Raw genomic sequence first — 143,353 nt, forward strand, 5'->3', positions numbered from 1 at the left:
TGAAGTTTTATAGTTTATACTCACTACATGTTCAGCTCAGAATGTTAAATCTTCACTTGCATCCAAACTCACCTCTTCTCAACAGTAATCAAAATTCTGGAACTTCCTTCTCTTAATGGTATCAGGAGCTTCGGTCATCTTTTACTTTTGAAAAGTTTTTGTTTATTCTATATGTATAAGAGTTTTGTCAGCCAGGCTGTGGTGGTGCAGGCCTTTAATCCTAGCACTTGTGAGACAGAGGCCATTGAATCTCTTTAAATTCAAGACCAGCCTGGTCTACAAAGTGAGTTCTAGAACAGGTTCCAAAGCTACAGAGAAACCCTGTCTCCAAAAACAAAACAAAACAACAACAAAAACCAAGAGTTTTGTCTGCATGTATGTTTGTGTACCACATGTGTGTCTGTTGCCCGTGGAGGCCAAAGAGGGTATCGGTTCCCTGGGAGAGCAGCAAGTGTCTTAACTGCTGAGTTATCTTTCCAGCTCCTTGGTGCTTGAAGCAGCTGGGCACATGGCACCCAGTCAGGCAGCAGAGGGAGATGGGCGCTGGTGGTCAGCGAGGTACCTTTCCTTTATCCAGCCCAGTACACAAGCCCAGGAGATGATGCTCTTTTTTTAGGGTCCATCTTCCCATTTCAATTACCCTAACCAAGACAGGTCTCACAGACATGGCCAGAAGCTAGCTGATTCTTGATCATACCCTATAGGTGTGCCCATGGGCTTATAGCCCAGGTGATTCCAGACACTGTCAAGTTGGTAGTCAACATTAACCATCACAACTAAAATGTTTGCCTTTTTCAGGAACATTTGGTTTGCCTGTGTCCTTAGCATCACACCAAAACTTAATGGAAAGAGAAGGGGGAGAATGAATACTTACTAACACAGTTACTTGTTTTTGCCATGGAGAGAAAGCCTTGAGTTGAAACATGTACTTTTGGTTTATCTCCCAGTGGGTTCAAAATAACCACTTCCGGTGTCAGAGATTCTATTGGTTGCAGGCCTGCATTTTATGCAGCATACCCAAAGCGAAGGGAATACAAGTGGTGAACAAGCGGGAAGCCAGCAGAGGAATTAGGAACCATTAAGTAGACTACCGTTAGGTCTTGGCAGAGCGGAGCCATGCCTCCCTCTGTGCCCCTGCTGATATCGCACATAGAAGCTTAGAACAAAAAAATGATAAAAATTTTCATAAAAGCAATGTTAATAGACTGCTTTAAAATTGTCACTGGGGAACATACTGTCCCCTTTGCATGGTAATAGTCTTGTGGATAAGAGGATTTGAGAATGGGCCTGGAGGTGGCTCAGTATAGATAAAGTACTTGCTGAACAAACCCAAAGATGTGAGTTCAAATTTCGCCTGATCTACAGTGAGGTGGGATTCAGAGAGGGGGGTGTAATGGATTAATTTAAAAAGCTGCATGTTCCCGAGTGGCTGCATCAGGCAGCTGGCCATGAGACCATGCTGCAGGTTTCTGAAGGCGGCTGGTCCCAGGCAGAGGGCGAGAGACACAGACATGGATAGGCACAGCATGAGAGTGAGGCTGGATATTTATTCAGTGGGTTATGGACGGGGAGGGGAAAAAGGAGAAGCAGAGAGAGGGGCAGAGAGAGAGAGAGAGAGAGAGAGAGAGAGAGAGAGAGAGAGAGAGAGAGAGAGAGAGAGAGGAGAGAAGTGGGGAGAGGCTTCCAGAGGGAGATGAAAAAAGGAAGAGACTCAGGCTGCAAGGAAGGAAGATCTGCCTGCCTCAGCAGACGGGGAGGGAGTGGGCACAGCTTGTTTCTTAAAAGGACAGAACAGATCATTACAGGGGGATCCCTGGAAGCTTGTAGGCTAGCCTGGCCTGTGCAATGTCAATCAACAAGAGGGAAACCCTGTCTCAAACAAGGGCCAATACCCAAGGTTATTCTTCAACCTCCATATGTGCACTGCCGCATGCACACACACACACACACACACACACACACACATTGTACACAATACATTACACACACATACACATAAAAAATTATGACAACACACTACTATAAAAAATTAGAAGGAAACTCAAAGGCAATTTTAATGGAGCTTAAGAGAAAGAAGCAACAGTGTATCCAAGCTGGAGTTCTAGCCAGTTTTGGGGAGGAGGGGGATGTAGAGGTGCCAAGAGAGAAAGTTCAGTTTAGAAGGCAAAGAAAGCAAGCATGCCCTGCTGGGAAGGGAGGTGGAGGGGAGGAAAAGTGTGGGATATGAGGGAGGGTAATTTTCAGAGAGAGTAAAAAAAGAATACTTGGAGAGTCAGGGCAAGCACGTTGGGAGTTTGGGCTGTTTGTTTGAGGAAGGGAGATAGAAGAAAAAGGTTAATTTCCGAGTGAGTGGGCAAATTTAGCTGTGAAGGGCTATAAGCAACTACACAGAAGATGGGGATTTGATGCATTGAAGTACTCATTAGTTCTCCCATCCATTTTCTTTAGATTTTCTTTGTTATTATTATTATTAGTAGTAGCAGTAGTATGTGTATGTATATGCAGAGTGCATGGAGCTGGAGTTACTGGTGGCAATAGTTCCACAGGCAGCAGGAAGAGAAAGATCCTTTGTTCCTGGGTTGGGCTTCTGAAACCTCAAAGCCCACCCCTAGTGACACACTTCCTCCAACAGGTTCATATTTACTCCAACAAATAGTTCCAGCCCCTAAGCATTCAAATCTATGAGCCTGTGGGGACAATTCTTATTCAAACCACTACATTCCATTCCCTGACTCACAGAGGCTTGTAGATAAAAACTCATCCAGTCTGACATCGAAAGCCCCCATAGTCTGTAACAGTTTCAACATTGTTGAAAAGTTTAGAGCTCACAGTCTCTTCTGTGACTCAAGGCAATCACTTAACTATAATCCCCTGTCAAATCAAAATGAAAAACAGATCACATACTTCCAACATACAATGGCACAGGGCATACATTACCATGACAAACGTGAGAAAAGGGAGCATAGTGAGGAAATACTGGACCAAAGCAAGTCCAGAATCAGCTGGGCAAGCTCCAGACTCTGCATCTCGGTGTTTGATGTCAGGGCTCTCTTCAGATCTCCAACTCCTTTCATCTTTATTGGCTGCCACACACTTCCCTCTCTTGGGCTGTTTCCCTACCGGTGTTAGCAGGTCCTTGGCAGGTATCCTATGACTCTGGCATCTCCAGCATCTTGGGTTCTCCAACGATATCCAGGCTTCAGCGTCATAGCTTCATGCAATGGCCTCCCTGAGCCTTCATGCAGGAACACCCCTGGCGCACATCTGGCCTCAGCAGCTCTGCTTAGTTGTGTAGGGATATTTGATAGCTGCTTTCGTGTATCCTTAACAGTAAAGTCAGAACCACGTGACTGAAGCTGCGAGGTTCTTTTGCTTACTGGAGCTGGAATTTGGTCCCTGATTCAAATATATTTGCACCAGATGTTGGTTTCCTTTACTGCTTAAGTTTTTATATAATTCTTTTTAACAAATTGAAAGTTTGCCTGGGTGGGGTCTTGCCCCGAAGTCACCACTCCCTTTATTCCATTTAGCATCAGGCTTTTCTTTAAATTTTTATCTCTTTGAGCACTGCACTTAGCTCCATTACACTTCTGGTGCCCCCTTTCTCCTCAAACTGTATATTTTGTAATTTTTCTTGCTCAACTTACTCCTTTTCATTATAGATTTGGATAAGATTGGCCACTAATAGCTACATGACAGAGTCAATACTAGGTTGTCTTGAAACCTCCTCCGCTAGTGTCATTAATCCAAAACACTTCAATTTAGTCTCAGGCAGATTTTTTTTTTTTATTTTGGAACAAGGGCATGAAACAGTCACATTTTCTATTTCACCAAAACATCAGAAGAATGATCTCTAGATTACTTACTAATATTTTTCTCCTCCAAACTCTCTTGAGCCAGTCCATCATAATCCACACCGCTCACAGTACCACTATCTTCTACATTCCTACTGGAATGACCCAGTCAGCCTTGCTTAAAACATTCAACTGCTTTTTTTTGTCCAAAGTCCTAAAGTGCATATTTTGCCAGCAAGCAGCACGGTCAGGCTTACCACAGCAATACCCCGCTCCTAGTATTAACTTCTGTCTTGGTCAGTGCTCTATTGCTGTGAAGAGACACCATGACCACAGCAGCTCTTAAAAAAGAAGGCATTTAACTAGGATTTATTTATAGCTTTAGAGGTTCAGTCCATTATCATCAGGTACGAAGCATAGCACGCAGGCAGACAGTGCTGGAGAGGAAGCTGAGAGTTCTACATCTGGATCCACGGGCAGCAGGAAGTGAGAGACTGGAATTGGTTTCGGCTTTTTTTTTTTTTAAATTCTTCTCTTATACATTACATCTTGACATCAGTTTACCTCCCCTCCATTCCTCCATGCCCCTCCCCTCCTCTCTCCTCCAGGTCCACTCCTCCTCTGTTTCCTCTCAGAAAAAGAGCAGGCTTCCCAGAGATACAAATCAAGTTACAATAAGACAAGGCACAAACCCTCATATAAAGGCTGGACAAGGCAACCCAGTAAGAGGAAAAGGGTCCCAAGAGCGGGCAAAGGAGTCAGAAATGCCCCCACTCCCTCTGTTAGGAGTCCTATGTAAACACCAAACTAAACATCAGAATGTATATACAGAGGGCCTAGCTCAGACCCACTCAGGTTCTGTGATTGCCCTTCAATCGCAGTGAGCCCCTAGACCCTATGTGGCTTGGGCTTTTGAAATCTCAAAGCCCACTCCCAGTGGCAAACTTCTTCCAATGAGGTCTCACATACTTTAACAAATAGTGCTGCTCCCTAAGCATTCAAATATATGAACCTATGAGGGGCATCCTCATCCAAGCCACCACAAAGAGGGGAGCTAGAGAGAAGGAAGACAGTCTGGCCTTTTGAGTTAGGTCAGCAAGCAGCCACATGGCAAAAGGAGGGTAGCTTCTTAGAAAGAAATCCCCAAGTGCAAGAGAAATTGTGAGTAGGCTTTGGCCAGTGTCTGAAAGAGATAGAAAATAAGAAACAGGAAAAATTATGCTGCTGTGGGAACTCCTTCAGCCAATAGCCTTTAAGATAGCGGCCCACTTTGGGCGTGGTCTCATGTACTATTAAGGCAGAGAAAAAGTGTGCACAGCTCTCTTTGCTGCTGGGTTGGGTTCCAGTTCCCTGCGCATGCAGAAGACAGCGGATCACTACTCTTACTATGAGTTTATCCCCAAATACATAAACCTTTGTTATACCCCAGTCAGGGCTATTGTGGAACTCTTTGGTATGACTACATTATGCTTTTCAGAGCTGCAAGGTGGCAGCCCCATAAGGGACTCCTTCAAGTAGGGGTTCTGGGAATAAAAAGTGCATTATTTCATTTAGGGAGTAATTACTCTTTCTATCTCATTAGCATGGTTTTAAGTTAACCAGCTTTCTTGAGGGATGGTTTCTTGGCCAGGTTTGGCAGGCCCGAATTGATTCACTAAGTAAAGAGATAACAGTATGAAATGTTCTAATCTTCAGAGCAGATCAGAATGTCATGTCTCCACTCAAGGCTCAAGACGTTCTGTTCTTTTGGTCTGGCCTCAAGAAGGGACAAATCCGATGTTTATCTTTCTTGTGTTACCAGAGAAATGGCAGAGGGATCCAAAGATTCAAATACCTCCATGGCTATAGCCACCCCCATAATAGGGGCAACCCTAATACTATTTAAGGACTAGACTGGGGATTTGGAGCCCAGAAGTACTTCTGGTATTTCTGACCTCCAGCTAGGACAGGGCCAAGGATATTCTGAAATTTAACGGAGGGAAAAAATTGTTAATTTTGGGGTCCTCTTACCCTAAACTACATTTCCTATTTCTACCTCCTGTCCTTGTAACTAACACATTTTCCAGGTGAATCATGTTTTTTAAAGTTGCTGAAGCAGGCAGCTTCCCAAGGGGCATTTTTTTTTTTTGTGCCCAAGTAGCTCACTACCTATCTGATTAACTCTTACAGAAGGGAACAATAGCATGTCTTTGTTCAATATAAGCAAACCTTTGTTCGTTATAAGGTAGATAGTAATCCCATGGCTGTTCGGCCTCTCATGCCTCCACCCAGGGCCAGAGGTCAACTCAGGTCCCATTCTTTCTACATCACAGTAATAATAAAAACATTTTAAAAAAATCACGTAACAGAGTGGATTAAAATAACTAAAAAAACCATAAATCTATAAAATACCCATACTATAACAGGAAGAAATAACCTTCCCGTAAGGAATCTCAAAAAAACCCTACCTCCATTTTTTCTCCCTTTCAGATTCAAATATTGAGGAAGGACAATTGTGATACTTTTTCTCCTTCAAGTTAGTGTCACCGGAGCCACGGGAGATGAGGTCCAAGCTGATTATGACAGAGAGGTACTTCCTCAAGTGCTGCCAAACCTGCTACTGTCGGAATGCTAAGTGTCATGAGTGTCCTATGCCAGAAACATAGACAAAAACATTTGTCTTTTCACAAGATCTTCATTTATTGAATAGCAAAAATTCAGAGTTTTGTAGTTTCAATGACAGCTATTTGCTAAATGTTCATGTTTTCCCTGGTAATCCTGACTGAGGCTTATCTTCTAATCTAATCTACTCTCAGATCATACAATAAATATATCTATATCTATATCTATTACAGTATGTCTGCAAAGAGAAGTGGGCAACAACAGAGTTCAGAAGGTTTTATTGGTATGACAGAAATGTAGTTTGTTTTGATGCTAAAATAAACGCCTGAGCTTTAGGAAAGATGTTGGAGCCAGCTGTTGGGAGTGCCATTGTTTAAATAAGAAGCTCTAGGAGTGAGTTCAGATGTAGAGGACAAAGAGTGGGATCTTGGCTGGGATGAAGGAATGGATGGATGGTCCAGATGGGAGACTAGAAGGTGGGCAGCTGGGGTTGAGTAAACCGGATCAACAGTGGTGCCTCAGCTGAGTGGAAACCTCAGGGACAGTCAGAGTCCTTTGCCTGTCAGTTCCAGCCCCCAGAATGATCAGATGACAGATTCGTGGCATATCTGTCTCTTTAGAGTCCAGGTGAGGAAGTTACACTCTTTTCTTGGTTTGATATGTCCAATAAGTTCTACCTGGTTTCCTGATATGATTGTAACAATCTCATGTACTGTTACAGTTTCAATTTGCCCTTATAAATTCATAAGATGGCAATCTTTCTACTCCATGCTGTGTTCATGTGTGCACCCTGGTGCAGGCATTTCCCATCCTCAAAATGGAGTTGAAAGCTGCTCGTACAATGTAGAGCAAAGTTTAAAAAGCAAAACAAAACTAACCAACTATTTTTACAGAAGATGAAGGAGTTAAGAGTACAACCACTGGGATTAAAGGTGTGCGTCACCACTGCCTGGCTCTTACCTTAGGTTTTTAGTTTTCTTTTTTCTGTCACCCCCACCCCGCTCGCCCCGCCACTCACTCTGTAGACCAGGCTGGCCTCGAACTCACAGAGAGCTGCCTGGGTCTGCCTCTGGAGTGCTGGGATTAAAGGCGTGCGTCACTGCAGCGCGGCTGACCTTAGGTTTCTAACCATCCAAAAAGTGGCTATCACAAATAATTGCAGCATAAACATGTTAGCTATCCTTATCACACCTCTCCTACCAACTTTTTGTTTTTAAACTTCTATCTGTGGATTTCATTACCTTCTGTGGTCTTTTTGCTTTGTTTCCTGAGACAGGGTTTCTCTGTGTAACCTTGGCTGTCCTGGAACTCGCTTTGTAGACCAGGTTGTCCTCGAACTCACAAAAATCCTCCTACCTGTGTCTCCCAAGTGCTGAGATTAAAGGCGTGTGCCACCATCACCCGGCACCTACAGCAGTCTTACTTCTTACAGTAAGGTAACTGCCACCATTACAGAGATACCCTCACTACTATATGGATTTAAGTGGGCAATCTCGTAAAGGCTTCTGCACCAGCTGGAGGGTCGCCTGCGGGTGGAGTGGGAAGCAACCCCTCTACTCGTCCGCAGCTCCCCAAAGCTCAAGCTGCAGCTAGCTTTGCTTATCCTACTTTCTCCTCGGCGCGCCTGACTCTACAGTGCGGTCTTGCCCGTGCCTCGCCATAGTGCCATAGTAGCCAAAAGAGAGGCGCAATTCCGTACCAGGTCCAGCTAACCGTTCCATTTCCTCCTCCCAGGAGCCTTCCTACCGCCCGCCCTCCGCCAGTCGCATCACAGGAAGCGCGCCTCTGCCGACGTCAAGACGTCTGCCTCCGCCCCGGCGCACCGTACGCAGCAGGCGCTGGGGTGGGGTGGGGGGTAGCGCGCCGCTCTGGGCGCACTCCGGTTGGAGAGCGTGGGCACGGCCGGGAGCGGGTTCCCGGATGTCGGCCTCCCGCAAGCTCCGCCCCGCCCCGCCCCGCGCTCGCTCCGCCCTCTGCGCGCCCTGTTCCGTGCCTTGAGGTTGCGGTCAGCAGCGAGCCGCTGCAGCGAGTCGGGGCCGTCCGTGTGCGAGCGTGAGGCTGCAACCCTCTCCACCCTCCGACGCTTCTCCAGCCCGGACTCCGCCCGCCTCGCTCCGGGTCCAGGCCCCGTTGCACCCCAGCCGGCGCCGGACAGCCAGCCGCCGTCGCCGCGTCCCGCGGAACCCACAGCCGCCGCCCGCCGCCAGCGCCGCCCGCCGAGCAAGATGGTGAGACCTGGGCTCCCGGGTCGGGCGAGGGAGGGCCCGGCGCGTTCTTCTCGGGAGAAAAGAACTGCGGATGCCGGATTCGAGGTCCACGGCCGCCTGTGCGCCCCCGGGCCCTGCGCGCTCCCGGGCCTCTGCAAACGGCAAGGCCTTTGCAAGCCCCCCAGCTCCGGCTCGTCTCCGGGCCTCCGCGCGCCCCCGCCCCCTGCAAGCGCTGGACGTCTCCGCGCCCCGAGCCTTGCCACCCCCACCCTCCGGCGACCCGGACGGAGGCCTCCGAGCGCCCCGATCCTCGCCGCCCCCGGGCCTCCGATCGCCAACAGCGCCTCCGCCCCCGGGCTCTTAAGCCTGTGGGCCTCCGCTCAACCCCGACCCACCGTCTCGCTCGGCCTTTGCTGAACCCCTGCGCCGTGGGTCTGCCCCCTCCTTCTCCTCCTCCACGTGGAGCCCACTTTCCACCCCCAGATTTCGGTTTCCAGGTTGGGAGTTCTGAAATCCTGTGCAAATGATAGTGTGCGGCAAATGGCGCTTTATGTAAGACCCACTTCTCCAGAGTTGTGCTTCCTCCCACTCACTCTGCATTTTCCAGCAATGAGCCTTGGCAGGAATCCTTCCACTTTCTTGCCTTCGTTCGTTTTCGTATTTATCTCGCTGCTCTATGCAACTTAGGGGGCTTTCTTTCGCGGCTGCTTTTCTCTGCGTTGGTGGACCTGAAAGGGCCAGCGTGTATATTCGTTGAGACACGGAGCATCTCGGCCCTAGAGAAATACTTATACTGTTAATGCCTTCTTAGTGTTTTTTTTTTTTAATTTTGTTACCTTTGTTCGTCCGGTGCTTGGGGCAGTCGTTTTCGAACCACAGCGATTTCAATTTTCCTTTGCTTACTTTCACCTTAATCCCTAGGTGGAATTCACCATGTACTGTTTCTGGCTGACGCTAGGGGTGTGCCTCCTGCCTGTCACCCACAGCCAAGAAATCTATGACGCCTTTAGCTTGTTACCTTACTGGTTCTGTAGCTCCGCTTGGCCCTTGTTTCCTCTTTGCAATCAAGAATTGTGTTCGCTGAAGAACGTAGCCGCACTGCACGAACGTGTCAGTTATCCAAACACGGCATTGGATTGTAACACTTTGTGTAAAAGTCTTTGAATACTTAAAAGCATTTCAGACTGACTTGGGGGCTCTTGCCCCTTTTAATTGTGCAATATGGTCCCTTTTATGTAAGATTTAAATGATTCAAATGCGGGTCAAAGAAGAGATTGTTTATTGCCCTTGAAAATCAGTTAGGGGGTCGAGATGAGAAAAACTGAAGTTAAGATAGTCAAGTAAGGGCCAGCTTTTATTTAACGTGTAGGGCTTATTGGCATCGTTAAGACCCATGTTAAGAGCAGCTTCAATGACTGGTATTTGGGTATGTAGAGTAATTTTTTTTTTAATTTGGGAAGCTGTTTAGATGACTTGGGTCTTTGAAGGTTACAAAACTTAGGCTTTTCTGGACTCTTATAGGACACTTAGATCATATCTGTTCATAATACAGTTGTCGTAGTTTGAAGTTAGGAATTTCTCTTTATATATATATATATATATATATATATATATATATATATATATATATATATATATATATATATATATATTGGTTTGAGTCTGTATTTCTTTCTGTAGCCTAGGCTGACCTGCAGTTCATGGTTTGCCTGCTTCAGAATTCTTGTCTCTTGAGTTGTATACCATCACCGTATGGCAGAGTAGCAGATCGGAAGGCCCAGTTGTTTCTCTTCCCTTCTGACGCCCATACTTCAAATGGACACCTTAAGGCGGTTGTGTGGTTTATACTTTGTAGCATCGATTAGCCTGCCAGATTGGGATATTTTATAGCAACAGAGTAACTGAAGCTAAGAAATACAACATGACTTGGGGGCCGGCCAGATACCTTAAGCAGGTAAAGGAGTGAACCACCTCACCCTAGGACTTTGGGGGCATAATAGAACTTTGTGCACATTTATTTGCAGATCATTGGGCGCTGCGGTGATTTTTTTTTTAAAAAATATTTTTAATTTTAACTGTGCATATGTGGGAAGAAGGGTATGTGTGCTAGAGGACAGGTGTCATAGGAGGCCAGAAGAGGCTGCCAGATCCACCCCCCCTGGATTCTGAGATACGCCCAGTAGTGGTTTCCCACATGGTGCTGGGAACCAAACCCAGTTTCTCTGCAAGCGCATGTGTCTCCAGCTCTTTCATTTTTTAAAAAATTTTTTATTTTAACTTGTATTGCTGGTACTGCAGATTAAATTTAGGCCTCTGTGTGTTACTTGTTCTTTACCCCAGCTGTCCCGTCAACCCACTGACTCCTAAGTTCCTTATTTTTTTGTGCCTCTCTCTGTTTCCGAGCTGTTTGCATAATTTTCAGATGCGCTTTGTAATAGTTTCAGGTCATTATTTCCCTGGTCTTTTCAGCTCCCTTTGAAACTTTTCCCGATTCCCATTTGCCTTGTTCTCCATCCAGTTCTGCCCTCACTAGGCCTGTCTTCCTGGGATCCTCATAGTATTGGTTTGGAAAAAACAAGACCACGTAGGTAACTTGATTTGGCCATATGGAACACTGACTAACTGAAAATATGTTGGGCTTCACAGTAATCTGGTTAGTATCCCAGGTGGAACCTCCTTCAGAAAATCTCTATAAGTCTTAGTGGGTGCCATGGAATTGTTACGTTTTCAGAATAGTTTTTATAGCTTTAATTTGTTATCACTGATCAAATTAGCAAGTCAAAGTTCTGAATTTGCTGTGGAATTTTGTGTGTGTGCTTGCTTGTGCACACGTGCCCATTCACATGGTTGTGGAGCCAGAGGTGGATTTTGGGTACCTTCCTCAGGTGCCCCTTATCCCCCCCCCCACCCCCTCCAGACAGGCTCTCTCACTGAGCCTGGAGCTTCCTGATTGGTCTGTGTGGCCAGTGAGTTCCAGGGACTCCTGTCTCTGTGTCCCCAACACCAGCATTAGATGTGTGTTCTGTTAAGAGTTCTAGGAGATCAGAATTCAGGCCCCTAGCTTGTGTGCCTACTGACTGTCCCCAGCCCTCTTAAGGCTCATTTCCAACAAGTGCTTTGTTTGCTGCTTTAAAAGCAGTCCATTTCAGCCTGGCTTGGTGGCACACACCTTTTAGCCCAGCTCTTGGAAGCCAGAGTCAGGCTGATGTTAATTTGAGGTCAGACTGGTCTACCTAGCAAGTTGCAGGCAGTTGGGCTATAGCTAACCCCACGTCCTCCACTAGTCAGTCTATCCCTGCCTTCATTCTATTTGAATTTAAAACTGTTAAGCATCGAGAACAATGTAGGTTAGATGTATTATAAGATCTGTGAGGACAGAGCCCCTCAGAAGTTTTCCTACGTTCAGGTTGTTTGGGTGTTATCTGCATCCCAGTGGGTACAGGTGCTGTCCTCCCAAGCTTAATGATGTGAGTTAGATCTCACACTGACATGGTGCGAGAGAACTGATACCTGAAATTTGTCTTTGGACCGGCAGTGCAGCTCCCACCCCACCATACACATAAACAAAATCAGTATTGTGGATTTTGTTGTGGATATGCATATGAGCATTGTCATAAGTTTTAAGGCAATTTTAAGTTTCAAGGAGATTTATTTCTCAGTCATTTTTAGCTTTTTACTTAACGTTTCCCTTTTCACAAACTGTGTATTTGTGAATCTGTTTTATTGTCAATAGAGTTAAAATTGAGTCAAGTTTGGAGGAGACAGTGTCTCCTCTCAGTACGTCCCATCGAGGATGAGAAACTTAAAAAATGCATTAAGTGGGGGTTGGGGAGTTGGCTCAGAGGTCAAGAGCCCTGGCTGCCCTTCCAGAGGTCATGAGTTCAATTCCCAGCAAGCACGTTGTGGCTCACGACCACCTGTAGTGAGTGTAATGAGATCTAGTACCTTCTTCTGGTGCTCAAGCATACATGCAGGCGGAACATTGTATACATAATTAAAAAACGATCTTTAAAAATTGTGTCAGGCTGTGATATACAGAAGCCAGCTAAAAATCAGTCAGCAATGAGAGGGGTGAGCAATATGGAAGAAGGAAGTACAGACAGGGAAGCAGGATGAGTATGTCAGGCTAGGCTAGGAGAAGCGAGGCTGCTTGGAGATGAGTCTGGGTAAAAGAACAGGGATTCATTCATACCAACGGATATTTGGAGGTGTGGTCTGTGGTCACTGCGTACTGTTGTCTGTGTTGTAGAAGGTATTAATTAAGCTTTCTTGCCTGTGTAAGTAGGAAACTTAAGACATGTCAGTGGTTGTGAAATAGCGTGTGATGTATTGCAAATAATATAAAAAACAAAGCCTGACAGTAATTGAGCAAAGAACACAATGCATTGGAAATTAGAGAAAGCTCTGTGATGTAGAGGATTGTGCTAGGTCTAAAGATGATTGGGCCTGCAGGAGGAGGATGTGAGGGCACCTAGGAGAAGGAGCTGTTTCATAGCCTGGAGGTGGGAAGAGAGGATCTATGTAGAATAGTGATTCTCAACTGTGGTTCTGAGACCAGCAGGGCTGGTCATAGGGAAGCTTGGGGTGTGCGACCCTAGGCCAGCCTGGCGAGGAGCCATGAACTTTAGTTATTATAGGTCTTCAGGTAATCGTGATGCTAACATTTGAGAGCCGCTGCTTAGAGACTGTTACTTATCTAAATTGTAGTTGGGTCTGATAATCTACTTAGCACTAACAACTTAACGTTGAAGAAATGATTCTTATCTCTAAGCAGAGTCAAAGTGGGTAAACCGATGGTGGTTATGGAGTATGGTGTGTGCTTTCAACAAACTTAGGGTGCTGTAAGAGTGATGGGGGGCAAGTAACTCAGGTTAGAGTGGGGGCCATTAGCTTCTTGCAGAACTGTCTTAAAAGAACTGATGGTCCGTTGTGGGGAGGGGGCACTCCATAGGAAGCTTATGTTCACAGTCATGGAGACATGAAAAAACGAGACCGGTCAGATATAGGAAGTGCAGATGGACCCTAACATTGGTTTCTCTCGGGATTTCTTAATTTTATAGGAGCATGGTGTGTTCAGTAGATACCATACTTTTATTAAGCATACATTAAACTGTTAACAGTTATTCGTTCCACTCCATAGATAATATTCAACAAATTATACTAGACATCCACTTTATTATAAAATAGGCTTTGTGGTTTTGCTTGGCTGTAGGCAGGCTAGGTTGGGTCACCGTGTTCAATAGATTAGATTGTTGAGTGTGTGTTTGAGATTTATGATACTTTCACTTTATGTACAGTAGGTTTATAAGTCAGTTAACTCCATGGAAAGTTGAGAAGCAGCTGTGATGAACATGGCTGGAGAGTAAGGGAGGGGAGAGATGTGAGAAAAATTATACCAGATTTTAGAGGTACGTCCTCTTAAATGCATTTTAAACCATTGCTTTTAAGAACGTACGTTGTAACTCTTTAAGGGCATTGCTAGTTTGCTTGCACTTAAGTCTGTTTGAGGGTGTCAGGTCCCCTGAAGCTGAAGTTGTGAGCTGCTATGTAGGTGCTGGGAATTGAACCCGGGACCTCTGGAAGAGCAGCCTGTGTTTTTAACCTCTGAACCATCTCTCCAGCCCCAGAATGGCATTTTTTTTAAATTGATTTTATTGACTAGAATGACATTTTTAAAAGAGGGATTACTTCCTAGTTATTTGGTTATTTTAATAAGTTATTCTAGGTTTGAGAATTAAGAAATACATAAAACTGAAGCAGCCACAGTGGTGGTCAAAATGGAGGTTGTTGAGAAAAGCTCACAGTAGAAGCTGCTTTTCCCAGGTAAGAAACGCCCGGTGAGCAAAGGTGTGTGCTGCCTGAAAATGCAAGCCTGCCCGTGGAGTTCATCCTGGTGGAAGGAGCACCAACGCCGGAGCTGTCCTCTGGCTTCTCATCTGCATGGTGGTGTGCACACACGCGCACACATGTGAATAAAAATAAACATCGAAAAGCTAGGACTACCAGGATTCAGCCACACGGCTCTTGAGCAAGTACATGGCAGAATCTGAGGCAGCGTGTTAGAGATGCTTACTTACGTTTACTCAGCATTTTTCACAGTAGTCAATATGCTGCCGGCCCGTGCACACCAGCCGTGCAGTGAGCAACAGAAGTGTGGCATGTACACACGGTGACGTTTCACTCGGCCATAAAGGAGAATAGAGACGTGTTATTTGCAGGGGCGTGTGGGTAGAATTGGAGCTTGTCATGTTAAGCTGACAGCTCGTTTTAGATAGGTACATTTCATACATGGAATAAAGATGTCAATCAGTGACTCCCAGCCTTCCTGTTGCTGCGATCCTTTAATACGGTTCCTCGTGTTGTGGTGACCCCGACCATAAAATTATTTCATTGCTACTTCATTACTGTAGTCTTGCTGCTGTTAGCAGTCGTAATGTTAATACCTGATGTGTGACCCCAATGAAAGGGTCATTTGACCTAAAAGGGGTCATGACCCACAGGTTGAGATCCATTGGCTTACATGACTGTGCATACATATAGATGGCATGCGAGTTAGAAAGGAGGCAGCTTGGGAGGAAGAGGGTTGGTTAAGATAAATGAAATATGTGAGCAAGTATTGCAAAGATATTTCATGCAGCCTAAATAAGTACCAAGTATAAAATGACATAAAAGTAATTGCAGTAATTTATTTGAGAAGTGTCTTGCGGTTATGACAGCTGTGACGAAACACCGTGACAAAAATCAGTTTGAGGGGACTTATACTTCCACACCACCATTCCATCGGAGAAGAAAGTCGGGGCAGGAGCTGGTGTAGGGCCATGGAGGAGGAGTGCCGCTTACTGGCTTGCTCCTCGTGACTTGTCAGTCTGCTTTCATACAGCACCCAGGACCAGCCCAGGAGTGACAATATCAGAACGGACTGGGCCCTCCCACATCTCCCAGTCATTGAGAAGATGTCTAGGCTTGCTGATAGAGCCCCATCTATGGAAGCATATTCTCAGTGGAGACTCCTTCCTCTCAGGTGACTCCAGCTTTAGCAGATTGCCATAAAACAGCACAGGTAAGGACCTGAAAGAATACAGTAATAGTGAGGCTGGAAAGGCAGGACTGGATGTATATGCATCTAGGCAGAAGATGGGCTGGGTACTAGAGAATCCTGCCTTTGTGACTGGGTAGGTGGAATGTCTCAAATTCAAGAACATGTTTGAGTACCTTTTAGGGTTTAGCTCTGTGCTTGGGTTTTATTTATTTATTTATTTATTTGGAATTTCGAGACAGGCTTTCTCCGTAGCTTTTTTTTTGTTCCTGTCCTGGAACTAGCTCTTGTAGACCAGGCTGGCCTAGAACTCACAGAGATCCGCCTGCCTCTGCCTCCCGAGTGCTGGGATTAAAGGTGTGTGCCACCACTGCCCGGCTGTGCTTGGGTTTTATGAGGGATGCTAGAAACTTGGGTTCTTGGGAACCTGCCCAGATACTTGTTTTACCTGTAGTGTTATCATTTGGTAATGTTTGTAATACTGTGTTGCAGAACTCTAAGTTCTGTAGGACAAAGTGTGAAATACTAAATGCCTGCTGCTTCTATTCTTTCAGTTTCATAATACATAATTTATACCTCCATTACCCTCCATTATTCTCTTCTCCCTCCCACCAAGCCCCTCTTTATAACAAGCCTCCATCCCTCCCTCCTGCTCCCTTCTTGCCTTGCCTTCCAGTACATTTAATTAGGGTTGCCTGCATAAGCGTATGGGGGATATTTACTTGGGCACAGCCACTTAGCAGTGGCTGCAGTACTGAGGAATACATCTTCCTTTTGCCCATCTACCCTGAACTGCTTATAACTGCTCGGGGAGGGCTAGGGCTTTATATGTTTTTCTTTTGTTAGCACAATCACTAATAAAGATTAGAAGCTGGGCTTGGTGACACACACCTTTAATCCCAGCCCTCAGAAGACAGAGGTAGACAGATCTCTGAGTTCAAGACCAGCCTGCTCTATATAGCAAGTTTTAGGCCATGGGGTTATGTAGAGAGAGCTTGTCTCAAAAAGGGGAGAAGGTTTGATGAAAAAAAATAACTTAAAGTGGGTGATGGGGATATGTAAATTTTATGTGTGATTATAAATTTTTCTTCTCTAGTAACAGTAGAATTTCATCTCTCGGTCATGGCGAGTTTATCAGGGACACTGGTTATGTTAGCTGAGCCTCTGACTGGCTGCTGCTCTGCCTTTACCACTTTTCTGCTTCTTATTTCACATACCTCACTTTGTAAGGTTTCAGTACCCTGATTTCAGTTCCTGAGTTGCAACAGTGCTCAGTAGCCCAGGGTGGCTACTGTGTGTGTCTTCCTGAGGCTGAGTGACTTGTGGAGAAAAGCCTGCTACGGTTCCTGCTTTGTCTGTGTGGCGGACGGCATCCCAGGAGGGAGTGAGAGTGTGCAGGCTTGGACCCCTCCTCCTGTAAAGCCTCCAGCCCTGGTACAGGGATCCTGCTCTCGTGCTTTCTCACAGACTGTACTTTGAAATGTTAACACACGCTTTGATGGCTAAGTTTCAGCACAAGAGCCTTCTCGAGGGGACATCTGTGCCCTGGCATTCTGCTCCCTTTCCCTAGGCTCACCCTTCTCGTCCTAGAAGCCTTATCTGGTTAGCTTCCTGCAGAGGTCCAAATCTGGAGTCGTATTTGAATCTGGTGTAAATGAGCACATCAGTCATCCCCAAGCAAGTTAAATTCCTCTCTGAACTGTGAAATTGAGTCACACCCTTCTAGACCCAGTGCTAGGTCCTACAGAATAGGCATGCCCATTCAAGCTTTGCGGCTTCGACATTTCTTCCGAATGGCCTAGTTTATTGCATCAGTTCTGTCCAAATTCCATGAAATCCTAGAACATTTATGTGTTCCTTGTAACAAAGGTGACTGCTGGCTCTGGTTTCGAGTGCCTTTTCATTTGTACTTCAGACCTCATCAGGATGGCTTTACCTGGATGCATTTCCTTTTCTTAAGCCTTATTTTGGTTCGTAAGGCCCTAGGAGGGCCTCAGTTCCCCTGGCACTGGGATGTGAGCCATCTGTTGTTGCTGGGAACTGAACTTGGCTCTGTCAGCGTGCATGGTTGGGCCATCTCGCCAGCCTATCTTTGCATATTTCCACAGCATTGTAGTTAGGACCTCTTAATCACTGAGGAGTTCTGAGCTTTCCTCACAGCCCTCTCCTGAGCCGTCACCTACAGAAGTGAGGTTAATCCATTTATGAAGGCAGGCTTCTCAGCTAATATCTCTTTAAAGTCCTTTATAATACAATGACAGTTTCAGCCAAAGTTTAGGAGGGATATTCAATCCATAGGATTGTGTTCTACATTGCCGAAGTTTTTCTTAGGTAGTGCTGGTCTAGAATTGTTATGTGTCTCATTTGAATTCTGGCTCTGTTTTTTTTCTCCCTCCCTCCCTCCCTCCCTCCCTCCCTCCCTCCCTCCCTCCCTCCCTCCCTCCCTCCCTCCCTTCCTTCCTTCGCATTGTGATCCTGAATAAATGTCATAAGTGCATAAGACTTCTACCTAAAATAGGAAAACACCGCTTCCAGTTGAGTCAGTCCACACTGTCTGGAAATCTAGCAGGGAGTCATTTGGTATATTTGGCTATTCGTTCCTCTTTATACTGTGTGCCTCTCTGGGAAGTTAAGAGCTCTGTCTTCTTGTGGCTTCTGTGACTAGTTCTTCTACTTGTTGTCCTGCCACTCTGACCATCGTTGGGATTTGGTTTTAGCCTTTCCTCTGGGTTTAGTCCAAGACCCTTTTATATCACGTTCCCATTTTAAAGTGTCATGCATGATAAAGAGAAAAACTTCAGTATAGCCTGAAGACTCCATAGCTCTTTGCTGGTTTTTTTTTTTCTCATTAGAAAGGTTCACTCTTCAGTGGAAACGGTCTGGTCGTGCTTTTTTTCTCCACTTCCCCACATTCTAAGCTATTAGGCAAATCACTCATGTTCAGTTCATACAGTTCTTATTTCTGGAACACAGATTGGCTTAGTACTGTCTGTAGACAAGGAAGTGAGTGACAGTGTCAGTATAAAAATTAATCTTTTTATGGCTGGTTGGTGGTGGCGCACACCTTTAATCCCAGCACTCGGGAGGCCAAGGCAATCAGATCTCTGTGAGTTCGAGGCCAGCCTGGGCTAATAGAGATAGTTCCAGGACAGGCACCAAAGCTACAGAGAAGCCTTGTCTCGCAACAACCCCCCCCCCAGATAAATAAACAAACAAACAAATAAAATAATCTTTTTTTTCCCACCAAGTAGTGGCAGTTGAATCGAGAGTATACTAATATGCATGAAAACAAACTGCCAAAGAATGTGGCGCCATGTCTGGTGCAGAAAAGCACAGTATCCTCTTCACTTAGGCTCCGTTCTGTTGTGTCAGAAGAATTGACTGCACACTTCCATAGATGCTACAGAGCTATCCCGTGTTTCTGCACTTAACCTAGGTCATCCTCATGCCTCCAATTGCTCATCTGTGCCTTTACAGAGCTATTGGATTATTATCCACACAACGGTAACTGTGTTTAAGGCTTTAGCTATAGAATTAAAGATTTTGAGTATCTGCGCCAAAGTCTACCTTCCTTAGGCCAAGTTTGCACCTTCTGGTACTAACCCAAGTACTACACATGCTAGGCAAGGACTATGACTGAGCTATATCTCCAACTAGCCCATGTCTGTCTGTCCTTTGTCTCCTGCCCTGCTTCTCTCCCCTACTTCCTTGCATTCCGTTTTTTGTGACAGGGTTTCCAGAGATCCACTTGCCTCTGCCTCCCATGTTATTTCCAATGTATAGTCTAATGAACATGAAGTAACACTTGGGAGGCAGAGGCAGGTGGATCTCTCTGAGTTAGAGGCCAGCCTGATCTACAAGAGCTAGTTTCAGGACAGGCTCCAAAGCTACAGTGAAACCAAAAAAAAAGAAGAAGAAGAAGAGGAAGAGGAAAAGGAAGAAGAAGGAGGAGGAGGAGGAGGAGGAGGAGGAAGGAGAAGAAGAAGAAGAAGAAGAAGAAGAAGAAGAAGAAGAAGAAGAAGAAGAAGAAGAAGAAGAAGAAGAAACGCTTTCAGCGTTTTACAGGAGTGGGGTGAAAGGTATTAATGTGTTATGATAAGAAACTATCCTATAATTTAGATGTTAAATGCCTCTCAATTCTTTTATCACATCGTATGGTCACAGTTCCTCTTGTGTATTATTTCTGAAGTCAGTGCAGAGCTTTCAGGTTTTTACCTTTAGTTTCTTCACTTACCATGTCTCCACTAGTTCTCTTTTGGAAAGAAAGTCTAATGTCTTTCTACCTTCAATTAAAAGTTACTGTCACATCTCCTAGATCTAAACTTTAAACTCCTTTGCACGATATGTATGTCCTGACCCACAGTTTCTTCCTGTTCTGATTCTTTAATCCAGTCAGGCTGTTTCTGAACTGTCTCATCCATTTTCACTTTTTGGTGCTTTGTTTGTAATCTTTTTCCTGTCTGATTTGCCTTTCTCTTTGTTTGGTAAATTCTATGCCAGGGTCATTTTGTGAAAAACTACTCAATTCCCCCAGACAATTACATAGCCTTCAAGGTGTGTATTAGGTATGCTGGGAAAGTGAGCCCCAGAGGAAGGTATTATTGATTCTGCAAGTTAGAGAAGTGTTCTGCTTAAAGATCATTACATATTTAAATAGGGAGTTATGTGTAAAATTGCTTTTATTTGTAAGTAGTAAATTTTTTCAGTTTTTAGGAAACTCAAAATATGAATAGTGATTGCTTTCCATTTAAACTAACTTTGCTTTTTCTGAGCAGTCTAGAAACAATGGTTGAACTGAGTATAATTCTAAATTTTTGATTTCATTGAGCAAACACTTAATAACCACTTACTACATATAGCAAGCATTGCCAGACACAAAGATGGAGTGCAGAGCGGTAGAGATGTTCATAGCATAGAGGAGTCAGATGCCTAGAATGAAGAAGTATTAAGTATAACTAGTGCTGCAGTAGGGTCTGTCGGAAGGCTATGTTTCTGCTTGCCCAGTTTGAACTTTGTTTTGTTACATTGATTCTAGTCACATTACCCATGGAGTGTAAGAGCTGAAAAAACACTTCATTCTGTTACATAGTTTCTCTGAGTTTCAGGTGATACTTTGTAATGTACCAGTGCTTTAGAGCCTTGGCCTTGGGTTTTTTTTCACCCTCCTTCATAGCTGCAGAATGCCCACTTGATTTACAGGTTTGCGTTCCTGCCGGTGCGTGGGTGCGTGCGTGCCTGCGTGCGTGCGTGCGTGCGTGTGTGTGTGTGTGTGTGTGTGTGTGTGTGTGTAAGAGAGTGGTAAGTGTGCTCAGCTAGCTTCTTCCTTTATGTCACCTGGAACACAAGCCTAGGAAACAGTGGCAATGTCACATACTTTGTGTGTGTGTGGGAGCGGTATTTCCAAATCACTTAATCTAATCAATGTAATTCTTCATAGGTGCTCACCAAAGGCTTGTCTCCTAGGCGATTCAGGCCCTGTCAAATTAACAGTCAACACCAGCATTCAAAGTGTGTGTGTGTGTGTGTGTAGCAGAGTGTGCGTATATGTGCACATGTGCAGGCTGAGGTTGACACTGCATGCTTGCCTGGATTGTTCTCCGGGTTAGCTATCCAGGCCTGGGGTCTCTCAGTAGAAGAGCATAGAGAGCTTCTCTATTGGTCTAGTCAAGCTAGCCAGCTTGCTAGGGATAACCCCCTTCTCCCCTCCCCATCTCTGCCTTCCAGGCACTGGGATTAGAGACTGGTTGCTATGCCCACCAAGTATGTGAATATTAGGAATCTGAACTCCAGTCCTCATACTGGGGCAGCAGAACTTTTTACTCCCTGAGGCATCTCTTCAGTCCACATAATCCGTTTTATGTCTGCTCAGTACAGTGATTATTAAAGTAGAAAATATATCCCTTGGGTATTTTTGTTTACAAGTATCAAGGTGGCTTCAACAATAAGGAATGTATTGTTTCACAGAATAAGAAACTCAAGAGCCAGAGAGTTATGGGGTGGTTTAACAGTTTGCCACTTTTGATTGCATAAACTGTGTTTCCTAAGCTCTGCCTGCCAGGAGAGGACCCCTCCTACCTCAGACACTGACAGAAGTGTGAGGGAAATAGTTTCCTCCACTGTCTTTTGTGTTAGAGAGGTAAATCTTTGCTACTTTTCTAAGGAAAAGTAGGCTTTTTCCTTAGGTCTCTCTTTTCTCCCTGGCTCTTCTACACAAGAACAAGACCCAGTTCATTATTCTGAGGGTCCAGTTCTTGTAACATGGTCCTAGCTTGCTTTCTGTCACCAAAGGCTAGGCCTTGAAAGAACTAACAGCTGCCTCTTTAATACTAGATGTTCTGAACGAAGCTCACTGATTACTGGTGAGCTAATAAGTAGTGAAAACTGTCTGGCTTTCAGTGTCTCTCTGTATTTCATCTCTCTCTGGCTTTTAGCTGTCCATTCCCATGTGGTCAGCCTCATTAAAATGCTAGAAACAAAAAGATCAGTGCTGTAGAATATTATTTTAAGGTGTGTTACTTTTGTTTATGCTTTGGAGCATTTGTTTAATGATGCAAAGATGTGTTTGAATGAATAAAACTCACTTGTGGTCAGGAGGCTGAGTCAGCAACTAGCTGTGAGGAAGTGGTAGGGAAGGGCCGGGTGGAGAAGGGATTTTTAGGAGGGGCGAGGAGGCCGAGGTGGGCTTCTGGGAAAAGACGCAAGGAGAGGAGGTGAGCTACTTGCTTTTCAGCCTCTCTGGGAAGCAGAATTCCACCTCAACTTTTGAATCTCTTTGAGTTCTTTAGAGGGACAGAGATTTAGTTAAGTTCCTTTGTAGTTTTGAAAGAATCAGTGTCTGAGGAACAGAATTTCCTGACCAGGACTGAGCAGAGTTGAAGCTGCAGATTTAGACAGCTGTGGATTAAAAGGCAGCAACAATTTAAAAAAGAAAACAGATCAGTATGACAGGCATGTGAAAAGTTTGGTGGTGGAAGTGTAAATGTTATAGTTGTTTGGGAAACAGTCCATCAGATGTTGAACACAGGATCACTGTGTGATCTGCGAATCCCACTTTATGGATGTTATTTTTATGTTCCTTAGCAAAGTGTTCTTATGGTGAATCAGTGTTCCATGAATCAGTATGACAGCTGGGCATGGTGGTGCATGTGTGCAATCTAAGCGCTTAGGAGGCTGGGCAGCTTTGTGGATTTGAGGCCTACTTGATCAAGACTATCTCAGAAAACAAAAAAAAAATCAGTATATTTCTTTTTACTGTTGAACAGTTTTGTTATATTGGGTAGGTCATTTTTTTATGTAATTGGTTGGGCCGTCCCTCCTTTTCCTCTCATTCATGTTGTATTGAATAAAAAGCTGCTGGTCGGCCTTATTTGGCATGGGCCATAGGTTGTTGGCTAGTAGTTGGTTCTTCAGTCTCCTGCAAAGTAATTTTCTGTTGGATTGCACTTCCCTTAATTTCTTCTAATGCATTTTACTATCTGCCTTCTGGATAGCTCAAGTTTCATTCAAAATGTAAGTGCCTACCTTACGGTGTCCTCCGAGCTTCCGCTGTCACTTGGTTGTAATAGCCCCTGAGCTATAGTGTACATTAGCCACCCCGTCTGTGACCATTAGCCAGCGCTGTTTCGCACCACCTGGCCTTCTACTGGGACTTCCTTATTTTTTTTCTGTTGAAATAGCTTCCGTTCCTCCTCTACAATGTATATAAACTTTGTTTTGTGATATATTGGCGCAAAGCTGAGATTTTTATTAAAGTTAGCACACAAAGTCTTAAATATTGTTATGGCACTTTCAAACTGTTTTAGTGATTTTTTTTTTCTTCTTTCTCCTTCATCTCCCACTCTTCTCTGGTACCCCCTTATCCCTATCTCCTGTGTCCTCCCCTCCCTGTCCTTTTTCCTCTTTTATATCATGTGTATCCTTTTACTCTCCTGCCCCCACCACCCAAGGCTTCCCCCTCACCTAATTTTACCCTTTCTCGGTCTTTTTTCTGGTTTTTTTTTTTTTAGACTTTACCCCCATATCCATGTATACGTTACAGACTAGGATCTTCATGTGAGAGATAACATGTCATTTTTTCATTCTGAACTTCAATTGCCTTGGTTAGTATTAACTATACTGTTCTGATCCATCCATTTGCCTGAAAATACCATGATTTTATTTAAGTACATTAGTTATGTAAATAAGTGTACAGATGTATGAAAAAATACGTCACATCTCATTGTCCATTCCTCTGAATGCGGAAGTGTCTCTGTGGTAGTGTAGGGATACCTTTGGGGATGTGCCAAGGAATGGTTTTCTGGGTCATATGATAGTTCTGCTTTTAATTTTTTTTTTTTGAGCTGCCTTCATACTGACCTCCTTAATGTTGTACTGGTTTGCCCTCTCCCAGGAGTGAAGAAGGGTTATTTCCTCACATCCTTGCCAACATTTGTTAGATTGCTCCATACGAGCCGTTCTTAATGGGGTGAAGTGTTATTCTCAAAGTGATTTTAGTTTGCATTTCCTGGGTGAAGAAGGATGTTGGACAATTTAAAAAATATGTACCAGTCACTTGGGGGATTTTCTTTGTGGGTTTTTTTGGTGGAGGGTTATTCTTTTAATTAGTACATTGTTGATTTGGTATTTAGTTTTTGTGGCCCTTTTAAAATTATGGATGCTATTTACACAACGGAGTACTACACAGCAGAAAAAAATAACGACATCTTGAATTTTGCAGGAAAATGGATGGACTTAGAACACGTTATTTTGAGTGAGGTAACCCAGACATAGACAATTATCACGTATACTCACTCATAGGTGGTTTTTTAAACATAAAGCAAAGAAAACCAGCCTACAAATCACAGTCCCAGAGAATTTAGACAACAATGAGGACACTAAGAGAGACTCACATAGATCTAATCTACATGGGAAGTAGAAAAAGACAAGCTCTCCTGAGTAAATTGGGAGCATAGAGACCTTGGGGGAGAGTTGAAAGGGAGGAGGGGAGCAGAGAAAAATGTAGAGCTCAATAAAAAATCAATAATAAAATAAAAAAGGAAAGAAAAATTTTAAAAACTGTTAAAAAAATTTCTGGATGTTAGCTTAGCTGTCTGCCTGGAATGTGGTTACTGATGCTCTCCTGTCCTGTGGCTGTCTGTTCTGATGTTAATTTCCTTAGCCCTTAGAAACTTTACCTTCATGGATTCCCTTCTGCTGATTCTCAGGGCAAGTTCCTGTGCTGTTGGGGAATTCCTGCCTAAACCTGTGTTTTGAAGGGCATTCTCTGTGTTATGCTAACCATGTCAGCATTGTAGGAATTAAGATAAGCCCTTTGATCTACATGGTGGGTGAAAGACCCTACCTATCTAACTTCATTCTTCCGTCTGGTTATTTGATTTCCAACACCATTAGTTCAGTAATATTTTTTCCACTGCCTGTTTTTGGTGCCTTTCTCAAAGGTTAGGTAGACAGAGCTTGGTTTCTCTTAGAGTCTCTTAGTGTTCTGTTCCATCGTCTGTTTTTATGGCAGTGTCAGGTGTCTTTGTTACTGTAACTCTTGGATGTATTATGAGACCAGGTGCTATGAGACCTCCAGCCGTGCTGTTCCTCTCAGAGTCGTGGCTGTTCATGGTCCTCTCTGGCTCCGGACCAGTTCTTGGATTGTTTCTTTCTAGTTCTCTGAAGAATAACATTGGCATTTTGATGGGCATTGCATTGTGACCAGATTACTTTTGGCCACATGGCCATTTTGCAATATTGATCCTGTCAGTCAAGGAGCAAGGAAGTTCTTCCTGTTGTCTAGTGTGTTGTCTTGGTTTTCTTGCAAAGTATTGAAGTTTTCATTGCAGAAAGAAGTCTTCTTTGGTTAGGTTTATCCCTGAGTACTTTGATTTGGGGAAAGCTAATTTCTGTTTCTGTGCGTTTATTGTTTGTATGTTTGAGGGCCGCTGACTTTTATATATTGATTTTTGCGTTCTGCATCTTCAATGAAAGTGCTTATTTTGAGAGTTTTTGTTGAATCTATAGGTTTTTTTAAAAAAAAAATAGAATTATTTCATCTACAAATAGAGACAGATTTTTTCCATTTTATTTTAAGCTCTTTTATATCTTTTCTCCTCCTTGTTGATATAGTTAAGGTTTGGGTACTTTATTGAGTAAGGGAAACGAGTAGATGTCTCTCTGTTTCTGGTTTTGGAGGAAATCTCTTAGTTCTCATCCATTCAATACGGTATCAGCCGTTAGCTTGTTGTATAGATTCTTTATTATTTTGAGCTATGTTCCATCTATTCCTCATGTCTCCAGGACTTTTATCATGAAAGTTTGTTAAATTTCTTCAGTGCCTTTTCTGCATCCATTATGATGATTGCATGATAACTGTTCTAACTTTATATAATGTATTACATTTATTGATTTGCATTTGTTGAACCAACCTTGCATTTGAAGGATGAAGTCCACTTAAGTCATGGTGTAATCATTTTACTGTGTTCCTGAATTCAGTTTGTAAATATTTTGAGATTTCTCTGTTTTTCAGAGAAACGGATCTGTGGTTTTCTAGTTTTGTTCTCTTTATTTGATTTTGCTTTTGGAATGGCACTGGTTTTGTGAAATTAATTTGAAAGTGTTTCTTCCCTTTATATTTTGTGCAACAGACCAAGGAGTATTGGTATTACGGTTTTATTAGCATCAAATTAGTTCACATTTTGTTTCCATCTTTGTGTACTTGCTTAACCTGGTTGCCCTTACCTACTTGAAGGGTAGCTGGAGAGGAAATGCGGATATGAATGTCAAGTCTCTTAGCAAGGATCCAGCAACAGAAATGTCAATTCATTTCTCTTTCATTTAGTGAATGTTAGAGTGCCCCTTTCCCTCCACACTTATGTTCAGTTAACTTCTAGAGTCTTTCTTTGCTCTATTAGCAGATTATTCTGCTTTTAAAATGTCTTCGTTTAGTTCTAATTTAAAGGTAATTAAGTTTTCAATTAATACATTTGAGGCATCCGAAGGGTTTTAGGACTTTAAGATGTCCTTTGAAGAGCGGTACTATTGTTAGGACATACCTATCACAGAGAGCAGCAGATTGCATCTGTGTGGACTCGGAAGGCTTCCTTTTATACACGTTTTTGCTGCATCCAACAATACTCGATGTGAAGCGTATACATTTGGATTATATTCTTAAATCCGGACACTGAAGTCTTGTGCGGTGATACCTGCAGTATACTGGTTACTTGCTAAAACACCATTTTGGATATAGTACCCCCCCCCCCCCCACACACACCCTTTTTGAGTTTGTTTAATGTCGTGGACAAATGTTCCTGAACAAATGAGTGGTTGACACGGAGAGGAAAGATGGTTGGAAGTTCATCCATAGTGGCTCGGTAGTCAGCATTTTGACTTCATATTTCTGAAAGCATGTTTTAGGACTAGAATATGTTGGTATGCTCTGTATCCTGCAGTAAAGGACATAGTGAACAAAGCAGGCATTTGCTTCTGAGGAGCTGAAGAGGAAGACTTAGAGTAGTGTCGTCTATGGCTAGTAAATGAGAAAATGTGTGAGGGTGGGAGAGAGGCTCAGTGGTTAGGGTTCTGACTGCTTCTCCAGAGGGCTATTGATTTGATTCCTGACACCCACATGACTGTGACTCCAGACCCTGGGGAACCTATGTCCTCTCTTGGCCTCCAAGAGTACGAGACTTGCAAACGGACACAGGCATCCTTGCAGGTAAAACACCCGTACACACTTTTACAAACGGACACAGGCATCCTTGCAGATAAAACACCGTACACACTTTTACAAAGGTAAATGTTTAGATTATATTAGACTAGATCAGCAAGTCATTTTGAAAATGTCATCTCCTAAGGTTGCTTTGAAGACACTTGGCAGGGAGGAGGGGAATGGATAATGTGGATCATTTCTTGTTGTCTAGCAACCAGCATAGCTTACAGTTACCGATCATATTCAGTTTGTGCTGTTCTAATACTATGATTCATAGAAGATCTACAGTGAAGAGGAAATTGGGAATTATTGTCTCTGTTGTTACTCTTAACCTCTTCCTGATTAAAGTTTTTCCTTAGTTTGTTTATATGCATCCTACATCATCATCGATTATATATTTATAGACTACATAAACACATATTCTAAGAATATAGAAAAACACAGATTATGATAGAGCTGTGTTCACTGGATTAGGTTTTTTGTTGTTTTGAGATAGTCTGATTAGGTGAGGCTGGCCTTGCTGCTGGCATTTGGCTCCCATCTGCTTGCTGCTAGGGTTATAAACATGAGCACAACTCCCACCTCTATTTCTTCTCTATTTATTTAAAGACTTATTTATTTATTATGTATACAACATTCTGCCTCCGAGTATGCCCGCATGCCAGATCTCATTATAGATGGTTGTGAGCCAACATGTGCTTGCTGGGAATTGAACTCAGGACCTCTGGAAGAACAGCCAGTGCTCTTAACCACTGAGCCATCTCTCCAGCCCTCTTCTCTCTTTCTTATTTGCTCGTTTTGCAGTTAAAAAATTTCTCCTTCAAATTCTTTAAATTTTGGTTGCTTTTCTTTTTCTTTTTTTTTTTAAGTGATGTTTTAGTTTTAACTTTTTTTGTTGCTGTTTTGAGACGAGGTCTCACTGGGTAGCCCTGGCTGTTCTGAAACTTGATATGTAGACCAGGCTGGTCTCAAACTCATAAAAACTTACCTGCTGCCTCTGTCTCTCGATTGCTGGTGTTAAAGGTGTGTGCTACTGTGCCTACCCTTCTCCCCCTTTTTAAGTTTTGAAAAACTGTCTCAGCTGTGTTTTGTAGGCCAGCTTAAATAGTGGGCCCAAGTGATCCTCTTGCTTCAGCTTCTTGAGTACTGGAACTACAGGCAAATTTCTTGCCCACTCAGCTAGGATTCATGTTATGTGGGTTTTTATGATCTTTGGGTGAGGTAATTTTACCATGTATATGTTGAGAATTTTGATTTCCAAAACTGTAAAGTTTTGTCTTTAGTGACACTTTCCTCTGAGCTTAGGTTCTGTAATTTCTTGACAGACAAACAGATACACAGGCACGCGCGCGCTCGCACACACACACACACACACACACACACACACACACACACACACACACACACGGATATCCATAGATGGATTAGATTATACTTTCAAAGTTCTATGTTGGAGGAATAGTATTGAGAACATCAGTTTAAACTTGGATCATGCATACCATATTGCATTATATTTGTGCAGTTTTCCTTACAAGTAGTTCTGTTAAAGAGGATTAATAATATACTCTTGTCTTTACATATAGGAAAATATTTAAATTATTAGTACATCAATTTAGTCAGATGTAAATTTCCATAGGAAAAGTTACACCCAGATAGTACCACGAAAGAAGAATCAGTATGTTAGGTATTAGTCGTAGTATAAAAACATAAAGTATGGGGGCTGGAGAGATGGCTCAGTGGTTAAGAGCATTGCCCGCTCTTCCAAAGGTTCTGAGTTCAATTCCCAGCAGCCACATGGTGGCTCACAACCATCTGTAATGAGGTCTGGTGCCCTCTTCTGGCCTGCAGACATACACACAGACAGAATATTGTATACATAATAAATAAATAAATATTTTAAAAAAACATAAAGTATGAATAAATCAGATTAAAATTCGGGACTTAAAGTGCGTCTCTTTCCAAAAGGAGGCCAGTTTCTTAGAGAAATTCCTGGCGCTAGCACGGAAAGTATAAAGTGTGCAGAAGGATGTACACGGATCTGAAGGACACAGGAACCCACTCGCTGAGTAGGAAGTCACTGGCGATATTTGAAGTGATTTAAGCATTAGATTAGATAATATTGATAAATGATTATAGCTCAGTGTCAGAAAAATCCACAAGTCCATGCCAAGCATGGTGTTGCACGCCTTTAATCCCAGCATTTGGCAGCAGAGGCAGGTGGATCTCTGAGTTCCAGAGTTAACCTGGATTGCGGAGTGAGTTCCAGAGCAGCTAGGACTACATACACAGTGAGACCCTATCTCGAGAGAGAGAGAAAGGAAAACTTCACAGGAAACAAGACATGTTGGAAGGATGATAAAATTAGAAAATCGCCACATGACAGTCGTGTCAGTTGCCATTATTCAAAAGCGTCAGTGGCTTAAAACACATTTATAATTTCAATGTTTACTGTACCAAAAAGTTGGAATCAGGGTGTCTGGGGCACAGAGTCTCAAGTGAAGGTTTGGTTGAGAGAAAGATTCTTAGCTATGTTAATCAGCTGTGGGCAGTTGGTTCCTTGGCTGACTGAAGGCCCCTTCAAGTTTCTTGCCACTTGATCAAGTATGCAAGCTGAAAAATGCAAAGACTATCAGCACAATAGATTCTGCAGTAATATATAACCTAATTACAGAATTAATTGTAATCATACCTTAGTTTTACATCAATTTTTTAAAAAGCAGATTACACAAGCACAGGATAATACACAATTTTGTGACCATCTTAGAAATCTGCTACCATGGTAATAAACACAATACAGTTGACTCTGATACTGTCTCTAGTTGTTAAAGCTACTGGGTGAAGTTTAAGTGTAGTTTAGGGATTTACCTAGTCTGGAAATAACTTCCCCCAAGGTTTACTTACTAAATACCCAGAAGGAGAGACACTGTGCTCCTGATGTGAGAACTGAAGGGTTTTATTATTTTATTTCATGCTAGCTGTGAGTTCCTGATCTCCCTGCTCCACATCCTAAGTGGTAGATTTCAGGCCTTTGCCACCAAGCTTGCCTCTGAGAGGACATATCTTAAGTGATTAAAATTAAGATTACCAATATTAGAAATGAATGAACACGTCAACCTCCCAGCTAGCCCCTCCCTACTTTGTGCGATGCTGAGGGTCAGACCCCTCCATCATCTTTGCCCCCGGTCCCTGGAAACTGAAGAAGAAATCAATCACCACCTTCAGAAGTAGCGTCAGGCAAGCATTGAGGGTAAAATGTCTGAAGTCTATGCAAAGCACAGGACAGTCTCCAGCCTGTATTGCAGTTGTGATTCCCCTCTGTATGCTGTGGGTGAATAAAGAAGCTGCTTTCAGTCAATGATTTAACAGACCATAGACAGGCTGGAAAGGAGATATAGAGGAGGCAGAGTCAGTGAGACACCATGTAGCCTCTGCCGGAAGGAAACAGTCGCTGGGGAATTTTACCGGTAAACTATGAGCCTCGTGGTAAAATATAAAATAATGGAAATGGATTAATTTAAGATATAAGAGCTAGCTAGCAATACGCTTAAGCTATTGGCTAAGCAGTATTTTAATTAGTACAGTTTTGTATAATTATTTTGGGTCTGAGCAACAGGGAACAAACAAGTAGCCTCCGACTACACAGTGTCTTTTTGTTTGTTGTTTTTTATTAAAAAGTACTGTTTTAGGGTCTCTGTCACTGTGATGAGCACCATGACCAAAAGCAACTTGTGGAGGAAAGGGCCCATTTGCTTATGCTTCCACGTGAGTCCATTGTTGAAGGGAGAGCCTGGAAACAGGACCTAAAGGGGAGAACATGGAACAGTGTCCTCTGGACTATTCCTTACTGCTCAGTTAAGGAACTGAAGGAACTGTTGAGTGGCTTCTCTTCGGGGCTTACTCATCTGCTTTCTTACTCATCTAGGACCCACGCAGGGCTGGCTCTGTCCCCACTAGGCTAGATGCTCTCACATCTCACATTTTTTTTTGTTTTTGTTTTTGTTTTTGTACCTGGAGGAGCAGCCATGGGTGCTGGGAACCGAACTCTTATATTTTGGGTTATAAGCCATCCCTCCAGGCCAAGGCTTTTCTTAACAGGTTGTTTTGCGGTGTAATTAAACTTTAATTAAGCAGAAAAGACAGGAATGTTTTCACTCTGAACTTTTCATCAAAATGAGTTCATTAGCCCTATATATTAGCAGAGGCCTGTAACCTCAGTACTTGGGGGTTGAGGCAGGAGCTTCAGGAGTTCTACGTCAGCAAACTTAGTTTGTCCAGCAAGACAAGTGACTGCATTGACAGTCTCTAACATGTGGAGTTTTGTGTGTAGTGTGTTTATGGTATTAAAAAAAACTTGAACTATATTTTATCAAATGCTTGCATAAATTTTAATGAGAACTTACCCTTTCCTTTGTCTACAATATTGCTTAATATGTTTTCTTACCAGTTAAGTATAGTTTATAATTCTAAATAATAAATTTGGGGTTCATTTACCTGTCTTGTCACATAAAAAAAGTTGTTTAATTTTCCAAAGACGTTTGGGTGTTTCTCATAACTAATTGTTTCTTTCTTTCCCCAGGGAAATGAGGCGAGTTACCCTTTGGAAATGTGCTCACACTGTAAGTTGAATATAATGCATGCAACAACCATTTGTTTTGCTTATAAATCTACGTGTGTGTTACGTCTCTATGATTCATACTTGTTGATTTTTGTGTCAAATGTGCTCACATTTAAAATGGAGAACACATGGATCAGATGTTCATTTTGTTAGCAGAGAAGAGAATTAAATTTAGGATTAGTATCTGCACCATATTGTAATTATTACATTTTATGATCCCAAATCTCCATGTCCTAAGTTCACAGAGGGTTCTTTGCAGTTTCCGAGTGAATTTGTAATCATGTTGTCTTGTGTTTTGCTTTTTCTGTTTGTTGGTCGAAGGATCTGGACTCCTTTACCTTGTGATGTTAATAGCTGTACCCAGCATTCCCCAAATCATTTGGGAGATGGAATTGCCAGAGCACGAAAGCTAGTCTTTCGTGGGCTTGTACTTATCACATAGCCCAGTCAGTTATCACATCGACTGGAGAGTAGATCCTTCTGTGCGTGCAGGAAGGAGAAACAGATGTATTAAATTGCATTTTTGCAGTTTTTCAGATTGGGATGGACTGGGGCGGGTGACTATCGGAGGGTAGCAGGTCTCTAGAGGGAAAGGGCAGCTGTCAAAGGCTCCCTTGGGTACTGTAAGTGTTGCTCTATAGGTTTGGGGGATTTTTTTTAATTACAATTGCATTTGACTATTTCTACATATGTGTGGGCGGGGTTGGGTCCAGAGGATCCAACTGGATATATGTTATTAAGTGTGGCAGCAAGTCCCTTTACTGCTGAGCAGTTTTTCTTATTTATAAAACAGGTTCTCACTGTGCAGCCCTGTCTTATCTGTTCATCCATCCATCTGTCCATCTCTCCACCTACCCATCCCTACCTACCCACCTGCCCACCTGCCCACCTGCCTACCTACCTATCTCTGTCTGTCTGTCTGTCTGTCTGAACTATGGGGTAGGTTCTTGCTGTGCAGCCCTACTTACCCACACATTTATTTGTTTGCTTACCAGGCTCTCACCATGGGTCCCTATTTATTAATTTATGAATTATAAAGGTTCTCACAATGTAGCCCTGCTTGATTAATTATTTGTTTCTTTATGAGATAAGTTTTCACAGTATAGTTGTATTTATTTGCTTATTTATTCGTGGGGCAGATTCTCACTTGTAGTCCTGGCTAGCCTGGAAATTTTTAATGTAGATCACACTGGACTTGAACTCAGAGAGATCTGTTTTCTTCTGTTCCCGTGGTGCTGGGACTAAAAGCATCCACCAGTCAGTGTTCTACCATTGTGAAGAGATACCATGGCCACGACAGTTCTTACAAAAGAAAGCATTTAATTGGGGGCTTTTTTTTTTAAAACAAGTTAAGGTTTAGCCTATTATGGAGGGGAGCATGGTAGTGTGCAGGCAGGAATGGTGCTGGAGAAGTAGTTGAGAGTTCTACATCTGAATCCACAGGGGCAGGAGGGAGAGAGAGAGAGAGGGAGGGAGGGAGGGAGGGAGGGAGGGAGGGAGGGAGGGAGGGAGGGAGGGAGGGAGATTTTTTTTTGGACAAGTGCAGAAAGCGGCCACATTCTTGGCCAAAATACCACAAGAATGGTCCAGGGCACTAATATTCTTCCCCTCTGAAACTTCTGTAGCTGAACCTCAGTTCAAATCACCCTTGCCACTGTCTTCCGTGCTTCTCCTAGGATGGCCCGTGAAGACCAGCTTGACACGTTCAACCTGCTTTCCTGATCCAGAATCCCAAAGTTCACATTCTGCCAACAAGCAGCATGCGCAGGCCTATCAGAGCAATACCCTGTTCCTTGGTACCAACTCATACAGTGTCTTAGTCAGTGTTCTGTTGCTGTTAAGAGATATGTGACCATGGCTATTTATATATATAAACCAAACATTTCATATTTAGGTCCATTATGGTGGGAGCATGGGGGCATGCAAGCAGGCATGTTGCTGGATAAGTAGCTGAGTGTCCTACATCCAGATCCACAGTCATTGGAAGTTTCTCTGGGCCTGACTTGTCTTTCTGAAACCTCAAAGCCCATCACCCCAGTGAAACACTTTCTCGACCAGCATACCTCCTCATCCTTTTAAATTGTGTCAACTCCTGTGCCCGAGCATCCAAATCTGTAAGCCTATGGCCATTCCTAGCTCATGCCTGACTATTTAGTCTTACTGTTGTGCATATGAGTGCATGGTGTGTGTGTGTGTGTGTGTGTGTGTGTGTGTGTGTGTGTGTGTGTATGTGTGTGTGTAAGCTAGAAGACAACTCTGGAGGAAGTTAGTTCCAGGGGTTGAGCTCAGGTCTCCTCAAGGCCCTTTACCCTCTGAGTTATTTTGCCAACCCAGGTCTTAATTTTATATACATGTTAGATGGAAGCTTACTATTTGAAGGACTGGGTGTTAATTTAGACTGTAAATGGTGTACTTGAACAGTATGTTGTAAGAGTTTTGAGGACACTGAGATCCCTTTTGTCTGGCCCATGCTGTTGGTGACTGAAGGACGGGCTGCTCTGTGGAGGCTCCGCCCAGGTGGATGAGTGGCCTTTGGGACACTTGACAGTTTACCTCCACACTTGTCCCCGTTGTGATTCCCGTTAATCCCCGGGGCAAGAAATTAAATCTTAAAAAAATTTGGTGTGTAGAATAACATCTTTACATCTTATTTCATTGCTGATGTAATATTTAGAAACAAAAAGCACATGGCTTATGGGCTTGGTCACACTGCTGTTTTCTCCTTTTTTTTATAATACCTTTTTTTTTTTTAATTTTTAAGATTTATTTATTACATACACAATGTTCTGCCTGCCTGTTTTCCCACCCTCCTAAGAGGGCATCAGATCTCATTATAGATGGCTGTGAGCCACCATGTTGTTGCTGGGAATTGAACTGAGAACCTCTGGAAGGACAGTCAGTGCTCTCAACCTCTGAGCCGTCTTTCCAGCCCAGTCATACTGTTTCTATACTGTTTATGGACCTGCTCCCCTTAATCTTCACATTGTAATTTCTATTGTGTCTGAACAACTTCATTCCCTCAGTTTCTCTTGGTGTTGGCGGCTTTGTTCATTTGTTTATTTGTCTGTTTTTATTTTTTTATATTGCTAGTAATCCCCCTTTGTAAGCACCATACCTGTCACAGTGTTTTCCAGTTCTAGTAGGGTCTGTCAGTGTGGAAAAGTAGAATTTTGCTTTACGTTATCAGCATTGGTTAGGGTGGCTCCAACCATGCTCTGGTATTTAGAAATTGTAAAGCTAGCAAGTACCTATCCGATCCCTTGGCAGCCACAGTTCTGGGTTGCTTTGTTTCTGCCACAGGTAAAGTTGTGTAGGGTTTGTAAAGTAAAATGACCCAGGACTTGTTTTTTTTTTTCCTGTAGAATTCTGGTGTGATTTGTACTGTTGTGGCTTTGTACCGTTCTGGACCTGGAAGCTTGAGATTAAGTTTGTAGCTTCCTGATTTTTAGGGTAGGTAGGCAATGCTTGATTTGATATGCAGTTCCATAGGGAGACTTGGGAATGTCTTAAAGGTTAATACAGTCCTTGTCTCGTTCTCCCCCACCCTCTCTGCCTCTCCTTCTCTCTTGTTCTTCTATTGTTAAAAATCAGTGCCTAAACTTAGGCATGGTAAGGTAACTACAGCATTTGGAAGCTGAGGATGGAGGGTCACCACGTGTTGGAGGCCAGCCTAGAGTATGTCATGAAACTGTCTCAAGAAACAACAGACGGTTTGTCTGTGGTCTGTCAAATGACTCATCTGAGTTGTCTGTAGTAGAACCCTGACTGGGTAGCACAGTAGTTTGAGGGAAGATGTTTGCAGGTTGTGCACTCTCGGGAATGGAACAGTGACTGACCTTGGGAGGTGAGGAGTAAGGAAGCCCCACCACAGAAAAGAAACAGTGTGTGCAGTGTGCTTCCCTTGGCCCGCAGAAAAAGTGTTCTCTAGGAGAAAACCTTGGTAACACCAGACAGCTGTTCCAGAAACAGGAGTGTCTGCAGTGAACAGTAAGGATGTGGATGGCTGAGGACTTGATGTAACGACCTTAGTCATTCGTGTTGACTGACTAGTGGTCACCAGGTATCCCATGAAAGGGCCTTTCTCAGGGAAGGGTGGAGTCTTTGGGATTGTATTGGAGACTGTTGGTAGGTTATGATAGCTTGAAGCTTCCAGAGTTCCGGATCATTCTGCTGGCATCAGCAGAAGCAGCTCTGCTAGCCCTTTTGCTGGGGCTAGTTCTGCCTTACTCTGATCCTCTTGCCTTCCAGTGAGTTGTTGCTTCTTGGGTTTCGTGCTGTTGAAATCACTCTTCTGGGTTTGAATTTGTTGGAACCAGTCTGTACTTGTGTTTTGCTGTCTAGCCAAGCCTAGCCTGCAGCTGTGAGATTGTACTTGAATTTAAAGCTGTACTTTGCTTCAGCCTTTGCCTCGTAGACATGTTCCACATCTACCTTAGAAATTGCTGGTTTACTTTTTTTTTTGTTTGTTTTCATGTGTATATCAGGCTGGCCTTGAACTTTATCTGAAACTAAAGTTGATCTTCAACTTCTGGCCCTCCTGCCTTGACCTTCTGGATATTGGAATTGAATTATGAGCAGCTGTCAGTACGTCCAGTTGATGAGGTGTTTGTTGGTGATGTCTACCTTTGTCCCTTTGACTTTACCTGATAATTTTTAAGTATCTAAAGAATTTTAATCTAGAAGCTTTGAAAGCCCAAATGAGTTAGTTTTGCCTTCTAAATTTATGGTACATATCTAAAATCTAGCCATTTTATTTTTAATTATGTTTATGCCTAGGTCTCTGTGTGCGTCAGGGGAGGATTCCCCAAATCTGGAGTTAGAAGCAGTTGTTAGGTCCCTGGATGAGGGTACAGGAATCTGAAGTCAGGTTCTCTGCAAGAGCAGAGAGTGCTCTGAACCATCTCCCAGTCTGTAGTCTAGGCTCTTAAACCACCGAGGTTTCATGCTCAAGAAAATAGACAGCTGAAATGTGTGTGACTATCCATATTTTAATATATTGCTTCAGTCTTTCATATATTGGTAATAACTTCCTTTGCTTTGTTCATTTGGTAGTTGATCTGTTTTGTTCAGACTGTAAATATTACACTGCTGGTCTGTAAGAAAGCTTCTTGTTTTTATTGACATTATACTCACTGTGAGTACTTAGTGGAGGTTGCACAAAGCCATGTATTCCAGTGTGTAATGAGCTGTAATCATATCCCCCTATGTGTGTTCCAGTGTGTAATGTGCTGTAATCTCATCCCCCTGTTTTCCCCTTTCCCTCAGACAGTCTTGCTTCTCCTTTCGTGTCGTCTCTATGAATTCAAAACCGAGGAAACATGGCGTGTTTCTCTTTATGAGTTTCAGTTAGGAATCTCCAGTCTATCTTCCTGGAGTGGACAGTTCCACTCTTTCCTTAGAGTCCCTATGAAAGGATGGTATAGCTGGGAGTCATTTCTCTCCTTCCATATGTGTTCCAGGGACAGATCTCAGGTATTTGGTCCATGTCTTTACCTGCCAAGCCATCTTGCTAGCCTCCAAATCTTATTTTTATTTCACAGTCAGAAAGGGAATTCCAATAGGTGTTACTTTTTAATGTTGTCCTTTACATTTTACTGGCAAAATACATGTGCTATTTAGTATTTTTATAGCTCTGACGAACACTATAGGATACCATGAAGATTTCTTAATACTTTAAAAAAGAAAAATGTACAGTTCCTTAGGTTGTGAATTCCTCCTTATTTGCAATAATATTCTATATGTCCTACTTCTGAGCATTCATCCTTTTTTTGGTATGTCGTTAAGTGTTTAGCTAGTTCCAGTATCCAGTACCTCCAGAAAGATCTCTTGGTGTTGCACTGGGACAGTTTTGGTTGCCATTGGAGACTAGATTGCTTTGGCACACTTGATAAAGAGCCAACCCAAAAGCTTTAGCTATTCCTAACAAGATAATATGTGAGAGTTGCTTGGTGTAGGCAGAAGTCTGAGCATGCCTACGACTTCCCAGAGCCCTCCACACTCCTCTGTAGCGCATCCCTCACCTGGCTCCTATCAGAGTGTATGGAATAGAGTGCTTCTGGCCCATGGCACAGCGTATTGGTCATCAGGATAGGTTACGCTGCAGCTATAACAGATTGACCATCGCGTCTAAGAATTTGTTGTATCTTAATATTGGTAATATCAGTAGCAACAGGTATTCAGTAGGTTGGATCCCGTTAATAACTCCCCACCCCTTCTTTCTCTAAATGTAGGAAGGAATTTTGTTGTTTTCGCTATAGTGGTTTGGGATCTAAAGTAGAGGCATTCCCCCAAATGGAGTTCTTTTTAGAAGACTTAAAATAAGTGCCTGCCGTCATGAAATTTCTTTAAAATGTATCAGGACAGCTTGCTCACCCTCCAACTCCCTCCACATTGTCTGAGATATCTCATTCCCAACTTAGCATCTTCCCTTTAAAACTGATGTCTTTAACCTATGAAATTCAGCTAAGGCTGCCCGTATGTACGTGGGCATGGCTCATTGCTGGGGCCTGGAGCACCTGCCAGTACCAGCCAGCAACAGCTTCACCTAGGGCGGGGGCCTCAGGAGTTCGCCCTCTCCCATGCTGGAACTTTTAACCTGTTTGATCTTGAAATTGGAATTTTTCAAAATCCAATTTATCTTGGATCGTGAGAGAATTTTTTTGAGAGTTCCTTTGAGAACTTTGAGTCGTGGACATTTGGCTCCTGTAAAAGGAGGCCTTGCTTAGCAGCCATTACGAAAGCGTGAGTAACTCGGACAGCCTGCTGTGGTCCCTCTAAAGCCAGCAGCAGGGTTATTCCTATCATTTAAGTAAACACACTGTTCAATAAGTTTACATATACATAACCATAAGGAGTAAGTGGAAATGCAGCCAGGAGGGTTTTGAGTTTTGTTGATAGAGTCGGTAAACACAGTTTGGAAGTCATCTGAAGGTTCCCACATAGGGAATTGCACATATCTGGGGTGATATATGGGATGACAAGTGTATACCCTGGAGGTTTGTGTGTGTGCTCATGTGTTTGTACGTGTTATATGTTATGTGTTGGTACGTGTGGAAGTCCAAGGAAACTCTGCAAGAATAAGTTCTCAACCATGTGGGTTCAGGGATCAAACTTAGGCGTGACTGTAAGCACCCCACCACTGAGCCATCTTGCCAGCCCAAAGCTGCAGTTGTATAATATAGGAGGTGGCTGTGAGTGCTGGATGGGTCCTTGTCAGTGAAGCCGAGGATGCCTTGGTGTGATGGCTTTCCTAACTGACGTCATCTCCTGGTTCAGGCTCTCTTACTTCTTTGTTTCCCAGGAGTTTCCATAGAAAAACTGGAACCAAGACTTAAAATCTACATTTACTAGAGATGCCTAGATTCATGGGACACCTATTTATTTATTTATTTATTTATTTATTTATTTATTTATTTATTTTAAATTTGGCGGGGGGGGGGGCAGTGTCTCACTATGTAAACTCAGCTAGCCTGAAACTGTGAAGACCAGACTGGCCTCAGACTCACCGAGATCTCCCAGGCTTTGCTCCCAGGTGTACCACCATACCTGGCACATGTTAATTAATGAGGAAAGAACTGTCAATTTTGAAAGTTGATTTCATACTGTGCTATTTATTTAGCTCCTAATCAAGAGAATGGAAGATGATAAGCACAATGAAAATTTTATGTAATAGAACCAATTTTGCAAATAATTTGAGTATTTGCCCAATAACATTATTCAGTGGTTACTATGTAATTAGCAGGAATGCACTAAGTAGGCGGAATTATTTCGAATGAGATTTTCTTCCTCTAAAGTGTCAACTTTCTTTCCATTTGCAGCAACCCAAGAGAAGGTTTCAAGGGGGAAAATAGAGCATATTAAAATACGTTTTTAGCTGGAGAAACATAGAATAACAACTAATCATGGAGCTTCTTTAGAACATTGATTAAAGAGGCAGAGCTGCAAACATAGAAGGGTTGTACAAATTGAAGCTAGACAAAACCAAAACTCTAAGGACAAAGTATGTTACAAGTCGGTTTGGGAACAGTAAAGCTGGAAGATACACTGTGACAGTTTGCTAACTAAGGGCTCTTAAACCTTGTCAGGTAAGCATTGGGTGCTGTTTTATATCTTTAATCCCAGCATTTTGGAGGTAGAGGTAGATGGATCTCTTGAAGTAAATGCCAGCTAAGGCTATACAATGAGAACCTGTCTCAAATAAAATAAGAAGACCATGACAGTTTGTTTATGCTGGAGAGATGGTTGAGCAGTTAAGAAAGAGCACGTATTGTTCTTTGGAAGGAATAGAGTTGATTCCCACCATCCAAACCAGGTGGGTCCCAACTTCCTTTAACTCCAGATCTAGTGCTCTCTTACCTGTGACCTCCCACGGAATGTATGCAGGCATCACACTTGAACAGGTGGAAGGAAAGGAGGGGAGAGAGATATGTCAAGATGCTACAGTTTTAAGTTGAGTCCTCTGACCTCCCACGGAATGTATGCAGGCATCACACTTGAACAGGTGGAAGGAAAGGAGGGGAGAGAGATATGTCAAGATGCTACAGTTTTTAAGTTGAGTCCTTTGACCCTGAACAAAGTTGTTAATATTCTAAAGGAAGAGCGACAATAATTGCTTCCAAGAAACACAGTAGATCAAGAAAAAAGGAGGCCATGTCAGAAACAGTACAGTATATGTGGAGCTCTGAATATGTTGTAACCTTAAGGGATGGAGAAGTTCCCTTTAAAGTCTGGAGAGTAACGTCAGAGTGAGGGGAGAAAAAAGAAGTGAAAAGGATGGGAGAGAAGGGGGGAGAAGAAGAGAGACAAACTGAGATGCAGAAGAGGGGGTGTCTCAGAGCATGGAGGGGCCAGATCCTGGTTAGGACCATAAATGGGGGTTGTTGCTGCAGGGAGGTGTGGCCTGTTCTCTGGCTGTGGGGTTTTAAGTGACTACTGTCTTTTAGGGGCAGGCCCATGTTCTAACAAAAGTGAAATCAAGATCGCCTGTTTGTTATGTATTACTTTGCCCAGCCAAAACTTTGTGTTCTGTCTTAAATAAACCCTATTGCTGTTACCATAAGTTCGTATTTCTTTCTTTAATCCCAAGTTAGTTTGATAATTATCTTTTGTATCTGTACTTCGGTTAGGATGGGCTTGGACGACCCAGTTTCTTAGAAGCAGAAGGGGTGAGGAAAAAAACGAGCAAGTAGGCAGAGGCAAAGGCTGTATTGTAGTCTCCCACATACATACACAAAATCAAATCACCCATGGAGGTTGACAGCTAGACCAGTAGATAAATGGGATTTATTATCTAATGTGAAACCAGCAGCATTAGGAAAATAAACTATCAAGAAACTAAAATCACATAGCACAATCATCATATTAAAGTTGGCATGTTCTGAAAACAAGGTAAAAAAACCCCACAACTTAACCTAAATAAGATCAGAAGGCGACATGTCGTGTGCCCATAGACTGCTATTTTTCTTGTTTCAGGGGCTGATGAGTAGAAAGGGAAATGTCCTTGCAAGTGAACTTTTCTTCTAATGAATAAAGCCAGAGAACCCTGAAGTTCCTTAGCAGATCTCAGAGTCCAGCTCTAATTGAGGACATGTGCAGCTGGGCTTTTGTCCAGAGAACAGATTGTATCAACTCTTCTCTCCCCTTAGGCTCCGGGGTAGAGGATGTAACAGTGTCTTCCTTTGATGCAGAACTTTGTTTCCTTGGGAATTCCTAAGGCAGGGAGGAGAGTGTGAGGAGGCAAAGCCAGAGAAGAGAGGCGAGGGGCTGAGCAAGCTGGGGCCCTCAGAACTCGCCTTCAGTTCCGTGGTGTCTCTAAGATTGGCTTCCTGCGCCTTAATAGTTCCTTTGCTCCTCGAGTTCCATAGTTTGCTAAACACTTGAATTTCTCTTAAACTACTAATTTCTTCATTTCTTGGGTTGCTTTTAAATTCCCATTAGGCTGGCTATTTTTAATATTTTGATTGCCTATAATTGGAACTTGTAGTATGTAAAAAATAAGTGAGTAGACCGTTCCGGAATATCAGCTATTCTCCACTTCCCCAAGTACTCGCAGCTCTCCAGGTAGAATGCTAACTGTAAACTGGAAGTCAGCTAGTTACTAATTAGCCCTTCCCCAGCAAATGCTTCCTTTCCTGAAGTTTTATTTCCCATTTTAGTCTTTTATCCCCCTTCTTTCCTAAAACTGTTTATGTGATCTGATGGGATTTTTTTTGGATTATATTTCTGTGCAGCTAACAAGAGTGGTTTCCTTGCTCTCACCCTGAGGTACTTAGTTCCTCCCATGGAACTAATAACTAGGAATATTATCTCACAGAAGTTTGGGGTGTCATGAGGCAGCCCAGTATTTAAAAGATTACCTGTAAGTATGTCTTGCACACATGGAAGTTTTTTCCCAATTTAGGCAGGAAGTATGCCACCTCAGGGCTTCCCTTTGAGACCACTGAAGGTCCTAGGAAGGTCCCCTTAACACCTGCACCCTATAGGACTGGAAAATTCATAGGCCTCTTCAGTGTTTCTAGGATTAGTTGCTCAGAGAATTTCTATACTAAAGTAGCCAGGTGACAGGAAACAGAAGAGGCAGAAGCAAATGCTAAGCCAGAAGAGTGGTGGAGGAAAGATGGCAGACAAAGGCTGTGCCTGCCACTCTGCAGTGAGGGTCATCCAACGACCTGGTTTAGAACATACCAGACTGCTGACCAAAGAGGAGATCCAGGCCCCAGAAGGAACTTCTCATGTACCTGGGAAGGCAGCGCAGATCGCGGGGTGCATCGTCCTAGGCAGCAGTGTGAAGTAGATGCTCCTGTGAGTCATGTGGGATGGCAGAAACAGCGAATCCCATCCTGGACTCCAGTGGGAAGACAGTCTTCTCTACACAAATAAAAGTGACTCTATGTCGGGGACAGTCGGGTTATCTGAATAACACGTCACCATTAAATTCCTTCTTGATAGCTGCAGAATGAACGGAAGTTATAAAACTAATGTATTTAAGGAAATCTGTTGACGAGGATCTGTGATGACTAGATTACCTTGAAGCCGAGAAATCTTTGCTGTAGGTTCAGATGCTCCTGGTTAACATTCTTAGCTTTTGGGTCGCTGGAAGACCATGGTCTGCTAAGTTAATATACCTAATAATAGTCAGTAGGGTGTTAGCTCAGGTACAGGGATCAAAGGTTACAGTTACCAAGGAAACCAAGGTCTAAGATAATTTAGACTGGATTTGGAACATACTAAAAGTACATAATCATGAAATTTTGATCACTTTTAAAAACTCTTCTGCCTAAGTGTGGCATTACGGTTCAGTTGGGTTCACACAGTTCAGTTTGATAGGTAAGCTGTAAAGAAACGGTACTCTGCACCTGGGAGGCAGAGCCAAGCAGATCCTCTGAACTCAAGGGCAGTGCAGTCTGCACAGCGACTTCAGGCCAGCCAAGGCTACACAGTGAGGCCTTCCCTCAGGAAAATACCCTGTTTTGAAAGGAAAAAATATTTTTATAGCTGTCCTTCTAAAAAGTGGAAAAACCACATGTTACAGTTTGGTGAAACACATGAAAGACTGAAGTTTATTTTTTTTGTTTTTTTTTTTTAAAGGAGAAATGAAATTTTTGGTAAAAGGTAGTAGGGTCAGATGATGTGGGAACGTATGCTTCGCTGCTTACGCACAGCACTGCTGACTGGTTACCGCTAAAGCCTGAATGGCGGCACAGGATTAGATTGAGCTGTTTGAGGGCTGTCTCCATGGGTGGTAGGTTGGTAAAAACTGGCATTTCCATAGTTAAATCCCATCTGATATGTTACCGTGATCGCAGCAGGTCTTACTGCAGGCAGTGTGTGAAGAGAACTATGCTTCCTTTTTTGAACTTTGTGTTTTCTGATCTTGACGTCAAACACCTTTTTCTTTTTTTGGCCTCCACCCCTAAACACTTTTTGGCTTTGCCTTCCATGTCAGCTTTATACCAGGTAATCAGGGGCAGATGCTACACTTTTGAGACGAGAATTTTGGTCTTCTAAGATGAGTGATACATACATATATACGTGTGTGTGTATGTATATATGTATATACACACACGTATATATGTAATCACATACATGTGACATAAATATTCCCCCCCCATACTCTGAAGAACGCTGCACAGTACAGTAAGCTGTAACTACCAGCTGCCATGGTGGATACCATGTTCTTTAGTGTGCTCTGTTACAGGGGCCTTTGGCATAATTTACCAAATTATAGGACATGTTCCACGTTTTATCACAAAAGCAGCTTGGAGAGTTAGGTTTCACCCAGCTGTCAATGCACGTATGTGAGACAAGGCTAGTCTGTGATGTCTGCTAGATGTGATGTCTTCTGTGCATTCCTGTGAGTGTAAGTCTTAGAGTATTTGTACTGGGGAAATCTCCATTAATACATAGAGGTCCATATTTTGCTGACATTACTTCTTCACCTTTTTTGAATTATGGGAGACATCAGTGCCATCCTGTGATTCTGGTCTTTAGTATCATAGATATTTTTTTGCTGTATCCATTTTAATATGTTTTTATATTTTAAGTGTACCCTTTAGTTTTAAGTTCCTACGATGAGTATCATGTGTGTATGTCATAAACATAGATATTTAGAAGGTACTTTGACACCGGATTTTCTTTTCTAAATTTTATGTGTGTGTATGTTTTGGCTACATGTATGTCTGTGCACCACTTAAGTTCCTGGTGCCCTCAGAGACCAGCACAGGGCATCAGACTCCCTAGAAGAACTACTATGTGGGTGCTGGTTGGTAGTTGAACGTGGGTCCTCTGGAAGTGCTAGCAGGCTCTTAAGTACTTGGCCATCTCTGTACCCTCTGCTTTTCTTTAGAAGTACTGAAAAGTGAGTTTTGAGGAGAGAAGTAAAAGGTGTGTTATAGTTGTTCATACCTGGAAGAATGTTGAAAAACCGGAAAGAATGTTCAAGAAACCCACATAAAGTCCCCGAATATTTTGCTGGGTAAAATGGGTGGGAAAGGTTGGTATTTTTAATCATGGGGTATTAGACATAAGTTATACTTTAAAAATGAAAATAAAGGAGCAGAAACTGATTCAGTGTGTATCACAGACCTCCACAGTCAGCTTGGTAAAGCATTGTCACTCTGGGATAGCTGGCTGCCTAGCAACCATAGGCTATGGCAGGAACAAATAGAAATGTAACCAAGCAAAAATATTTGTTGTATTTACTTAGAAGCAATTTGTGGTTTCTTAGATCAAATTGGAAGTTAAAATCTTGCTACTTTTTGGTTTGCTTTTAGTTGATGCTGATGAAATTAAAAGGCTAGGAAAGAGATTCAAGAAGCTTGATTTGGACAATTCCGGTTCTTTGAGTGTGGAAGAGTTCATGTCTCTGCCCGAGTTACAACAGAACCCTTTAGTGCAGCGGGTAATAGACATCTTCGACACAGACGGAAATGGAGAGGTGGACTTCAAAGGTAATGAAGGGCCATTTTGTTTTTAAAGTTAATCTTAGCACACTCTAAACAAAAATGAAACTAGTTTTTTTAAGTGTCTATTTTTGATGATTTTATAATTAAAGTTTATGCTAAAACTTGAAAGTTTGTTATGTAGATTTAATTATCCTTTTTGCTTCATAAATTGTTGATGTGTGTCTTTAAGAGTATAGTCTACCACAAAAAGGAACATTTAATATTTCCTGTTTTAAGAAAAATCATTCTCATTCAAGGACAGCTTAACAATATTAAAAACTATATTTTTTCCTTTTTCTTACCTTTTTTAAAAATTTATTTTAATGAGACCTGTAATGGTCAATTTTGGTAGCCCATGTGTCCTTCATTTCAGCTCGACATCGAGGAATCTTTTATGCAAATATTGATCAACTTATGTACCATTGTACATTTGATCTTAAGCTTTTAAAAATACACATTTAGCTAGAATTGTCAATGTTCTTGTTTTGTTTTTTAAGAATTATTGTTTACCAGATTGTAAGTAAATAATTTTTCTAGAAATTTCTAACAGTATTTTTTGCATGTTTTGGAATGGAAACATATGTAGTGATATTTTGTTTGTAATCTAAAAAATAAAGCTGTGTGAAGATTAGAGAAGCAGAACAGCCAGCTACTAGCTCTTACCTCTACCTACCTCAGACTGAGAGGGCAGTCCTTTCTCCATGAAGCCGCAGACTGCATCCTCAGACTGCTCTGAGCTCCTGTCTCCTCTCTCCACCCAGCCATATCAGTCCTGTCTCCACCTCCCTAGTGCGGGAATAAAGACTGTGATCCCAAGTGCTGGCATTATTTTTTGTGTGAGCTCTGTTTCTCTTTAAGTAGACAGATTCAATCTTGTGTAGCCCAGGGTGTCCTTGAACTCAGAGAGATCCCTCTGCCCCTTTCGCCCAAGTGCTGGAATTAAAGTGTGTGCCACCATTGCCTGGCCTACCTAGTGGCTTAGCTCTGCACTTCCCTCTTCAGGCAAGCTTTGTTACATTACAAACAAAGTATAGCTACAAACCTAAATGCTTCTTTGTTTTGCTAAAATAATGTACAGTCTTTTTCTTGTCATAGTATAAAGAAAACTGGTTAAATAAATATCCTTAAAGGGTGGTTTTGAGTGTTAATGGCTTTGCAGGCCTTAACATATAACTCAAATTGATTAATCTTGAGAACTCAAATAAAATTAAAAGTTTAAATAAAAAAAAAGAAACCTTGTGTTTGGAAGCTTTAAAATTAACATACTGGTTTTTCAGCGCTACTGTTTTGGTTTGGTTTGGTTTTTCAAGACAGGATTTCTCTGTTCACTATCTTTAGTGTTTTGCACAAGAAATAACCCTTTGAATATTCAGTTGCTTTTCTGTATAAAAATTTAAAGTTGTGATTTATAAACATTTTCAACTTTTATTTAGAATTCATTGAAGGAGTCTCTCAGTTCAGTGTCAAAGGCGATAAGGAACAGAAGTTGAGGTGTAAGTATTCTCCCTTAAACTCCCATTGCACTTACTATGTTTGCAGCTAGTAGTATATTTGAATATACGCTGTTTGTAGCGGTGTAGCTGGAAAGCAGATGTTTCTGAGAACAGGCACATCACGTGCTGTAAGTTGTACTGGTTCTTGTGCCTGGGTAGTCTACACTCCATAGCTCAACTTCTAATCAGTTAATGTTAAGTCAAACTGTGTATGTAGCTTCTATATTTTAAAAGGTGCCATCTTCATAGTAAACTCTAGATAGTTGGTAATACAGCTTTTCATTTATAGTATTTGTATCTGCCTTATAATTGCGTTGATTTGCCTGTTTCTTGTTTGTTTTTAGTTGCTTTCCGTATCTATGACATGGATAAAGATGGCTATATTTCCAATGGGGAACTCTTCCAGGTGTTGAAGATGATGGTGGGGAATAACCTGAAAGATACACAGTTACAGCAGATTGTAGACAAGACCATCATAAATGCAGATAAGGACGGAGACGGGCGAATATCCTTTGAGGAATTCTGTGCTGTAAGTGTGAAGGCTGACTCTTCTGTTAGTGTGTTCTAAAACCTTTTAAGGACCATTGACTAGACAGTTGCATAAGCATTAATTTGATTTGAAATTCTGTTTCACCCAATTGCCTCACATTCAAATTTTGGAATATGTTTTAACTGCTGGTAATTAAGAGATACTATTCTCAAGAAATAGTATACATAAGCAGTCTGATAAAACGCTGCAGGAATGATAGTGGTATGATTGGGGATGGGTGTGCGTGGGTGTATGTGGAGCCTGGAAGTGTCTATCTCATATGCTGTCCTTAGTTTTTCAACTCTTCTGCACTGATTCTGAAGCTCACTATTTCTGCTAGACCAGCTGGCCAGCAGGCCCCGGGGGTCTCCTGTCTGTCTCACCACTGCTGACAGTGGACCTCAGCATTTGGGAGGCAGAGGCAGATGGATCTCTGTGAGTTTAAGGCCAGCATGATTTACAGAGGGAGTTTCAGAATAGCCCGGGCTACTAAGATAAACCACCCCCCCCCCCAAAAAAAAAACAAAGAAAAAACCAACAAACACATGCTACCACACCCAGCTTTTTATGTGGGTTCTAACACAGAGCCTTACGCTTGCATGGCAAGCTTTTGACCAACATAGCCTTCTCTCTACGGTACTAGTAACTTATTTGCTGATAGGCCATCGAAATTATAAGTGGGATATATTTTTAAGATTTGTTTAAAACTCACCCATTGAGCTGAGAATAAGGCTTAGTTGGAGAGCACTTGCCTGCCACCATGCATGCAGCATTGGGCCAGTGCCCACTCAGTACTGCAAGTAGCAACAAAAAGCATGTTTGAAAATGCTTTGATGGGACTGGAGAGATGGCTCAGAGGTTGAGAGTGCTGGCTGCTCTTCCAGAGGACCCAGGTTTAATTCCCAGCACCCACGTGACGCTCACTTCTGTCCATAACTCCAGTTCCAGAGTGTCTAATACTCTCACACAAACGTGCATGCAGGCAAAATACTAATGAACATTAGAAAAAAAAACAATAAATTATTTGTTTTTAAAAGAGAAAAAGATGTTTCAGTGTAAAACAGTTTTGTGTTCATGAATTTTAGCTGACAACACCAGAAACTGAGTCACGAGGACCCTAGAAAAGGGGCAAGAGCCCTGCCATCCTAACCTTAGATGCTTTGCAGTTGGCCTAGTGGTTTGTGCCTTCCTCTTTCAAGGTGTCAATGAATGGGTTCTTCTGTTCTGTCACAGGGGTTCTGTGTCCAGTGGAGTCTCATAGGTACTGAGAGTTCTAGGAAACTTAGCACGAGGTAGAACCTTCCTTCACTCCAGAGCCAAGGATTCGGTGCCTCTTAGCTTTCCTGCAGCTTGTCTTCTGTACCACTGTCCTTAGCACAAAGCATTTTCAACTACAAGCTAAAGGCAGAGAATATAGACGCTTCTAGACGAGAGGCAAAGATATACATTCTTGAGAGTTTTGTCCGTCATTGGTAGATACTTACCTAGGAACGTTTCCCAGTCCTGGTTTACATTTAGACCCCACAAGGAGTGGGTAAAAGTGCTGGCCTGCAAGCCTACTGATCTGATCTCTTGGTGACCTATTTGGTGGGAGGGGAGAACCAAGCCTCTCAAGTTGTTCTTTGACCTTTCTGGAGCTGGGGGTGGGGGGGGGTCACTCACACAGATAGAGACAAATGGAAATTATGCAACAAGTGGGCCAATTTGATAGTTGTGCAGCCCACGGTGGGTTCATCAGACAAGAAAACACCCCACTGTCTGTCCATAGGCCAATTTTCTTAGTTGAACTTGTGTCAAATTGATAAAAACACTAACCAGTACAACCTGTGAGTGGAATAAAATGTGCTTAAAGTGAAGTTTCCTAAAAGTGAGAGAGAGGCACAAGTTTGTCTTAGGATATTATGTAATGTATACACACAGACTTTCTAAAAATGTAGCAGGTGACTAAAGGGTAGGGTTTATTCTGGCTCACAGTTCAAGACTAGAGTCTGCCGTGCCCATTGAGGGTGGCATGATCTCAAGGTCACATGTCACCAGCCAGGATGAGAATGATGACGGATGCAGCTTCCACTCGACTCTCCTTCCCACCTGCAGATCTAACCTGAGCATGTCTGCCCACAGTGGGGCGGATCTTCTCACTCTTAGTGCGATCTCGGCACTCTGCTGTCTGCCGGAGGCACACCCAGAAGCCTGTCAGGTTAACAAACAGCTTCACCCGTCGTCAGCTTGACACCCAAGCACACCATTTTAAAAGCCACACCTTCTACCCCCGTCCCCATAAGGTCATAACCATGTTATAATATAAAATGCAATCAGTGTAACATAACAAGTCAGAGAGAAGGACAGACAGACAAGGCTGGGTAGCTGATGTCACTGTAGACCTTTATGAGGGGGTCCTGCATGGAGGCGTTCTGTAAGAACCAGACCGCTTTCACCCCCACACCTCCATCCTCTTAGAAGCTGGAGTAGTCTTCTAGCTGGCTTCTTGTTGCTGACCAAAAGCAGCTTGAGGAAGGAAAAGTTACAGTTAAATCACTGGCAGAAGCAGGTCTGGATTTAGTTTGGTTTCTCTTCCTGTGGTAAACACCAAACAGAACAAGCTAGGAGAAGAAAGGATTTATCTTACACTTTCACACTGTAGCCTGCCCAGGACAGGAGCTCCAGTCAGGAACCTGAGGTAGGAACTGGCACAGAGACTGTGGAAGAGCACTGTTTGCTGATTTATTTTCTTGGGTTTGCTCCGCTTGTTCGTATACAACCAGAACCACCTGCTGTGGGTGGGAGTGGGACTGCTGTTCAGTGTGCTGGGCTCGAGCATCATTCGTGAATCGAGAAAGTGCCCCACGGGCCAGTGAGGATGCATAGCCCTAGTTGGAGTTACTTCTTAGGTATTTTTAGTGTGTATAATGAGCATGGAAGCCAAGGCAGGAACTGAAGCTGTGGAGGATCGCTGCTTCCAGGCTTCTTTTTAGCTTCCTTTTCCATCAGCCCAGGCCCATCTGCCCAGGGGTGGGACTGTCTGTCTGCGGCACACGTAGCCCTTCTTTTTGATCCACTTCATTCCAGCTCTACAGCTCTCCCTGGCAGAACCTCCATGGTCCTGGCATCTAACATTCTAGGCTATCTATTGAAATCTAGGATTCACCTTCAGGACTTCAGGCAATGTTTTCCCAAGGTCTACATCTCCCCTCAAGCCTTCAAAACCAGTAACACATAGATGACACCATCCAGTTCTTCCAGCTTGAAACGGAGCCTGGCCCACTCCACCAGTTGCATCAGCTTCTTTGTGCTAATCCTGGGCAACAATTCTGTGTGTAGTTGCTTTGAGGAGCAGAAAGCCCCTCAGTTGGGCTGAGCTCAGTTCTTCAGCAGCTGTTATAAAAATAATTGCACATTAACATGTTCAGTCTTGTGGAACCTGCCCTGACACCTGCAGTCAGATCCTCCAGGCAGATGGTAGGAAGGAATGGTGGGGTGGGGGATGGGTAGGGAGCAGGATATCTATCTATGAAAGAAATGGGTCTGACCTTGTCACTAAGTTTTCTCAGTCACCAGCGTCTTAGAGTTGTAATCCACCACGAAGGGAAATCAGGGCAGGAACTGATGCAGAAGCCACAGAGGAATACTGCTTACTGTCTTGTCTTCCGTGGCTTGCTCACCTACCCAGTGCCCACCTGCCCAGGGGTGGCACCATTCACAATGGCCTGGGGCCTCCCACATCAATCATTAATTAAGAAACTGTTCCACAGACTGACCCACAGGCAGTCTGATTCTGATGGAGACATTTTCTTAGTTAAGGCTGCTCTTCCCAGATGTCGCTAGCCTGACAAGTTGACAAAAGTCGCCAGGACAGTTGTTTTACTACTAAAGACTTGTCTCTGTCTGTCGCAGGTTGTAGGTGGCCTAGATATCCACAAAAAGATGGTGGTAGATGTGTGACTCTTTGGAGAATACCACCCAACACTTTTGCTTTCTTCTCCATCTCTGAAGATCTGCTCAAGACGTCCAGCAATGCTCTCTGTGTATTTAAATGGAAGTATTTTTCTCTGTGAAGCCACATTTTCCAACATGAGCCTCATGAAGCCAACGAAGTGTTATTGAACTCGTACTCTCTCAATAACTCTGTGTAGCACTTTAGGTTTGAAGGACAGCAACATGAAAAGAGCATATCAGCGTGGTGGAGAAAGGGAAGGGGTTGGCTTTTTAATTTATTTTTCTTCATCTTTTATAACAAGAAAGTATCTATATATACATATGTAAATATTTATATATAGATATATGTAGCTTTCTATATATTTAGTAGGTTGGCTTTAATTTAATATACTTGATTCAGAAACAAAATGTTAGAGTACAAAAAGTGCCAAGCAGAACATAAAACATCCTTCCTTTTATTTCACACAGTTTTATATGTAGATATAGGATTGTACAATTTGCGCCAGGTATTAGGCCAGCTATTTCCTTTCTCTGTGCTTTCTCCTTTGAGAGATTGATAAAGCATTTGTTAATGCCCTATTATTTACCTTAATTACATTTTTGTAACGAGTCTATAACTTTTATTTATATCTCTGATATATTTCCAGGGACCGCGTCTTATTGCTGAGCAGCGTTTAGTCCATCTCAGTTGGAGGTCTAGTTCAGTGCTGTTGCCAAGAGTGGGCTCTTGTGTCCATAGAAGAACTGCATATGCTATGGCTGCTTCAGGCTGATACTTTACAGTCGCTGTTATTTTTATTAGGTGTCCCTGAGTAATTGTAATAAGCAATTGTGATTTTATAAAGGTCAGGAGTTTTCTGAGGCAGTCATGACTTTTTAAAAAATGTATTATTTAGTGAAGAAAATCCAAAGTAATCATGTAATGGATTATCCTTGCTTTATTATCCACAATGACTTTGTCACTAAACTGTGTATGAATCATGAATTTCCCTTCTGCATTTCAAAAGATGTATCAGTTAATCAAAAAAAAAAACTAGTGACACTTTAATGAGCGCATATTTATGTAAAATCCTGTTTGCTAATCTATATGCAGAGGAGAACAGATTTTGTTCAGATTTGTACTTTTAAAATTTCTTTGCCAGAAGGCAAGATAGCACATAAAGGTTTTTGTTGTTTTGCCCACATGATTAGTGATAGATAATGACATTAAATTTGTGTGACATAAAAGTATGTCATGTTCTACCACGTGACCTTATCCCTTCCCTTTTCTGCAAAGGTACTATTGGCTGGAAGTAGACCCTTCTGGGTTAGTTTTATATGAGTCTTCCCTATGTAGTTTTTCTATTAAAATTGGTTTTATAATCAAGAATGATAATCAAGACTGGTAAAGGGCGGGTTGAATCAAGGTGAAAGAATATTAAATTGAGTACACCTGCCTGCCACCGCTGTTCCTTCAACTGAGTGCTGCACACACCATGGGCTCTGTCTGTGAGAGAAAAATCCCGGTGCTTGGTGTCTTTGCATGACATGGAGTTTTGCATGTAGATCAATTTAAAATGTACCTCTTGTTTACATAATTTGCATAATTTTAAAAGATGATGTTGCCAAACTTTGGAAATGTTAATAATACTCAAAATGAAAATCTCCACGACATGTAACTACTTTGTTCCTCTGGATCAGTGCGTGGCTTCCAATCCCAGCCCGCGGTTTGGTCTGTCCCAGTGTCAGCCGCCATGTGCTCTGCTCAAGAGGGAACTAGGCTTTTGTGAATTTTTTTGTACATAATTATTTGTTACAAATATTTTAGCAAATGCTTTCTATATCTCTTGCTTGTGCATATCTTGGCTGGCGTTGTGGAAACAAAAAAATAGTGCGAACTATTTCCTTACTGGGGAATGAGGGTTTTTCTTTTTTAGTTTGTGTGAGGGAGGCGGGGAGGGCATGGTTTATGTTGAATGTTTAAATTTTCTTCTGCATGATCCACGTCATGTTGTGAAATCTTTAGAGGACTTCATACTGTATGAGTAAGACAATAAAATATTTGAAACTTGCTTGGATGTGTTCTGTCATCTGTTACATCTATTACAGTTGGGAGGCCAGCCCATGCTTTAGGGTTTACAAACCTTGATACAGTGCTTTCTTGTTTTGAATCATAAGCTACAGGCAAAGTATCTGGAACAAACGAAAATGCTGATATTATAAAGTCCCCTGACTCCGCTTACCTCCCTTACCACTCACTTTCCCGACCCGGGCCTGTTATTAGTGCCTTCGGGGTTTGGTTTGCTTTTGTCCCACCCTTGTGTACCAGCCTCGTTTCCAGTTGCCTTTAATGCCTTGTTCACCTTTGTATGTGCTGGCTCAAAGGGACTTTTCTGATTGTCCTGGTGTAAAACGTAAATACTCTTTGGACTCCTTTACCCGGTCTCATTTCCTTTATTCCACAGCCTCCTCTTCCAACCATATTTTGTCTTCCCTGCTTATAGAATAAAAAACCAATGCTTTACACAGTAGCGGTTTGCTTGTTTGGCAATTATGTCCACTTTGCAGAGTATCACCTGGATTTTGGTATGTGATCATTATTTAGGAAATTAACTAGTATGCAGTTCTTGGATTACACATGTTGTAATTGCATTTAACTTCACACTAAACCAGGCTGGTTACAATCTTATAAATGCGGCTGTTTTATATCTTCTATTTTTGAGACTTGTTTTTTTCAGGTGGGGTTTCTCTGTGTAGACTTGTTTTGTAGACTAGACTGGCCTGGAACTCAAAGATTCTCCCTGCCTCTGCCTCCCCAGTGCTGGGATGGATTAAAAGCCTGTATCACCATGCCTGGCCTATTTTTGAAAGTACTGCAGAATTCTTAATGTGATTAGCACTGTGATCGTGTTGAGATACTCATGGTAGGTAAATGAAGTCCCTTACCCAAATGAGTTGTGGGGTGTTGGGTGTTTTGACCCAGAACATACATATGTGTTCACAGATTTCAAGATTTGTGTGCACTGAATAGTGGGCTCCACACTGTTGAGGATCTGAACAGAGAGAGCCTAAGAAAATGACTTCAGAATGAAATGGAAACTCTATTTGTAAACTGTATAGAAAAATAGGGATTGATAATCAAACCTGAAGGTCTACACAACAGCAATAACACACCTAATTAAAATAATGGGCAAAGGACTTGAACAGTGTAGATGCACAAGCGGCCACTAAGCACAGGAAATGATGTTCAATAGCACTGTCATTAAGGGAATGCAAGTCACAAATCCATCTATTTTACAAGCTTTAGACTGTAACTTCTTCTTCTCCTCCAAAAGCCAGAAAAACAGGATTGGAGAGAGACTTGGCTGCCTCTTTAGTTACTACTGAACTAGGGGCTCAGTTCCGGCAGCATTGCACCAGCCAGAGGCTGGCAGCAGTCCAGGTATTCTGGCAAGTACAAACACTGCCACAGGAAGGAACAACCTGACATATTTCCTAACATGGATAAACCCTGTTACGTGAAATAGCTCCACTTTTATATTGATATAATAAAATCCCGGGAGATGAATGAAATTTGTGCCAAGGGCAACAGGAAGAAATGCAATTAGCATTAAAAACTTAGTAGAGCATCAGAACACAGAACATTATGATGGTTGCACATTAAATAGTAACAAAGTTGCATTATCTACAATTAACAATGATTAATGTGGAAAGCTGTATTTCAGAAAAGAATTTTATTTATTTTACATGCATTGATGTTTTGCCATGGGCTTCAGGTCCCCTAAAACGAGTTACAGACAGGTGGGTGCTGGGAATTGAACCTGGGTCCTCTGGAAAAGCAGTCAGTGTTCTTAGTCATTGAGCCATCTCTCCAGCCCTCAAAAAGAGGTTTTTAGTGTAGAGTGTTTTAGAATGAGAGGTGTGGACAAGATGTTAAAGATTTACTTTCTGTGTAGTTCTCAGGATGTACATACAAAGTAGTGTTCACGTCTTGAGGTGTTCACCTGTGTCTTTAAAACGCCCCCACATTGCAGGTTCACATTGATGTAGAGCTGTAAGGCCTGTTGCAACCTTTCCCATCAGCTAAGCATCCAAATGAGAGTTCTAGAGATTCTGGTTTTCTTTGGCCAAATAAGTAAAACTTTCCCAAGACAGGTATTTTGCAGCTTTCAGAATGGCTATAGATGCTTTCAATAATGTAACAGTGTATTGCTCCAATCATAACATGGCTCTTAGAACAGTAAAGTCTGTCTCCAGGTGCTCAACAATCAACTTTCATCTCTATCACTATTGCTAGGCAGACACAAGAGCTGGAGCCCCAATAGAAGAATTACCAAGTTGTACCATAGCTTACCTAAGAAAATCAGTTCTCTTTTAACCCAGACAATGTAATAATAAGTAAAGTATAGTTAGAGTTGTGAAAGACGCTGCAGATCCAAAATTGGCCTTCCAGTTAACAGGCTAGTCCAGTAGCAGTCCACAGAAACTGAGGTTTCGGGTTGGCTGTGGTTTGCTATCACTGGAGATGTTAAAGGAGTGATTTGGTCCAGGTTGTTAAGATAAACTACCAGCAAGATGCAATCAAATTGCTTTTCATGCATTCATTCACATTCCAAGAGTTCCTCTTAGCATTGTCTCCTGATTGCATGGTGCTTGGGAAGGAGCAATAAAAATAACATAGAAGCTCACACTTTCTCAGGCAAAAACTATGTTACTCTGTCTCAGTTCCTTAGAATTAAACCCAAAACACTGACCATTACCCAGCCACCGATCACATTAGACATTTGAAAAGGCCATAGACATGATTTCCCAGAAAAGCACATGCCGCGTCAGCACAATTTTTAATCCCTCTCTCTGGGCATGTGTTTGTACCTCCTACAGGCTCTATAGACTCCAGATAATATTTTCTCCTTTGGTGGGACACTCCAGCAATTTCCTGTTGGTAGACAGTATATCCAAGGTACAAAGCAGCTTGAGTAGTTAGCACTACCGGTAAGAGGGAACCCAGACTTGCCTGGCGATGGTGGCACGCACTTTTAATTCCAGCAGTTGGGAGGAAGAGATAGGCAGATCTCTGAGTTCAAGGCCAGCCTGGTCTCCAAGAGCTCCAAAACTAGAGAAACCCTCTCAAAAAAACCAAAAATTAAAAATAAAAAAAAGGGAACCCAGACTCAACAAAAACTAAGCAGGGCATGGATGGCACACGTTTGTAACCCCGACTGGCACATGGGACACTGAGGCAGCAGACTGTCCCAAGTTTGGGGCAAGCTGGGTTGCACAGTGAGTCATAGGCCAGCCTGGACTAACTACATAACCAACCTGTCTCAAAAGTCAAAGAGGAACTGGAGAGATGGCTCGGTGGTTAAGAGCACTTGCTGCTCTTTCAGAGGATTGGAGTTTCAGCCCCAGCAACCACATCAGGCTTACAACCACCTGTAGCTACAGCTCTAGGCAAACCCCTATACATGTGTGGCAGGCACCCCCCCACACACCCCTATACACATGTTGCAGGCACCTGCACTCACACCCCTATACACAAGTGGCAGGCACCCCCCCACCCCTATACACATGTGCAGGCACACCCCCTATACACGTGGCAGGCACCCCCCCAACACACCCCTATACACACGTGGCAGGCACCCCCCACACCCCATACACACGTGGCAGGCACCCCCCCCCACATCCCTATACACATGTTGCAGGCACCTGCACACACCCCTATACACGTGGCAGGCACTCCCCCCCACACCCCTATACACATGTGCAGGCACCCCCCCCCACACCCCTATACACATGTGCAGGCACCCCCCCACATACACCCCTATACACATGTGCAGGCACCCACACATACATATACCCCTATACGTGTGCAGGCACCTACACACACACACCTATATACACACACCTATATACATGTGGCCGGCACCCACACACACCCCTCTATACACGTGGCAGGAATACACACACACACATACACACCAAATTCACATAAATGAAACTAAAATTTATGCTGGATGTGGTGGTGTACACTCTGAATTCCAGCACTCAGGAAGCAGAAGCAGGGGAAGTTCTGTGGGTTCAAGGCTAGCCAGGGCTACACAGTGATACCTATCTCCAAACACACACACCCCTCTTTATTAGAGCTGGCTCAGTGCTAAAGATTGCTGACCTTTCAGACTTATTCCCAGAAAACATGGTTCACAACCTTCTCTGTTAATTCCAGTTTGAGGGATCTGATCCCGTTCTGGTGTCTGGGGATACCAGGCACATACATAGTGCACATACCCAATGCACAAAACACTCGTAAATACTTAGCAATTTTTTAAAATTTTTTAAACATTTACTCTCTGCCCCCCAAGACAGGGTTTCTCTGTGTAGCTTTTGGAACCTGTCCTGGGATTTGCTCTGTAGAGCCAGGATGGCCTCAAACTCAAAGTCTGCCTCCGCCTCTGGAGTGCTGGGATTAAAGGTGTGCACCACCACCACTTGGCTCAAAAAAGTACTACTACTTTTAGTTATTTCTGATACTCCAATCACTGTTTTGGCCAGGGCCTTTGAGAAACAAAAGAGTGTACTATTTAAATCATGTTTAATAAAGTAGGTTCTAAACAATATAAGAAACAAGTAAATCCACATACACAGACACTAGTTATAAGAATACACCGTTTGGAAAACAGTTCTTGGGAAAATGGCTTTACTTTCATCATTTACGTGAGAAGCCTTGTGATGTAGGCTTCATAAATTGCACTGAGAGTGCAAAGTTGAGCACGTAAGGTTCAATAGCACAGATTAGTGCTGTGCCCCAATTCTGAAGCAGTCACGTCGGTGCCCTGTAGCAGGGACAATGATTCACAAGTCTTCGGAGATTTTAGTGAAATTTTTCAGAGAAAAAAAAATGCTCTAACTTTATTTACAAATCTGTCTGTAAATGACAAATTACAAAGTTGCCTATAAATGACAGGATTTTAAACTGTGACTCTGCCACATGGGATTAAGGGAAAAATACTTAATGTATTATTAAGTATTACAAGTATTACATTTTGATATTTAAATCATCCTAGAAGCAGGAGTGTACAAGTCCTGTTAAACCTCCTCTTTCTGCTTCTGCTCTGGCTGACGTGGAACCTGAGCTGTAGGCAGCTGGGAGATCTTCCCCTGGTTTTATGTGTGCATCTCAAGGGTCGGAGGAGAATCAGAACCGGTCCGCTGCTCTACTGGCCACTGCTCGGATATTGCCATACACCTTTGATGGAGGATTTCCTGTTCAAGAAAAAAGCAGAGTATATATACAAATATATTCAAATACACAGAACTACACAGAAGACAAATACTTTGCACTGCTAAGAGAAGTCAGTTGTAAAAATAGCATTTCAAAAAGCCAGCTAGCCAGACCTGAACACCAGAGAAAAACCTCCAGTTCTCTAAGCAAATTGCTAACTCTAGAACTAGATTAAATCAAGTTGCTGGATGTGTTCAGCAGCCCCCATTTTGTAGAACCTAAACTGTTCTGTTATATTTGGAATAGCTCTTCTGTGTAGAGATTTAATGAGATTAGCCAAGGAACCCTTTCTCTTCTCTAACAGATGGAATCTAAGTGAAATATTCCTGTTTTTCCCTTTTTACCAGCTCTTTGACTTCCGTTTAGTACTTTAACAATATGAAAGCTGCTTTGTAAGTGAGGCTTGAATCCTTCTATTCCCTAAGCAGAGGAAACACCAAGGAAATAATAAACTGCTGTTACCTAGGATAAGGTTGCAAATGGCAGTTCTCGCCATCTTAATGTTCTGGAACGAGCCGAGAATGTGAACTTTCCTGAAAGAAGCAAATGAGTCAGGTTAGCCACAAAGCCATGTCAGTACCAAATCCTGGGAAACTAAAAACTCTGGAAACCGCAACAGATCCACATTCTAAAACAGGGCAGGGGGTGATTGCTGACAACTTTCTAAATCTTCTAAAACTCTTCTCAAATCAGTGACTGTGGTTTATCATGTAATCTTCTAAAACTTCTCAAATCAGTGACTGTGGTTTATCATGTAATCCTCCAAGGGACGCTTTCTAGGTAGAAAGTATTTCCATTGTATACAAGATTGGAAATCAGCAGACTTGGGGCTAGGGATGTAGCTCAGAGGCGCACACCCTGCCTCGGGTGAGGCCCCGGACGTCATCCTGAGCAGTAAGGATGGGAAGGATGGAGGACACAACATGAAAAGGACGCAGAAATCAAGAAAGCTTAGACCATTTAGCTGCTCACTGAACACCCAGAACTGTAACACTGATTCACTTACCACAGCATCTTTCAATTTCAACTAATTACAAAGCTAAGAAAAACTACTTTAGAAGCTTTGATGTTTACATACATTTAAATAAGATGTTATTTTATACTTGGGGGATATAATGCTTCTCTCTGATTCCAAAGAATATCACATAAAAAGTCCAATGCTAGTAGATGTGGGATATTGACAGGCTGCCAAAGGAGGAAAGTCACAGGTTTTACCCAGGAAGCCCACTAGCTTACGATAATGACCAACAAAATTCTAAATGTAACAACAACAACAACACAACTATTGTTACATCTTAAATCTAATTCAAAATTAATCAAAAGATAAAAAAAAGTACCCTTACATCAGAATTTGGTATTTAATGACTCCAAAATGAAACATTCCAAATGCCCATCAACTGTAATTAGAATGGTACTTGGTTATTTAAAAAAGTGAACTACTGCTGTCCCAACAAAATGAAGCGTTTAAAGCAATGTGCTAAATGAATACACACTGGGACTAGGGTGGGGTAAAGGACTGGTTAAAATGATGCATGGGGACCCCGAGGGTGGGCAGTATGGGTGTGGCAGGGCTGCAGGACTGCCATGCTAAGCGACCCGCCTGACAGGCTGTCAGGTGAATTTGTTTACTCATGTAAATTGTGCCAAAAATACCCTTTCTCAAACAACTTTACAAAAACTTTCAGACTACGTTCAGCCATCTTAAATATCGTTGTTTTCCGTGTCTTTGAAATTTCCAGTAGAAAAAAAGCTCAGGTTTCAGACTCATAAGACTCAATTCATAAAAGAGCAGAATTATGATATTTGGCTTCAAGGAGAGGACCACCAATATAACAGTTGCCCTTAAATATAAAGAATGCCTACATTAATGTGGTCCAAATAATGATGTTTAGAGCAAACCAATATTAAAATGAAATCCTCACCCGTCTGTCAACTGCTGTCTGCCAACTTCATAGTCTATCAGTTCTGAGACATCTATCTGCCTGTTTAACACCAACACGGGGACAGAGCAGCTCTGACCTCAGAGGTACTCCCAGCTCCGCATCAGATCCCCACCTTCGTCGAGAGCCTCTATCATCTTATATACAGGCACATGCAACTATCTGACTTAAAGGAAAACCTCACAATGGGATTTCAAACACCTACTATTTGTACTTCCCTTAAGGATTTAATAGATTTGTCCAAGATAAAATGTAAAGCTTCCCTTTTAATAAATCATCTTAACAGTATGTCTAAGTTATTTCTTTTATTCTCAGGGGGACAATTACTGAAATTTCCTTGATTAACTCATCATCCTTTCAAGTTGGTGAATATTCAACTAGAACAACACAACTAGAAAAACCCAATGTGGGTTAAAGGCAACTATTGTAACGCAGTGGTATGGTACACGACCAGAATGCACAACATCCCAGAGGCAGTCCCCAATACCAAAAGGAGAAAAAATTTACAACAAATAAAATCTACGACCTTTTTGAAACTAGTAAGATCAACTACAAATCATGAAAATTTTCTCAAGACAAGATACTTACACATCTGCCAAAACAATCCGCGTCCGTGTCACATTCTCAATGGTAAATTTGGTTTTGCCTCCTTTGCCAGCAATTCTTCCTATTGCCCTTGACAGGTGGTCTCCTTTTAAGGGCTTAACTAAACAAGAAAAACAAGACATCAGGTGGCTAGCTATTGAGTTTTTCTACTAAACAACACGAATATACATCTTCTGAAAAGTGTTAGTAATGCAGCTCAACTGAAGCTATTAGAAAACCAGACAGGACACAATGCAGTCGGAAACACAAAGGCTGACGGTTCACACAGAAGAACCACCGCTTGCTTCCCTTACCATCGGTTATCTCAAAAGACTCCAGGAAGAGGTCGTCCAGCCTGATAAGTGCGAGTGCGTCCTACAAAAGAAAAGTAGGCATCATCAAGGCCTTTTCATTTTTACAACCAAAATCCAGACACCACAATGACAAAACTCAAAGGTTTGGAAAATGATCCAGCCACTGAAAAGTCTACACTGTGCATTTCCAAGTCTCTTGAGACCACTCACCTCCACCTGAAATCCGAGAACAAAGGCCTTCACAAAGTCAGCTGCTTTGGTCAGGGCACTGACATCCTTGGTGTCTTTACAAGTCTGAAAAAAGAGGTGCACGTATGGAGGGGATGAGAAAGAAAGCATTTCTAAAAATAAAATACTAGAAACGACAAAATTTCCTTCACCATCAACCACCCTCCCCAATATTGTTAAGACCCCTTTAAGGTGGAATAAGCATTCCCTTTAATTTGTACAAGGGAACCTTCTGGCCCCAACGCTGGGAAATTCTACACAAACCCATTCACTATGACTAATGGAGGTTGGTCTCTAGCATACCAGGGGCTCACACCCATTCTGTCCTCTAGTAAATGTCCAGACAAGTCCTCTCTTCTCCATCACGGCAGTATCCCCCAAGGAGTCCTGACCTGACGTTCTATCTTAAGGGACCATTTATATGCTGCTGTTTCCCAAATCAACAACTCCAGTTCTGACTACCTGCATGTCTAGCACTGAGGAAATCAAGAATAGTTTAAGAAGGAATCCTGTCTGCGAGTAATTATTTGAACTACAGAAATAGCTGTTATTCAGCAAACGCCCACCACTGTAAATAATATGCCTTACACGTCTAGCTCTAAGCTTCCCCTTGACAACCTTGAGTGCTTTGTAATGTAAACACTTATCATACACGAGAAAATTAAAGTACTAAAAACCTAAACAGTCTCATTTCTAAAATACTCCTTCCGGTCTCCCACACAAATTCACAACCCATTTGAAGAGATTCTCCATTTGACAAACTTAAAAGCATACAGGATTGTGTTAACAGGATATGCACATTTAAAAACAGAACCCAGCTGGGTAGGGGAACACACGCCTTTAATCCCAGTACCCTCCAGATCTCGTTGAGTGCCAGGCCAGCCAAGGCTACACAGTGAAACCTAGTCTCAAAAAAAAAAAAAAAAAAGAAAGAAAGAAAGAAAGAAACAAAGTTCCAGACTCTAGATCCCACTCTATATGTGACTTTTGGCAAGTACCATAAATACTCCAGATTTATGTTTTTTCATCTATAAAATAACATGCCGTCGTAGAAGACCCTAAATGGTCCTTTCTAGGACCAAAGTTGAAGACTCTGGCCAAGGCACTGAATCTCTAACCTTCCCTTGTCTCATCCTTTGGCATGTGTGGGGTTGGGGGAAGGAATGGGAAGGTACCTACACCATACCTTAAAGACCAAATGACAAGCTTTACCTCGGGCTAACACACTATGCCCGTGATCCATGGCATCAACAAACACATACTGAGACCACCAACTAAGGATCCTGCGATAAACAAGGCAGCTGCCGAAGCGCAAGAGAAACGTACAAACTTCTAACGAGAAAGTGCTTGAGCTAGACCTTGAAAGCTGTCTGGAACTAAGTAGGAAGAGAATGGAAAAAAAGCCAGTTTTCTTCAGAGAGCAAAGCCACCAAAAGCACCAGCCACTTACTAGAAAAAGCTCTATTAAGGGAAATGCATTCATTTATCTTCATTTCTGAGGGAGAAAACTCGGTAGGCAGCGAAAGGGCTACCCTTCTCCTTACCCTGATTTCTACATTTCTTGATTTCAGGTTAAAGCGTATCTGAAGCCCCAAATGTTCCACTATCGGAGTAAATATCTTCATCCAGTTCTCTTTTAATGGTGTGTATCTGTTAGCGGGGACAGGAATCCTTCTCGTTTCTTCTTTTTCAGCCTGCAACAAAGCACGCACACATTCAGGAGGTGACCGGAGACCGGCGGGACGAGACTTAAAACCAGAGCGGATCCTTCGCCTGGACGCCCGACTCCACCCCGCCGCGCCTCGGTCCGCACCAGGAGCCGCTCGCCCGAGAGCGGCGGGAAGATCGGCATCTTCGCCGGCCGCGCCTCCTCCGTGTCCATGCTGCTGGCATCTCCGTCCTGTCCCGCCTCTGACGGCCGCTCGGCCTGTCGCTTCTTCGCCCGCCGGCTCCCTCTGCGCGTGACGGGAGTGAAGCCGTCCTCCGTCCCGGAGTTCTGCGTCTCCATCTCGGCCATGTTCGAACTGAGTGAGTCCAACCAGCCAGACACGTGCGGAGTTATACAGCGCGTGCGCCAGCCTCCACCAATCAGCGCGAGGGTACCGCCCCTTTCCTGAGGCGGAGCCCACGCCTGGGGGCCTAAAGCAGGATTGGTCCTCGTGTCTGCCTGGCTGCCCGAAGATATGCCTGATTGTTAGTGTCGCCGTATCCCCCGCCACGCTCTGAGCCGAAGCATTCTCAACCTCTAACGTGTGTATTTGAAAACGTTGTGGTTAAGGGTAGTAAGTCAGCTTGTGCCGTGTGTGGAGAAGCATCTGGTACCGTCTCAGCGGCTCATCCGGCATTATCAGAGACACCCAAGCCCAACTTGCTTGAGCGTCCGGGTAGAGTGCGGCTAGGGAGGGACAAACTGCCCCTGCGATGTTTGTAGTCTGGTTTCCAGGTTAGTGTTTGTCTTCCTCGGCATCATGTCCACCTTCGAGAAGCCTCAGATCATCGTGCACATTCAAAAAGGCCTAAACTACACGGTGTTCGACTGCAAATGGGTGCCCAGCAGTGCCAAGTTCGTGACGATGGGCAACTTCGCCCGCGGAACCGGCGTTATCCAGGTGTACGAGATCCAGCGCGGGGACCTGAAGCTGCTGCGAGAGGTGGGCGCAGGCGTGGACGGTTGTTGGGGCGTGCGTGCGTGTTCTGGGGTCTGCAGTACTCTTTGCTCCAGCTTGGCTCCAGCAGGACCAGAAAGAAGGAGATTACAGACTGAGAAATACTTCAGGCTTAAAACTTTGTCATCCATCCCAAAATCTCACTGGGGAACTAGTACCTTGGCTCACTGCCAGCCCCTTCTCCCGCCATCCTCCGTGTAGTCCGTTGCAAGGTTTCTGGGAAGTGAAGTTTGAGATTTCAAGGTTACGTTCGTGGACCTTTTAGGGTGTTTGCATTTGTAGTCTGTTAGTACGTATATGCAATACACGCACGTGTCGTGCAGCAGAGCTTAGGAGGCCTCGGGATGCCTACAACGAAGTTTGTGGAGACAGCTAAATACCCCGTGCTTTTCGACAAGTATCACTTGAATGCCTGATAGTCCCAGGCATGTGAATGGCAATGTCACGGGTCTCGTGGAGTTTATTTTCTGTTGGGAGAGACAGTCGGTTAAAACAGCCAAAGCAAGAATGCATAAATGTAAATCAAGTCGTGTTCAATGAGAGTAAAAACATTTAGGGTGAGCAGAAACTAATTAGGGCAAAGTCAGAGTATGAAGTTCCAGAAGAAACAGCGTGTGGGAAAGCGCTTTGATAGTGATGGGAGATAGATTTATTATTTATTATTTATTTATTTTTGGTTTTTCGAGACAAGATTTCTCTGTAGTTTTGGAGCCTGTCCTGGAACTAGCTCTTGTAGACCAGGCTGGCCTCGAGCTTACAGAGATCTCCCAGTGTCTGCCTCCCGAGTGCTGGGATTAAAGGTGCGTGCCAACACCACCATGCTGTTTACTATCTTTAAAAAAAATACAAAACACACTCTGGAAGTGGTGGTGCACATCTTTAATCCCAGCACTAGGGGTAGAAGCAGGAGAATTTCTGCTTGAGACGCTATCTGAAAAACAATCACAAAACCTACTGAAAAAGAGGGGTAAGTAGGGACCTTTGCAAGATCTCTAAGACTTTTGACAGATTTATCCTTCTTTTTCCTTTAAGAAGAACAGGACACCACTGAAGGGCTTTTAGGAGGATGCAAAACCAGATTGACAGGGTTTGTAGAAGACTGCCAGTGAGCCAGTTATAGAATGATGAAAATAACCAACATTTCCTTTGCTTTTTGAGATGGGTGTTGTCTGTGTTATCCAGTTGGCCTCAAATTAATAATCCTCATGCCTGTCCCCGCAGTGGGCTGGGATTAAAGGCCATGTGTTGTGGTGCCGAGCTGTGGCTAACAGTTCTATAGTTACAGTTTTGAAAACTGTTTTCGTTTGGGTTGACTGAAGCAAATGACCAGGCTCACTGAGGTGTTGGTGAGCTATGCGAAGAGTTGGCTTGCAGATGAGTTTAATGAGTTTAGGACAGGTAGCGGATACATAAACTTACTTGAGAAGGTGTGTGACGCGCCCTCTCTCCGTGAGCTTTGCTGAGAGCCTCTTTTCAGGGTTAGTTCGTACTCTGTAGCCAGCATTCAACTTGGAGAATCTACACATTGCTTGGTCTTCTCTCCCTTGCTGGTGTTCTTCATCCCTTAACCCACAGTCACCTGTTGCTGTCCTAGTGGCCAGTTCAGGTGAGCTGACAGAGGAAGCCCTTCCTGCTCTATGTCCCTATAGTACTGACCTTTTGTGCAGAAGTAAGCAGGCTGTGTTACTTTTCTAGGTCGTAAGCTGGAGAATGGGGACAATGCCTTCTAGTGTCATTTGTAAGGACCAGCGACTCAACGCAAATTTGTTAAAAGAAAGAGGAATGAATGAACTTGGGAGTTTTATATACTGGTGTAAGAATTGCTAGTCAGTGTGGGTTAAGGACTCTGGACATGGGCAACGTTGGCGTAACAGAAACTTTAAAATGAAGCATTAGGAACAAATGCCAGTCAACCCTCAGCCAGAAAGCACCTGTAGACTTGCGCTTTGTTTTCCCAAGGATTATGGCGCATTTATACATTTCAGTAATAGCTATTCCAAGTGAAATAGTGTCCTGCTGTCCTAATTTCTGAAGAATCTTATGAATTCTATTTATTTACTTACTTACTTAGTTTTGCAAGACAGGTTTTCTTTGTGTAAACAACACTGGCCTGTCCTGGAACTCGCTTCACTCAGCTCCGTAAACTAGACTGGCTTTTACCTCACTGAGATCCGCCTGCCTCATCCCTGCCTCTGCCTTCGGAGTGCTGAGATTAAAGGTGCATGTGCCACCACCGCCAAGCTTATTTATTTTTTAAGTGAAAGTAACAAGTGTTTATAAGAAAACATTTAGAAAATATAGGTAGGGCTAAAAAAAAGAGAGTATCACACATGATCTGAACCCCAGATCCTCTTCATTCCATGAATTACTGAGACTGTAATTACTGTAGAGGTCCTGTGCCAAAACAGAACCGCAGGTACTTGAACATTTCCTTCTAAAAAGCAAGTAGAACGTTAGGAACAAAGCGCCTTTCAGAACTTACTATTGCATTGTATTGTTTTGTATTATTGAGGGGTGCAGAGAAAAGCTTGCAGGTTAAATGCATGGCCCGTGGCTTTCCTGTGTCCAAGTCATCTGTGTTTGGCTGCTAATCCTGGCTACGTACAGGTTTTAAAATATCCATGCTCTAGCCGGGCGATGGTGGCGCACGCCTTTAATCCCAGCACTCGGGAGGCAGAGGCAGGCGGATCTCTGTGAGTTCGAGACCAGCCTGGTCTACAGAACTAGTTCCAGGACAGGCTCCAAAGCCACAGAGAAACCCTGTCTCGAAAAACAAAAAAACAAAACAAAAATATCCATGCTCTGTTCCCACCTCTACAAATGTGACCTTCTGCTGGTTGATTTTAGTACTGGAGTTGAGAACCGTGGGACCAGGTGGATTCCTTACCCCAATAGGAGGAGTCATGCTCGTTGTGTTATGGTGGATTATTACAAGACTTATACCAAAGCCTATGCACACAAGATACATGTAAGAGGAGCAAATCAGCTGTTTCCTTTCTGGCGCTTCATCTTATTGCTAAAGGAATGGGTACAAATGGAGGGCAAGAGGCTGGGCAGTTTGGCATACATCGTTAACACCAGCACTCGGGAGGCAGAGGCAGGAGGATCTTTTTAAGACTAGCCTGGTCTACATAGTGAGTTCCAGAATAGCCAGGGCTACATAGTAAGAGCCTGGCTCAAAAACCAAAAACAAACAAAAATTGAACAGATAAAATTGGAGGGTAGGGGACTGGAGAGGTGACTCCGTGGTTAAAGCACTCTGTCTTCTCTTCCAGATGACCCAGCTTTGATGTCCCAGCACCCAGGTGGCAGCTCACACTGTCTGTAGCTGCACTTGTAGGGGCTCTGATGGTCTCCTCTAGCTTTCTTCAGCAACAGTCATGCTTCTAATGCTCAGGCATATATGCAGGCAGAGTACCGTACGCATACATTAAAATAAATAAATAAACGGAGGGCAGGGCCTCCTTCCCTAGTTGAACACTGTGTAGGGCCACGTAACAGTATCTGTTCAAGTGTCCCTTCGTCATCCTTTCCCGAGACTTCAACTTTTCCATTGTACACGAAGGTACCGTATGGACAAAGACATCCCTGAAAAAACGAATCATGGGTGAGGTTGGTAGTGAGCTAGTGAGCTTTGGTGTTTTAGCTCCTGCGCTCCTGCATTCAGTGCTTGTTAGCGTTTGCCTGACTAAAGCTTTCAGTGTTAATTAAGTAGTGCCAGGATGTGGAGGAGGAAGTACTGACAAGCAGCAGTAGACCCGCCCACGGGCAGAGCGAAAATAGCTCTGTGGCAATTATTGATCATGGGCTTCTTTAGTCATGCTGGCATATGCTTCCCAAAGAATATAAAAATCTAGGCCAAATAAACTATCATTGATGGTCATTCTCAATATCATATTTACCAATTTCTTAGGCTGATTTTTGTGTGAAATAATTTTAACCAAGTAAATCATTATTTTTAACCAATTAGTATTTTATTAAAGTTACCACTTTTCATAGAAAAAAATTTAACAGTGTTGCTTTTGTGTGCTTCATGAACCTGTGTGTTTGTGATGTCCCCTTGGTTACTGACTTTTATGAGTGTCTGAGCTCAGAGGAAACAAGACTGTTTTCCAAATCCAGATACAACAGAGCTCAGCCTCACTGGGCAACTGTTTTGAGTTTTGATTCTTGAAAAATACACAAGTAATACCTAAGTTTCTGGGTTTTGATACAAAAATAGAAACTCTGAGGGAAGCATGATATAATGTATTTTTCTTGCAAAAAAAAAAAAATGAGTGAGGGGCCGGGCTGTGGTGGCGCATGCCTTTAATCCCAGCACTTGGGAGGCAGAGGCAGGCGGATCTCTGTGAGTTCGAGACCAGCCTGGTCTACAAGAGCTAGTTCCAGGACAGGCTCGAAAACCACAGAGAAACCCTGTCTCGAAAAAAAAAATGAGTGAGGCTTTAAAAAAAAAAACAAAATAGAGAAATCTGAAATTAGTTTTAATTTATTCCTCCACCATTTTGTTCACTCTTCCAAGCTTAGAACTTAGGAACGAGAGCCTGAGGTTGGCTTGGCCCTTGATTCTAAGTATGGGCCATCACTTCGCAATTGAAATGTTACCCTGGACTGCATGTAAGGCTTAGGGACTGCTTGTCGTGCAGAGATGAGGACCTGGGCTTTCATCTGCAGTGGCCGTATAAAAAGCCAGCCACATTTGTACACTTGTGATTCCTGCATGTGGAGGACAGAGACAGGAAGATCCCTGCAGCTTGCTGTCTGCTAGCTTAGCTCCAGGTTCAATGAGAGACCCTGTCTCAAAGGAAGAAAACAGAGTGATAGATCTGGATACCTCAAGTCCTCTTCTGATTTCCGCACTCACAAGCACACACAGTGATATCCTGAACAGTTTGCAGCGATGTACATGTTTTAAAAAAGATGGTCTTTTCTAGAAAAAGCATGTAGAATGATGTCTGCTGTCATATGCTCAGTATATGAAAACTGTTTCTGTGATTGTGTGCAAGTGACACCGGACACCATCTTAGACACACAGCACATGAAAACCCAGAGGACAGAAAGGACCAGGGAGAGGGCTCTGGTGCTGGCTTCTCTGCCCCAAGGTTTGGTGCTGAAGGGCTATGAGAGGTGTGATTAAACCCTCATTCAGAGAGTATTGAGCATCTCCTAGGTCCTATAGGTAGGACTAGAGGCTCATGGACAACTTTGTTCCTGTATCCTTCAAGAAATAATGGCTCTGTTGTGTTTGCGTATCTGCTGAGAGCTTTGCACGGTACATAGTGAGCCTTTTTACATGCCCACCAGCAGAGATGTTAGAGCTTTTCAGAACTGTGAGAGGTTAAAGCAGGGTCTCCTCTATAGTCCAGCCTGACCTAGAATTTACTATGTCGCCTAGCTTAACCCTGAACTCACAACTGTCTTTCTGCTTTCATGTCTGGAGTGCTGGGGCTGCAGGAGTGAGCCATCACATCTCAAGTCTCAGTGAGATAAGAACAGCAGCAACAATCTTTCACTGGGCATCTCTTTTCCGCTCCCTCCCCTGTGATCCCGTACTGACACAGGATCTCTGGATTTTAGACCAGTTTGGATTGTGTCTGACTTGGGCATCAAAGACTTGACCATGTCTCAGACCATCTGGCTGGAGAGATTGCTCAGAGGTTAATGTCACTGGCTGCTTTTCCAAAGGGCCTGGATTTGATTCCCAGCACACACATGGCAACCACCTGTAACTCCAGTTCCAGAGGACCCAATGCCCTCTTCTATCTTCTGAGGGCACTGCATACATGTGGACATACATGAAGACAAACTACCCATACTCATATAAATAAATAAACTCCACCCCGAATCTAAAAGGAAAATAGCCAGAAAAAAAGCCAAAACATGCCTTTCACCCTGGCACTTAGAAGTCAGTGGCCTAGGAGCTCTGAGTTCAAGGCCAACCAAGGCTACACAGTAAGATCCTATCTAAAAAACAACGTTTCTTTTATAGTGATATCTTTCTAAATTATACAAAATTAACTGAAGAATTCAAAAATTTTTATCAGAAAATGTTTTAATTGCCTTTTATATTATATAATGTATTCAACCCCCAGAACAAAGCTGTAGACCTTGTGATTGTAAGTAACTGGTTACATAAGTGTCCTCTCTCCTTTCTGTCCAGATTGAAAAGGCTAAGCCCATTAAGTGTGGAACATTTGGTGCCGCGTCTTTGCAGCAGAGACACTTAGCTACTGGGGATTTTGATGGAAATCTTCATATATGGTGAGATGATTAAACAGCATACCAGTGGATTACGCATTCTGTTTGATAGGTTCATTGCCCTTCTGAAAGAGAATTCTCATTTTAAAATTCTTTCCAATATTTTGATTTCTTCCAGAAGTAACTAAAATCATGAGGGCTGTTGTAAATCCTATGCTGTTCATACTACATGTAGGAATGTGTATGTGTATGTCTGTATAGGCATGTAATAACAATGAACAAACAGTCATGAATGTGAAGAGCAAGGAGGGGGTCTGTGGGAGGAAAGAGAGGGGGCATGATATAACCTCAAAAGTTAAACAAGTTTAAAAAGTTAAAGTTTAAAAAGATCACCAAACTCTAGAACTTGAAACAGTGTTACCAGTTCTTTTAGCCCACAGGCTGCTTGGTACTGGTAATTAATGCCAGAAGTTTGGCATTATAGAGCAATACACTGATTTTACTTTTTTCCATGCAGAACTTGCAATTAAAGTTTTTTTTTTTGTTAGTCTTTAATGCTTTAAGATCTAGACACAACTTTTTAGGAAAATGTCTATTGAGCAACTCAGTAAACCCCTGCTTTGAACTTTGAATTAACAAAATCACAGTTGTGTCCATTGTCTCTATAAAATAAAATATTAAAGTTGAATGAATTCATATATCTCTTTAATTGTTTTTTAGAAATTTTTTTTTTTAAGACAGGGTTTCTCTGTGTAGCTTTGGATGTCCTGGAACGCTAGACCAGGCTGGTCTCAAACCCACAGAGATCCGCCCCTCTTCCTCCCTAGGTGCTAAGATTAAAGGTGTGAGCCACCACACCCAGTTTGTTATTAGCTCATTTCTAATCTGGGCTGCTTGACTGTTTCTGTGTTGGGGTCACTGCAGCACTGGCTGGACTGGAGCTTACTATATAGACCAGAATAGCTTCAAACTCAGGGATCTGCCTGCCTCTGCCTCCTATGATGGGATTAGAGGGAGGGGGCCACCACACCCTGCCTAATAAGATGTTTTGATTATCACTTAGATTGTATTACTTTATAGTTAAATTCCACTCACACCGTTACCTGTTTTAGAACGGGAACATCAAAACGAAACTGGTGTGATTTCTCCTTGATCTTAACTGCTTGTCTGTTAAATTCACATTTAGTTGTCATTTCACAGACTGACACAGAGTTTCAGAGAAATGGAAAGAAGGGCCAGCATCTTATTTTCATTATTGGGCCAGGGAACTGGAGGGGTTAGTGTGCCGAGTGGCAGATTTTCACTACTAGGCCAGGCTGGCCTCTAACTAACAGTCTATTTGCCCCTGTCTCCCGAGTGCTGGCGTTAAAGGTGTGCCCCAACACTCCTGGTGAGATATATCTTTAGTGTGTATATTCCATTGCCCACTTCCTCCCTTCTGACCCCCTTTTCAAGTTTTGTTTCGTTGTTTAGATTTTTTTCACATTTTAGTCAGTGTCTGTGTGTGTACATTTACACGCACAAGTGGAGAGCAGAAGACAGCTTCTGGGGGTCTGTTTTCTCTTATGCTTTGAACGGTCTGGACTTCTGTGCAGGTTGTCATACTTGGTGGCAAGTGTCTTAGTCTGCCGAGCCATCTTACTGGCCAACCTCTCCAATTTTATTACCGACATACAAACATACATATGCATTTATACACACATGTGTGTGTATAATTTTTAATTTATTTTCATGTATAAGAGGAAGCATGGTATTTGTTTTCCTGATTCTGGCTTATTTGTTTAACATAATGGCTTCTACTTCTGTCCATTTTCTTACAAATGTCATGATTTCATTTTTCTTCATGACTGCATAAAATTTAATTGTGTATAACCTTACCCACTTGTGTCTCTATGGGTCTGTCTCCTGGGTTTCCTTGCCTTTGCTTGTATCGCCCAGTGTTTTACTTGTTCTCCTCTAACATTTTTAGAGTCTCTGTCTTGGGTTTTAAAGTCTTTGATCCATTTTGGATTTTTTTTTTTACTTATTTTATTTTGAATTGATTTTTGGGCCACATGTGATAAGTAGCTTTGTTTTTATTTTGTTGTTGTTTTTTGCTTAGGAATTTAGAAGCTCCAGAGATGCCAGTGTATTCTGTGAAGGGCCACAAAGAAATTATAAACACTATAGATGGTATAGGTGGACTTGGAATTGGGGAAGGAGCACCTGAAATTGTGACCGGCAGCCGGGATGGTGAGTCAGTGTACTTTAAATATTAAGCAAACGTTTCATGGAAACATCTATGTGATGGAATCCTCTTTGTTTGGCCTCACTCAGCAGCTACCAATCTGTGCATCTGCGTCCTAGTAGGCAAGTTTTCTTGCACGTTCTTCATTTGTTTCAGACTTTTGTGTATTTTCAGGGAGAGTCATAGCCCTGAGTATTTTAGTGTGGAGTAGTTCAACAGCTAATAATGGCCTGACTCTGACAGACTCAGAAGTCCTCCGGGTGGATGACAGTGATGTGGTTAGGGTGGCAGCCTTTCCTTCTCCTCTCCTTCGGGAAGTGTCAGGTGGACAGCTGCCTGGAAATGCCCCCTGTGCCCTGTCCCTGAGTCCTGTAGAAGCTCCACAGGCACCAGCTTGGCTTTCAGCGATAGTGACCAACAGGCCAGGTCTCAGTGACTGCCATGGAGTCCCAGGTTTTGCTACTTCACATGGAGACGTATTAGTTTCTATAAAATAATTGTTTTATAATAAAAATGAGATATAATTTTCTAGTAGTTACTCAAGTGCAGTGGTGTGTTGGAAATTAATTTTTCATGGAAGCCGTGTGGGACACAGAAGGAAAGATGATGAGCAGTTTTCACTATGCTGCCACAGTGTAGTAATATGAGCGGCGGGGCTGCGTCCCCAGCATCCCGGCCGCCTGGCTAGCTTATGCCCCGAAATAACAACACACAAACTGTATTCTTTTAAACACTGCTTGGCCCATAATATCTAGCCTCTTCTAGGCTAATTCTCACATATTAATTTAGCCCATTTCTAATAATCTGTGTAGCACCACTAGGTGCGCCTACCAGGAAGATTTTAGCCTACGTCCATCCTGGGTCGGAGCTTCATTGCGTGTGTCTCAGAGAGCAGAGCTATCGCATCTGCCCGGGAGAGGGGAGCATGGCGTCTCTGAGCTCACTTCCTCTTCCTCCCAGCTTTCTGTTCTGTTTCCTCCACCCACCTATGTTCTAACCAATAAAATGGGCCAAGGCAGTTTCTTTATTTTTTAACCAATGACCTTCCTCCATCACCACGGCCATTGAGATGATGCATCTTACCTTATGCTTTGTCATGTACAGATGCTTCTGTTTCCGTAACTGTTACTCTGACGGCTGCACCATTCCATCGTGTGGCTCTACCACTCTACTCGATATGCTTCTGCAATAACCGTGCACTCTGGGTACTCTTAGGAGAGTGGTTTGAAATTATGGAGAAGTGATTATTGTTATGTACGTAACTACTTGGTGATAAATATTTTATAACTTATAAAGTGGATTTCTAAATCACCCATTGTACCTATCTACCTGGTCAGCTCTGGTGGATGAGGGACTAATTGCCTGATACTGATTGTTCTTTCCTGTAAGTTTGTAGATTAGAAATTGTATACCATTTCCACTTGCATGAACGTCTTTGCTTGCCTGCTAACTTATTTTGTATTATGAATCACCTTTATGTTCTTTGCTAATTCAAGTGTGGAAAATGTATTGTAGGTCATGGTGGCTTGTGTAAAATCTGTAGCTGAGTGGTAATCTCTGTCAGATTGGTGGGAGTCCTCTCCATGCAGGATTGTAGTCTTTTAATGACCAGCTCTATGCATGGAGATGAGTCTTAAGTTCTTGTCTCTATCAGGGATTTCCCCTGTTCTTGCTCAGATGTATGCCTGTTAGCCATCTCCTTGCACGCATTTATGTCGATTTTGGCAGTCGCACAAGTTAGTAATCCTATAATATCCATTGATATAAGAGGATTAAAATTTAATTTAGACTAATTTTATTTAATAGTTCCCTCCTCACTATTTTGTTATGGAAAGTTAAGCTTAGTTATATAATGAAATGGATGGTGGTGTTTCTTCTGATGCCGACAAGTTAAGCTGGGACCTCATGCATGCTGGTCATTCTGCTGTGAACTGCCTCCCCCAGCATTTGAAATGGCATTCTAAAAGCGCTTATGAAAGTGTAGTAACAGTACTTATTCTTCTGCATAGGAAAAGTGCCAATGGTTATGTGTGTAGTAAGGAAAACATGAAGAAATAACACTTCCAGTCTTCTAAATACATACATTAGTTTGAGTGTGAACCAGGAAAATAAGGCATGTTTTGAATTATACACTTGTCTTTGCCTTATCAGTCATTATTTATAGATAGCCTAGGAGCACTTGTGTGTTTTTCTATGTATAGCTATTATTTTCGGAATCATTTCTAATACTAGCATATGGGTTATGTCTGGTATCGAGTACAGCTTAACCAATTTGCAGTCACGAAAGCACGAATAGTTTTCAGATGTTGTAACATCTACAGTATTGGCACATGTCACATTGGCAGGAGAATGCAAATGGGAAATGTGATCAGTTACTATTGGATTTTGCCAGCTCCCTTTTATTCATGGCAGGAACTGTCAAGGTGTGGGACCCAAGACAAAAGGATGATCCTGTTGCTAACATGGAACCCGCACAAGGAGAAAACAAGAGAGACTGTTGGACCGTGGCATTTGGTAAGTTACTGAAGAGGTTATTGCATTTGAAGTTTGTGTTTTAGGAAATTCTCACTGGTCTCCAGGAATCTGTTCTGTGGATTATTCTGAGAGGTTATTCAGGCAAGTATCATAGTAGCTGACATCAGGCTCAGGCTTGCGTTTGCATCTTTACCATTTTGTTTATTATGTGGCTTGGAGAAAGTCACCAGATTTCACTCCTTCTTGGTTATTGTATTTACACAGTGGTGCTAGTTGAATTTACTACTTAATAGTGTTGAGGAGCCAATAAGGTAATGCTAAAGCTCTTAGATTAGTGGTTCTCAACATGTGGGTCACAATCCCTTTGTGAGGGGTCTAAGGATCCTTTCACAGGAGTCAGAAAACACTGATGTTTATGTTATGATTCATAACAGCAAAATTACAGTTATGAAGTAGCAGTGAAAATAATTTTGTGTTTGAGGCTTACCTCAACATGAGGAATATTAAAGGGTCACAGCATTAAGAAGGTTGAGAACCACTGTTGTAGAATGTGCATAGATTGTTGAGTGTTAAAATATCTAATATAATTATGAGAGGTTTTTATGATAATATTGACCTAGTTTGGTACCAGATGCTATTAATAAGGCTAAATAAAGCCTCAAATGGAAATGATAACCTAAAAACTGTCACGTTTTCCATAGTTTATTTCTTTTCTAGGACATAGTTGTGCCATTACACATTTATTTCTTATTAGTCTGATAATTGTCACCCTTTATTAATACACTTATAAGGCCCACTGATTCCCGTCAATGTTGGTGCTTGCCTTTGACTGTAAAAGATGTGGGCCAGAGCCCAGGCTAGCTGCAGTTACAGGCATGCACTGCTGGCTGCAGCTCCATATTTAGTTTAAGCCAGAGCCCAGGCTAGCTGCAGTTACAGGCATGCATTGCTGGGTGAAGCTCCATATTTAGTTTAAGCCAGAGCCCAGGCTAGCTGCAGTTACAGGCATGCATTGCTGGGTGAAGCTCCATATTTAGTTTAAGCCAGAGCCCAGGCTAGCTGCAGTTACAGGCATGCATTGCTGGGTGCAGCTCCATATTTAGTTTAGGCCAGAGCCCAGGCTAGCTGCAGTTGCAGGCATGCACTGCTGGCTGCAGCTCCATATTTACCTTTAAACTGTGTTTTCTTTTTGACCAGGCTGCCCTCAGAATGGCAGAGATCTTCCTGCCTCTGCCTTTCGAGTGCTGGGATTAAGGCATGTGCCACCACACCTGGCTTTTGTGAGCTTTTGTTTCTATTTTGTTGTGTTGTTTGGAGACAAGATCTCACTATGTTGCTCAGGCTAGCTTCAAACTTCTGGACTCGAGTAATACTCCTGCTCCAGTCTTTTGACTAACTGGGGCTACAGATGAGCACCGCCATGCCTGGCTTTACTCCTTTTTTTGTAACTGCTGTGGACATGCAATAGTAAAACTGAGTCATATTGAGCCCTCAGGCATACGGTTTAGTGAAGATGGACTGGCATCCACTTTATTAAGGATAAAACAGAAGTAATAAAACATCACAAGGGATATCTGTCCATGCAGAGAGGTGCAGAGGAAAAGACAGGGAGAAACGCAGTGGGAGGGACAGAGGGAGAGATGCAGAGGGAGAAAGGACGCAGAGGGAGGAAAATCATTTTGAGCTCAGATCAAGGATTTATAGAGGTTTTTAATCATTAAATTGGTAGAGAAATTTCAACATAGGGACTAAATGCAAAGTGCCGTGGAAGAGGATGGTAGAGAGATTGGCCACAGAGACAACTCTCGCCACAGTTGCCATAGCCACCATAAAAGCACAGTTGTTTGGGTGGACTGGACGTAGTGGTCAGTCGGCCTTGGAAAGTCTGTGCTTGGTGAGAACTTCTGAGGCAGAACATCTCAGATGTCACTGGTGATGATAGTGTGGGGTGGCAGACAGCCTAGTAGGGATGAGTTCAGAAGTTTTAGACAGTATTGCAGGTAAAGAAGATATGTAGCAATGAAAATGATTCATATGATAGATGCCGAATAAATTGTACTCGCAATTCTGTGCCCATAAAATGAGGAACAAGGAAAAGGATCCTGTCCACGGTGGGGACATTTTGGGATTGCTCATGGAGGGAAAGCTGTTGCTCATTGGAAAGCTCCACACGCAGTGTGGCAGTGGTGAAGGAGAACCCTGAGGTCAGTTCGGGGCACAGCAGGAGCAAGACACTGGTACCTTAAGAGCTCACAGTGGGGTGCAGGCCTGGAGCTTACAATAGGAAGCTGGAGGCAGTTGAGGTGGAAGACATTGGGGCCTTACACTCTGACAGGACCAGCCTCTTTCCTCACATTTTTTTTCGTCAGCGAGAGCTATGCAGGAAAACCACCCTGGAGCTAAGCATGCTGAGATTAACTTCACATTCTGAATTCTAGGTATGGTCATCTACACCACTAAAAACGCACTCCAGTTGATTACAGAGTTTCCTCAAAGATAAAATAACCAGAAGATATTCTGCAAAATAATAACTCCAGTTGATTACAGAGTTTCCTCAGAGATAAAATAACCAGAAGATATTCTTCAAAATAATTTTAAAACAGTATTTACGTTCATATATAACTCCTACCAAGGAATGGAAAAGAATATGTATCTTCCCAGGCACAACTGTCTGTGAAATGTAGTTGGTCTGTCTTTGTAGGTATGGAATGGATCATAGGGCTTTGCTCCTGCTTAGACAAGCCTGAACTGTATTTCCAGCCTGAGAGAGCATTTCCTTTCCATTTAGAATCCGTAAACACTTTGAAGTAGACTTTTGCCATAGAATTTCGAGTAAGCATTTGTTTTGTTTTGTTTTTTTGAGACAGGGTTTCTCTATGTAACAGTTCTGGCTGTCCTGAAACTCACTGAGATCCTCCTGTCTTTGCCTCCCTAGTGCTGGGATTAAAGGCGTGCGCCACCGTGCTAAGTAAGCATTTTTAAAAATTAATGCTGCCCATCACCTGTCAGAATTATCCTCAGGATAATTTTTTAAATTTACATCTGTCCCAAGTTATATGTGTAACAGTTTTTCTTAGCAGACTTCACTGTGGATTTATGAAGACCTGAAAAGTATCTTGATTTCCAGGCAATGCTTATAATCAAGAAGAACGTGTTGTTTGTGCTGGCTATGACAATGGGGATATCAAGCTGTTTGATCTCAGAAACATGTCACTGCGTTGGGAGACAAACATTAAAAATGGGGTAATGTGCATTTCTGTGCTGTCCTGCTTCTCTGAAATGTTTGCATTTACTGTCTGTGTCTAGCCACTACAAAATTCTCAGATCCTTTCTCCTGATTCATGTCTCTTGGCCTTCTACCAAAAGTTAAACTTTCAGGGCCAAATCATCTTGAATCTAATGGTGGCCAAGCATCCTTTCTTAAGAAAGTGATTGCAGCCGGGCGGTGGTGGCGCACGCCTTTAATCCCAGCACTTGGGAGTCAGAGGCAGGCGGATCTCTGTGAGTTCGAGACCAGCCTGGTCTACAAGAGCTAGTTCCAGGACAGGCTCCAAAACCACAGAGAAACCCTGTCTTGAAAAACCAAAAAAAAAAAAGAAAAAGAAAAAGAAAAAGAAAGAAAGTGATTGCATATTCAGATATGGTTTGTACAAAGTTCATGGAGTCAGTAGTGCCCACAGCCCATCTAAGGACCATGGGGACCACACAGATGTTATCAAAATGAGCAAATAAGTCATCTTTTACTTGCTGGAATAGGAGAAGTTTCACCAAGTGCCTTTGGGCTTTGGTGTTCAAGCTGTACACCTCTACTTCCTTTCTGATTTCTGAAGGTAGCCTTAACTCACCTACCTGTGCTAAATAATGAAAACATCACATTGTGACTGTCTACTGAACAAGGGAACCCAACATGGTTTTATTGATCAAATTAACAGAAAATATTTTGCTATATTATAGATTAGATTCAAAAGGCTTAATGAATATTCAAGCACCATTTTAAGCCATTCAGATAATTTAAAAGAGAACAAAATCTGGAGACATAGCTCAGTAGTAAAGCGCACTGAATGCTCTTCCAGAGGATCAGGATTTGGTTGCCGGCACACACATGATGGCCCAGAACCGCCTGTAGCTCCAGTTCCAGGGATTCTGACCCTCTCTTCTGGCCTCCCTGGGTACCAAGCACACACCTGGTGTGCATAGATGAAAGCATGCAAAACACCCATACCCAGTCTTTAACAAATAAAGAATGTAAGAACCTATCAATAACAGATATATTCTCTGCTTTCAGGTGTGTAGTTTGGAGTTTGACAGAAAGGACATAAGTATGAATAAGTTAGTAGCTACATCTCTGGAAGGCAAGTTCCACGTCTTTGACATGCGAACACAGCATCCCACCAAAGGCTTTGCTTCTGTTACAGAAAAGGTAAATGAGAGACTCCCTGTGGAGAGCCGTGATGGTCATTCTAGACTAGTACGCAGAGTGAGTCTCCAGGCGTCCTCTGTCTGTCACGTGCTTGTGGGATCTTAGGTGTTTTTGTGCAGGTTACTTTTCCAAAGGTTGCCAGCTTTATACTTCTTGATTATAATAATTATCTTGGTTAGCTAGGAATCTTATTTTGTAGTGAAAGAAACCTTGCTGATACCAAGAATTTGATCAGGAAATTCTAGCTTGATGCTTTCTAATAAATATATGCTTATTAGTAACTAATAATGTACTTTCCAGAAATTGCATTTTTACTGTTATTTCAACCCATTTTATTTTATATTCTGATTTGCTTTATTAAGTGAACTTTTTAATTAATTTGTTCATTTTTTTAAAGTGGACTTTTTTAGAAACACTGATTACTGTGGTTTTGACGTAATAGATAGTCAAGAATGTTCTGTTTATTTATACTTGGGCTTCTGCTTGAGAGAGCTTAGTGGGAAAGGCTTTTGATTTATAACATTAGAAAAATAAATAAGAAAAACAAAGGGAAAATACTTGTCACAAAAAAAAGAAATGTCTGGAATAAAGTAGCTACAGTCCATGTTAACATCCTGTTAGGTGGTGGCCCACGCGCTTAATCCCAGCACTTGGGAGGCAGAGGCAAGTGAATCTCTGTTAGTTCAATTCCAGCCTGGTCTGCTAAGTGAGTTCCAGGGCGGCCAGGACTGCTACACAGAGAAAGAAACAAAACCCCCAAAATGTCCTGATACTTGCAAGAGACAGGTGGGGAATGTGGCCCTCCTTCCAGAAGCATAAGAAAGAAAGCAGCTACAGGTGGTTTGTTTCCATGAGACTCAAATGTGCCGTTTGCTCAGGAAATAAGTTACTTCCAGTTCTTTCGCCCATTGTGGATGCCCTGGGGTTTCACACAACTTCCTCCTTTGTGCTTTTGTGTCATCTTACGATACAGTTATTGCTATGAAGCATAAATTGCTAGTGTCAGGTGAGATAAATTCATAACTATTATTTTGTCAGTGTCATTTTAGAATATAATTAATCTTTCAATCTTCTATTACTAAATTATTCCATATTTTGTTTGTAAATCACTCGTTATTTTCTACATATAGTAGTATCCTTCCAAGTTCATTTGGACAGTATGAACCTAATCTCATACACTTAAAGTGTATATTTTGAGGTTCATGTTTTTCTATGCTAATGGTCCTGCTCTCAAGTGAATAGTCAGCTCAATGACAAGAAGTGTCATTCAGGACTAGAGAGATAGCTCAGCAGTTAAGAACGCTCACTGCTCTTTCAAAAGACTTGAGGCAGGTTCCTAACATCCGTGCCAGTTACAACGCCCTGTAACTCCAAGTCCAGGGATCTGATGCCATCTTCTGATCTCCTCAGGCACTAATGCCATGCACAGACTCCCCACCCCACCCCCATACACATGATTGAAAATTAAATCTCAAGATTCATAGCCACTGAGATGTGAAATGGTTTAGCTCAAATAGCAGAGCTACTTTACCGAGCAGTGCCACCCTCTCCCTGGGTCTCCCCTCCCTTGCTCAGCTCTCTCTCCTCATGACCCCCTGGCAAACCAGCATGCTGGAGGGGGTTTACTGGATGAGTAAGGGCCTGATAAACTGGTAGCCTTTACCCAGTTGCCTATCTTTATTCTCCTAAGGAAATATATTTTACTTTTTTTTTGATGTAGGAAATATATTAACACATTTAAATAATGACAAAAATCAAAAGCCATCCAGATATGAAAGGTATTAGAAGCAGCGTATTGAGCATGTGTTTTTATGCATCGCTGTTATTCAGTGCACTTCCCCAGTGCCTTCCGCATGCCCCTGCTTACCTCTTTCTGGTCCCCCTTTCCCCATCAACTCCTTCCCTCTTCTGCCTTCTTGTCCGTGTATTCCATTACTCTCAATGTCCCCTCTTCTCACACATTAACAACCCTCCCTTCCTCTCGGTACACTTTCAGCTTTCATGATCTGCACAGACAGAGCAGGTTAATCCTAGATTCTGCATTTGAGAGAAAACATCTGTATTTGTCTTTTTTAATGAAGAAATAAAATTCCATTGTGTGTGTATTTCATTTTCTTTACCTATTCATCTACTGATAGCTGTCTAGCCTGGTTCTGTTCCTCGGCTATGTTAAAAGTCGATGTGCAATCATCTCTGTAATATGTTGACTTAGAGTCTTCGGGTCTATATCCAGGATTGATATAACTGGGTTGCTTTTTAGATTCCAGAGTGCTAACCATTACACGATGGAACCACCTGACTGGGTTGCTTTTTAAAAATCTCCTTGTTCACTTCTGTTGGCTGTTCCACTTTACATCTTTACATTCCCACCAGCAGTAAGGGTTCCTCTTTCTTCATGTTCTTGCCATCATTTGTTGTTCATTTTCTTTTTTTAATAATATTTTTATTAACTGAAAATTCCATATAATTTATTTTGATCATATTCACTTCCCCTCCCCAACTCCTACATCTTCCACCTCCCTATCCACCCACCTTCTTGTTTTTGTGTTCTTCCCCCCACCCCAACATCCAGTGAGTTCAGCTTGTGTTGCCCAGCCACTCTTGAGTGTGGGCTGTACCCTAGGGAGTGGTCACCTCATCTAGAAGCTGTCAGATGCCAGTAACTCCTCAGGTTGGGTGGAACTCCTGCCCACCTGCCCTAACCATACTGGGGCTTTTGTCTGTCTTGAGCTTGTGTAGGTTGTGTGCACGCTCTCATAGCTGGTGTGAGTTCGTGTGTGCATCTGCCCTGCTGTGTCCAGGAAAAACTGTTTCTTTTAAGCTATTCATCATCCCTGGCTTCTACAGACTTCCTCCCTCCTTTTGGGAAGACCCCAAGCCCTGAAAAGAGCATGGAGCACACACAGTCGCTGGTTATGGGTGTCTGTGTTAATTGCCTTCTACTGCAAGAAGAAGCTCCTCTAATGAGAGCTGAGCTCTATGGGTATAGCAGTGTGTCCTTAGGAGTCATTTCAATGCTGTGTCCTGTTAGCAGAGTAATAGTAGGGGGTTCTCCTCTAGGGCCTGTGGCCTATCTAGCCACAGGGTCTGGGTCCCATCTAGTGAAGCAGGTCTTCAGTCCATTCAGAAAGTGGTTGTTTGTTTTTTCGATGATATTCTCTGTGATGGAGGTGAAATGAAATCTCAGAACAGTTATAATTTGTGTTTCCTTCATGACTGAGGTTGTTAAACACAGTTAAGGATGTGTTGCCATTCACATTTCTCCTTTTGAAAACATTGACCATTGAGTGACTTTTTGCTTTATTGCTTAATGTTTTACAATTCTTTGTGGATTTTTTATTTCCTCCAGCAGTTTCATAGTTTCTATTCTTATATTAAGGTCTTTGATCCATTTTAATTGATTTTGTACAGGACGAGAGATATGAATCTAAATACATCATGTGTGTGTTTGTATCGTGCTTTTCTGTCTCTTTACTGAAGAAGCTGTGTGTGTGTTTATGTGTGTGTACTTTTGACATCATTATATTTCACTGATCTATGTGTCTGATTTTTTTCTAGTATAGTATAGCTCTTAGCACCTCAGGAATAGAATGGCTCAGTTTACAGCTATAACTCTGGATTTGTTTGGTTTTTGGACAAGGTATCTCTGATACAGTCCTGGCTGTCTCGGAGCTTGTTATGTAGACTAGGATGGCCTCAAACTCACAAAAATCCTCCTATCTCTGCCTCCCGGGTGCTGGGAATAAAGGTGTACACCACCATGCCCAGACATACTCTTTCTATTTTGACTATTCTAGCTCTTTTGTGCTTACATTGAATTTTTAATTGCTTTTTGTAGTTCTGGGAAGAACAGTATCAACTTGAAGGGAGAGTGTTTTGCATGTGTGTAGCCCTGTATAACGTAGCCATTACAGTAACAGCTCTGCCAGTCTGTGAGCGTGGAGAATCCTTCCACCCTTTAGTGTCCTCTTCAAAGTCTTAGCTTTTCACTGTGGAGGTTGTTCACCTCCTTGGTGATGTTTATTCCTAATTTTTTATTTTTTAAGTTACCTACTGTGAACGGGGTTCTTTCCTCTTGCCCCAACTTCTTTTTTACAAGACCATTATTAGATTTTAAACACTGCTGAATTTTGTGTGTTGATTTTATATCCTGTTACTTTGCACACACACATATACATACATACATACATACATACATACATACATACATACATACATATAAAACATGAGATGCTCTAGGATACCATAAACAGACGAGATCATATAATTAAGAGAATAGAAGAAAGCAAATACTGTACCAAAGGCACATTTTCACTGAAACCATAGAATTTTTCAAGTCTAGAAGAGTCCACAGCCAGGTCCAAGAAGGCTGGAGAAGAGTGACCAGGGGATGGGAAGAGAAGCTCCGGTCACATATTATCGCTAAATACTGAAAATGGACAAAGGAGAGGGGGTTGGAAACTGCCAAAGAGAAGGTTCAGGCCACTCACGCAGGCAGGCCTATCAGGATAGTGCCTGATAATTTAGTCAAAAGAGCCCTGACAGGCCCACCGCCAACCCACACTGTACTCCTCAGCAAAACGGCCAAAGCAGCAACAAAATGTTCTTCCCTGACAGTCGAAGTGGTTATGGTTCTCTGTTTTTGAGTCTTCTCTCCAGGGTGTCGTTTAGTCTTTAACCCCTGTGTGTCTTGTCTGAGCAGGCCCATAAGTCCACCATATGGCAAGTTCGACACCTGCCTCAGAACAGAGAGCTCTTTCTGACAGCGGGAGGCGCCGGCAGTCTTCACCTCTGGAAGTAGTAAGTCCTTTTGAGTTACTTTTGGGTATGACGTAGGAGTCCACAACCTTTTTCTCCTCTAGCACTGACTTAATTCATTTTGGTATAATTTTCATTTTCAGTGTTGTCATGTAACTGGCCTTCTAAATAGTTTCTTTTGCTAATGTATTTATTTTACATTTAATAAAAACTCGCCCTTACCAGACACAGTAAATATATTTGTCGTACTTATATCTCTGTGTATGAGTGACACAGAGTTGTGGTTCTCCTGGTGAATTTGAAGTTGTTCACACCTATAATCCCAGCACTCAGAAGACAGGGCCAGCATCGCCATGAGTTCCAGGCCAGCATGGACTCCATTATGAGTTCCAGGCCAGCCTAGGCTACAGAGTAAGAACCTGTCTCAAAAAATAAAAAGAGGGAGGGACGAAGGGAGGAAGGAAGGGAGAAGGGTGATGGTGGGAATAGCTTTGTTTTTAAATTTGATTGAAGACTTTCATTAAACACTACCTCGTAGTCATTAGAACATTTCCTCTGAAGTCAGGGAGCGGGTTACATTGCTTAGGTTTGGGTAATGAGTTTGCTAAATTCATGGTGGTAGAGCTGAAAGCAGCCCCAGGCTCCTGGTTGGTCTGCAGAGGCAGCCTCTATCAACAGAGTTTCTTTTCTGTAAACCTAGGCAGGATGAGTTACTGTGGAAGCTGTAGTCATGTGTGTGTTCCAAGATTCCCAAGGCCTAGGTTCTAGCTCAGCTGCCAGTTCAGTGGGGCTTGGACAGATTGAAGGATTAAAAACTTTATTAGAAGTGACAAAAAAATCTCTAAGTATTACTCAGAAAATGTTAAGTTCATTACTGAAGGATATTTCAGAATTAAAGTTTTTTAATTTTTAAATTTTCTACTCTATAGAAAAAACAAAACAGCATGTTCAGTGTGGCTTGGACTTCCTCATTTACAAACCTTCTCTAAGCTCCTTTTAGAAGCTGAAACGCAGGGCTGCAGTGAGATAGTACTTGGTAGAGAACTGCGACCATTAGCTGACTAATTTGCGATTGCTTTCTGTCAGCAAAAAGCAGTAGACATGTCTTGGGTGTTCTGGGATGATGCTGGCTGGATAGACCGTTTGATCCTGGAAGCTTTGCGCTCCATTCTTTCGTGGTTCTAACCCAGTCTTGCCTTGGGTTTTGCAGGTCTCATTAGCTCAGCTGTGTCTGTTTCCTTGATTCCCCAACTTTTGAGTCTGCTAAAGAGGCTAATACCAGTTTTCCATAACGGGGCATGGTGGCAGCTAGATTTTTTTTATTTATGTTGCTAAGGCTAGAGTGTAGGCACCTAGACATTTGAAGTGTTTCCTTGGCTTTCCCTCCTCCGAAATTGACCGCTGTGTGTTCATATGGAGCCCAAAACCTGCATCAGGTGTCTGTCTTGATCACGCCCCACTTGATTTGTTGACTGGGAGCTCCCTGATTGTGACTAGTAGATGAACTTCCTGCTTGACCCAGGGACAGTTACCTGGCTCTGGAGTCTAAACTCCAGTCCTCAGGCTCCCGGAGAAGCGCTTTAACCACGGAGGGGGTCTCCCCAACTCCGGGAGGCCATCTTAAGGTAGGCACTGACCGTCGTCAGGACAGATGACCTGTGTACTTTGTAAATACTTTGGAGCTTTGCTGTGACGCTGTCTAGAGAGTGGCTGAAATAAGATGCAGTGGAACTTGTGTCTGCTTGCTACTCTGCCTTCACGGTACAGTCAGACTGGAAGCGTTCACCTAGCCAGGCGAGAAATGCAGATGAGTTTCCACACCTGTTTAAAAAACAACAAAAACTCTTGCATAGATAATGTAGAGACTTTAGAACCAATTTGATTTTGTTTTGTTTTGTTTTGTTTTTGGGGTGAGTTCTCCCTACTTAGCCCTGGCTGGCCCACAGCTTGTTACTTAGACCAGCCTGGCCTCAGACTTCTGGAAATCCACCTGCCTCTGCCTCTTAGCGTTGGGATTAAAGGTGCACACAAACACACATGGCCCTGTTTTAATACTGAATAACTACAAAGTTTACTAAGAGTTGTGGGGAAAGTATTTACTTAAGACATTTGTGTGTGTGTGTGTGAATATTTTGTTCCTTTTAGGTAAAATAATTTGGGTTTAAAAGGAAGAGAAAGTGTTTTCTACCTGTGGTTTTGCCTCCATTTCTACTGTGTCTGATCCTTTTGTGTCTGTTCAACTCTGGGTCTGTTTTTTTTTTCTTTGTTTTTGTTTGCTTGTTTTGTTGCTTGGTTAGTTGTTGGGTTTTTGCATTCACAAAGTATAATAATTGATACACAGTGGGTTCCGAAGGCCCTGTGGGGGGCTATACCTTAGAGCAGTGGTTCTCAACCTTTGGGTGGTGATCCCTTTGGGGGTTGACTCTTTTATAGCGGTTGCATAATACATATTTGCATTGCAATTCATAACCGTATCAAAATTACAGTTATGGAGTAGCAATGAAAATAATTTTAAGGTTGGGGGGTCACCATAACATGAGAAACTAAAGGGTCTCAGCATTAGAAAGGTTGAGGACCACTGCCCTGGAGCCTTAGACCACGTCTGTAGAGAAGGCTATTTCTTTTTTTCCGCCTTTCAGATCTCTGTCAGGTTTTACTTAGTTGTTATCCTTTCCCTCTTCTTAGCTTACAAGTGTATATTTTCTCCTGGAAAGAAATCATATGTTCTCATCATTGCCTTCTCCTCTGTGGATGCAGTGGCGTTCCCACAGTAGTAGTACGGAGAAGGTCCCCGGGCCAGGTCTGAATGGTGGGTGTACTCTGGAGTCAGGGTACAGTACCAGTCCTTGATGTGGAAGTTTTGTAAATGCTTCTTACAGCTTTTCACCTGCCATCTAGCAATCCAAATTTAGGAAAGAATTAGAAAAAAAGACTGCGGAGAGCACCCCGCCAGGCTAACTACAGTGTTCACATTGAAGAGGAAGCATCAACAGAGGTGCTGTGGAGAAGTTTGCGGGTGTATTATCCTGGGGCTCAGGGGAGGCAGTCTTTACTCATATAGGTCAGTACTGGAAAGTCACAGTGATGGTCAGTATCAGCTGTTATTGAAACAGTGAGTGCCGGGACTGCTCTCTGAATTAAAACAGTGAGTGCCGGGATTGCTTTCTGACCACTTTGATCTTGTTTTTAGTGAATACCCAACTCATCGGTCAAAGAAAGATTCAGAGGGAGTAGAGATGGGAGTCGCAGGTTCTGTCAGCCTCCTCCAGAATGTGACCTTGTCCACGCAGCCTGTCTCGAGTTTGGACTGGAGTCCTGACAAGAGGGGGCTCTGCATCTGCAGCTCCTTTGACCAGACAGTGCGCGTGCTGATTGTTACCAAGCTCCAGACCATCTGACCCAGCGCTCTGAACTGGACGTTTCTCAGAGGGTGGCTCACAGAATTTGAGGTCCGTCCTGCACCCTCCTTCCTCACTGAAGACATTGGATCAGAGTGCTGACTGACAGCCGCGAGCACACAGCCAGTCTTCCTCCAGCTTCCAGGGGTGTTTGGTGGCCTGGCTGGCATGCTGCTGCGCATGAAGGTGCCACACAACAGGGCCAGCTTTGTTCCTCTCCCCATATATCTACTAAAAAATGTAGAACCAGGTGCTCGGTATTTGTTCTTAGCCCGAGCTATATAACAGGCTAAGGCAGGAGGATCAGTTTAGTTCCTAAGATCAAGACTAGCTTGAGCGGCACAGTCAGGGGCTGCCTTTAAAGACAGTTGGGGGTGGCGCTGAAGACGACTCAGTGCTGAGAGTGCTCGGTGCTCTTGCAGAGGACCCAAGTTTGGGGCTTAGCACCCACGTCGGGTGGCCTACAACACCCTGTAACTCCACACCAGGGCTTCTGATGCCATTTTCTGGCTGTAGCAGGCGATGGTACTCATAGGCACACACACAGACTTAGGAATTTTTTTAAAAATTGTATTTAAATTTTTTTTAAATTAAAAAAAAAGACCAAAGTCAGTAGTTGTTTTTTAACTGTATCTTAAGTTTGTTTTGTATCTCAAAAGTTCCATATTTTCTCTGTACGTTTGTGCTTCATATTAGCGTTTCCGTATTGTAGGAATCACTTCATTTGGTCTGTAAAGCACTGGAAACACTGTTAGACCCTGCAGGCTGGAGCCCGTTCAGCAGCACTGCGACTTAGAACTGTCTCTCTGCTCAAGTGCAGCTTTTGAGTCGGGGAGACCTGGTTGGCCTTGACTGTGCTAAACGATGATGAGCTGTTGAAGACTCGACTGCTTTTTTTTAAGCCTTTAAAATATATTTTTTAAATAAACCAGTTCTTAAAGTCTGTGGAAGCTTGGATTCTTTAGTAGTAGTGAGAGAGCCGGACTGTTTCCCTTGTTTCCCCCTTTCTGAGTTCTCAGTATGTACCTTTAGCTCACTGTCCTTGTCTCTGGTCCACTGGGTGAATGAATCACACTTTCCATAAGAACAGAGCCACCTACCGCATTCATAATATACAAAACTCGGAACTTTTTATTTCCAAAATGCTTTATAAGACGGAGCTGTTGGGGGGCTGAGGAGATGGCTCAGTGGCTCAGTGGGTAAGTGCTGTGTGATGAGTGCCTTGTCTCACCCTTGGCCACAGGCACATGTGTGCACACGTGAAATACACATGGAATTGTAAAAGGAACGAGGTTGTGGGCATAATATTAAAGTAAAAATAAAATTAACTGCTGTGGGACAATGGTCTTTTATCCTGTCACTTGTATTATTTTTAATATAATGCTGATTGGCCAATAGCCAGGCAGGAAGTATAGGCGGGACAATGAGAATTCTAGGAAGAGGGAAGTTTCAGTCTGCAGTCATGACCCAGCCTCAGAGGAAGCAAGATGTGACTGCCTCGCTGAGAAAGGTACTGAGCCACGTGGCTAGCTAACTCAGAAAAGAATTATGGACTAATGTAAGTTATAAGAATTAGTTAATAAGAAGCCTGAGCTAATGGGCCAATCAATTTATGACTAATGTAGACCTCTGTGTGATTTCTTTGGGACTAAATGACTGTAGGATCCGGGCAGGACAGAAAAGTCAGTCAACAGTTAACCTTTAAAAAGGCTGCTTGGATTTCCCCAATGTTCAAAAAATGGAAAATATGTGAAAATCTGGCTTCGAATATTTGTTATTGATAATACAGAAAGGTTTAAGTAGAACAATTTATATATATAATATATATTTCATTAAATCTAAGATGTCATCAGCTGTAGAATTATCAGATGCCACCAGTGATGATACCATGCTTTCTTACCAGTGAAACCAGGCATTGTTCCCAAGGCTTCACACATGTTCAGCATACACTAAAGGAATTAGATATTAACTTATTTTTATTTTATGCACATTGGTGTCTTGCCACTAGTCTTAGGTCCCCACGTGGGTGCTGGGCATTGAACCTGGGTCCTCTGGAAGAGCAGCCGGTGCTCTTAACCATCCATTGTATGCTTCTCACCTTAACTGCCCAACATGGATGCTGAGACTTCCATTTCAATGCCAGCTTTCACCCTATCAACAAAATAGGAAAATAAGGCCTAAAGGCCCCTTGCTGTTTGAAAGGCTGTCCCTCTGCTTTCATAGTGGTCACAGCACCACGTACACTGTAATGAGGCAAACTCAGGCTGATTTGCACAATCGTCCTGTGTGCACACTGTTGCACTCATTGTGCCTGATAGACAAAGGAAGATGGATCTTAGCTTGCCTTGTGGCTTCAGAGGGTTTTACAATATCTTGCTGGATGTGGGGAGGTGACCGTTCATGTCTTTAATCCCAGCACTCGGGAGGCAGAGGCAGGCGGATCTCTGTGAGTTCGAGGCCAGCGAGTTCCAAGACAGGCAGGGCTACATAGAGGAAACCCTGTCTCAAAAAACTAAAAAAAAAAGAAAAAGTCTGTGGCAGCAGGAACATGTGGGAGAAGTTGCTCGCATGGAAGCAGTCCAGAGAATGGTACCAGAACCACTGCCAGATTGCCAGGTAGCACCTTCAAGGGCCCACTGCTACTTCCACCGGTTAGGTCTTACCCACTAAGGGCTCTGCCTGGAGTCAGCATGGTGCCACCGCTGGAAAGTAGGCATTAAAAGCCGTGATAGGGTGATGTGCAGCCAAACAGCAAGCAGACAACTGGGGGTTCTGGTGCTGAGGCAGGTGGAGCGGAGGCCATCAGGAGATGCAAACTGATCCTGCTACGTACAGTAAGCCAGTCAAGCATGATCCTCTGGTAGAGTTCACTCAAGGGACAAATGTTGGGGTGTGGTCAACTCATGCTTTTATAGACACTTTCTGGGCTTTGGTACCCAGTGCTGTTTCTTCATCTTTCTCATCATTTGGAGTTTGGTACCCAGTGTTCCCTTCATCTTTCTCCTCATCTGGGAGTACCCAGTAGTACTCCTTCATCACCTTTCTGTCATTGTGGTCTGATGTTCTGTGCTTTTATTTCTTCTGCTTCAGATCATGTGCATTATATTTGTGCCCAGTGGATGGAAACCCAGCTTCGTAGAAATATTAAAAGAGCTGGGCAATGGTGGCGCACGCCTTTAATCCCAGCACTCGGGAGGCAGAGGCGGGCGGATCTCTGTGAGTTCGAGACCAGCCTGGTCTACAGAGCTAGTTCCAGGACAGGCTCCAAAGCCACAGAGAAACCCTGTCTCGAAAAACCAAAAAAAAAAAAAAAAAAAAAAAAGAAAGAAAAAGTAAAAGAAACTTGATCTTCTAGACTGAACTTTTTTTTTCCTTGAAAAGTCCCACTTTGTAATTTCTTCCAAACCCTAAGTACTTGTTGCAACTAGGGCAGTCCCAAGGCAGGTACAAAGCATTGGAGGAACTCGGCTGTTCTCAGATCTTCACAAATTCACAAAAGGAACTTAAACCAACAGAAGAGCATTCCTGTCCCAGCAGTGCCAGCACCTGCCTCAAGTCATATCTGTTGGTGTCTTAAGTGGGTGTATTTTGCATCTATACAGATTTTTTTTTCCTTGTGGAGTTCTAAGGACAATGCAACAGAAAACGGTTTTATTCCCCACCCCACCCTTAGAAAGGGCCAGAAAGTTTCTGATAAACGCTGAGTGCTTGGGAGACACAAAATTCGGTAATGTTCATGTGCTGAGACCTGCCTTTCATCACGTGTGTCCTGGTGACTGCTGTCCTGGAGATGGGCTTTGCAAATCCCAAGCTTAGTTTAACTGAATACCCAGAGTGCACTGCCCCCTCGTGGGTGATGTTTGCACTGTAGAGCTCTGATGACAAGAAGAAAATGATTTTGAGCCTTTTAAAGCCAGCTGGGGAAATCTGCAGTTTAAGTCCCAGAGAGCACACACAAGTCAGACTGAACCCCAAGAAATACATTACCTTAAGAAGGATCTCTCTCCCCAAATATAAACACATGAGAAAGCCCACTGTGTACATAGCATCTGTGGTTGTTTTGATGCAATGAGAGTAAAGCTGCATCATGACATCCTAGAGCTGATCTGATTCCTAGTACCAGGAATGGCTCCTTCCCAGGGAAAAGACTTGGCTTTGCTTTTAAAGCAAGTAATTGTTTTACAAAAGAAATGTCAAATCCCTCACCTCCCGCCAGCCAGTCATCTGCTTGGAAGTTCTGATTTTAATGACATGTTCTCAATTAAGGGCTTCTTCACACCATCAGTTCTCTCCCTGAAGGACACCGAGATTTCTTCCCACCTTCTTTGCTTCAGATTTACTTGGGAGGGAGCCGTTATTCTTTAGAAAGCCTGAGTAAAGCCCCCGACTTGTCCTGCAGTGCCGTGTATCATTCAGCTCAGACAAAACCCGCAAAAGAACCTTGTAGTCAAAAGACATTCTCCCTCCCACAGGAAGCTGAAGGCACTCGCTTCTGTACCATGTTTTCTTCACTGTTCCTTCTTTATCAGACCTCAGCTGTTCACAGTTGGATATCAGCTCAGGAGATGTCTCAGAGGCATTGCTCCCAATGCATCTGTCTGGAGACAGACCCCAGATTGAAATCTCAGGACCTCCCTGAAAGTCTGCGCTATTTTGAGGTGTGTTTCTGCCCTCTGAGAAGCCAGGAACTTCTTGGTTTAGGTAGGTAGAACCCGAGAAAGGTGCAAAGCAATGCCAGGTCACTAATAATAAGGGTGGAGAATAAGCCAGGTAGCAACAGGAGCAGAGCAGCTGGCTCTCTCCACCCACAGATAAGGAGGTGTCTGACCTACTGATCGCTTATCTGGCAGGAGATAACATTCACACAGAGAGTGTCTGTCTTTGCGAGAAGGAGATTTGGATCTGTTAACTCCTGGTTAGACCCACCCTGACTGAAGGAAGGCTTTGGAACAACGCCCTGGTATTACACTCTGAGTGCTCAGAGAAGGGGACCCTACACTCCCAAGCTATCACAGCACTGAGCTCTATGAAGGCAGATCGAGGAAAGCCCCAGGAGCTATAGTCTACTAAAGCACTTGGAGCCTGAATGAAACTTGCAGGTCCGCTTAGTGAAGTTGTAGATAGGAGAAATGACATGCTTCTCGCTTTTTTTCTTATGTTTTGTTTTGTTTTCATGTTTAGGTTACTATAGCTCAAGATGCCCTCAGAGGGGTCAAGTCAGGGAGAAAACTGTTAGCCTGTCTCTAGAGAGACTTGGTAAAAATCTCTTCCCTGAAGATAATTCATGGTTCATTCTAGTGTCTCCAGAAGTTTATGTTGGGGAAGCGCTATGACATTGTGAGATAGTTTAACAGGGCCCTCTAAAAAGTAAAGTGTCCCGAGTGCCAATGTCTCCAGGAAACTCAGTGCTCACGGTGAGAGCAGCAGCCTGAAGCCTTGGCACCAGGAAAGCAGCTCCCCAAAGACAAGATTTCCTCCCAGTTCTGATTACTTAGCTCATGGAAGACTTGCATTTCATGTTTTTGCTTTACTTTCATCTTTCCTATAAGTAATAATGATCCGTCCACTTCTCAGGAAAAATGTTTCTCTAAATTGAACTACCTCTTGGTTGCGGCTATGCTCACAAATTTCGTTAGGAGATGGTCTCTGAGTCAGCTATGAGTGTGAGCTAATACAGGTGGGCACAGCTGGCTCTCTTTCCTGTCTCTCACCCTGGCACAATATACCAGTAAGGGCCTATTCTGTTGATGGTGAAGACAGAAGCCCAACATATCAAACCCTGATTCATAAGCCTGTATCCTTTACTGGCCACAACAGTTCAAGTAGCCATACCTGGAGTCAAAAGTTGGAAAACATACTCTACCCCTTGGTGGGAGGAACTGCCACATGGTGAAAGACGGTTGTAGAAAAAATTGAAAATGTATTGACCAGCTACCTAAAATGTGGGGAATCCACAATGACTGGTCCTTATAACAAATAAAGGGAGCTGGGCGGTGATGGCGCACGCCTTTAATCCCAGCATTCGGGAGGCAGAGGCAGGCGGATCTCTGTGAGTTCGAGGCCAGCCTGGTCTAGAAGAGCTAGTTTCAGGACAGGAACCAAAAGCTACGGAGAAACCCTGTCTCAAAAATCAAATAAAATAAAATAAAAATAAAGGTGACATTTATTTAGCAATTAAAGAAAGGTGTTTTTCAGGGTAAGGAAATGCATGCATGCTGCAGACATACAGAGAAAAAGACCCTCCGCAAAGCAGAGGAGAGACCCAGAAAGCTGAAAATCCCAGGGCATGCCTTTAATCCCAGCAGTCTGGAGGCAGAGGCAGGTGGATCTCTTTGAGTTCAAGGCCAGTCAGGTCTACGTAGAGTTCCAGGACAGAAATGCCCTGTCTCAGAGAGGGGGGAATACATGTGAAAATATTTTCATATTCTTGAGTTTATGAAATACAGAATCTACTTTGTAGCATAAAAATGTAGGAAAATATTACAGAGACTGTAGTCCTTCTATCCAACCTTAGACTTTTAGCCTTACAGATAGATATAGAGCTAAAGCCACTTGTGTGAGGACTAGAAAAAAAGCAAATTTATGGTGTGGAAAACTGAACAGGATACATACAAGGTTTTAGAAGAATTCAAGGGTAATTAATATGAAATTTTATTATACAGTAGTCAGTTATTTAGTAAATTTCTGTACTAGTTAGATTTATTATAGGAATTTTTTTTAACTAAATGAACTCACTTATCATGAATCTTAGGTCTGTGTCAACATTGGGTCCAAATCATACTTTCAGATCAGCAGCAAGTTGCTTTTGCTAAAATCAGTCATTTAACTAAACACCTCTGGGACTTTGTCCCTTTCACCACTAGCTCTGGCCACTAGATTTCTTTTAGGGTCATGGGTCACAAACAAAACACATGGGGGAGATTTCACGAGCCTGGGATGCTTAAAGAAAAACAGAAACTTGGGATGGTGGGGTGCTGCTTATTCCCTTAGGCATCCTCAATATCTTCTGAGTGCTTTGTCAAACAGTCTACCACACATGTCTTGGAAAGATCACGTATTAACACAGTGTTGAGAACACTGGGATTGTTTGCAATAATTTTTTTAAAAAACCTGAAAATTATATTTACGTTGTGAGTATTTACTCTGCATTCCTAACCTGAACAGTAGCAAAGCAAGACAAGCCCATATGTTCCTAACCAACTCCGAGTGTGAAGGACCAGTGGGCCGCATCAGAACCTGCCGTCCCGCTGTACTTTCAGTTTCTCATGTCCTTCCACGCTTTTATCATGTGCCTTTATCACAGTTCTCCTGAACAGAAAGAGAAGTTTCTCCATTTTTCCTTGGTTTGTTAGGGGAGCCATCATGATTGTCCAGGCTCAGGTACACTGCTTGCAGCTGCCCCACACACGTTGCCCACACTGTTGATAACATACAGTCTTCAGCTCCTGGGATAAGGACTTTCAATTTTTCTTCTTTCGCCTCAGTTCAGTAAATTCAACTTGGTCTTGATGTGAAGGTGGCAGATTTGCAAAGATAATACAGACCTATGTGAGACAGAGGTGTTCATTCTGATGAATGCATCTATTTCATTATGTCAATAAACTATGTTTTGTTTTCAGATGTTATTAGGTAGGAATCCTCCCATGAGATCTTTCAAGGAGGCATGGCAGATCCCCACCCCCTCTTATATTTTTAAGTAAGTACTCCCAAAGAATCCAGAGTTCACTGATTGGCTAGAGTGGCTGACCAGCGAACCCCGAGATCCCATCTTCATTTCTGTGCTGAGGTTACAGGCACGAGCCACTGTGCCTGGTGTTTCATGCAGGTGCCAGGTATCGAATTCAGGTCCTTATTCTGTTTTTTTTTTGGGGGGGTGGTTTCGAGACAGGTTTCTCTGTGGCTTTGGAGCCTGTCCTGGAACTAGCTCTGTAGACCAGGCTGGTCTCGAACTCACAGAGATCCGCCTACCTCTGCCTCCCGAGTGCTGGGATTAAAGGCGTGCGCCACCATCGCCCGGCCAGGTCCTTATTCTGGCTACAGGCACATTACCAACTGAACTGTCTTCTCAGGTCCTCAAATCAGTTTCTTTAAAATAAAAAATACTTAATTTCTAATGATTATTTTCCTTTTATTGTTTAAAGATTTTATACATGGGTCTAAATAAATTTCCCAGCAGTTAAGAGCACTTGATATGCTTGCAAAGGACATGGGTTTGACTCCCAGTACCCACATGGCAGCACCCCCCACCCCATAACTCCAGTTCCAGGAAAACTGATGCCCCCTTCTGACTTTTGTGGGTATTAGGCATGCATGTGGTGCACAAACATGCAGGCCAAACACTCATACAAATACAAATAAAAAAAGGAACACTTAAAACATTTTAAAGGTAAATAAATAAAAAAGATTTTCATACATACATGTGTTTTGATGAACCCCCCCCATTTTCATCCTCCCAATACATTTCCTATTCCCTCTCCTCTGTTTCCTCCCAATTTCTTGTGCTTTTATTTGTTGTGGAATATTCCTTTATACTGAGTGAAGTATGTCACTATGGTTAGTTTAATAAAAAGCTAAATAGCCAATAGCTAACTAAGCAGAATTTTGGGGGCAGAGAGAATGCTGGCAGGACAAAGACTCCCGACATTTATTCTTAAACCCACTCAGCCTAGTTGATGCTGCCTTTGTACACATGAGTATAGGCCATCCCCTGGACCATGGGCACCCTCTTAGGGCCATGTACCTGAAGAGAATGGGCTCTCTGTGGTGATATTTTGTTTCTGTTATAACAAATAAAGCTTGCCCGAGGATCCGGGTGAGAAGTGAGCAACTAGTTATACACAGAGGCCAGGGAGTGGTGGCACACACCTTCAAACCTAGCACCAACACCAGAGAGGCAGAGGCAGAAGGATCTCTGTGAGTTCAAGTAGATTGAGCCAGTCTCAAAGAGAAACAGAGCCAGGCAGTGGTGGCTCACACCTTTAATCCTAGCACCAAGGGGGCAGAGGCAGAAGGATCTCTGTGAGTTCAAGTAGATTGATCCAGTCTCAAAGAGAAACAGAGCCAGGCAGTGGTGGCACACACCTTTAATCCTAGCACCAAGGAGGCAGAGGCAGAAGGATCTCTGTGAGTTCAAGGCCATACTAGGCAACAGCAGAGCGCTCTGACCTCAAAGAGAAACAGAGCCACAGGCAAGGCCACACTAGGCTACAGTAGATTGATCCAGTCTCAAAGAGAAACAGAGCCAGGTGGTGGTGGCTCACACCTTTAATCCCAGTACTTGGAAGTCACACGCCTTTAATCCCAACACTAGGGGGGTGGAGACAGGCAGGGATATGGCTGGGTGGAGAGAGGAATATAAGGCGTGGGGAAACAGGAGCTCAAGCCATTCCGTCTGAAGACTTGTAGAAACAGGATACCCCATTCGGTCTGAGGATTTCATAGAGGTAAAAGCTTCTATGAAAGCAGACTGGCTGGTCTGGTTCTCTTTTCTTTCAGCTTTCATCCCCTAAAGTCTGACTCTGGGTTTTTATTATTAAGATCAATTAGAATTTACACTACTTTCTGCTTCCCACAGCCGTCAGTTGCCCATAGATAGCTCGCTACCTAGGGGTGCAATTTCGTGACCCTTCCTTCTCCCATGCCAGGATTTTATCTTGCTTGATCTTGAAAAAGAAATTGTGCATTTGATCACAGTCACTTCGAGTTCATATGCAACTGCCTTTCACACGGAAACAACACTACTTCGTTGTCATTCATTCTCTACGGCATTCTGTCCCCTTCGCCATGAAGATTCCTGAGCCCTGGAAGAGGGATGTCTTTAGCCCAAGATTAAGGACTCTTTATGTCTTCTCTTCTTCAGGATTCCCTGAACCAGAAGGGAGGGATTTGATAAAGACATCCTCTTTAGGGCTGAGTGTTCCAAGGTCTCCCACTGTCTGCGTAGCATTTGGCTTTGGGTCTCTGTATTTGTTTCCATTTGCTGCAGAAGGATGTTTCTCTGACAGTGGCCGAGCAAGGCACTGATCTATGAGTATAGCAGAATATCATTAGGAATCATTTTAAGACTATATTTTTGTGTATTTTGAGACAGGGCTTCTCTGTGTAACAACATCCACTGTCCTAGAACTCGATTTGCAGACAAAGCTGGCCTCAAACTCATGGATGTCTGCCTGCCCCTACCTCCTGAGTGCTGGGACTAAAGGCATACACTACCATGCCCTGACCTGCTACTTTTTTTTAAAGACTAGTAGTGTTTGGTTTTACCATAGGTCCCTGGGTTGTATAGTCTCAGCTTCTTGGTCATCCAAGCCATGCTGAGTATGGGTTCCTTCTCATGGGTGGGCCTTAAGTCAAATCAGATATTGATTGGTTGGTTACTTGTACAAGCTTTGTGCCACCACTGCGTTGCAGCCAGGACACCATTGTTGTTCCAAGGGTTTGTGGCTGGGTCGGTGTTTAATGTTAGGAAATTGTTACTCCAGCAATGTGTAAAATCTGTATTTAGTCAGGTGGTGGCGGCACATATCTTTTATATTTTATCCCAGTGCTTACAAGGCAAAGGCAGGCAGATCTCTGAGTTCAAGGCCAGCCTGGTCTATAGTATGACCTGGTCTATAGTGTAGCCCTATGTAGCCAGGGCTACACAGAGAAACCCTGTCTTGAAAAGTACCCCCAAATAATTTAGTCGTGATTAAATAAAATTCAATAACTTTAAAAGGCAATTTTAAAGGATAAATTGTTAGAACTGACAACTGAATAGATATTGATGATAAATTCTGAAAATACAGTATTACATATTTTATCCTAGATGAATGTTTAAACTGAGGGACCCAAGAGATGGCTCAGTTCAGTAAAGGTTGGGAAGAAAAGGATTTATTCAGCTTGCAATTCTGTATCATAGTCCTTCATTAAGGAAGTCAGGACAGGAGCAAACAGGACAGGAACACGGAGACAGGAGCTGATGCAAAGGCCAGGGAGGGGTGCTGCTCACTGCCTTGCTCTCCAAGGCTTGCTCCAGCCTGCTTTCTTGTAGAATCCAGGGCCATCAGCACAGGATCCGCATCAGTCGTCATGGGCTAGCCTCTCCCGTCAATCTCTAAGTAAGAAAATACCTTACAGGACTGCCTGTAACCTCATCTTATGGAGGCATTTTCTTAATTGGCCCTCCTCTTAGTCATTTTAGCTCGCGTCAAGTTGACATAAAACTCCCCAGCAGTTGGGAATGGTGGCACGGCCAACACACGTGAAGCGGGTTGTGAATTGAAGGCCATCCATTTTACATGAGACCCGCTCAAAAACAGAAGCAAAATAACGAAAACCGGGCTTGTACTCTGCATATGGCCACGGCCCTATTTAAAAATTTTTGTTTTACTGTATTTCATAAGTATCCCTTAGCCTAGTAGCTGGCAGACAGGCAGCAGACCCTACCTAGTCTAGAGGAAGCCCCTCAAAAATTTGATCTGAGAACTCCGGACCCAGTTTCTGGCAAGGGAAAGATCTGAACAAAGCCATAGAGAACGCTCAACTTGCTTCTAGGGTAGGTGAGGGCAGAAGCCTAATCGACACAAAACGCTAGGGCTTCCTTCCTCACGCTTCTCATCCGGGCGCGAGGTGTGAGCCGCGGTACTGAACTACGCATGCGCGAGCCTCGGAGCGACGCACGCGTGGCAGGCAGGGGCGGGGACATGGCGTCATCAACGTGCGACCTCTTTCCCGGAGCCAGTCGTCCACGGTATTGAGGTATAGTGCAAAGTTGGGTTCGGGTGATGTCGCGCTCCTGTCAGGGCCCCTTTTCCGGCGTCCCGGGATCGCGTCCGTCCTGTGGCCGACTGGGGAGCCAGCGGGGCCTCGGTGCCGCTAGCGTGGTCTCTGCAGTCCCCTGAGCCTGGCAATGGCGCTCTCAGGCTCTGCCTTGCCTCGGCCCCTGGTTTCCCTCCCTACTCTGCCTTTGCCCTTCGCTTGTTTAACGTTGCCTTTCAAGGGTTGAAAAGCGACAAGTGAAAACCCAACGAAATCTGTTTCTGACTGATTTCAAATCTAAATGGAGAAAGGCTGTGATGGAAGGCGAAAAGAGTAATTTTTCCATTCACTCCTTACTATTCTGCCCAAGATCGGAACGCTCGCGTTGGCAGTGTTAGCTCACTTGAGATAAAGGCTTCCTTAATTTTTTTTTTCTACATTTTTTGAGACTGGGTTTCGCTGTGTAGCCCCGGGTGTCTTGGAGTACTATCTGTAGGCCAGGCTGGGCTCGTACTCAGAGGCTCAACCTCCCTCTGTCTCCCAAGTGCTGGGATTAAAGGCGTACACCACCATGCCTTGCCAACATCAACAGTAAAAAGAGTCAGGCCCTATGGAGCCGGAATTACAGGTGGTTGCGAGCTTCCCAATCTGGTTGCTGGGAACCAAATTTGGGTCCTCCGGAAGATAAACTAGTGCTTTTAACTGCTAAACCACCTTTCCAGCCTTGTAATTTATGTACTTTTTATTACTGAACTTTTGGATTGTGTGTGTGTGTTTTCTCATCTGAAAGAATATGTGCACTTGTGTGTATGTGGAAGTCCGAACATGATGGCTTCTTCCATCCTTCAGTTTGTTTATTGAGTGGCACTCCACAATGTTTTTCATTGAACCCGAAACTCACTAACTTCAGCCATTCTAGCTAGGATGCTAAGTGATTCCCCGTTTCTGCCTTCTGAGTGTTGGGCCCCCTCCATACCCGCCCCACATTTATGAGGGTGTAGGAGATCTGAATTCCAGCCCTCAAGCTTGGGGTGGAGGCAGGTGCTTTATCCAGTCAGCAACTTCTCTAACTACTGTGATGTGTTTTCAGAGGTTAATACATCTGAAAAGGAAGCCTTGTATATTCTCAGATTTTACTGAAAATTGCAGGTAACACTAGCAGAATCACTGACCAAGACAGTAGTGTTTATTGAGAACTTATATATGCCGTTCGTCATTATTTTCCAAGGTAATGTTGTATAAAATGTAATTATAAGAATAGAATTATGGTGCCGAACCTGCATATTCTTGTTACAAAAATCCATTAAGTATATGTTGTATTTTCTTTCTGTCCCTAATGTGGTTATTATATGGAACTCTAATTGCTGTAGAGATGGAAACAGCTTCCAAATATACATTACCTCCTGTATCCATGTAGTAACTTCTAGTATTTGTAAGTCCAAACTGTGACGTGATGCTAAGATTCTCCAAACTTGGGCCCCAGTTAACTCTGTGTGTGTGTGTGTGTGTGTGTGTGGGAGGGGGTTGGGTGTGAGTGTAGAAGCTGCATTTTGAGTTTGTATGTGTGGGGTGTAGAAGCTGTACTTTGAGTGTGCCTGTCTGTGGGGTGTACAAGCTGTACTCTGAGATTTCATCTTTTTTGTCCCAGTTGACTATGTGTGGGGTGTAGAAGCTGAACTCCGAATTTTCATCTTTTCTGGGCTCATGATGTGTGCTACGGTGCTCATGACGGTGAGCAGTATCATCTTGGATCCAAGTGACTCTTGTGATCTCGAGGGTAAATTACATAGTGTGTAGTGTACTGTATTAAATAACTTAGTGAGATATTCAACACCTCAGCACTCTGGTTTTGACCAACTTCTTTTTTCTGTCTTCATTTATTCCTTTAGTGATTGGTTCTCATCTTATGACTTTAAATACCATCTGTTCATTCACAATTTTCAATTTTTTATTTAACCAGGGACCACTTCCTTCAATTCTAGACTCCTTATACTTAGCTTCCCCCTCAACCCTTCTATTTGATGACTCAGCAAACATCTGAATATTTTTCTGCTCCCACACTCCTGCCCATCCTGCTTTAGGGCAGATTTTGTGTTTGTTTGCTTGCTTGGCTTTGTTGGTAACAGGACTTGGCTTTGAACTCAGGATCTCTGGCCTCAGATTCCCAAGGCTGGGGTCATGAGTTTGCACCACTGTGTCCGCTCATGTCTTGGTTAGCAGCAGCTCCGCTCTTATGGTTGTTTCACTTTATTCTCACAACCCACAATCAGCCCCTGAGTGGATTCTGCTGCCTTCGCCTACAAAATCCAACCCAAGCTGGACCGCTGTCCTCCACCTTCAGTTCCTTCTGCCTGCTTAGGTTCATAGCTGATGCTGTCATTTCATCCTTCATAATTAGTCCCCTACAGTTCATCCATCCTGTACAGCAGCCAGCGTGGCCCGCCACGCCTGCAGAGGACTTTCATTGCTTTACTTGCTGGTCTCTTCCCCTCTCGCCCTGCCACACCTCCCAGTTAGCTGGATTCTAATACATTTATTAATTTGTTGAGAACTAGTTCTAGCCCTAACCTAATCCTAAACATGCATTCAATATATTTTTGTCATATTCACTGCACTCCTCTCCTAACTCCTCGGACTCCCACCCTGACCCAGTCAGCTGTTTGAAGGGTGCTTTAGCAAGTCCTCTTTCCTGCTACCCACAGCTGATTCTGCTTCCATGATGGGTTTAGCTCCAGAGTTGTAGATGTAGATTTTACTCATGTAGATTAAGGACAGAAGCAGAAGCTTAATGTGGTGTTGGTGTGAGGGAAAGAGAATTAAGGCTGAAGGATGACAGGGCCAGACTTTGACGTTGCTTTCATGTTGTATAAAAGAGTGTTTTGTCCTGAAAGGATAAGGCGCTATTGCAGGGCTCAACGAGCTGAGTGTCAGTACCTAGTTAGGGTATTGCCATGAAGACTCCTCCCCACTGTGTTTGTCTACTTGACTCCACTCTGAAGAGTGTTTGTAGGTGGGTTTGCTTTCCTCGGGTCTTGTTATGCCTGCTAGTTTGCAGTGTCAGGGCACCCTGTATCTCCCCACGCCGTTGTGTTTTTATGTTTCTGTGATTATTGGATTGAGGTGTATCATGTGCAGTAAGCACAGAAGCTCAGGGTCCAGGTTTCTGCTCATCAATGCATTCCAAGCATCAGGGTTGTTTGTTGTCAGTTCTGGATATTTGTGTGGTGAGTGAGCAAGCCCTTGTGGCTGGCGAGTGACTGTTCAGCACATGCTCTTCTTGATATCCCAGTGTGCCCCGCAAGCCGAGGAGACAGTGCACAGTTGGTTCAGGAATGAATGAGGGCATTGATAGTGCTCCCAGCTGGGCTCTGTGTTTGTGTCCTCAGGAAGGCTAGTGCACCTCGAGCTAAGGTTGAGAACTGGCTGGTGGGCACCAAGGGAGGTTAGGTTTGTGGTGGTGTCTCTGAGACAGTTGGTGGAAGGTGTGACCGTTCAGAAAGCTAAGCTAGAAGAGGCAATAAGATTGACAAAGAATATATATATACCTCTATGTTGGCCAGAAAATTCAGCCCCAGGGAAAAGAAGACATTTTGGTTCTTTGAATGTGGTAGTGGAGCTAAAGAGTCATAGGTTTGCCTATAGCTGCTAAGTAGGGGGAATTGATCATCTGTCTGTCATCCTCAGTAAATTTCAAATTGTCAAACACATGAAGCTTTTATTATAGATTTGTTTTAACACATTGCTTAAATCTCCTATAGTCCTAGTTCCGAGAATGTAATAAGGTACGCTGTCTCACTTCCCTGCTTTTCCTTTCCTGGAAGTAGCTACAGTTAACAGTTTATTTTGTATGTTTTAGAGAACTCACATGTATGTATAAGTATGTTAGTTTTCAGTTGCTGCTTGAAAAAGGGATAAATGTAAAGAGAGGAAAGACTTGTTGGGCTTATAGTTTTGGAGGTTCAGTCCATGACTGGTCCTTGCTGCTCTTGTATGTGCCAGGGAGAGGCTGAGAGGGAGGGAAATCCACCCAAGTCCACAGTCTTCTTGAAGACCGCCCCCTCCCCCAGTATGACTAAAAAACTGCCAGCCAGGTCTTAGGGTTTCTTTTTCCTTTCCTTTCCTTTCCTTTCCTTTCCTTTCCTTTCCTTTCCTTTCCTTTCCTTTCCTTTCCTTTCCTTTCCTTTCCTCTCCTCTCCTCTCCTCTCCTCTCCTCTCCTCTCCTCTCCTCTCCTCTCCTCTCCTCTCCTCTCCTCTCCTCCCCTCCCCTCCCCTCCCCTCCCCTCCCCTCCCCTCCCCTCCCCTCCCCTCCTCTCCCCTCCCTTCTCTCTCTCTCTTTCTTTCTAAAATTTATTTATTTATTATGTACACAGTGTTCTGCTTGTATATACGCCTGCAGGCCGGAAGAGGTAACCAGATCTTATTACAGATGGTTGTGAGCCACCATATGGTTGCTGGGAATTGAGCTTAGAACCTCTGGAAGAGCCATCTCTCCAGCCCCCTATTTCTTAGACTTCTTAGGTTTTGCTATCTTCCAAAATTGTCATGAGCTGGGGACTGTTACGGGAGGTCCTCCCACTCCTCCAGCCTATCGCCACTGAGATACCAGCCCCTTGGGGCGTGGTCTCTCTCCCTTTAAAAAAGCGGCCACTTCCCTCTCCTCTCTCTCTTCACTTCCTGCTCCGCCGGTGACTTGACTTCCTTCCTGGTTACGCAGAGGGCTGACAGTGATCTGTAAGTTTTTTCCCCTTTAAATAAATACCACCCTATTAATCATAATTCCAAACTGGTGTGGCATTGTTTGTGACTTACGCCTTCATTTGGCGCCCAACGTTTGGTTTTAGAACCTCTCCCGGCTCGCAGCCGCGAGTTCGGCTTGGCGGCCGGAAGTTCGGCTTGGCGGCCGGAAGTTCGGCTTGGCGGCCGCAAGTTCGGCTTGGCGGGCGCTTGTTCAGCTTGGCGGGAGCCCTTGCTTCCTCAGCCGCTGCCTGTGGATTTAAACTCCACAGGCCCGCGTAGTCTCTGCCCGCCTGGTTTGCTCTTTTCTGAGTGGTTTTTAAATCTCCCTTGCAAGCACAGCTCTTAAGTGGCGCGAACCAGAGCACGCGGTTGCTGAAAGCTGCAACCCCTCAGGGTGACTCTGTCACGTGGAGGCATAAGCGGCTTCCAGGTTGCTCTTCTCTACCCCTGGATTCTGGTTTCTGGTTCCATCTCTGGAATTGATTTAATTACATTTACTTTGTTGAGCAACTTACATTTTCCAGTTTTTAACAAATACTAGGCGGACTCTGAAACAGGACCGTGTTTTCGTCGAGACTTGGCAACAGCGCCACCTGCTGGATAATAGGTAATATGGCAGTTCCCGTTTCTAACGCGAATTTTACTGTTCTGGTTACCAATACAATGGGTTATATCATGCAAGGTTTATATGACTATGGGGATAACTTAATTTACTGGTTACTAGGTTTTAGTATTCTTTTGCATATTTTATCATTTAGGAAGATCATGGCACTCCTAAGAACCATACAATCTTTACTAGAAACTCATGCAGGTCAGGAGATTAAGGATTCAAAAGAGACAATAATAAAAAGACTTGAAATGATTGAAGAAATGATTGGAGCTGGTGAACAGAGTAATAAGGCACAAGGACAGGATACAATGCCAACACCAGCTATTAGAACTGGCTTACCAAAGGTTTTAGCAGCATACCCTATACTTAATTCTGACAAAGCGTCAACTTCTAAAGGCTCAAAGGGAGTCAGAGAAGCTAGATGGACGCCAATAGCAATGAATGATCTAAAAGAAATTAAGCAAGCTATTGTTAATTTTGGCTTGCACTCTGCATACGTAAAGGAAATGATAAGGACTTGGGCTTCTAATGCTAGAGCTACCCCCCATGATTTCCATCAGTTAGTGTCTGCAGTTTTAGATAATGGACCTTCCTTGATGTTTGGAATTTATTTCAGAGAAGAATCCAAACATATGGAACAGCAAGGAAGAGCAAAAGGTATTGAGGTTTCCCAAGACCAAATTCTTGGTGCAGGAGAATATGCTGATCCACAGGTCCAAGCTCTTTATGATGATGAAGTACTGTGTCTATGTCACCAAGCAGCTTTAAATGCTTGGAATAGGATACAAGATCCAGCAAAAAGGGTTGAATCATATACCAGAATTAGGCAGGGACAGAGAGAACCCTTTATTGACTTTTTGCAAAGATTAATTAAGGCTCTGGACATAGGGGTAACAGACCCAGAAGCTAGACGAATACTTCTTGAATCTCTAGCTTTTGAGAATGCAAACATAGAATGCAAAAAGATAATTGGGCCTTTAAAGTCTAGATCAGCACCTATGGATGAATGGATTCAGCATACGATGAATGTTGAGACGTTTAGCTATAACGATGAATCTTGGGTAGGAGAAGCGATTTCCACAGCAATGAGGAGACATCAAACTGCCAGGTGTTTTAATTGTGGTAAATTAGGACATCTGAAAAGGGATTGCAGGCACAGAATTTCTAGGAATATTATCTCCTCTGGGAATGACAAAGATAGGAGACCTAGGCCTTCAGGTATATGTAGGAGATGCGGTAAAGGCCGACATTGGTCCAATGAATGCAGGTCAACAACAGACAAACAAGGCAACCCGATACCGTCGGGAAACTCCTTGAGGGGCCTCTCGCAGGCCCCCAAGCCAACAGTGGCCCAGTCATTCCCAGTCACAGTGGAGAACGTGCCTCACCAAGAAAATTAAAAGCTCCAATTTCTGCTGTAAAAAGTAATACTGGTCTAAATGATGAAATCCATGTGGAGGATGAGTCAAAAAACCCAGTTGGACAGAGTAAACGTATATTTTGGCAGACTTCTATTAATGATCAAAGACCAAAGCTAAGAGTCTGTATAAATGGCACTTTTATTGAAGGCTTATTAGACACAGGTGCGGATGTAAGTATCATTACCCCAGAATCTTGGCATCCGAATTGGCCTCTTAAAGAGGTAGATGTTCAGTTCCTGGGAATTGGAACCCTATCTCGTGTAAAACAAAGCACAAGATGGGTTGAATGCATAGGGCCCGAAGGGCAAATAGGAAGACTAAGGCCATATATAGCCAATATTGCCATAAATTTATGGGGCCGTGACCTGCTACAGCAATGGAATACCCAGATTAACATTCCTGTAGTTCCAGGAACTCATAATTCTGGGAAGGATATGATGAGGTATTATGGAAAAAGGTCACTAGCCATTCAGGCTGTACAAGAACATACAGCAAATACCAAACCTTTAGAGGTACCAACAGCCCTACCTTTAAAATGGCTAACTGAGAAGCCAATATGGATCAAACAGTGGCCTCTAGCTGAAGATAAACTACAGGCATTGGAACAGCTGGTGCAGGAGCAACTAGATGCTCACCACATTGAAGAATCAACCAGCCCTTGGAATTCTCCTGTGTTTGTTGTAAAAAAGAAATCTGGTAAATGGAGAATGGTGACAGATCTAAGAGCTGTCAACAAAGTAATTCAACCTATGGGCTCACTACAATCTGGAATTCCTTTGCCTTCTCTGTTACCAAAAGGATGGCCTCTTATAGTTATTGATTTGAAAGATTGTTTTTTCACTATACCGTTACAAGAAAAGGATAGAGAAAAATTTGCCTTCACAGTGCCTACTTATAATAATTCTCAGCCCAATAGGAGATATCAATGGACTGTCCTCCCACAGGGTATGCTCAATAGTCCTACACTGTGCCAATATTTTGTAAGTAAGCCATTGGAAATAATTCGTAAACAATTCCCCAAGTCCATTATTTATCATTACATGGATGACATCTTGTTATCTGATTCAAATAAAGATACTTTAGAAAGGATGTTTGAAGAAGTAAAGAAAGTCTTGCCTAGGTGGGGATTACAAATTGCCCCTGAAAAGATTCAAAGAGGAAATTCTATTAATTACCTAGGTTACAGAATAGGGTTAGAGAAAATTAAAACGCAAAAGGCACAAATTAGGAGAGACCGGTTAAAGACTCTTAATGACTTCCAAAGATTGTTAGGAGACATTTCCAGTCTACGACCAGCTGTTGGGATAACACCTGATCTAATAGTTCATTTAAACAAAACCTTAGATGGTGATAAAGATTTGAATAGTCCAAGAGAACTGACAGCTGAAGCAGAAAAGGAACTGACAATGATTGAGGAAAAATTACAGGAGGCACATGTGGATAGGGTGAACCCAAATCTTAGCTGCATCCTAGTCATATTGCCTTCCAGAATTTCTCCTACAGGGATTCTAATGCAGAGGGAAGATATTATTTTAGAGTGGATATTTATACCTAATAAACCAAGTAAAAAATTAAAAACTTATGTGGAAAAAGTCTCTGAATTAATTATAAAAGGTAAGCTGAGACTTCGTCAACTAGCAGGTATAGACCCAGCAGAAATTATAGTGCCTTTTACTACTGAAGAAATAAAAAAGTTATGGGAAGACAATGAACCGTGGAAAAGAGCTTGTGCTAATTTTTTGGGAGAAATTAATAGCAACTATCCCAAAAGTGGTAGACTTAACCTCATAAAAAGAACTTCTTGGATTCTTCCTAGAATTGTACGTGATGCTCCAATAACTGGAGCCCGTACGTTCTATACTGATGCAAATAAATCAGGGAAAGCAGGTTACAAGTCAGATGAATTGAGTAAGGTGGAACAAAGCCCTTATAATTCTGTCCAGAAGGCAGAGTTATATGCCATTCTTATGGTGCTAAGGGATTTTAAAGAACCTCTTAATATAGTTACAGATTCACAATATGCAGAAAGAGTTATCTTGCATATTGAAACCGCTGAATTTATACCAGATGACACAGAGTTGACTTCATTGTTTATCCAGGTACAAGACATAATCAGGAACAGGCTTTGTCCGATGTACATAACACACATCCGGTCCCATACAGGTCTGCCTGGTCCTCTAGCCCAAGGCAACGCTGAGATTGATCAATTATTGATTGGAAGTGTGTTGCAGGCCTCAGAATTTCATAAGAAGCATCATGTCAATAGTAAAGGCCTAAAGAAAGAATTTTCCATTACTTGGCAACAAGCTAAGGACATTATAAAGAGATGTCCTACTTGTTCTTTCTATAATCAAACACCGTTGCCTGCAGGGAGTAACCCAAAGGGCACTAAGAGAAATGAAATCTGGCAGATGGATGTGTTCCACTTTATAGAATTTGGTAAATTAAAATATGTACACCACACCATAGACACGTATTCAGGTTTTCAATGGGCTACTGCCCTGAGCTCAGAAAAGGCTGATTCAGTAATCACACATTTATTGGAAGTTATGGCCATCATGGGTATACCTGCGCAAATAAAGACAGATAATGGTCCAGCATATGTATCTAAGAAAATGAAACGCTTTTTTGATTATTATAATATAAAACACATTACAGGTATACCAAATAATCCTACAGGTCAGGCAGTTATAGAAAGATCAAATCGTACTATAAAGGATATGCTGAACAAACAGAAAGGGACCGAAAATACCCCCAGAAATAGATTACATAATGCTTTATTAACCTTGAATTTTCTTAACGCTAATGAGAAAGGAACGACAGCAGCAGAGAGACATTGGATAATGGAAAAGTCTGCTGAACTAAATCAACCGATTTATTTCAAAGATGTGCTGACCTCTCAGTGGAAGCCAGGAGATGTGCTACGTTGGGGAAGGGGTTTTGCTCTTGTTTCCACAGGAGAAGAAAAATTGTGGATACCATCAAAATTAATAAAGTTTCGATTTGAAGAAGAGAAACCTCTTGGAAAGGAGAAATGACAACTCATCCACAATGATTATATTCATACAGGTGGTAAGAAAAACATATAGAATGGGGGCAGGGTTCTGTTCTTATCTCCACAGGAAAACACTCATCTTTGAGAAATTCAAGGGACCCTGGATGTTTGGATACTGACAGATGGAAAAATACCTGCCCGATAGGAAATATCAAGAAAACTGAATGGGTTGTGTAAGTAATATTAAACCATATTTCTAAATTTATAAAGCTGGTTTTGAAGTTGGACTCTGGCTCAGTCCCTCTCCAATTCCAAGCCTGTTAGTAAGAGAAAAACCCAGAGTTTCTGGAGTTTCTGTCTCATGTCAAGAGCCATGATGTGGGACAGAAAGAAATATGAGTTTAGAAAACATCTTTGCTTTTCTTCATATCTATCATACTTTTCATTGAATATATCTATCATGTCTTTCATTGAATATATATATATGTCTATATGATTAATGCTTAAGTTTTTCATAATGAACAATGAGTTTTTCCTGAAGTGACATTTGAAGTTTCCAGGAAGAAGATGGGGCCCCATAACAACAACTCCACCTGGTTGATATGACGTCATGATACTGATAGCGCTACAACAAGACCTGCTTTGGGTACCAGCTGCACAAGACAGTTCCAACTTGGTTAGCTGAAATGGTGCACATCTTATACAACATTTTGGCCAGACCTGCACAAAATACTCAGAGACTATTGGCAATATTAAAAGACTTGATCTTGAAATTTAACCATCATTTTACTTTCACAGGATCCCCCAGAAAGAACGTCGCCCCCATGACAGCTGGAAGTAATTCTAGAGGACGACGTCCCCTCTCCCAGTAAAGTTTGCCCTTGGGTTTAGGGACATCATTTAGGGGTTGATTATAATTAGTATACGATTGAGGGTTGGGGGAGGAATTTTATAAGCTCAGGGATCATTTTGAAAAAAAAAAAAAAAAGAGGGATGATGGGATAATAGATTTGTAATTGTGAGTTACTGTTTTTAGACAAATATATTGGTATAGATTCTTGTATATTGATACAAAGTTAAATTATATTGACTATTGTATGCATGCATGTTTCTACCTTGTTTAAAACATTTTTATGTACTGACATATATTGTATTGTATATATTTACCATATTGCTGTGTACATTTCTACCTCTGATTAAGATACTTATATAATGTTTGTGTATTGATATATATTTACCTACTGCAATGTATATTTGTACATTGTTTATATTTGGAGGTCATTGTCCTCATTTGTTTCACAGTTGTTTATTGTCTTAATCTTTAAGTTAGATAGATATTGAGAATTATATAGACTAATAGTCATCTAAGTTTGTCATTTATAATTAGACTAATCAGGTTCTTTAGATATATAGAGATTATACTCAGTATAGATAGATAGTCTTCAACTTCTTCAAAGAGCTGTAGAAAATGGCCTTTAATCTAACTCAGAGTTTTGTGGTAGTGAGACACAATTGCTCCTGGCAACACCACTCTATTCCCGAGAGAATGTTGAGCACCAAAGACACTCCACCTGGAGCCTTTCCTTTTGGCAGAACTGGCCTTGGGGCAAAGAAATGCCCATACCTCAACCACTGACAAAGATACAGAGCATGCATCAATGGATAAAACAGGGCTGTCTTATCCTGCCAAGACAGGGTAAGATAGTTTTGAAAAGTTGCTTGCCTTTGAAAATGGTGTGTCAGTTATGTTAGGCCTTAGCCAAAGTTGGTTGCTTCAACACTGCTAATGTGACTTTGGGTGATTGCCTAGGTAGCTAGTTGTCTCTGTGATTTGTTGCATGTTTTGGAAGTTGTTTTACTGAACTTCCTAATTAACCAGGTAACATTATTTCCCTTCTCAGATCTTCGATGGGGTTGAAGACTATATAGATGTAGTTACTTTTCTCTCATGACTTGGCCAAGTTATTTATTATACAAGACCTAAGCTAGTTAGAATAGGATATTTGTACTTATTGTATATAATTTCATAGTAGGTTTAGAACTCTCTTATTTAAACAAAAGGGGGAGGTGTTACGGGAGGTCCTCCCACTCCTCCAGCCTATCGCCACTGAGATACCAGCCCCTTGGGGCGTGGTCTCTCTCCCTTTAAAAAAGCGGCCACTTCCCTCTCCTCTCTCTCTTCACTTCCTGCTCCGCCGGTGACTTGACTTCCTTCCTGGTTACGCAGAGGGCTGACAGTGATCTGTAAGTTTTTTCCCCTTTAAATAAATACCACCCTATTAATCATAATTCCAAACTGGTGTGGCATTGTTTGTGACTTACGCCTTCAGGGGACCACAGTCTGACATGGGTCTTTCTGGGATACACACCCAGGCCATAGCAACCAAGTATGTGTCTGCTCATGTTGTTTTCTTAAATAAAGAGAAGGTAATATGAGGGTTGAATATACACGTGGTGCAATAAGGCCCGCATATTCAGTATCATAATGGAACCCATTGTGGACATTAATTTTTTAAGTAAATAAGTGAGGTATATTATTTATGCTGCTTTTCAGTTTTCACCTCCTGACCTACCTTACAAATCTTTCTGAACCACACCTCAGTGCTTTTACTACTGCAGGTGCTTTATCGGATGGTATGTCCTAATTTAATTAATCAGTCTGTATTCGTAGGCACTGTCTTGCGGTTTTGAGAAATATTGCTGCGGATGCATACTAACATGTTTCATGTAAATTAAATGTACATTTCTGAGAAATATGTTTACTGGGTCAATGAACACATGCATACGATTTTGAAATGAAGTATCAAATCCAGAAGATGCTTAATTAAATCAAACGGCTAACGGTGAAAAGGGCCTGTTCGTGGCCACCTTTTGCTTACATTAGGTATTGTTTCACACGTGAAAAATGGCATTTTGTTCTCGTGGTTTCCTTGGCGGAGTCGAGTAGTTTTCTTTGTAGTCGTCTGGATTCTTTTGTGAGCCGCTCGCCTCTTTGTCTACTTTCTGTGGAGTTGTGTGTAGTTTCCGCCTGTTTGTTAAATGCATTCGCAGAGGCTCTTCCTGTTGTGCCACAGGTTCATTTCCTTAGTATTTTGTTTGGATTTAACCTGATCTATGTGTTTTCACATGGACACATTGTAAAGAATCAGATAAACATAGAGGGATATTTTTGAGCTTGGGGGGTAACTTAGAGGTAGGTTGTGTACTTAGCGCTCTTGAGGCTTTGGTTCAGTTCCCAGGCAGCTGGCCTGCCCTGCCCACTGAAATGACAATGTCTTGAAGACTTGTGTACCATGATCCAGTGATCTGAAATGTCAGCCTCTATTGCCAGCGGTAGAGTTACGAGCGTGGTTGAGCAGCTGTGCAGGTCCGATGAGCACCTCCTTCCTCTCCCCTCCCTGTAGTGCTGTGTGAATGTTCTAGGCTGCACCTCTTCATCCTGCAGTGCAGGACCTGAGTCATAACTGCTCTCCAACTTCATTGTATAATCTACATAAATCCTTGTTTTGCACTTTGGTTTACTTTATGAAGGCTATTTTTTCAAGGTCATGGTTTTTATCACTGTGTACTTCAGTATGTATCCTTAGATGGCAGACATTATATATCTATAATAGTGTTTTCATATATAACAAAATTATTCATAATTTTGATAATGACCTTTACAGATCATGAGATCAACTAGGTTATTTTATGAATGAAAACTTTGAAGTCCAGAGAGATTTAGTGATTTTTTTCCCAAGGTAATAGAGTGTTCAAGCAGGTGCACTGAAAGCTCAAGTGTCTGTTTCCACAATTGTTGTTAAGATGCTTAAGGACTAGAAATACACATATGAACTTGAACTTGAAAGGTAATTTTTGTGATAGTTGATAAAGATTTTTCATATCTAGGATTTGATTTGTTTTTTAAGTTTAATACAATGAACTGTCAGAATGATCCTAAGCTTTCAAAAGCTAAATAAAACATAAAATTTTCAAACTCACTTCGTTTCTTCAGCACATGTTAGAATTTTTTTTTTTAAATCAGACTTTCAGTTTAAAAAAAAATGCTTTTTTAAAATGTAGTTTTTCCTCATTTTTTTTTTTCTGAGATGGCGTCTTACGTTGCAGACACTGGCCTTGAACTTACCTAAAGCTGAGGGCAACCTGTATTTTGTTCCACTTCCCAGTGCCTGTGCCACTAAATCTGGGTGAACATGGGTTTTGCCTATTGATATGTGGTGTTAGAGTCATGTTTTCTGAGCTTTGAAGGCATCCAAGGCTTGGTGTGTGGCCTGGGCGGGCTTTTTCCTCTTTCCCAGAAAGGAGGTGTGCTTAGGAGGAGATGGTGGAAGAGATGCCTGAAGCTGCTGTCCTAGACTTGCGTGCTCAGATTCTCCTACCACCCTTACTCAAAAGTAAAAGTGCTTTTTATTTTCTTTCTAAAGCCCTGTCTCCAATATGAATTCTGAGATTTCTTTTCGCAGTTGGTGGAAATGGCAGGTGAAGAAATGAATGAGGACTATCCCGTGGAGATCCATGAGTCCCTGTCGGCCCTGGAGAGCTCCCTGGGTGCTGTGGACGACATGCTGAAGACCATGATGTCCGTCTCTAGGAACGAGTTGTTGCAGAAGGTATTCTTTCTTTATTTTTGAGACAGGATCTCTCTGTGTAGCCCTGGCTGTCCTGGAACTCACTCTGTAGACCAGGCTGGCCTTGAACTCACAGAGATCCTCCTGATTCTGCCTCCTGAGTGCTGGGATTAAAGGTGTGCACTTCCACAGCCTGGTAGCAGAAGGTATTTTAAAATCTGTTTCCTGAAGATGAATTTTGTAAGACTGAAACGTGGAAGAAGCAGTTGATTGACACTGTCCATATCTCTCTACTAGAGTTTCAGATATAGATATGTTGGTATATTTAGCCATAAGATCCTATAAAACTTTTCATTGGGAACTTTTTTGAAAAGCAAGGACATTCGTAGCCTTCTTTTTGACAGAATCTGTCTTTGACCTTTTAAGTCTTGTAATGATATTATCAGAGTTTCTGGAAACTCTGCAGTACAAAAACAGTAATTAAATTTCTCCTGTCTTTGGTATTGCCTAAGCATTTTGTTCTCCTTTCTATATGTAACTGAACCATGTACAATGCTTATGTTGACATAAAAGCCCAGATTATAACTCTGAAATTAATATAATTTAGAAGAATTTTTCTCAGAGTGTAAAAATTCCTTGTTTAATCAAAAATGATACCTTGAAGTGAAAATTTTTAGCAAAACAACAACAAAAACACTGGTTATATTTGGGCATATGTATGTATACATGTAAGTTTATAATAGCAGCCATGAATATGAAGGAGAGCAGTGAGGGTATGGAGCAGGGGTGTGTGGAGCAGGAGGGTATAGAGCAGGAGGGTATGGAGCAGGAGGGTATAGAGCAGGACGGTATAGAACAGGGGGGTATAGAGCAGGAGGGTATAGAGCAGGAGGGTATGGAGCAGGAGGGTATGGAGCAGGAGGGTATAGAGCAGGGGGTATGGAGCAGGGGGTATAGAGCAGGAGGGTATGGAGCAGGGGGTATGGAGCAGGGGGGTATAGAGCAGGAGGGTATGGAGCAGGAGGGTATGGAGCAGGAGGGTATAGAGCAGGAGGGTATGGAGCAGGGGGTATAGAGCAGGGGGGTATGGAGCAGGGGGGGTATGGAGCAGGAGGGTATGGAGCAGGGGGTATAGAGCAGGGGGTATAGAGCAGGAGGGTATAGAGCAGGGGGGTATGGAGCAGGAGGGTATAGAGCAGGAGGGTATAGAGCAGGAGGGTATGGAGCAGGGGGTATAGAGCAGGGGGGTATAGAGCAGGAGGGTATGGAGCAGGAGGGTATGGAGCAGGGGGGTATGGAGCAGGGGGGTATGGAGCAGGGGGTATGGAGCAGGGGGTATAGAGCAGGGGGTATAGAGCAGGAGGGTATGGAGCAGGAGGGTATGGAGCAGGAGGGTATAGAGCAGGGGGTATAGAGCAGGAGGGTATAGAGCAGGGGGTATGGAGCAGGGGGGTATGGAGCAGGAGGGTATGGAGCAGGAGGGTATGGAACAGGAGGGTATGGAGCAGGGAGGGTATGGAGCAGGGAGGGTATGGAGCAGGGGGTATGTAGCAGGAGGGTATGGAGCAGGAGGGTATGGAGCAGGGAGGGTATAGAGCAGGAGGGTATGGGTACTAGATCATTGTATTACTGGATTTTAGGAAGTGAGAAAACGTGCCTTTGATGCTGTGTGGTTGGGAAAAGTTTGAAGTGTTATCTGTTGATGTGCATCTCTCATTCTTCTGCTCTTTCTCTTTTACTAGTTGGACCCACTTGAGCAAGCCAAGGTGGATTTAGTTTCTGCATACACATTAAATTCAATGTTTTGGGGTACGTATTTTACTTTGTAGTTTATTAGGAAGTATATTACTGTGTAAAGGTGGTTTGCTTTTAAGAGCTAGCAGTCAGCATAGAATTATTTTTTATAGTAATTTTATTATTCAAATGTTTTTTATTTTATGTCAATACAGGATGCCTGTGATCCACACACAAACTTAATATTTCATAGAGATTAAATAATTTGAAATTGAATTAACTGTGCAACCTTCCTTCCACGAATAACTAGGGGTTCTTTTATTATAACACTTAATATTATATATACTACTTTATTTAATGCTGTCTTTCTCTTACAGTTTATTTGGCAACTCAAGGAGTTAATCCTAAGGAGCATCCGGTGAAGCAAGAATTGGTAAGACGTCTTTGATTTATCCCTATTTATAGGTCTCCTCTATAACTCTGGAATTCCAGACTTATAGCTGTTATCACGCTGATTAGGGGGATCAGAATTAGGGCAGAATGGCATAATTCCAGTAATTATTTATAACTTTCATATTATTTTTCCTATAAATTGTTAAGATTTTATTCATCTCCGGGGCTACTTAAGAAAAAAAAAAAAACTCTTAGACAATTCTTAAAAGTGTATTCCAGTTGATTTACTAGCAAAGACGGGGAAATTTCTCTCCTACCTTTTCAGTTCCTCCATTAACTCATTTTCTCAGCAGTAAAGAATTCAGTTCAGCAACAAAGCTAAAAGCTTTTTTGGCACCAGCAGTATGTCTACTGTCCAGTAATTCTGCATCAGTGACATATTTACAACCTGCAATAAATCTTCTAGGTTGTCTCTGTATTCCATTTAGATGTATAAGTACACTAAATAAGATCTAATATCTTGGAGTTTTTGCTGACTTCAAATATTAAGTCAAATCATCCAATTCAAAGGAGAAAAATAGAAATCAAACATAGTTACCTTACTGACTTGGCTTCATGAATAAGAATTTTAATGAATTTATTCTTTGTGTACATAAAATGTAATGTACATATATATGCAAAACACACTTGACATTGTATCCCATTTTCAAGTCTTCTAGTAGCCAGTAAAGTGTGTTATTTACATCTTAGTAAAGCATATAGGTAATATACTTAAAAATAAAATGAGTAATTCAGGCCTCTTATCTTCATTTAAAAAAGTGTATAGATCAGGATATTTTCTTCTTTTAAAGTTCTTGAGGGAAAAATAAATTTATACTTAAATAGCGGTTGTGAAACAATTTTAAGAGAAAGGCATAAAGGAATATGTATAGATTTTATTTGATTTATGATATTGGCTTTAAGAAGTACAGGTTATCTTTCTAGCTTTCTAATGGTGTCCTTTTATGAAATTATTTTTAACCCAAAGTTATTTCCAGTACTCAATATTGTGTTTGTAAAAGGATAAGACCATTTGTCTTCATTCTCCTTCAGAATCTATTTCATGGAGAGCATATTAATTTTCTGGATAAGGATTGGCAAATAAAAAGCCTTCTTAAGTCTATTACCCTTTCCTGACCTTGAAACAGACATTGCTAATTGATCCCAGAGTTAGAGGAAATCTATTTGCTATTTGTCATATGCATCACAAGTGGGAAACAGTCGCCTTCTTCATCCAGTAATGTTTGAGTGCCTACTACGAGCCTGGCATCATTTTCAAGCGAGATGATGTCTTGGAGAAAAAGCTGAGGAGTGTGGCAGGTGCCACACCCACAGTGTGACCATAATAAGATGAACACCATACATACTGACTGTGCAGGATGCTCAGGGGTATTTTATGGGGAAAAGGAAAAAGCAGAGCAGGTGTAGCAAATTGGGGTACCTGGTAAAGTGCCAGTGTTAAATGGAGGAGCTCCCCGACAAGACTGATGGTGAGGCCGACTAGAAGAGACTGGATGAAGAGGGCGCAGGTCCCAGGGCAGGTCTAGGGTGGGTGTGCTGCTTTCTAAGGGCTGCAGCTTTGACACCGAAGAAGGAGGCAGTAGAGGATTTTGAACAGTTACTCAGTTTTGGTAATGAAATACTTGTAAGGTTCTGTATTTTACTGTGTATGTTCATATATCTCTTTTATTTCAGTGAAACTTGAACAGTGATCAGTCACTTACTGTATTGTATGGTTTCATCAACTTTAATTCATCATTTGAAGTATAAGATTTATTTATTCTGAGTAATATTCTTAAGAGATTTAAAGTAGTCCAGAAACCTGTTATGTTCCTTACCTTTAAAGTTTGTGTATTTTATTAGAAAATTTCCCATGCTTACCAGTCAAAATTACGAAATTGAATAAAAGAGCTCCTATTTCATTCTTTCTATTTTAATTGTGACACTAGGCAGTAACATAAAATAGATATAAATACTGCCCCACCTATTTTCTGTTTAGAAATGGTGGGAGAATTAATTGGTTGGTGTAAGAATTTAGGTTAATGTGAATTAACACAGTAGAGCTGCGTGTCGGCCAGTCGTTGTTTATTGTGATACCCTGGCATGTGCCTTTCCCTGGAAGAGTTCAGAACTCTTCTAAAATGGTTGGTTCTTGGTTGTTGCTGTTTTTAGACAGTCTGGTGTAGAGCCAAGATGCCCTCAAACTGACTGACCTTCAAGTCTTGATCCTCCTGCCTTTGCTTTTCAAGAGGTGGGTGCATCCCCATGTCCACTGAAGGGAGTTTAAAGTATGCCTTCCCTACATTGTCCAAGAACGCAGGGGGCATGCTTAGCCTGTTTGCACTCACTAGTCCCGTGGACTTAATTGTCAATAAATACTCACTGTTGGTTTTCACTGAGCAAGAGTATAATAAAACCTAAATATAGTGAACAGCTCAGGAAATCATTGCCTTTTATTTTCTTTCTTTTTATCTTTAAGGAAAGAATCAGAGTCTACATGAACAGAGTCAAGGAAATAACAGACAAGAAAAAGGCTGCCAAGCTGGACAGGGGTGCTGCCTCAAGATTTGTCAAAAATGCACTCTGGGAACCGAAACAGAAGAATACACCAAACGTTGCTAATAAAGGGAAAAGTAAACATTGACTTTCTGGTTTTGATGTACATATTTTCAAAAAGTACATCGTTTTTATCAGCTTACGAAATAGGTAGTTATGTGGCAATGTGAGGTTTAAATGGATTCCTTTTTGAATTCATATGTAAATTTACACATTAAATTTGTGATACTGAATTTTTTTTTTGCTGGGAAAAATTAAGTTGTCTTTATTGATTTTCATATGAAGTATCATGATGTTTTTAATATTGTAAGATATTCTATAAGCAATTGTGAAATCCAAATGTTCTTTGTAAACATTTGTGGTGTTTTAAATGAATAATGATATTATGAAGTGTGCTGTCTCTAGACTGGAGATCTAAGGACATCTGTTTTCACTAATGGTGATAAATACAGTGACTTAAATACCCACGCTGTTTTCTGTGTAGTTAGTTCAACATGTTTCTGTGTTTTTTTTTTGCAGTAATTGCTTTCTTGATATTCAAAGTACAAAATTGAAACCTTAAGGCTGTACTTTAACTCTTCATGTTCCATTTAAAATAAAATATTCTCATTACCACTGATGGAAAATAAGATTGTGTGTCCTGGCTGGCTTTGGCTTGATTCCCTCCTAACAAAGGTTGTTGCTATGTAGCTCCCTCGCTTCTTGCTATGCACAGAGAAAGGGAGCATGGAAGGTAGGCGTGAGAAGCTGGATCCAGTAGGCTGATTTGTGAGTCATGTCTTAGCTTTCTTTTAGACGTTTTCTGACTCTTGTTTCCTAGGCTACATTTACTAAGGAATTGTTTGAACCAAATTTCTTTATTAAATACTGCCTGTTCGGCACAGGAGGAATCACCTTGTATTTACATTCTGATTTATTTTTCCAGAGTATTTGTGAGAGAGTTCTGCATCTTAAACTGTTTTAGTGACTGAGCCCCGATAGCCTTGCTGCCCTCACCCCACATCATCATGTGTAGGGATGCCAAGTATAGCCAAGTTCTTTAATTTTTGAGAATAAGAGTTGTTGAAATTGTGTTTAGTTTTCCACAACAACTTTGAATATATAAATATCTTGATTCATAGTATATTATAACGGGCTTCGGAAGGCATGTTAAAATGTGTGATACGTGGAGAGTAATTCCCGTATGGATGCAGAAGGCCTCTTAGCTCTGGTACCAGATACTTAGGCACGCTTAGGCACGTTTGTACTTATTTCACTCTTTGCCATTTAATGCTGTCAAATTTCTAGCTAGTTTTCAAGTCACTTCCTTAGAGAAATAATTATAGAATACATTCTTAATGTTCATTGTAGAGAAACTTTTTCAATTTAATAAAGAAAAAATTTTAATGAAAATTGTCACATGATTGCAGAAAATCATTAACCAATGTATTGTTTCTGAAAGTCCAGCTTAACAGCCCATTAAATCGGATATCTTTAGTAGCAGTTTATTGGGTTATTTGATAAAATTAATACCCTAATGTCCGCATTGCCAAGTACTGAGCTCAGTCCTAGAGATGTTATCTGCAGCCCTTGTGCTGTTTTTAAGAAGTATTATGGAACAGTCATCTTAGTTCAGTTCAGTATTTCAGAGTTCTGGGAAATTTTGCTCACTAGCCTCATCTAGAATTACACAGAGTGGTGAGCTCATCAAATTTATAAAATAGTTATTGGTAACAGTTTATTCCAAGTAATGCTTTGCCCTAAGGGTAGGTGTTAATTGTGTGTTTTATGGTCATGGGACTCAGCACATTAGAGAGGTCGTAGCTGTGGTAGTCTTTAGATTTGTAGATACTGATCTTACCTTTTAAGATTTTCTTCTTGTTCGTAGTTGCAGAGTGGGAAGTAAAATATGTTAAATTAAAATTTAAAGGTTGAATCATAATTTACATTTCTGGAGTTAGGTCATACCAAGAAGGTGGGCTTTTCAGAAACTGAAGTATTAAATCTATCCAGTTACTAAAACGGACTGGTATTATTTCTAACTACAGGTTTTTAAATTATTTAAAAACACAAATACTTCAGAAACAGACAGTGTACTGAAGATAGACACATTTTTCTTGAAGTGAAAGATACTTTGGGATTAATCAGTTTATGATTCTACTATTAAATTACAGTTTCATACAATAAATTCCCAGGACTTGTGACTTTTCAAAGTCTTACTGACTGAGAAAGGTTTGGGTAGTGATTCTGAACATTTTTAAAACTCAACTTCACATAAATCAGGAAGAGAAACATGGACCATCCCTGCACAGTAATAACCTTGTTTATGTGCTTCCGTGGCCCCTCCTAGTGACCTCACGGCATCCTGGCTTGTGTGACTGCTGGGACTGTTCTTCACTGCTGTGAACACTCCTTGCCCTGCCTTCTAGTCCAAGGCCAGTTTCGGAACTACAGTTGAATGTTGTTTAGCTAATGAGTACCTTAGAGCTGTCACAAGCAGTTGTGGCTTTACATAGGGTTAAAATAGAACTTAACACATTTGGCTTTTAGAAGGATTTTTAGAAGATCTTGACTTTTTTTTTCTGTTTTCTGTTTGGAGATTTGTTGTTAAAGTGAGCTAATTGTCACAGTCTGCTCCTTGGAGCCCCTATCTTCGACTTGATTTGCCTTTTTTTAGAATGCTTGTATTGGAGTGTAATGTTTTTAGTTCATTATTTTTGGTGTTACAGATTGAACCAAGCCCTTGAGCATGCTAGGCAAGCACTCCATCCCCAGTTGCAGCACCATTTAAAATACAGCCACATCAGTGAAGCTGTTCACAAAAGAGGCAGCTACAAGGAAGCTCCTGACGCTTTAACTTTTAATCCCACCTACCTCCCTACCAAGGCCCAAACCCAGCCAATTCTGGTTCTTCTGGCTCCCGCACCCCCCCCCCCCCCCCCCCCCCCCCCCCCCGCTTTTGAGACAGAGTCTCTCTGTGTAGCCCTGGCATTTTGTATTCTTGTCATTTGCTATGAAGACCAGACTTAATGAAACACTTTTCTGCCTCTGCCTCGCAGATGCTGAGGGCAGTTTGATGCTATCACACCTAGCTCAGCTCTAGGCCTTGAAGGTTCATTTTTATTCTCTCTGTGTGAGTGTTTTGCATGCATGTATGCATTTGCATCATATGTGTGCAGTGCCCATATAGGGCAGTAGATGGTGTTGGATCCCTGGAACTGGAGTTATAGCGGTAAGCTGCCACGTGATGCTGGGAACTCCAAGACCAGGGCGTGACCTTAGCCACTGAACCATCTCTCCAGACCCTAGTTCTGGTTCTTAAAAGGTGCAAAGATGCTGCTGCATTTTCCTCCCTCCCAGGAAGCCTTGAAGTTAGCGCATGGTCTCTGCAGGACCACCACATGCAAAATGCCAGGTTCACGAAGTGATACATATTTGAGATGGTGTACAAAATGTGATGGTGGAAAAATAAGCTTTTGTAAATGAATCATCGACGAGACTTCGCTCTTCAGTTACGCGTTGCCTTTAAAGTGCACCATTTCATTTTGGCAGCTGCAGTAAATGGCTGAGGGAAATTGAGGATAATTCACCATTTCAAGATGCTGCTGTCATAATGAGTGTAGACCTGTCCGGGGCGTGGATTTAAAGTCATACAGTATTTTAAGGCCAAGCATCCAGGAAATTCATGGTGATAGGATTTGAATGAGGGGATTAGGAGAAATGGAACAGAGCACTGTCCTTGTGTGGCTGTTACCTACTGAGATACTGTGTGTATCAGGAGCTTGGTATCCTGAGGTTGCTGCGGAGTTCAGCTCATCTTGGAGTTTATCAAAAAGGATGGGTTATTTAAAAAAGCCTGATAACAAGGAAGTGCATCCCGTGTAGAGCTGGAGCGCGGGTGTGATGTAGAGCTGGGAGACAGGGCTGTGATGGACCACGCTGGCAGTCTTGCGCTTTATTCCTTTCCTTCTCCCTGCCATTCCTGGAGTTACTTAAACCGAAGCTGTCGGCTACACTACACCTGTCTCATACGGTCCTTAAGAAAGGAACTATTTACCTGTATACATGGCATCTTCGCTGTTTTCAAGGTTTTGATGCTTGTGATTTGGATGATTCGTTAGCGGGACACAGAACATGGAATATTTCATAGTTTTGCCAGGGCACAATTTTTTAAATTTAAATAACATTTTTTCATTTATTTACATACCAGCCATTTCGCCCTCCCTTCTCTCCTCCCACCACCTCTCCTCTGCCATCTACCCTCTCCCCACCCACTCCTCCTCTGTCTCTATTCAGAAGGGGACAAGCCCTCCCACGGGGCTTGCCCAAAGCATGGCACGTAGAGTTGAGGCAGGAACAAGATAATCCAGCATGGATCGCTCCGGGGAAAGGTTCTGCTCTCACTGTTAGAAGCCTTACTAAGAGACCAGGCTACAGGATTATCACACACCTGCAGGGGGCCCAAGTCTGTCCCATGCAAGCTCCCTGACTGTTGGTCCAGCATCTTTGAGAGCTCAGGTCAGTTGTCTCTGTGGGTTTGCCCATCATGACCCCCTGGGTGGTACAATCCCTCCTCCCTTCTTCTGCAAGACTCTGGGAGCTCAGCGCAGTGCTTGTCTGTGGATCTCTGCTTCTGCTTCCATCAGTTACTGCACAGAGTATCTCTGAGGGCAATTAGGGAACCGGCCAATCTCCTTACAGTAGACGGCCAGTTCAGGCACACTCTCTACTATTGCTAGGAGTCTTAGTTGGGGTCATCTTTGTGGGCTGCTGGGGAATATCTCTGGCACCAGGTTTTTCCCTAACCCTGATAATGCCCCCACTGTCAGTAGTACTCCACTGTGTAAATGTACTACATTTTCCTTACCCATTCTTTGTTTGAGGGGCATCTAGTTTGTTCCCAGGTTCTGGCTATTACGAATAATGCTGCTATGAACATAGTCCTTGTGGTATGATTGTACATCCTTTGTGGATATGCCTAAAATTGGTATAACTGTGTTTTGAGGAAGATTAATTCCAATTTTTCTAAGAAACTGCCATATTGATTTCCAAGGTGGCTGTACAAGTTTGCACTTCCACCAGCAATGGAGGAGTGTTCCTCTTACTCCACGTCCTCTCGAACATAAGCTTTCCTTAATGCTTTTGATCTTAGCCATTCTGACAGGTGAAAAATGGTATCTCGGAGTCATTTTGATTTGCATTTCGCCAGGGCACAATCTTACTTCCTACTCATTCCGCAAAGGAAGGCAATATTGAACCTGGCTGGTGATTCAACCTCTTGACTTCCGTTTTTTTTCTCTCACTTGTAGTCTTCTTCATTTGTTCACTCATTCATTCAGTAAACTCCTTAGCTGAGATCCTGTGTGCAAAGTTCTGTTTTAGACATAGGGGATTCAGTCGTTGACACTGACACTGATGGGGATCCTTGGGAGATATTTTAGTTTGTGAGTGTGTGTGTTTTCACTGTGCTGGGATTACATGCTAGGTAGGCAAGTACTCTACCATTGAGTTATATCCCTGGTCCAAACTTGAAAATGGTTGTCATGAGTGAACTCGGGCACCCACCTCCTGCATTATATATATTGAAGACCTAAGATTCAGTACTTCAGAATGTCCCCTTATTTTGGGATGGGATTATTGCATGTGTAATCACATGCGTGAGGTCACTAGGATGTTTTCCAGTTGCATATAGCAAGTATAAAATGAGGCCGTGTGGACATGCATGCAGACATGTATGCGGGGAGACTCCCGTAGGAAACGAAGGCAGACAGCTGCTTGATGTTCTCAGGAGTTAACGGACGCCCGTGTCCACAGAGCACTGGACTTCAGGCGAGCCGTGTGGGGCAGGAACCTGCTCCGTTCGCACCCCGTCTTGGACTTCAGCCTCTAGAACTACAGACAACACATTTTCTACTGTATGAGCTGTCCAGTGTGGGCGTTCCGTTGGGGCTGCCCTGGAAACAAATTCAGAGGCCGTCAGATGAAGGGAATGCTTGTGTGTGAAGGTAGGCATGAGGAGCCTTGACGGGAAGCGAAGGTGAATTCTGAGAACACCCTGGCACCTGTGTAAACTCAGGGACATTTTTATGTAGGCAGAGATGGCAGGACCTCTGCCTTAAAATGCCAAGAGCGTGCTAATACTCCTTCCCGAAGCCCGAACATTTGAACAGATTGCCCAAGTGGTTGAGCGGTCCCTCTTTCAAACATTGTTATTTTGTTTTTTTTCACACAAACATTACCATACTGCATGGCATTTTTCCTGAAACAATGGAGTAGTTAGCTTGGGATAATGAAAATAAATGCGTAAAACATCATACACAGGTGTGCGTAATTTGTACTCTTAGATGAGCGCATGCCCCTGCGAAAGTCCCACATGGAATTCATCTGGCTGCATGTAGATTTTTCTTTAAAGGGCCTCTTCCCAATTCTTAAACTGGATAATCAAGGCGTAGTGTGTGTGTGTGTGTGTGTGTGTGTGTGTGTGTGTGTGTGTGTTGGGTGGGGGCACCCGCACTTATGCCCTGCCTTTGGAGTTAGCAACTAAAGAATTCAGAAGTAGTCTTTACTTCTAATAGTTTGAGCCCAGCTATTTGCCTTTTTAGCATTCTAAATGCCTTTACTGCCATCGGTTTTTAGGATGAGCCAGTAGATAAAACACAAAATGATAATAATGTAAGTGGACCACGGGAATGTAAAAACCTATATTTGAGAGAGTTTGCCGAGGGGAGGAGAGAAGCAGCATTCTCGCGATGATACATTCAGATGCTGTCCGAGACTGAAGGGCTTAAGGGTTTAATCCCAGTTGCAAAGGTGATCGCCGTGTTCCTCTTTTTAAGTTTTCTGACAAAGATTGGAAGGAGTCGACGGAGACCAGTGTAGTTGTGTCTCGGTGCAGTGTCAGTGCTGGGAGGTCAACCGCTGATGTTGGAAAGTTGTGTTCCCGCCACGTGCGGAGACGTAGCCCATGGTTTGGGCTTGGTTTGGTTTTTTGTTGACTGTAATCTCTTTAGTAAAAAGAAACAAGAAGAGTAATTGTGCCGACCAGCCAGCTTCAAACCTGTTCAAAGCTGCATTCTGACTGTTAGGTACAAATTAGTTTTGGGCATTTTAGGCAATAAAACTCTTCAGGGATAGGGAAGCCACGGAATGCTGAGCTTAGCTGGCAGATATTCCACTCTTGCGCATGTGTGCACATGAGTGTGTGTACGTGTGCACAAATTTCCTAAGTTTATCTGTAAACAAACATGAGATATTTAGTGTCTTCTTGCTACATTGAAAAGAGCATTTTCCTGCATCCAAGTGTCCTAAGAGGAATCTGGCTCATAGAAAATGGGCAAGAATTTGTTGTCTCACCGAGGCTCAGCAGAGTTGTAAAAACTCTGTAATCTGTGGTGTCATTCGGCATCAAATCTTGCATGTCAGAGATGACTTGATATCTATACACACACACACATACATATATATGTACATTTGGTGTGTGTGTATGTGTGTGTGTGTGTTGTCAGATCTCAGTTCTACTATGTGGGTACTGGGACTCAAACTTAGGTCATTGGGTTTGGCTGCAGGCCTCCTTAAACTGTCGCATTGTCTTGCTTGCCCCATTTCTTCTTCTTATACAATTAAAAATTTTACTCACAAATTTTGTTTTGTAGTGGAGATCTTAGGGTCACAGGTGAAGTCAGAAGTTCACATCCACTCTAGCTCCCTACATAGGCACGAATCTCCCCCCAAAAGGGCATCCTGTGCCACTCGGTACTATTATCACGGCTAACAAACCTACAGAGTCTGTAGTTTGTTTAGGTTCATTGGATGGTGTTTATTCTATGGTTTTGAACAGATACAAGGACATCCACCTGCCACTATATTTATAAACCTGAATGGTTACATGACCCTAAGGATTTGCACTCTATGTATTTATCTCTTTCCTCTCTAGTCCCTGATGAGGACTGTTTTCACTGACTCCTTTGATTCATCTTTTCCAGGAGAACACATCCTTGGAGTCAGATGGCGTGTGTCTTTTCGGGTCGCCTTCTCTCTCCTAGTGAGATACATTTAATTTTCTCCTTGTCATCTCATGGCTTGATAGCCCGTTTCTTATAAACACTGGATCCTGCTCTATTCCGTATCATGGTCAGTACTTCACTGAAAGATTGCTTTATTTACGTTTCAATCACTGAAAGACATTTCAGTCACCTCGCAACTCAGGCAATTATGAATAAAACGTCTCCAACCTGACTGTAGGTTAGCATCCATGTGGATGCTGGGAATTGAGCCCTGGTCCTCTGAGAGAACAGCAAATGCTTTCCAGTCCTGCAAGGCAATTTACTTTTAAGACATTTAGTTTTTAGCTTGTGCCATACAATAGTGGTTCAAAGCAAAACAAACACTCCAAAGGTCCAAGGTAAGCTAATATAAGAAATAAATGAGGTGTAGAAAATCTTAAATTTCTTAATGATACAGTTTTAATGGAGCTAGGTGGTGGTGGTGGACACCTTTAATCCCAGCACTCCAGAGGCAGGGGCAGGAAATCTCTGTGAGTTCGAGAGCAACCTGGTCTACAGAGTGAGTTCCAGGACAGCAAGGGCAATACAGAGAAACCCCATCGCGAAAAAACAAAACAAACCTGTTGCGTCCACACCCTCCAAATGAATGCATCTGTGGTCTGTGTACTAATAAGATGTTGAAACCTGAAACATTTTACTCAGAGCAAGACTGGGGGCTGGACATGTAGTGCAATTGTGGGCAGGCAGGTGGCTCGTCAGGTGAGGGCACTAACCTCCAGGACTTATGACCTGAGTTCGATCCCTGGGACCCACCAGGTGGATGAATAGAACCTATTGGTTGTCCTCTGGCATGTGTGTGTGTGTGTGAACGTGCACCCGCACACAGAGGAAATGAGTGTAATAGTTTTTCAAAGACTTGCCTGTAAGATGCACGGTGTGGTTTTGCTCCCTGGCATGACTCTGCTTTCGTTATTCCTAACAATGGATTAGAGCAGTTTTTGCTCTTTATTATGATACGATGAATAAAATAGAATAAATGTTATTTCAAATTTCCTATTAGATTTCCATTGGCACAGGTGAGGCCCAGGCACAATGCTTTTCTTGTATTGATATTTATAATGAAGACGTAGGTTATTAAATTTAAGAAATGGTTTACAACCGGTTAAAGACACATTCTAGCCATTATTTGCTCTGAATGGGAATTGTATGTCAGTAAACACGTATGCTTCATTCATGCATTGTTGTGGCTTGAAGCTGTTGCCAGTGATCTTCTCTGGACCAGGTGTTTCAGAGTCCTTGGCATCTTATGCAAAGAATCGAAACTTGAAACAGCCTGTACAAACAGCGAAGCAGTAAGGGATCTTACTTAAAGGGACAGAATAGGAGACACTGCAAGAGAGCAGCTGGTGACTTGAGCAAGAGTGCCCAAGAGCATTGCTTGTCATCTGGGCTTCTTCCTATGGGGTCCAGGAGGAGGTGGTAGCTCAGGCTACCAACTTAGTGTGGATGTTTGTCTTGTTTGATTGAGAGCCTCAGTTACGTAAGAGTGCATTCACGGTTTGTACCTGCTAACATGATACATCTGAGTTTGCTCATGCACACATATCACACATAGGCATAATGTGGAAGAGAAGGGACCTCCCTATAAGTCTACTCAGAGAGCACAGTTTGCCTTACCGTGCACGCACCCAAATCCAGTCCAGACTGGATTGGCTCCTTGTCTGTAGTTTCTGGATATATTTCCGGACGTGTTCTAACTTCTAGAAAGGGGGATTGCTGAGGGGTTGCTATGGAGGGAGGGGTTTCTGTAGGGTTAAAGGCGGGTTGTATGTGCAGCTCAGTGCTGCTGGGGCACCGGGGGTGCTAAGTGTGTTGTTGGGAAAGTGGTGGTAGCCCAGGCCAAGTGGAGTCCCAGGTGGCTATGCTATCCCTACGCTTGCCTTCATCAAAGCCTGAAATCCCAGAACTTGGGAAGCAGAGACAGGAGGATAAAACGTTTGATTCCATAGCAAGTTCAGGGGTATCTGGGCCACAAGAGACCTTATTCCAAATATCACCATCCTCTTTCTTAGATTTATTTTTTCTTACTCATCTTGGTTACATAAAACAAGCTGTTTATAGACAGCAAGATCTCCTTAGCAATGACGTCACTTTTAATCTGTTTTATATTTAATTTGAATGTAGTTATCATTTGATGGAGCAGCTAATACTAGTGTAGTTGTGAAACAGAAGTGTTTATTCATACTGATTGTCTGCTCCTGTTATTGGATACCTACTCTCTGTTTCAGAAAGCAGGAAGTTATGTTTAAATTCTATGTCCCCATGTTCAAATTAACTTAAAATCAAGGGGAGATGTCTCTTAAAGTTTCAGGCAATACAAAGGGGTATTTTCAAATTGTAACCACTAATTCATTTTTTTTTTACTTTAAACAAGGAATTTTTATGCTTTCGGTTTTTAAAATAAAAAGCTTGCATGTGTCATTTCTTTTTTTGTCTTCTTTCTATTTTTAAAAATGTATTTATTTATTAAAGATTTCTGTCTCATCCCCGCCACCGCCTCCCATTTCCCTCCCCCTCTTCAATCAAGTCCTCCTCCCTCGTCAGCCCAAAGAGCAATCAGGGTTCCCTGCCCTGTGGGAAGTCCAAGGACCACCCACCTCCATCCAGGTCTAGTAAGGTGAGCATCCAAACTGCCTAGGCTCCCGCAAAGCCAGTACATGCAGTAGGATCAAAAACCCATTGCCATTTTTTCTATGTAGCCGCACAGTAATGTTCCGCTGTCAAGTTTGAGATTAACCACAGTTGCACTTTTTGAACCTAACCACTAGGTGGCAGCAAAAGAACACGGGTTTCTGTCTTGCTCTGCGTCACTAAAAATGAAGTGGAAACTATTTTTGGATTTCATGGATGAAAGAGAAAAAAGGTGATTAAAACTTGATGGGACTGGAGCTGTATCTCAGTTGCTAGAGTGCTTTTCCTGCACACATGAGACGCGGGTTGGGTTCCCAGCACTGCATAGAAAACTGCGGTCAAAATCCAGGAGGGTGACGGCCATTCTCAGTCACCGAGTGAATTCTAGGTCATCCTGGATACGTGAGACCCTGCTTCAAAAAGTTAAACTCACCACAAAAACATAACTGCAAAAGACAATGCCCAGACAAATATTGCGATTGAATATTTTTTACCTTAAGTGTCAAAGTTGTATTTTATTATTACTCAAGACATAATCGAAAGTTCTCCTTTAAGAAGTTTCTTTTAGTACCAGAAATATTTCCTAGGATTTCTATGAAGTCAGATTGTATATTTATGGCAGGAAAGAAAAAGACACGCAAACCAGATACTAAGAAACAGTGGTTCAGTAAGAACTTGTGAACCTAGAGTCTGAATGCCCAGGAGCAGTGGGAGAGAATCTCTTTCCTTGATAATTTATTTTAAACAGCATTCCCTGAGAAAAATCGAGTTTGGTGACTTTATTCCTGGGCAGACGTTTGTTTTAAGAAGTTACTGACCAAGCAGATGCGAGTAGTGTGTGCATCTTGGTTTCTTTTCTCTTACAGTGAGAAAATGCATTGAGGATGGCGACGTAAGTGGAGTTGGGTTTACTCTAGATCACAGTTTAAAGATCCAGTCTCTCATGGTGGAAGAGTCGAGGCTGCAGGAGCTTGAGGCAGCTGGTCGCATGGCACCCGCAACCAGGAGGCTGGGAGCTATGAGTGCCGCCGCCGCCGCTGCCTCCGCCGCTGCCACCGCGGCTGAGCTCCTTTCTCTACCTACATCGCCCAGGATCACAGCCAGGGAATGGTGCCTGCTGCAGCAGGTGTGTCTCATCCTATACCAAGTAATGTCATCAAGACAGCGCCCCACAGGTGGACTGGGGGGACCAGTTTCTTCAGGTGGTTCTTGATCCTGTCTGCTCGACAGCCAATGGTAATCACTGCAGCGTGTCTCTGAAGATTCCACAACACTTCTAGAAATTTTCAGTGAATTAGCTTTGGTCTATGTTGTCCATGAAATCTTCAGTCAGCTATAAAATAAAGTTATTTTACTTTTGTCCAGACAATTGAAATCCATTTGTAGAAAAAAATTGACCTTTCCATTCTTTCAAGAATTTCAGCTGCACTTTAGAATAATCTTTCTCTTTAAGTGAACATTATTATAATAGAAACCTTGCAAATAAAAAACTACACACTGACATTAAACAGATCCAAAGTCATACATCTCACCGAGCCTCTTCTATACAGTTAGAATAGCCATGCTAAGACTTCATTGGATCCTACACCTTCACTATTCAGTATATTTTATGTGCTTATCCACCAATCCCCCAAAATCCATAACAGATTTAAAAGTAGAATACCAATTGGCTTTATAGCCTCTTTCAACTGAGGTACCCTTTACCTGCACTTGGTCCTTCCTCTCCGCCTCCAATACATTCTCTTTTCTGCATTTATATTATACCTACATGTATCTCTTTCTCTCTGTCTCTGTCTGTCTGTCTGTCTGTCTGTCTGTCTGTCTCTCTCTCTCTCTCTCTCTCTCACACACACACACACACACACACACACATACACACACACAAAACTGACTCGGTTCCACACACAAAGAAGAACATGCAATTTTTCCTTTCTGAGATTTTATTTTATTTTTTCGAGACAGGGTTTCTCTGTAGCTTTTGGTTCCTGTCCTGGAACTAGCTCTTGTAGACCAGGCTGGCCTTGAACTCACAGAGATCCGCCTGCCTCTGCCTCCCGAGTGCTGGGATTAAAGGCGTGCGCCACCACTGCCCGGCTTTTTATGATATCACTTAATATTATGTATTCTAAATCCACCCATTCTCCTGCTAGTTTTGTGATTATATTTTCTTTAGAGCCGAATAGTATTTGTGTACACACACACACACTCTCTCTCTCTCTCTCTCTCACACACACACACACACACACACACACACAATTTTCATTATCCATTCATCGGTTCATGGACAACTAAACTGATCCCAACTCTTTGCCACAGCGAAAAAGCAGTAGGAATGATGGGGGTGCCGAGATCTCTAAGGTAGGGTGTGGAGTTTTCTGGGTGCATACCAGGAATGAAACAGCAGGTCATGTGGAGATTTGTTTTGAACTCTTTGAGAAATCTCCAAACTGATCTCCACAATGGCTGCATTAATTTGCACCTCCAACCGCAGTGAGCAAGGACCCCCCCCCCCCTCCACGACATCTTTTACAACGTTTGTTGCCAGGCTTGTTGACGTCAGCCTCTCTGACCAAAGCGAGGTGGCCCCTCATAGTAGTTTGGGTTTGCATTTGCCTGGCGGCTAGGAGTAGTGAACACCTTTGAGAACAAGAATTGTGTTTCCTTTCGAAACCTTTCTGTTTGGTTCATTTGTCAGTTTTCTTTCCTCTTCTAAGAATTTTGTTTTAGAGAAAAATTATTTAGCTTACTTGAAAGCTTGTAAGTTCCAAAAACTAAACAAAACAACAAAACAAAAACCAAAATAAAACAGACAAATAAGCCCAAACCCAAGTGGAGACTGACAAGGCTGTCTTTGTCCTGGGAGCAGAGCGAAGGGAGCTAGGCAGGGTAGCATCGTCTACTGCTTGAGTCTGTATCATCATCATAGTATCTCCAGGCTTGGAACCCCCCCCTTTTTTTTTTTTTTAGTTTTTCGAGACAGGGTTTCTCTGTAGCTTTGGAGCCTGTCCTGGCACTAGCTCTTGTAGACCAGGCTGGCCTCGAACTCACAGAGATCCGCCTGCCTCTGCCTCCTGAGTGCTGGGATTAAAGGCGTGCGCCACCACCGCCCGGCTGGAACCCTTATTTTATCTCTTTAGAGCACTTTTGTTTTTTTAAATTTATTTTATTATTTTAATTCATTTAATTTTTAATTTATTTGCTTTTGCTGTCTCACCTCTTCAAAAGGGGAGCTGCGATTAGAAGATGAGACAAAACCCACACTCAAGGTTATACGTGCTCCAAGGCTGTTAGTCCCTCTTACCAGCTAAGCTCGACTTTGCCGTGACCCCCAGACTTCCCTTTGCTCCAGCACTGAGAAGAAAAGAAGGATTCCTACTCACTAGGCCATTCAAGGAAACGTAAAAGTGAGTGCGAGATGTGTCTCAGCTCGGACACTACTGAGGTCTTACACGTAGGCACAATGCCTCATAAACAGTCTTCCCAACTCAAATACCCTTCATCGTTATAGTCTTAAGACAAGAGGGCTAAATGCCCAACTGCCTGCTAACTACGTTTACTTCCACACTGAGTGTTTCTTCTCACAGCCGTTGGCAGAGAACTTCTTGCAGCGTGTGGTAGTTATATGGGCTCATGATGGGCATGGTGATGGACCCTAAATAAGTTTCCCATATTTTGGTATGGGAAGTCCTAATGTATATGTGTTGCTTTTATTGGTTAATAAAGAAACTGCTTTCAGCCAATGGCATAACATAATATATCCAGGCTGGAAGATATGTATAGAGAGAAAAGAGGCAGAGTCAGTGAGAAACCACATAGCCTGCTGCTGGAGACAGATGCCAGACGTAGGACAGAACCTTACTGGTAAGCCACAACTACATGGGATACACAGAAGAACAGAAATGGGCTAATTTAGGATCTAAGAGCTAGCCAGCAATCCGCGTAAGCAGTGATTTCATTAATACAGTTTCTCTGTGGTTATTTCAAGTCTGGGCGGCCAGGAATGAACAAGCAGCCTCCACCTACAATATTTCCCCCCTCCAAGGCTCAGGGAGCACGGCAGGGCAGAGGAGGAGGGTGGAAGAACAGGAGGGTGGGGAGGCGCAGTGTGGAAAGATGTCTTCTGAACATGCCTTGTGCTCACGAATCTGTTGTGGATAACTACACAAGAGCTGCAGAAGATGGGGGTAGTCAACGTTTCGCCATGGAAGGGGTAAGGGCTCTTGAGGCCCCACGGCCTGAGCTACAGTTAACAGGGGCTGGGGTAGAGTGCCACTCTGTCCTGTGGTGTAGTTACTGCTAAGTGGCCGTGTTCCGGTTAATCACCTCATGCCCATACTTGGGCATGCAGCCAATTAAACCCAGTGGGCCACACACCCAGAAGACATGAATATGAGATGGGGCATGATGGAGAGAAGAGGGGTTTCAAGACAGGGAGAGGGGATGAGTGCTGGTAGCCGGGCGGAGGGTAAAAATTGATTAAACTTCATCATATGCGTATATGATTAGATTGTTGGAGTGAAAGTTCTCCTAGTCTTTCTGAAGTCATATAAAGAAATCTTGTACTTCGAAACATCCAGATAATGATATACACACTAGCATCCACACACAACAGAAGCACTTTCAGGAGATGCCAGTTTACAATCCAAGCGAGGAAGCGTGCCTGGGGAATAGATGTGGATTCTGAGCTGGAATTGAGGCTGGATAGTGGCTGTGTTAAACTTTTTTTTTTTCTTTCCTTCAGTGACAGTTAGGCACTTACAAGGATGCGTCACTGGTGGTAGTCACCAGCCAGGCATCCCATTTGTCTCTTCGAAGATCTGAGACCACTTCTCAAACCAACCTCGCTGCATGGAGGGGAGGCATCTCAACTGGCTGTACACTTGCTTTGCGATAATGCGACTGTAGGTCACAATTTTTATCAGGTGAGCAGGAGAGAATGCTGATGTCATATCTACGGCACGTGCCCCCTTTAGATGAGGAGATAATGCAGACACAGGTCTACATCTCAAGGCTGTGTGGAAAGACTCATCATACAGAGAGTTGGGGAATTCTCACTGAGTAAGATACAGACACTAAGGGTTACGATAGCATGTAAATCAGCAGAAGAGGGAGAAGAGGCCCTTAATGTGTTAAAGGGAACCTAGGCCTGCTCCTGCCTCTGATATGCAATTGGTACCTGGTCAATGTTTGCTGGGTGGTGAATGGGTTCGAAACGTTAGGTGATCCCTCAAGGTTAGGTGTTTAGCCCAGGCCCCAGGCTCTCCTCTGGCACTGAACCTATGGGGTGGGGGAGAGAAATAAAAAACAAAAAGCCATTTCTCCTTCTCAAACACTAATATGAAAACATTCTAGATATCACAGATTTTGGTCTTGAAAGACATTTTTCATTTAAATTAGATTTTCCTTAAATGATTAAAACTTGCAGACAGTAAAATTTGAAAATCTTATCACTGGGTGACAATGATAAATTTTAATTAGTACTTGGGCTAATGCCTTGGTTAATGATATCAAAAATTTTTTAAAACTTTACAGCAAGCTTTAAATATTTTTAGTTCAGTAAAGCCATAATCTCAATGAATCATTTCCAAGGGAGTTTTTCCACCGTGATATATGTAAGTATTTCAGATTTTATTGGTCTTGATAAGGTTAGTGAGTATGAAATACAGTTTTGTTAAGATTTTAGAGAAAATGAAAGTCACATTAATATTCTGATGTAACCATACCAACATAGCCATGAACAAACCACAAATAAACAACATAACCAAATAAACCAAAAATAACCAAAAAAAGGGTTATGTTTGTCTAAACACTTTGTAAATGGATTTTGTCAAATGAGTCTTTGATTCTTTTGGATTTAAGTGGGGAACCACTTGAAAAGCTCTACGAACACTTTATTTTTCTTTCTTCTCTTATGTCAGGTTAAAAGAAATTATATTTAAATATCTTCTGCCCTCAATCATATTTTGATAGACAAAGTAACCTTGAAACTCTACTGAATATGCATAAACAAAAACTTTATTGAAAAGCTTAGACAAACAAACCAACAAATAAATATTGCTTGAAGGTCCCAATAAGCTAAAAGTTTAGGAAAGAACCCAAGTCCAGGAACTAGAGATGGAGGTGACTCCCACAGGTGCCACCATGGGGTGTCACCCACTGGGCACAGGCTTACTCTACTTTTCTTCCTTCAGGTCGTTTTTAAGTTGGTATTACCCTGCTTCCTTTAGACAGGTCTTACTATGTAGCACAGGTTGGCCCTGCACTCGACTGTGTCCCTGTAGTTTTCCACCAGTACCCAGACCAGGTATTGGCTTTCATGTCACAGGCAGCCAGGGCGACAGATACTGGTGTCCAGTTGTCTCTGCGATCTTGTTTTGGGCCCTTCTCAGGCCCCTAGTCCTGCGGTCTGTGGTAAAGAACTCAGGTGAGACACAGACTGTGCACTGTAGAAGCAGGTAGAGTTTCTACCAAGACAGGGGAGTCCTATCCAGGAGTGGGTAATGGTCAACTGCGCTGTTGGGAACACTCTTGGGGTGGGTGTGGACAACTGCATACATTTCCAACAGGCCTTGTGTTCTTCCTAAAGGTTTATGGGAGGGGACAAGAGACTCCCTTTTCTTTGTTATAAAGTCCTCCGTTGTAAGGTGATCTTCTGCCGTCCAGGGATCTTGGAACCAGGTTTAGGTAATGACCTGTGAATGACTTTCTGTCCAGTGTAGGATATCACATCTCTTCCTGAGACCAGAGTGTGACATAACACAGCTCCCATTCATCTGACCAGCAAGTACTGTCCTAAAATTCTAGTCCTTGATTTTACAAGCTGTTAGAAGGGAGGGCTTAGTTAAAAGGGAGGGTTTTCTTCTAACCCTACTAATATCTATTTAGCTGCCCAACAGCCGTTAAAGATGTAAAAGCATTCTAGTCTGTCTTTCAGACATTTTGAGTTACTTTGAGTTGGAACCTTCTTATCCAGTAGAGTAATGATCCAGGAAGAAGGATGTTGGGCCAAAATTATCTCAGGGCCTGTACTTCAAGGACTATAGGACAGAAAAAAGCCTGGCTCGAGTTTGAGAGAGGATAAGACACCAAAAACTAGGTAGACGCCCCTTCAGCCAGGGGGAGAGTTTGGCTGCCTCTCATTGGCTGAAGGTATCCTCACACCACGGAATGTCACTTAACCTTTGCAAGCAGACGCTCACAGTAATAAACTGAGTTCCTGCTTTGATTTGATTCCCTATTGTATCTGATTGTCCTGCATCATGCGCCTGCCAATCAGATTGTCCTGCGACAGGCCTGTGGAATGGGCAGATAGCACACTTACCTTTCCCTGGGGAATAAGGAGGCTCAAGAAGCCTAGCAGACGGAGGAAAGGATTTGAACTTGGTCGTAACAGGTGACCAGATGGCTCACATTTCCGTGTACCAGACAGCTAGTGTTCCCATGCGCTAGAAAGTATAAATCCTCCTCAAAGCAACATAAGAGTCTTATTCTGGGCTCTATATCAGATCTGCAAGGCATTTTACCAACACAACATCCAGGCATAATAAAGGGAGATCTGCCCAAGACAGGGATGAAACCGAAGGGACTAATGAGGCCAGTAGACTCACAGGGCTCCAGATAATGGCACTAGTAGCCATAGCAGTTAAGACAAGTAAACTTTGTTTTGTTTTTTAATCTATTTATTTATTAAAGATTTCTGTTTCTTCCCCGCCACCGCCTCCCATTTCCCTCCCCCTCCCCCAGTCAAGTCTCCCTCCCTCCTCAGCCCAAAGAGCAATCAGGGTTCCCTGTCCTGTGGGAAGTCCAAGGACCACCCACCTCCATCCAGGTTTAGTAAGGTGAGCATCCAAACTGCCTAGGTTCCCACAGAGCCAGTACGTGCAGTAGGATCAAAAACCCAGTGCCATTGTTCTTGAGTTCTCAGTAGTCCTCATTGTCCGCTATGTTCAGAGAGTCCAGTTTTATCCCAGGCCTTTTCAGACCCAGGCCAGCTGGCCTTGGTGAGTTCCTGATAGAACATCCCCATTGTCTCAGTGTGTGGGTGCACCCCTCGCGGTCCTGAGTTCCTTGCTCGTGCTCTCTCTCCATCTGCTCCTAATTTGGACCTTGAGATTTCGGTCTGGTGCTCCAATGTGGGTCTCTGTCTCCTTTCATCACCTGCTGAAGGTTAATATTCAGGAGGATGCCTATATGTTTTTCTTCGAGTTCTCCTTATTTAGCTTCTCTAGGATAATTATAGGCTCAATGTCCTTGGTTTATGGCTAGAAACCAAATATGAGTGAGTACATCCCATGTTCCTCTTTTTGGGTCTGGCTTACCTCACTCAGGATAGTGTTTTCTATTTCCATCCATTTGCATGCAAAATTCAAGAAGTCCTTGTTTTTTACTGCTGAGTAGTACTCTAATATGTATATATTCCATACTTTCTTCATCCATTCTTCCATTGAAGGACATCTAGGTTGTTTCCAGGTTCTGGCTATTACAAACAATGCTGCTATGAACATAGTAGAGCATATACTTTTGTTGTATGATAAGGCCTCTCTTGGGTATATTCCCAAGAGTGGTATTGCTGGGTCCAGGGGTAGGTTGATCCCGAATTTCCTGAGAAACCGCCACACTGTTTTCCAGAGTGGTTGCACAAGTTTGCATTCCCACCAGCAATGGGTGAGTGTACCCCTTTCTCCACAACCTCTCCAGCAAAGGCTATCATTGGTGTTTTTTATTTTAGCCATTCTGATAGGTGTAAGATGGTATCTTAAAGTTGTCTTGATTTGCATTTCCCTGATCGCTAAGGAAGTTGAGCATGACCTTAAGTGTCTTTTGGCCATTTGAACTTCTTCTGTTGAGAATTCTCTGTTCAGCTCAGTGCCCCATTTTATAATTGGGTTGATTAGCATTTTATGATCTAGGTTCTTGAGTTCTTTATATATTTTGGAGATCAGACCTTTGTCAGTTGCGGGGTTGGTGAAGATCTTCTCCCAGTCAGTGGGTTGCCTTTCTGTCTTAGTGACAGTGTCCTTTGCTTTACAGAAGCTTCTCAGTCTCAGGAGGTCCCATTTATTCAATGAAGCCCTTAATGTCTGTGCTGCTGGGGTTATACATAGGAAGTAGTCTCCTGTGCCCATGTGTTGTAGAGTACTTCCCACTTTCTCTTCTATCAGGTTCAGTGTGTTCGGACTGATACTGAGGTCTTTAATCAATTTGGATTTGAGTTTTGTGCATGGTGATAGATATGGATCTATTTTCATTCTTCTACAGGTTGACATCCAGTTTTGCCAGCACAATTTGTTAAAGATGCTCTCTTTTTTCCATTGTATACTTTTAGCTCCTTTATCGAAAATCAGGTGTTCATAGGTTTGTGGGATAATGTCAGGGTCTTCTATTCGATTCCATTGGTCGACTTCTCTGTTTTTGTGGTTTTTTTTTTTTTCGAGACAGGGTTTCTCTGTAGTTTTGGAGCCTGTCCTGGCACTAGTAGACCAGGCTGGCCTCGAACTCACAGAGATCCGCCTGCCGCTGCCTCCCGAGTGCTGGGATTAAAGGCGTGCGCCACCACCGCCCGGTGACTTCTCTGTTTTTATGCCAATACCAAGCTGTTTTCAATACTGTAGCTCTATAGTAGAGTTTGAAGTCAGGGATGATAATGCCTCTAGACGATCCTTTATTGTATAATATTGTTTTGGCTATCCTGGGTTTTTTGTTTTTCCATATAAAGTTGATTATTGTCTTCTCCAGATCTGTGAAGAATTTTGATGGGGATTGCATTGAATCTATAGATTGCTTTTGGTAGAATTGCCATTTTTACTATGTTGATCCTCCCAATCCAAGAGCAGGGGAGATCCTTCCATTTTATGGTGTCCTCTTCAATTTCTTTCTTCAAAGACTTAAAGTTTTTGTCATATATATCTTTCACTTCCTTGGTCAGAGTTACCCCAAGATATTTTATGCTATTTGTGGCTATCGTGAAAGGTGATGCTTCTCTGATTTCCCTCTTTGTTTCCTTATCCTTAGTGTATAGGAAGGCCACTGATTTTTTGGAGTTGATCTTGTATCCTGCCACATTACTAAAGGTGTTTATCAGCTGTAGGAGTTCTTTGGTAGAATTTTTGGGGTTGCTTATGTATACTATCATATCATCTGTAAATAACAAAAGCTTAACTTCCTCCTTTCCATCATGAATCGCCTTGATCCCCTTATGTTGTCTTATTGCTATTGCGAGAACTTCAAGCACTATATTGAAGAGGTATGGAGAGAGTGGACATCCTTGTTGTGTTCCTGATTTTAGTGGGATGGCTTTGAGTTTTTCTCCGTTTAATTTAATGTTTGCTGTCGGCTTGCTGTAAATAGCTTTTATTATATTTAGGTATGACCCTTGTATCCCTAATCTCTCCAAGACCTTTATCTTAAAGGGGTGTTGAATTTTGTCGAATGCTTTTTCAGCATCTAATGAAATGATCATATGGCTTTTATCTTTCAGTTTATTTATATGGTGGATTACATTGATAGATTTGTGTATGTTGAACCAGCTCTGCATTTCTGGGATGAAGCCTACTTGATCATAAAGGATAATTTTTTTAAATGTGTTCTTGGATTCAGTTTGCCAGTATTTTATTGAGAATTTTTGCGTCGATATTCATGAGTGAGATAGGCCTGTAATTCTCTTTCTTGGTTGGGTCTTTGTGTGGTTTTGGTATCAGGGTAACTGTAGCTTCATAAAAGGAATTTGGCAATGCCTCTTCTGTTTCTATATTGTGAAATACATTAAGGAGTATAGGTATTAGCTCTTCTTGGAAGTTCTGGTAGAATTCTGCATTGAAACCATCTGGTCCTGGGCTTTTTTTGGAAGGGAGATTTTTGATAACAGTTTCTAGTTCTTCGCGACTAACAGGTCTATTTAGATCATTCACCTGGTCTTGGTTTAGCTTTGGTATATGGTAGTTATCTAAAAAATGTCCATTTTTTTTTTTGCATTTTCCAGTTTTGTGGCATACAGGCTTTTGTAGTAAGGTCTAATGATTCTCTGAATTTCCTCTGTGTCTGTGGTTATGTCCCCCTTTTCATTTCTGATCTTATTTATTTGTGTGTTTTCTCTCTGTTGTTTAATTAGTTTGGATAGTTGTTTGTCAGTCTTGTTGATTTTCTCCAAGAACCAACTTTTTATTTCATTGATTCTTTGGAATGTTTTCTGTGTTTCTATTTTGTTGATTTCTGCCCTCAGTTTGATTATTTCCAGTCTTCTACTCTTCCTGGGTGCATCTGCTTCTTTTTTTCTAAAGCTTTCAGGTGTGCTGTTAAGTCCCCGATGTATGCTTTCTCTGTTTTCTTTAAGTGGGCACTTAGTGCTATGAACTTTCCTCTTAGCACTGATTTCACAGTGTCCCATAGGTTTGAGTATGTTATCTCTTTATTTTCATTAAATTCAAGGAAGACTTTAATTTCTTTATTTCTTTCTTGAACCAGGGGTGGTTCAGTAGTTGACTGTTCAGTTTCCATGAGTTTGTCAGCTTTCTGGGGGTAGCATTGTTGTTGCCTTCTAACTTTAATCTGTAGTGATCTGATAAGACACAGGGGGACACTGATATTTTTTTGTATCTGTGGAGGTGTCCTTTGTTTCCGAGTATGTGGTCAATTTTCAAGAAGGTTCCATGAGCTACAGAGAAGAAGGTATATTCTTTCCTATTTGGGTGGAGTGTTCTATAGATGTCTGTTAAGTCCATTTGCTTCATTACCTCCAATAATTCTCTTAATTCTCTATTAGGTTTCTGTCTGATTGACCTGTCCATTGGAAAGAGAGGTGTATTGAAGTCTCCTACTACTAGTGTGTGTGGTTTGATGTCTGCCTTGAGTTCTAGTAATATTTCTCTTACATAAGTAGGTGCTTTTATATTAGGGGTGTAGATATTCAGGATTGAGATGTCATCCTGATTAATTGTTCCTGTTATGAGTATAAAGTGTACATCTCAATCTCTTCTGATTGATTTTAGTTTGAAGTCAGTTTTGTTGGAAATTAGTATGGCCACACCTGCTTTTTTCTTAGGACCATTTGCTTGAAAGACCTTTTCCCAACCCTTTACTTTGAGTAGATGCCTGTTTTTGTGGTTGAGATGTGTTTCTTGCAAACAGCAGAATGTTGGATCCTGTTTTAGTATCCAATCTCGTAGCCTGTGCCTTTTTCTAGGTGAACTGAGACCATTAATATTAAGTGATATTAATGACCAGTGGTTGTTTACTCCGGTTATTCTTGTTGTTTTTGGTAGTAGAGTTTGTGTGTTTCGCTTCTTTGAGTTGTGCTGGTGAAGGGTCGTTAGATGCCTGAGTTATTGTAGGCAGTGTTGGCAATGTTGTATTCCTTGGGTTGCGATTTTCCTTCTATTACTTTCTATAGGGCTGGATTTGTGGCTACGTATTGTTTAAGTTTGTTCTAATCCTGGAATGTCTTGTTTTTTCCATTGATAGTGAACAATAGCTTGGCTGGCTATAGTAGTTTGGGTTTGCATCCATGGTCTCTTAGTTTCTGAAGTACCTCTATCCAGGACCTTCTGGCTTTCAGGGTTTCCATAAGAGAAGTCAGGTGTAAGTCTGATCGGTTTACCTTTATAAGTTACTTGGCCTTTTTCCTTTGCAGCTCTTAATATTCTTTCTTTAACCTGCATATTTTGGGTTTTGATTATTATATGGCAAGGGGATGTTTTTCTTTGATCCAGTCTGTTTGGTGTTCTGTATGCTTCTTGAATATTCAAAGGAATATCTTTCTTTATGTTGGGAATGTTTTCTTCCATAATTTTGTTAAAAATATTTTCTGGGCCTTTGAGCTGTGACTTTTCTCCTTCTTCTATTCCTATTATTCTTAGGTTTGGTCTTTTTATTGTATCCCTTATTTCCTGAATGTTTTGTGATGAGAATTTTTTGGCTTTGCTGTTTTCTTTGATCAGTGCATTTATTTTCTCTATGGTGTCCTAGAATCTGAGATTCTTTCTTCTATTTCTTGTATTCTATTGATTATGCTTGTTTCTGTAGGCTCTGCTCATTGACCTAGATTTTCCATATCCAGCTGGTCCTCAGTTTGTGTTTTCTTCCTTGCTTCCATTTCAGTTTTCAATTCTTGAACTGTTTCCATTACCTGTTTGATCGTTCTTTTTTCTTGGTTTCCCAGGGTATCATGTACGTATTTACTCATTTCTTCAAACTTTTGGTCATACTTCTCATTCATTTCTATAAGGGCATTTTTCACATGTTGTTTAAGGGACTCTATTGCTTTCATAAAGTCAATCTTTTTCACTTCTTCTGTGTTAGGGTGTTCAAGTCCTGCTGTAAGATCATTGGTTCTGGTGTTTTCATGTTGTTTTTCAGCTTATTGGGTGAATTCTTGCCTTGGCGCCTGCCCATCTCCTCCTATCGATGCTATCTAATGGGTCTTTTAAAACCGGATCAGGTTTCCCTGCTGGCCAGGAACTCCTCTTACAAAATGCCCTCGCTGTGTTTCCTGGCTCCTGCCGGGGGCCAAGATCCCTCTCACCCCTCAGAAGGGTCTTCTGGAACAGGACCCAGCTCCTCCTTTGCCAGGGACCTCGCCAACCAAAGGCCTACCTCTTTGAGTTAATTGTAGCGGGGCGATCTGCTCTTGGTGTTGTTTGCCGGTCCCTGCCGCTTGCGTCTGTTGCACTGCCAGTCCCCTCCGGTCCCCACCACCTGCGGCCTGCGTCGTTTGCCACAGCGCCAGTCCCTGCTGCCTGTGGCCTGCCTTGTCTGCCGCCGTGCCACCTGCGGCCTGCGGCTTCTGCCGCTTCGCCAGTCCCCTCTGGTCCCCGCCGCCTGCGCCGTCTGCCGCCGCCTGCGCCGTCTGCCAACAAGTAAACTTTGATAAGGTGGTAAAAGCTAAAATTTGAAAACTTGGCTAACGGTGAACATTTTTTTTAAGGCTGAATAGAAAAACTGAAGCAGAAAATTTGATATCTGAAGGAGGAAGTGCCTAGTAGTTTGGGCAATGCGATGCGCTAAAAATACTCAGGATGGATGTATGAATGGATGTATGATGGAGAAAAAAAGGATGGAATAACAGAATGGGGCGATATGAAGGTA

At 42.6% G+C, this 143,353-nt stretch overlaps 4 protein-coding genes across 5 annotated transcripts; 3 read left to right on the forward strand and 1 right to left on the reverse strand.

Moving 5' to 3' along the window:
• The first annotated feature begins 8,255 nt into the window (after window positions 1–8,255).
• On the forward strand, window positions 8,256–53,393 carry Ppp3r1 (protein phosphatase 3 regulatory subunit B, alpha). Its single transcript, XM_075944396.1, has 6 exons — window positions 8,256–8,623; window positions 31,907–31,946; window positions 45,217–45,393; window positions 46,821–46,880; window positions 47,225–47,409; window positions 51,301–53,393. Exons 1-6 carry the CDS (start codon window positions 8,621–8,623, stop codon window positions 51,346–51,348), a joined length of 513 nt encoding a protein of 170 aa, XP_075800511.1. The 5' UTR covers window positions 8,256–8,620; the 3' UTR covers window positions 51,349–53,393.
• A 4,776-nt stretch (window positions 53,394–58,169) lies between these two features.
• On the reverse strand, window positions 58,170–63,732 carry Pno1 (partner of NOB1 homolog). Its single transcript, XM_075944397.1, has 7 exons — window positions 63,481–63,732; window positions 63,212–63,361; window positions 61,650–61,733; window positions 61,440–61,500; window positions 61,129–61,246; window positions 59,063–59,133; window positions 58,170–58,581 (listed from the first exon to the last, which is right to left on the reverse strand). The coding sequence occupies exons 1-7, from the start codon at window positions 63,682–63,684 to the stop codon at window positions 58,514–58,516; spliced, it is 756 nt and encodes a 251-aa protein (XP_075800512.1). The 5' UTR covers window positions 63,685–63,732; the 3' UTR covers window positions 58,170–58,513.
• Window positions 63,733–64,053: 321 nt separating this feature from the next.
• Window positions 64,054–88,752, forward strand: Dnaaf10 (dynein axonemal assembly factor 10). Its single transcript, XM_075944398.1, has 8 exons — window positions 64,054–64,318; window positions 70,494–70,594; window positions 72,633–72,763; window positions 75,171–75,272; window positions 78,361–78,476; window positions 79,519–79,653; window positions 84,356–84,453; window positions 87,602–88,752. The coding sequence occupies exons 1-8, from the start codon at window positions 64,136–64,138 to the stop codon at window positions 87,807–87,809; spliced, it is 1,074 nt and encodes a 357-aa protein (XP_075800513.1). The 5' UTR covers window positions 64,054–64,135; the 3' UTR covers window positions 87,810–88,752.
• A 10,709-nt stretch (window positions 88,753–99,461) lies between these two features.
• On the forward strand, window positions 99,462–119,230 carry C1d (C1D nuclear receptor corepressor). Of its 2 annotated transcripts, none has more exons than XM_075944399.1 (5): window positions 99,462–99,548; window positions 113,775–113,921; window positions 115,622–115,688; window positions 115,991–116,046; window positions 118,525–119,230. In XM_075944399.1, exons 2-5 carry the CDS (start codon window positions 113,784–113,786, stop codon window positions 118,687–118,689), a joined length of 426 nt encoding a protein of 141 aa, XP_075800514.1. In that variant the 5' UTR covers window positions 99,462–99,548; window positions 113,775–113,783; the 3' UTR covers window positions 118,690–119,230. The 2 variants fall into 2 exon arrangements, with proteins under 2 accessions (XP_075800514.1, XP_075800516.1); XM_075944401.1 differs by lacking the exon at window positions 99,462–99,548 and adding an exon at window positions 101,197–101,325.
• The last annotated feature ends 24,123 nt before the right edge of the window (window positions 119,231–143,353 follow it).

This window comes from Microtus pennsylvanicus, chromosome 12 (genome assembly GCF_037038515.1).
Source record: "Microtus pennsylvanicus isolate mMicPen1 chromosome 12, mMicPen1.hap1, whole genome shotgun sequence".
NCBI lineage: Eukaryota > Metazoa > Chordata > Mammalia > Rodentia > Cricetidae > Microtus > Microtus pennsylvanicus.

Bases quoted from the DNA above. Each gene is read 5' to 3' on its own strand.
- Ppp3r1 (XM_075944396.1), top strand. The intron at 31,947-45,216 runs GTAAGTTGAATA...GTTTGCTTTTAG, and splicing joins TTTGGAAATGTGCTCACACT to TTGATGCTGATGAAATTAAA. The intron at 47,410-51,300 runs GTAAGTGTGAAG...TGTCTGTCGCAG, and splicing joins CCTTTGAGGAATTCTGTGCT to GTTGTAGGTGGCCTAGATAT.
- Pno1 (XM_075944397.1), bottom strand. From the start codon at position 63,684: ATGGCCGAGATGGAGACGCAGAACTCCGGGACGGAGGACGGCTTCACT. The intron at 63,362-63,480 runs GTGCGGACCGAG...GCTTTGTTGCAG, and splicing joins TCTCGGGCGAGCGGCTCCTG to GCTGAAAAAGAAGAAACGAG. The intron at 61,247-61,439 runs GTAAGGGAAGCA...TTTCTTGTTTAG, and splicing joins GTCTTTTGAGATAACCGATG to TTAAGCCCTTAAAAGGAGAC.
- Dnaaf10 (XM_075944398.1), top strand. From the start codon at position 64,136: ATGTCCACCTTCGAGAAGCCTCAGATCATCGTGCACATTCAAAAAGGC. The intron at 64,319-70,493 runs GTGGGCGCAGGC...CTTTCTGTCCAG, and splicing joins ACCTGAAGCTGCTGCGAGAG to ATTGAAAAGGCTAAGCCCAT. The intron at 79,654-84,355 runs GTAAATGAGAGA...TTGTCTGAGCAG, and splicing joins TTGCTTCTGTTACAGAAAAG to GCCCATAAGTCCACCATATG.
- C1d (XM_075944399.1), top strand. From the start codon at position 113,784: ATGGCAGGTGAAGAAATGAATGAGGACTATCCCGTGGAGATCCATGAG. The intron at 113,922-115,621 runs GTATTCTTTCTT...CTCTTTTACTAG, and splicing joins GGAACGAGTTGTTGCAGAAG to TTGGACCCACTTGAGCAAGC. The intron at 115,689-115,990 runs GTACGTATTTTA...TTTCTCTTACAG, and splicing joins ATTAAATTCAATGTTTTGGG to TTTATTTGGCAACTCAAGGA.